The sequence below is a fragment of the Gossypium raimondii genome, chromosome 12 (genome assembly GCF_025698545.1).
Source record: "Gossypium raimondii isolate GPD5lz chromosome 12, ASM2569854v1, whole genome shotgun sequence".
In the NCBI taxonomy this organism is placed as follows: Eukaryota; Viridiplantae; Streptophyta; class Magnoliopsida; order Malvales; family Malvaceae; genus Gossypium; species Gossypium raimondii.
The window spans coordinates 39161802-39305980 of record NC_068576.1 but is presented as its reverse complement, the minus strand read 5'-3'; the positions used below and the strand labels follow the sequence as shown (position 1 = coordinate 39305980).

Genomic DNA, 144179 nt, shown 5'->3' with positions numbered 1-144179 from the left:
AGCTTAAAATGCCCAAAAAGGCGTCGTTTTGGCGCTTAGCCCGACAACCCGACCCAAACTCCTTTAGATTCTCGTGTTTTTAAAGGAATGGGTTTTTTTTCCATTTTGGCCCTTCCGCTTTTTAGCATGTTTTTAAATTAGTCATGAGCATTTTTATTTTATTTCATTTTTACCCCGTTATTTTAATTCCTTTGCGATTTGGTCCTTTGACCCAAGGGAATAACACAGATTGGATTAATTTCTCTTTGAGCCCCAAAATTTTATATTCCATTTTAATTTAATCCTTTGTATTATGTTTCCTTGTAATTTAGGCGCTAAATTTTGTTATATTTTCAATTTAGTCATTTACTTCCTTTTTCTTATTTATTTCGCAATTTATGCTTTAAGTTCATTTAAATTTCAATTTAATCCTCATTTATTTAATTACGCCTCTTTATTTACTGTTTTTATTATTTTATCCCTAAAATTTTATTATGGTTTCAATTTAATCTTTTATTTAATCTTTCCCTTTTTATTTATTTAATTTTTAGTATTTTTAATTCATTATTTATATTTTGTCCTTTAATTTACATAACTTGCATTTTATCCTTAAGTTTCTTAATCATCTCATTTTAGATCTTTATTTTTTTTTAATGTTGAAGTTATTGTTAAATGATTATTTTGGTAATTAATAATTTATTTTGTCATCACTAATATTACACAACTATGATCATAGCATAATCATAATTTTTATTACTTTACCATTTTTTGTCATTACTAATGTTCCACTTATTATTTTACTATTATTTCCATTATTAAATAGTATTATTAATCGGCTAAAAATTATTCCAACTACCACTTGTTATTATTTTGTTATCATTTTTTGACTACGTAAGCTATTCTATACTATTTTTGCCATTTCCATATTATGCAGCATGTTTAAATATTCGTTTATTTTTGTACCAACACTTGACTAAATTTGAATAATCAAATAACGAGAATCCTTATTTTCGAGGATTTGAGATTTGTGCCCTAACTTACGGGACATGATACTTTTCTCGATTGACTCGAAATAAGAAGGCTCTTTCCATAAAATTCAATTTAGTTTGCAATCATGCAAGAAGGGGATCGTATCTTAAATTTTCTTTGAATTTTCAATTATCGACACTAAGACATCAAGTAATCAATTAGGTACCAATCTTCGGCGTTATGAGGGTGTTAACCCTTCCTTACATGTAACCGACTCCCAAACCCATTTCCTGATTTTTATAGACTGAAAATTACAAACCCATTTCCTGATTTTTATAGACTGAAAATTATCGTTCTAATAAATCTAACATTTTATTAAAATGACCAAGTTTTGAGGTGATCCAATCGCATCTAAATAAAAAGGATTAGTGGCGACTCCATTTTCGTTTTTAAAATAAAAGTCGATTTCCAAAAAGATTTCAACAATTATATTTTGATAAAAATATTAAAAATGATGACATATCATGTAAGGTGGAGTATTGCTTATTAGTATCTTCAAATTGGGATATTAGGCTAAATTGTACTTTTATGAAAGTTGTGTTTTAGTACATATATTTTCATTTGATTAGTTTTAGTTTTTGTATTTTTTAAAATTTAAAATTTTAGTCCTTAGCAATTAAATCTATTTGCTTAAATCCAATTATTAATCTTGTATTATGTATATAATTGTAAATTTGATCCATATTCATAATGGAGTCATTTTAAGTCCCTACACTTTTCAATTTTAAAATTTCAGATTTGATACATAAATGACATTTTTAATCCATTAGATGAATTTTTAATGAGTAATGTGTGAAAAGAATAAGTGGTACAACATTACATATATGATAATAAATTTGGCGCATCGATTTTGAAATTTGCATAATTAACTTAATAAATCGACAATTATCGTTTGGTAAAGACTGAAATTTTAAATTTTAAAAAGTATAAAAATTGAAAATAATTAAATTAAAATATAAATATTAAATCCACAATTTTTACAAAGTACGGAGACTAATAGTAAAATTAAACGAAAGATATATGAGGGGATTATCCAAAGGCAAAGTTGAGGAATTAATCCACCGACGTATAGATTTTTGGAGGACCAATTTTAGAGGCAAAATTCAGCAATTAATCCACCGACGTATAGATTTCGGAGGACCAATTTTGATTTATACTTTAACTTTGAAAGTGAATGGTTCAACTTTTAATATCCCACTTATATAAAAGCCAACATCTACCGTGTTGAACTGTCGGTTCCTAAATGACCCCTAAACAAAGATAAAGCAAATTCCACAACTTAATTCATTTTAATTTAAACCTACTTTCCTTTTGCACCAAAAATAAATAAATAATGAAATATTTCATTTTTCATTTTAACCTTTACTTTTTTTATTCTCAATTTTTAAAATTTAGTTAAATTAATTTTTCTTGGACAGAAAAACTAGTTGAATTATTGAAATTATGGTGGCATTGATGTGACAATTTACGCATATTTTAATACTAACATGGATAAGTTTTTAAAAATTTGTATGGACTTTTATTTAATTTGTTGAATTTTAATATTTTTATTAATTTTATGTGGATTTAATGTTTTTAAATTTCAGTTAGTTGTTTCATCTAAAAGTAAATAATTTGAATAAATTTTGGAGGTTAAGGGTGAAGGTGATAAAGAAGGAGTAAGGACCAAAATGATAAAATGAGCAATTATTAAGGACTAAATTATCACTATACATAATAATAATTTATGAGTTTTCCAATTAACGTGAATGTAACGTAACGCAAGGATGATGATATTTGCTAGCGTGGCAAGCTTTTAAATAAATTGTCAAGAAAAACAAATCGAGATTTTCTTTTAAATTTATTTCTGGGATTTAATAAAGTTAAATTATAAGGAAAAAGAAAACCTTAGATGGAGAATTTCTTTTGATTTGATTAAACCCTAATTAAGCTACTCAATTCAATTTTAAAATTTTAATTTAAATTAAATCACTAAAATAAATTCAGACTTAACGCTCAAGATTTTAATACCAATTTTTTCGACATTTGAATGACGGTTTTTAAGAATACATGAGAAGAATTATTTTCTTTGTATATGTACGAAAAATTATAAATTAATGTAATTTGTAATTCTTTAATGTTTATAGTAATATTTTATAGTAAATTTCGGCAATAAAATTTTTATAGTTTAGGATGGATTTTTGTAATACAGTTTTGATTTATTTGCAAATTAACCCTAAATTATATCATGATTTTCAAATTAGTATTTAAAGTAGTTTTTCATTAGAAATGAGACTTAAAGTAACAATTTTGTTTCACTTTATCTTCTATATATAATTTCAAGGTCAAATAAATCATCTTGCAACCAACTATACTATTTGCCGATAATTGTCTTTTAAGAACTTGCACAACAACTAAAGCTTCTGCAATGGTAACATTAAAAATATCGAAAAATTAATACATACAAAGAAAATTTGTAACCTGCAAATAACCAAAGAGGACATATAAACGATAGAAATATTATTTTATTCAATATCCTATTAATAATATATTTATGCAGCATCCTCCATAAATAAACTAAAATACAACGCCAAGAAACATAATCTTGATAAAATGAGCTTCCATATCCAAGCTCAGTTTCTTATTAATAATAAAATACAGTCTTTCATCCATGCATGTTCCCTTATGGTAGAAGATAATGAAAATCGTAGCTAATATTGCTTATGAAGAACTACAAAATTTAAAAAAAAAAAAAAAAACAAACTCCAAATAAAGAATCTAACAAATACCAAACAATCTTATAAATTAAGCAACTCTAATGGTTCAAATTTGGGTATACTAGCTATTGCCCTTCAACCATGTTGATTCCCTACTTTGAATTAAAGAGTCAAATGTCGACTTCAACATGTTAGGGCAATACCATTTCAAGGCAAGCTCTTCTTCCTAAGTAAGGATATAATGGTATTATTCTAATATATATATATATATATATATATATTGATATTAAGTAAAAATAATTTCATTTTGATTAGTTATTTAATAATAAATTTAAAAATAATTTTAATTCTAATAAAACTGTTATATAAAAGTGAAAGATCCATTTTGACCCTTAAATTTAAGTTTATATACCTATTTTACCCTATTTATTCCATAAAATTTCCTAGGAGGTGGTTTTATATAACATGTGAAAAAAGATTAAAGAAAAATAAAAGGTCTAGCATGATATTATATAAATATAATTGCATTTTGATATTATATAAAAACAATTATAATTCTAATAAAAATATTATATAAAAGTGAAAGATCCATTTTGACCCTTAAATTTAAGTTTACATACTTATTTTATCCCTATTTATTCCATAAAATTTCTTAAGAAGTGGTTGTATATAATATGTGAAAAACATTTAAAATAAAAGGTCTAGCATGATATTATATAAATATAATTGCATTTGGATTAGCGGTTTAATATATAAAAATTAAAAATAATAAAAGTTTTTTTATTAGTTTTACAAAATATATTATGTTTGTTCAAACTCGATAAAATAAATAAATTTCTTCCCTATTTCGAATCTATATAAATGTAAGAATCTTTTAGTTTTTATTAAGTTCCTATGGGTTGGAAAATAGGTAAAAATATGTTTTATATTTTTATTAAACAAGTTTTTATTTTCTCTTTACTAAACCTGTGTTTTAATTTTCAAAATAAAAATAAAACAGAAATATTTTAAAAAATTAGAAATAATAAATAAATAATCAAAAAGTCTCTGTCTATAATTTGTTTTTTGTTTTTTTCCTTCTTCTTTTTATCTTTTCCTTGTTAAAGGTCGGTTCCAACATTTTGAAGTAGATTTTCTCACCCAACTTGGTTAATTTGGGCCCAAACTGCTTCTTCTTCTTTTTATTAAATCCTTGACCAAATGATGAAATGGGTTAGGCTGGCCCCACATCTCATCATTCCTCTGCTTAAGTATTTAGTATCTTGTATTTAATTATTTTTACCTAATTGGAATCCGAATTTGTATTTCGTCATTAGATTTGTACCTCCGTATTAACACCGTTAATTTGTGCTAACGTAATATTGATGATTAATCTTATAGTAACAACATGATAACCTCTTAATATGACACGTGGCAGACATAAATTAAAAAAACTAAAAGTCTTTTAAAATATAAATTAATTTTAAAAATATAAATTTTGGACAAGTTCTAATATTAGCTAAATACTTTTGGACAAGTTTAGGGACAAACTACATGTTAACCCTTAAAAATTAATGATGTTAACAAATTGGGGCTATGTGTGTAATGGAATACAAATTTAGGTATAAAAAAAAGTTCAAGTACTAGCTAGATAATTCTGGACAAGTTCAAGGGTGAACTACATATTAACCCAAATATTTAGAATATCATTATTTTATTTTTGTTTTGTATTTAAAATAATTTGTGAATAAACTACACCCAATGTCACTAAACTATTAATAAGTTTACGTATTGGCCATTCACTTCAAAAAGTTATAAAATGGTCACTAAATTATTCAAAAAATTTATTTAAGTCACTAAGTTGTTAAGTTTGATTTTTTCTTTTAAGGCCAGCTAGTAAGCTCCAAATGACTATTCTTTGATTGGTATGGTGGATCAGTATCCATCAATGAGTAGAAGAACATACCTTAAATCAAAGTTGATCTAATTGTCAGTGTCAAAGATTAAAGAAGAAAGTTGTTTGAATTTTTGTTCATAGATTTGTGATGTTAAAAGTTGTTTCATGAAAAAAATTAGACTATAGAAGAGAATGGGATGAGAGCTTTTTATTAGTGCATGTGGTGCGAATAAAGAAAGCTATACAACAATGATTTTAACAATTTAGTGACTTAGTAAAAACTTCTAAATAGTTCAATGAACATTTTGTAACTTTTTTAAGCTAAATAGCCAAAACATAAACTTACTAATAATTTAATGACCTTGGGTGCAGTTTACCCACAAATTATCTAAAAAGCACTATGATTTCTGTGATATATTTAATTGATTTTTGGTTGAATTATATAATTTTCACTAAATAAGCACTATGATTTTTTATTTCAAAAAAAAAAGAATGATAGGTGAAGTAAGCGGCTTGACAGTTAGATATTGTTTGATAAATTATTGAAAAATTAAATTATTTGAAAATGATTTTTTGTGTTATGAATATTTTATTATTAAAGAGATATTCATCAATATCAAGATAAGCTTGATGTACTTTAAACTCTAATATTCATTAGAAGTAGAGTTTTATTTCATTTATATTTTAATAAATGTAAACTCGGAGAAGGATTGTAATATCCTATTGATCAATAAATATAAACGTCATGTAATATCCCTATTAAACAATAGTCATTAAATTTTTAAGTTAAATTTTGATATGTCTAAAATCTTATTCGATAAACATATTATCATATGTATAAAGCCTTTTCAATTTCTTAATACTCACAAAATAGTCATATTATTTTAGTTAATAGATTTAATAACTATTCAGTTGAAGTCAATATTGAAATTTTAAAATTCAACAAGTATAGAAACTAAAATGACAAAATGGAGAGTAGAGATTAAACCCACAACTCACGTATAATACGAGAGTAATGGTAGAATTTACCTAACCAATTTAACTGTTATTATTTGGGTTAAAACTGAAATTTCAAAATAAAAAGTATAGAAACTAAACTTGATTAAAATAGAGTAAATGGACTAAATCTACAATTTATGCATAATGTAGAGATTAATGTCATAGTTTGACTTAAGGTTGAGCTAAAAATTTGAGAAATTAAAATTGATCCAAATCGATGGTATTTGAATGATTTCGATTTAGTTAAATTCTATTTTATTTAATTTATAATTATTTTAATTTTATGTAAAATAAGTATTTTATATTAAAAATAATAAAGATAAATTAAAATAATATGCAAAAATAATTTTTTAAATATTTTTATTTTAAACCTTTCAACTTTCAACTTTCAACTTTCAACTTTCAAGCAACCATTTATTCTACTTTCCATGAAATGGTAAGATTTATTTCCTCACTTTCTGTTTTTCCAAAAGAAAAAAAATCGTTAGAAAATAAACATATCCCACTTGTATATATTTTATCTTAAAATATACCCTAAGTTTCTATATTTTTCATAAATTTGAAATTTAATTCTTTATTTTTATTTCAAGAATTTTAATCTCTATTTTTAATTAAAATATAAATTTATTTGTTAACACCATTGATTTTTTTTATTAAATTTAAATTCATTACAATGTCTTTTTTATATGATTATAAAATATAGAGATGTTCATGGGTCGGATCAGGTTCGATCGGGCCTAGGCATGATATTTACGCACTTTTAAACAGGCCAAATTTACATAATATATAAAAATAACATAATATAAAACATTTCAAAATTTAAAAAATGGGCCAAATTAAGTCGAGCCTTGAATGTTCAAGTCCAAGCTCAGCCTATATTTTAAATAGACTTTTTTTTTGTCCTATCCCATTTTTCGAGTCTAATATTTTTATTCAAATTCTCTCAAATTTCGAATGGACCTTCAGATTTAAGAGATAACTTGGTCCATGAATAAGCTGATTATCAAACAACTATTATTTTATTTCAAAATGCCATGCTAACAAATTTTTAAAAAAATAATCAACTAATAACTAGATTTAAATTTTAAAATTTTAAAATAATGAAATATAACAAAACTACCAAAACTTGAAGATATTATAACCTTTTTGCAATTTATGGGTTTGGATGGGCGGTACGTTTAGCTGTGATTAGTGTAAAAATAACGATAACGGTAAAATTAAAATACTATAACGTGAATTAAACGCATCACATCCAATCGCTTATCTAAACTCACTCTCAATTTTGACTTTGAGAAAAGATTTGATGGATAGTCGGGCATGGGTCACTTTGGGTCCGGAGATTCACTTGGAATTGACCATTTTGCCCATGAAAAGGACATTCGTTTTTACACTATTTATGGTAAATGCTTAATTAGGAAGCTAAAAATAGTAATAAAATATTATTTTAATACATATAATTAATTAAACATTAAATCGAAAAATTAATTTCAATACGCACTTAATCGGCCAGAAATCTCTGCAGTCTTCCTGAGAGATCAGTTGGCCACCATATCTAATTATTTCCTTTATTAAATTAGTCTAAAAATTGAATGTTTCTATTAAAAATAAACAATATTTATTTAGTGTTTGTTCACATTGTTAACCATTAATATTATAATTTTTTATAGAAATAATTTCATTATTAGCTTTACCCTTTAGCCAACACTAAGGTTGGCTTTCGTGCTTTGGATAATACCTTGCTCTCCACAAATCCGTCCAGAAAGACCTATTTGGGATTCATCTAATTCTGGTTTTAGTCCATGTACTATATTACGATTTAGAATTCAATCCGTCTTTTTAAATTTGGTTTTGAGGTTCGAATTGATAACTCCATTAGTTATTGCATTTAAAAGTGATGACGAGACTAATAAAATTGAATGCAATGATAAGACATATTACACTCACAGAGAGAGAAATCAAGTTTAAACTCCAATGATAACATTATTGGGTGAAATAGATATCATCCTCAAAAAGATTAATTTTCATAGAGATGGGGATTTTTTTATCACATTAAGTACTTGATCAACATGTAAATTTATTGCTAGTTGTACATGGTTAGTTGGATCTACTAATAATATTATGAAAAATAGAGATATTAAGTTATGTTAAATTAGAGTAAGATTAAATCTCAAGTTTTATCATGGTAGAGGGACTCAAATCGAAATTAAACCTTTGAGATCTTTCCTCATGTCATCATTTCCCATGTCAATGGCGTTATAGCCAATGGTATCTCCCAATAAAATTAATAAAAAATAAAAATTCTCACCGACCATTTATTCCTTTCTGTATCAGTACTGGCCCCAACAACTAAAGAAGTTTCTAGTTCTCTTTCACCATACATTAACATAACATAACATAACATAACATAACATAACATCCATACATCCATGCATGCATGCATACATCATCTAATCAAATTAGGTTTCTATGCGTACAAAGATTTTAACTAAAAACAAGACAAGACAAAATTAACAGGAAACTAACCATCAACCGCCCAACATGATCTTCTTTTTATCTAGATAAACTTTCATTCTATTTTTAATTCAACTTTTACTATGCACCCACTTCCTTTTATTTCTCTATATATACATCCATAGCTTGAAACAAAGCTCATCACCAAATCTTCTTTGTGTGCAAGCAAAAAATCAGTGTTCTTTCTTTTAAGTTCATCAACTACCATAACTGTTCTTTCCTTGTAATCTTTTTTTCCATTTTTTTGTAAAGTTTACCAAAATTATTTCCCACATTTCTTCGTAAATCACTCGCTTCATTAACTTAAAATCTGTTTAGGATTTAGATTCCCCAAAAAAAGTGGTCCCTTAGTGTGTATAAATCTTGTCTCTTGTTATCCCCACATTGACAACCAAAAATTCAATCTTTGTGTGTATAAATCTGTTTAGGATTTGAGAGTTTTTTGGCTTTTGTTATGGCACCTTCAAACAACCCTGTTAATTCTATTTTGAATCGTCTTCGTTCTAGTAGTTTGGATCAGTGTTTTGATTTATGTAAGGGAAAGTTCAGTGTCAAAGGTTGTCCTTTATTACATGATGTTCCTAGCAATGTTAGTTTCAGACCATTTTCTTTGGTTTGTAATGAAACAGAGTCTGATGCACCGTTTCCTTTGGTTCAACGAGTCAAGGCTTTGTCTCACAAAGGTGGGTTCTTAGGGTTCAATATTGATGAGCCATCTGATAGTGTGGTGAACTCATTGGGTAGGTTTACTGATAGGAACTTTTTGAGTATCTTTAGGTTCAAAACATGGTGGTCTACACAATGGGTTGGAACTTCAGGGTCTGATTTGCAAATGGAAACTCAATGGGTAGTTTTAGATGTGCCTGAAATTAAGTCCTATGTAATAATTATACCCATCATTGAAGGTGGTTTCAGGTCTGCTCTTAGACCTGGTAATGATGGACATGTCATGATCTTTGCTGAGAGTGGTTCTAGTCATGTTAAGTCATGTTGTTTTAGTTCAATAGCTTACGTTCATGTGTCTGAAAACCCTTTCAACTTGATGAAAGAAGCATTTAGTGCCATTAGGGTTCATCTTAATACCTTTAAGCTCTTGGAAGAGAAGAGCCTTCCTAGTATAGTTGACAAATTTGGTTGGTGCACTTGGGATGCTTTTTACTTAACCGTTGAACCGGCTGGTGTATGGCAGGGTGTTAAAGAGTTTGCCGATGCAGGGGTGTCGCCGAGGTTTGTCATCATCGATGATGGGTGGCAAAGCATTAATAATGATGGTGATGACCCTAATGAGGATGCTAAAAACCTCGCCCTTGGTGGGGAACAAATGACTGCTAGGCTTCATAGATTTGAAGAGTGTGACAAGTTTAGAAAATACAAGGGTGGTTCCTTCTTGGGTTCTAATGCCTTGTCATTCAATCCACAAAAGCCTAAGATGCTGATCACTAAGGCCATTGAAATCGAACATGCCGTCAAGGCTCGTGACAAGGCACTTCAATCCGGTGCTACTGATGTTTCCGAGTTTGAAACCAAGATCAAGAAGCTGAAACAAGAATTGGATGATATGTTTGAAGTAGAAGGAAGTGGGCTCCCAAATGGAAACCGTGAAAGCTTTGACTGCAAGGGTGATGACTTCGGCTTGAAGGCATTTACAAGGGATTTGAGAACCGAGTTCAAAGGTTTAGACGACATTTGGGTGTGGCATGCTCTTTGTGGTGCTTGGGGTGGTGTTAGACCAGGAGCAACTCACCTCGATTGTAAAGTGGTTCCTTGTAATGTCTCTTCAGGACTTGATGGGACCATGCCGGATTTGGCCGTGGATAAAATTGTTGAAGGTGGGATTGGACTGGTTCATCCAAATCAAGCTGATGATTTCTTTGATTCCATGCATTCTCACCTTTCTGAATCCGGTGTTACTGGAGTAAAAGTTGATGTTATTCACGTAAGTAACTTCATAAACTCGAATTAGTACTATAGCATATGTTTGATGAAGCATTGTAATGATTCTATATGATTATGTTCTCAATGCAGACTCTCGAATATGTATCCGAAGAATACGGAGGCCGGGTTAACCTTGCCAAGGCTTACTACAATGGTTTATCGAGTTCGTTGTCAAAGAACTTCAAAGGGACTGGAATCATCTCCAGCATGCAACAATGCAATGATTTTTTCTTCCTTGGGACAAAACAGATATCCATGGGCAGAGTTGGTAAGAAACTCAAACACGTTTCTTTTAATTCCCACCAATTTACATTAAGTGTACCAAAAACATGTTTTGGTCTCATCTATATTTCAATACAGGTGATGATTTCTGGTTCCAAGACCCGAATGGGGATCCGAATGGAGTTTTCTGGTTGCAAGGTGTTCACATGATCCACTGTGCTTATAATAGCTTGTGGATGGGTCAGATCATACAACCTGATTGGGACATGTTCCAATCTGACCATGTTTGTGCCAAATATCATGCTGGATCCAGGGCAATATGCGGTGGACCAGTTTATTTGAGCGACTCCCTTGGCTGCCATAATTTTGACCTTATTAAGAAGCTGGTTCACCCTGATGGCACCATCCCGAAGTGCCAGTGCTTTGCCCTTCCGACCCGAGATTGTCTTTTTGTAAACCCTTTATTCGATAATAAGTCCCTTCTCAAGCTATGGAATTTCAATAAGGTACCTCCTTCATTGTTACCATTTTTTTTTCTTTACTTGTACATGAAGTTACTTTTCATATATGATCTCAAATTTACGACTTTGTGCAGTATGGAGGTGTTATTGGAGCTTTCAACTGCCAAGGTGCCGGTTGGGACAGTAAGGTTCGGAGGATCATCGGCTATCCACAGTGCTACAAGCCTGTCACCGGTTCAGTGCACATCACCGATATCGAATGGGACCAATGCATGGAAGCTGCTGCAATGGGTGAGGCTGAAGAGTATGTTGTCTACCTAGACCAAGCTGAAAGCCTACTCTTGTTGACACCGAAATCCAATCCGATCCAAGTCACCATCCAACCATCTTCATTTGAGATTTTCAGCTTCGTGCCCGTGAAAAACCTTGGTCCTATCGCCAAATTCGCCCCTATCGGTGTAACTGACATGTTCAATTCCGGAGGGACAATACAAGAATTGGACTACAACGAGACTGGAGCAGCAGCTGCAAGGCTCAAAATCAAAGGTGGTGGGAACTTCCTAGCCTATTCTAATGTTGCTCCAAAGACCTGTTACTTGAACGGTACCGAGGTGGCTCCCGAGTGGTGTGCCGATGGCAAATTAAAGCTCGATCTCTCTTGGACCAAGGAAGCCAATGGAATTTCTGATGTGGTCTTTGTCTTTTAAATTACTTTTATCTAGTAGTTTTGGATTATTGTTTAGGTTTGAAACTAATTAAGGATGTAATTATTCATCCCTCTCTTAAAATTCAAAAATAATGAAACAATCTAAGTTCATGTTTCAAATAAGTTTTAGACAGTAACTACTGCTGTTATGTTATTTGGGTCCAAAAGGATAAGATGTTTTGCAATGTGGAGCTGCTAATGGCCTGAAACATAGGGCAACTTGATGGCTAGAACAGCAACTTGAATGAAATGATGTATGGGACATTGGCCATCTTTTTGGAACAATGACATTAATGGTTCTTAATATTAACTTATTGTGATTAACAAGACTTAATTAATCATATATTAGAAAGACATGTCAATTGAATCATGTCTTTTCATTCAACAAAATTGCAGCAAGGAGAGATATGACTGATAGGGGTGTTCCACCATTTTGCCTAAATAATTATTTTATTTATATTATTTAGATAAAATTTAAATTATTTAATTTAAATTTTTTCTTTTATTAAGTATCTCAGTTTTAAATCCTAAAGAATTTGGAAGAGTATGGCCTCCTTATTATTTTTGTACAGAGATAAATCTTGATTTTTGTTTTCGTCCATCTAAATTGATGATTAAACTGATTAACCCATTAATTTTCAATTTAATCACTTAACCATATTTAAATAATCTTTAAATTTTATGCCAAATGTTGAACTCTAATTTTCGATACATAATAAAAGATAAAATTGAAAGTTGTGTAGGAAAAAGAAAAACAAAACATTATCATTAAGAAACACACCAAAATTGTCAGAAAAGAAGCATTTGAGGGTAAGTGACTATACCCCGTTGCTTTAGTCGTCGTTTTCAAACGTGTCATTCAAACAAAAAAACCAGTGGGTAAGATAACTACTAAACAACAGCTTGGTGGGGGAAGAACAAGATACTGAAGTTTCGCATTTAATCAACAAGTGTCCATTAATGTTGGCCCCCCAAAGCCAGCGGTTACATAATCCAAACACAAATCTGGTCAATACCTGTCGGCTTCTAACACTTCAATCCCCTTGAAAACGAAACAGCAGATTTGAATGGTCATCTTTCTAATATTATCTAATACCATTTCAGATAAAGTGATATATATCATTGAGAGTTGTGTTCATGGTGGGGCTGGACCCAATCAAAAATTTAGTCCCATTTGTTACTGAAAAATAGGCTTAAATTTTTGTCCAAAGGTCTAGTCCTTATGTAATAAAAATTGGATCAAATTAGTTCATTTATTATTAAATAAATTAATTTAATCTTTATATTATTAAATAAAATTAAGTTTAAATTGTAATAGAATTAACATTTATTATATAAAAGTGTCCGATATTACTTTTTCAATTGCAATTCAATTCCAAACAAATGATTTTATTTACGAACCAAAAAAGAAATTAAAAATATTAAATTTATTAAATAATAAATGATATTTTTAAATAATAACTGCTAAGTTTTTCAATTTGATCTTATTTAAATTTTTTAATAATACATAAACTAAATTGATCCATTTAATAATAATAAAATTAATTTAATTAAGTCTCTATGACGTAGTGACACATTGACCAATTAACTTAAATAGAATATCAGCTTGTTAAAGTTTTGGTTTGGTGCTAAGATCAGGGACAAGTCTAAAGTTTATTTTGTAAATTAGCCTAATAGTAAAAATAAAATTTAATTTAATTCTTTTAAAATTATAAAACAATTAATATATGTAATGATAAAATTTTATTTTAACCACTTTAAAAATTACAATTTATTTCTAATTAAATTTTAAAATTTTAATTAAATCTATTTAAATTTAATACCACGCTATATCACTTGTTTTATTTTTTATATAAAGATTCAACCTAACTTGAATCTATATTAAATAGAGATGTAACCAGTAAGTATGGGACACTCGAGACCTAGAAAAATATGATGTCCTTGATGGAAGACCACGAGTGATATGTTAATGAAAATGCGTGTGGGGATATGTTATTTCAAAAGATTATCCACTTCTTTAAGGTCTGTCCAATCGCAAAAAGTATAGTTATATTAACATATAATCCCAAGATTCATGAAAGTGAAAGTGTGATGTTAGATGACCAACTGCACTTTAACTAACAACCATAACTAACCGTTATTCAAGGCTTTCAATAATATTATATCTTCCCACAATTTGACTTTTAGGATTTTTATCTTATTATTTCATGTAATTCTTCAAATGCATGCATGAATGGATGCATTCCTCATGAGTCTCATGACCATATTTTTGGGTTTGATGTATTTTAAATTAAAAAACAATAAGTAATTAATAAAAGGTAAATTTGCATTTTTGTTTAGGTTAAAATATACCATATTGTTCTGTATTCTTCATAGATTTAGAATCTAGTCCTTGTACTTTTATTTCGGGAATTTAATTACCTTTCATATTTCAAATTCGGTCCATAGCAATGTAATTTAAAAAAATTGTAATGAACCTAAATTTAATAAAATAATCTTTAACAATGTTAATAGTTGGACCAGAATTTTGAAATCTAAAAGTACAAGGACTAAATCTCAAATTTACAAAGATACATAGACTTATAACATCTTTTAACCTTTTGTTTAAAATCAACATAGAAAATAAAATTGAGAAGGTTTCATGTATTTTTCGATATCATAAAATAAGTAGACTTTTCTTATACGTACTATAAGAAGTTAGATGCTCGTTATGTAAAATCGAGTTTGAATCTTATGGATGGAGAAAAAAGTGTTGAAAAAGCTCTATCCTCATTTAGAGGTCTGATAAAAAAAAGTCTAGAACATATGATGTGATTAAGGGAGCCCAAAGCTTGTCTATAACAATTTCTGGCCCAAGTAGAGGGACTTATCTATAACTATAACAGGCCTAAGGGCCTAGCTCGGTGAGATTATGTAGCCCCAAAATAATAAGGTTGCTAAGAATGGGTTCTCAAATCAGACTCTCACTAAGCTAAGCGGCTCAATTCCAAACGTATACTTAATATTTATAATTTTTGTTAATTTAATATTTTTGACAAAGAGATGATAATTTTTTTATTTATTTAAAAAAACCTTATTATAAGTAAACAAGTAGCGTTACTAAATAAAATGAAAAATGTGTTCTTTTGCTGGGCTAAAGTGTGAAATTTAACAATAAAGAAAAACCATGGAAAGTTAATTATGAAAATAGGTATAATTATTTATTTAATTCTCCAATTTTGAAAAAAATTATTTTAGTTCTCAATTTGTTTTTTGTCTTTTTTGAGTCATTAAACTTGCGTTGTTTATTAAATCGTCTAAAAATGATGAAAAATTTAATGTTTGTTAACTTTGTTGACGTGGATGCCACATTAAAAATTAATTAATTTTAAAATTTAAATTTTCAAAAATTGTAAAAACTATTTTTAAAATTATTTAAAAAGCACAAAAATTATAAAAAGAATTGGTATTTTTAAATTTTAAAATTAATTAATTACATACTCATGGACTACCATGCGAATGTCACGTCAATAAAGTTAACAAACTTTAACCTTTTTATCTATTTTGAGGTGATTTGACAAATAATACAAGTTGAAAGGCTAAAAGAGACAAAATTAAATAGAAAGCTAAAATGATTCTTTTGGTAAAGTTAAAGGACCAAATAAGTAATTATACCATGAAAACATAATCAACAACATATAATAAAAATAAATAAATGCTATATTTTCTCAACTAACTAAAAATCCTATGATACGACTAAACGAGAGAATTATTTTTTTACATCATATTTATATTAAGTTAATTTAAATAAAACATTAATTTTTAATATTATATATATATATATATATATAAACCCTCGTAATTTGCACCGCCTGTCTCCAATAAAGGCAAAACGCACATGTTTGTAAATTAAAAGATTCAATGATCCATCTGGTTGTCATGTATTGCCGTTACACCTGAGCCACTTACATTAGGGTTCATCAATTCCCAATATTTCCCAAATGCATTTCAATTTTCCACTGTACAACCAAAATTGAAACCTCTTTCAGTCTCTCCCTGTTCGTCTCATCTTTGGATGAATAAAGGAATTATTGAAACAATTTTAAAAAATTTTGAAAAAAGAAGAGCCATATTTCGAGTTTTGTGCGTGAATCTAATAAAACTGTAATCCACACACAAAAAATGTGGATTTGTTTCATGTTAGATTCACGCACAAACTCGTAATCTGTCTTTCCATTAATTTCCCTGTCGTTTCTTCATGTCGCTGTCCTTTTTTCTTTCTGGTCCCAAAGGGATTGGCAATTTTAATCTATAATTTTGGAGAAGAAAAAGGAAAAAAAAAGAGAGACAGTAGCTGTTATTATCAAGCCTGACTGTGAGTTAAGGACAGATCGATCCTCTAAATTTGAAGGTAATGTCGAATTTTAGATTAATTTTATTTGATGAAATATTTGACTATGTTTTGAGGAATTTTTCCAGAATTTTGATTTGTTATATTAGGAAAAAGAACTTTAAAGCTTACTATTATTGGAAAGGAAAGGGTAAAGTAAGTGGTGATTGAAAAAGGTATTACTGATCAGGATTCTTTTTCTATTAATAGTAGTATTATACAGCAGAAAATCATACTTTTAATTGCAAATTTGATACATGTGCTTGTTGAAAAAACATTGATATTCTATCTTCATCCTTTTGTAATATTGCTTCATCAATTAGATCTATGCATGAAACTCCCTTTTCTTTGAAAGCTAGGACAAAGACAAAGGAACAATTGCTTATTTTAATTGCTTTCATTCATCTTAGCTATGTAAATTCCTCAAAATTCTTGTTATCCTGAAATTTTCAGGGTTTTCTGAATCATGGTCAAGTGGTTTAGGATGTAAAATTTGTTGCTTGTAGCACCTTGAATATAAATAGTACTTGCAGAACGAATTATCGAGATGGATACTAATCTCAACTTTTGCTTCTCCAGTCCGAGTGTTTAAGATAACAAGGCAAATCTTTTCTGCTAAAGTTAATGTTATGGCTCATCTTCCTGTTGTTTTGAGGATAATAAACATTAAACAAACTCTAGGAGGAAGATCTGGATAAAGCCTTGGAAAGTATGCATTGAAGTAGAAAAGACTTTATGGTCTCATCAGGACCCACTATTACTGTTTCATCAAGTCGATTCTTGTCTCAAAAACCCAAATTCCAGGGACTTGTAGACCGTATTCTCCGAGGATACTAACTGCAATGTTCTGTATATCGTTGAAGTAGTATCCTTTGGTGGATCTTTGATAATATCAAAGTTTTTAAAACTCTTTGAATTGCATCTTGTGCCTCTTCTAATTTCTTAGTCCTGGTGTTAGAAGCCTTTTATTTTGAGTTGATTGTCATACAGCTCAAATTTTAACGTAATCAGAGTATACAACCTGATTGAAATTGGTCTGTTTACCCTCTTTCCTTGCCTTATTATCATTGTGCTCAAGGATACCTTTGATTAAATTTCTTGAAGAGGCACATACTTCAATATTTTTTGGTATATATAGCATTTTGAATCCTACATATAAAGGAAGAGTCTTAATTTATTTTTGTTATATGCTTATATTTGTATTTTCTTCTCATAGGAAATAACCAAATATTGTATACTAACAACTCTGTTTCTTCTATTCTTGGCGATTTTCACCCTTTAAGTGCATTAGTGGTTCTTTTTTCTATTATACATGATGCAACACCTATGGTTATAAATGCAAAGTTAGTGAAAGCTCTGTCAATGACTCATTAATTACAGATTCCTGTCCGAATTTGATGCAATTATGAACTTGTTAGTAACTAAAGGCAAGAAATTAATGGTGCAACTGCAAACAACATCAGAAATTTTCTTCCCTGACCTAAGTATACACAATTACTATAAATTGCTTACATATGAATTCCATAAAAATAACTGATGTTTGCTATGTCAATGACTCATTAATTGCAGATTCTTGCCCAAAATTGGTGCAATTATAAATGTGTTAGAAACTGAAAGGCAAGAAATTAATGGTGCTGCTGCAAACAACATCAGAAATTTTCGTCCCTGACCATTAGTATACACAGTTACACATTTTAAGTTGCTTACTTATGAATATCTAGCAAGAATCCATAATGATAGCTGACGTTTGCTACCCGGTTTCTACAATGTACTTTCAGTAGGATATTCTGTGTTGTAATAAATATGTCGAATTGTGGGTGAATTTGTTGCTAACATTGAACACAACATGATTCTCTATTGATGATCCTGAACTTTGACATATGAAACAGGGGTACCATGGCTATTTTGAATCCATGGTTGCCGCATGAACAGGTTCTATGACCTAGGGTGTGAGGTGCTCTCACCTCTTAGACATCATAATCTCATGGCCAAGCCTCCCAGGTTATCTCTTCCCCTTATTCATGAAGTTTGTTTTACTTATCGGTATTAAAACCTCGTTGTTATATGGGTAAAAATTTCAAGTTCTTACTTTTGTCAGAATCAATACAGGCAGTATAACCTAAAGCTATATTTGAACATGCTAATTATGCCATACTAGTAACTAGAGCTATGTTACATGAACACAATGCGAGTGTGGGCATAAGTATGTATCCAAAACATATGTTAAGCTTTTTAATGTTTTTCCATGTGGTTGGTCGGATGATTGTTAAATTCCAATACCCATATCAAAATAGACATCAAATACGTGTATTTTAAGAAAAACGAGTCAAAGCAAGACGAGCTAGAGTGCTCATTCGTTATAACCATTTGTTTGATCTCTTCGACTACTCTCCCATCACTTCGATGGAGCTATGGACTATCAGCGTTCAGATGAACCCACAGCCCTGTTAACTAATGCCGATTTCCGAAATGATGTATGAAAGTGTTCACCTCTTAGATCAAATACCAGGTAGGATTTCAGAAGATGTTAAAGCAAGTCAGTCAAACCCCAAATGTCCAGTTATCCACTGCACATGAGCATGAGCTAATTTAGTTATTGTTAATCTTTGGAAACTGATTACAACCGTTTCAATAATAGATCATGCACTGAATCGTCCTAATTTTATCCAAAGCTAGTGGAAGTTCTTATACGGACAACTAAAGTTCCCCCTTGATGTTCGATTGGATTTAGGTACTAAAAGAAAAAAAGCGCGTCATGGTGTGGAGTGTGGACCGACTTGCTTCACCAGTGTTATTGGCCAGAAACCATTAATAAGCTTTAAAGGTACAGGACATGACATGATAGTTCCTTCATTGTCTCAAGTTTTGGAACATCTCTAATGCCATATCAACGCTTCAAATCATGGGGCATAGGCAAATTTCGAATTAACTAATCTAAAATCTCGTACATCACTTTATTTTATGAAAATTGAAAATTAGTCTCTTTTATCTTGGTATGTCAAATTTTGGTCTCTCTTATTTTCTAGAAGCAATGAAATTAACCTTTTTATTTTAACTTGTTAGAATTTGGTCATTTTATTTTACGAAAAGTGAGAATTTAGTTTAGTCAATAAATACCCGAGTTAGATAGGTTGACAATTGAATCGGTTTTTTGTTTAATAATTTATTCAATTAAAATGAATAAAATCGATAAAATCAAAAATTAATGGTTTAATTGTTTCGACTAGTGTAGTTTCAAAAACTAATCGTAACCACTGCTCTTTTATCTTATCGGCAACACGACCCGTTAATAAATTCAAAAGGGAAATAACAAAGAAACAACCACACAACTCAGGCTGAAATTTAGCCACATAATAGCTGTCAAATTCCATGATCATATGATGAAGCAAATCAAAACACGTTTATCTCTAGAATCAAAGATTGTATGTTTGAAAATTCAGATTCAAACCCGACATCACAGTTACCATTCTAGTCCAAAAATTTCCAGTTTAAACATAAAAAAATTCGTACAAAATGTGTCGGCACCAACCAATCAAATTAGAAAGAAGCTAAATCTTGCCTTAAATGCAAAATCACACACCGGGATTAAAAACAGGGACCATTCGAAAAAGAACATAGGGGTATGGACCAAATTCCTTCCTTTTCTGACCACCTGAATATTTTTCCCATATTTTGTACATACCCATCGTACATTTCTGCCATTTTCGATGACCCCCTCGATCCTACAATACCCAAATTATTTTTACTGTCGGCAAGTTTCTTCTTGTTGTAATGTTTATTTGCGGAAAATAAAGAAGATGCATGTGGTAGTCAATTTTTCATGAAAAAGATGTTTTTGTTTTCCCTACATTGCTGGATTCAACGTTTCTTATCTATTACGCTGCTCATAATGTAGTTGTTTTGTTTGGTGACAGTCAAAATTAATACAACGTTAGACTGTTAGAGCATTTGTCTTGTCTCTGGTAGTGACAGACATACATACATACATATGTAGACAGATGGTAAGAAGGAGACAGCAAAAAGAAGCTGATGTGGTATTTCAATACCATTAACAAATGTTTGATTTTGGATTTTGTCGGTCAAATTATGATTTGGACTCTCTATTACACACAAATTTACAAGTGTTTTTTTCTTTTAAAGTTATAACTATATCAATTGTTTTAATCAAAATTCATTATTACAACTAAACGAGGTAAAACTACCATGAAGATCACTATATTAGGAGTTAAATTATATTTTACCTCATTTATTCAAAAATAAGCAAATTAATCCATGTACGTTAGATCAAATAATACAATTATCATTCTATTAAAATTTAATTCATTTTACTGTTAAAATTGGTCTTTATATGTCGGTATGAAGTACATGGCACTATCTAGTTATTTTGTAAGTTACACCAGTTTTTAATAGTATAAGAGGATGAAATTTTTAACAGAATAAACCGATCTGCTCTTTAATCTAACGTACAAGAACTAATTTACCTATTTTTTTTAGTAGAGGCAGCAAAATGCAATTTAACTTCAACTAAATACCTAATGTGTAATTAACTAAATACAATCTAACTAGCTAACTATAAATAAATGAAGAGAAGAACTCACATTTACAAATAGGGTGAGACTAGAACCTGTATATTTGTTGGTCAAATCATGATTTTGACCTCGCTACGATATTCAAAATTAGGATTTTTAGTCCATGTATAATTTGGTCATCATATTTTTATAATGTTATTAATTTATTTAAATGATATTTGTTTATCAAATGATCCCAAAATAAATAGAAAAGTTAATATTTATCTATTTGACTAATGTAACATTCACATGTATACCAAGTAAATAATTAATTAATTTTTTGAAAATTAAAAAATATATTTTTATGATTTTTAATTTTTAAATTTAAAAGATAATTAATTGTTAACATGTGCCTTTCTAATTAAATTTCAACTATTTGATGGGGTTAAAACATTTGTTAAAATGTATTAAAATTATTATTTTTAACATTAATCTTGTTTTAAGTTGTTATCGTATTTGCTCTTTCTGTTATCGTATTAACGTTAATTAATGATATTTAATTATGACTCACTCACGATTTAATGAGTCGGTTTGAACCGTGTTGTCTTAAGTTTTATATGTTTTTTGTTTGTTTTCTCATTGTTTAGTAAGTCTTCATTTTTAAAAATTTTTGTCTACTCTTATATTATGCTTTTTGGTCTTACTTATGCATGTAATCTTGTTTTTGCGAGTGATTTTAGGACTAGTTTTGTCGTCGTCCTCTCTAGTTCTTTTTCCGATATATGCCCGCCGCCTTGGACAATTTGGGGTTGATTTCCTTATTGTATGAAGTGTTTGTAATCACTCCAGATATGTTGTGTTTGAGTTGTGGCAGAGCTAATTGTTAACATGCCATAATATTCAATTGATGCTGAGGTTGAAACCTTTGTTGTATTGATGGAGCTTGTCTTTCACTATGCGGTCTCATCCATTGAATAAATTAATTAATTTCTCTTAAAAATAATTAAAAAGTGGGTAGGGTAGAATGGATTCAAATATTGGGCTTCGTGTCCAAAAACTAGGCTGGTAATGGAAGATGGCGACTTGGCATAACAAAACAAAACAACTTTCTTTTTTAAATAATTTAAAAAGAGAATTGTTGGAATATTTATTTATTGGCCTATAATTTTTATTTTATTTTTTTTTTGTATCTTTCTTGAGCTCCCAAACGTATCCAACAAGGAAACACCAGTCAAATAGTAATATATTATAATAATTTAAAATTATATTAAAGTAGCCAAATAATTAACCAAGGAGTAAAAACAAAAAATGGAAGATTTTTAGAGCGTGTACCGAAAGCAAACTCCAAAATATTCCAAAGCAGCGTACACCAAAAGACTACAACAATCCCACCTTTTTATTTTTCTATAAACCAACAAAAACATAAAATCTTAGTTATAAATTTTATCATTTTTATCTTCAAACTTCCTAATTAAAATTTTCAATTTTAAAATAGAGATATTTTATATTTATAAATTTATAAAACCCCGAAAAGAAAAAAAAGACTTCTCCAATTCTGTCAAATATGCTAATAAAAAATTAGTTTATTTTGAAGTGGGATTTAAAAATATCGCATGTTTACTTTTATTTTATTTTATTAAATGTATTTATATAATTATCTTGTGCAACTACTATTAATATTCGTACCTTTGTTATTATTTCAAATCTAATATCCAAAACTCAAATTAAGATGAATTGCATTCATCATCTACGTTTCACGGTTTATTACTATAAGTTGCTCTTGATTAGTTTTAGATTACAAATTCTTACTGATTCCCCATCATTCTTCATTAATAACAGATATATTGAAAAGTTGAGTGATGGAGAACTGGACATGGTATTATGTGATGTCAAGTATGTTGTATTTGCACGATTGGAGAAGTTTTTTTTTTTTTTGGAATTCACAATTTTATAGATGTGGAATACCTCCGTGTTTAAAAGTTGAATAAGGTTGAGGATCAAATTGATAGAATTTGTAAATTTATTGAATATTTAGAATTAGAAAAAGTTTTTTCGTTGTCGATTTAATGATGGGTGACCAAAATAGGAACGAATACAAAGTTTAGTGTCTAAATTGAAAATTTTAAAGTTGAGTAACCAAAACAGGAACGTGAGCATAGTTAGGTGACCATTTGTATAGTTTACCGTTATTTTTATTAATTTTGATATTTAATATTGGGTTAGTATATCATTTGGCACTTGAGTTTGGTTTCAATGTCCGTCTTGATACCCAAATCAAATGTTATTATGTGGCCTAGTAAAAAAAACATGATACTTAATTGGGACAACAAAAAAATCAAGTACTAAATTAAACATTGAAACCAAACTAATGTACTTAATTATGACAAAAAAAAATCAAGTATCAAATGGAGACTAAAAACAAACTCGATTGTTGTTGTCATCCCTCTCCCCCATGTTATCTAAATAAATATGTGAATTGTATTCTTATAAAAAATTGAACAAATCTAAAATAAATTCTCATAAAAAATACCATGATTTACACAAATCATTTAAATACAATTCTAATAAGTTATCATCCGGTGAAACGAGCCCTCTTTAAACAGGCAATGTATTTATTTTTGATAAGACTAAAAATAACAATGACGACAAGATTAATTACCATAATTACGAAATAAAAAATTCCAACGCATCACCACAGTTAACCCAAAGCTTACATTAATTACTATTTCATATATCACATTAATCAATGTCACTACAAGTACACCCTATTGGTTATCCTTTTTAAGCTTATGGTACAATTCCCTATTCCTATAAAACCGGTCCCCAAACATTAGTACATAATTTTCTTCTACTATAGTTTATTATTTTATTTCCAAAAATATTTTAAACTAATTTCTTTTAAATAATTACATTATAAGTTTTGATCATATTTACTGTTTTTTGATACAATGCATAGAATTACTTATAATTTCTCCTCAACCCAACCTACATTCTTCTACATTGACAACAATACTCATACCAATCGAGCTAAGACTCAATTGATTCAAACCTAATTTTTAAGCTTAAAAGTTATTTGAAATGATAATATTGTTGTATGTTGACGTTAAAAATCAGAATTTAAGCTTTGAATGATTCATTTTCTCTCCAAATTTGTATATAAAAATAATTCCAACTTTTAGTAGCAAGTCCTTTCCTATGGAATTTTATGGCATATAGATTATCGTTGAAATATTATGGGAAAAAATACTTGACATATGAGTGAGAAATATTACAAGTAAAATAGAATATTTTGTAATTAATTATTTTATAAACTTAATGGTTTTTTATAATAATAAAAACATTGCGTATTTGAGTTTGACATTTTTTTAATGTGATACATGTAATTAACAAAAGTTATACTTTTGATATTTAAAACTAACGATGTTAACTTTTTAATGTTTAATTCGGATTTTAGAGTTGATTTGATAAAAATTCATGGTTAACTAATAATATTAGCAATTAATTTTCATCAAATCTACCTAAAACCCAATTAAATCACATTTAGTTTAATATATTTCACAAATTAAACAATTTCACAGTTAACACAAAAGTTATTCTATTAACAAAATCATGAAAAAGTTCAAATGTAATGATATTAGCAATTAACACCGTTATCTTTATGTACCAAAATATATAACTTTTGTCTAATGTGGTACATGAGCTATCAATATGTGTCGATTGACACTTGTACTTTCATGAAATGTTCAATGTGATACTCGTATTTTGAAAATGTCTGATGTAGTATTTAAACTATCAATATGTGCTTTATTATAGTACCTGATGCTAACATCGTCAGTGAATTGCTAAACCAACCAATAAAAAGGAGACATGGAGATTTTTTTCAAATTATCAAATCCACATGGATAATATAATATTATGTTAAAAAATAAAATAAATAAATAAACAAATGAACATATAGTTAATAAAAAAGGAAGTAAATACTAAACTTACATGAAAGTATCTGTACTTTCTAGGATAATAAAAAATATTATTTAAAAATCAATTAGAAATTATTCCAAAGGAAATTTTTTAGAGAAGGTGGTCATTTACTGAAATGGAGAAGAAACATTTTGCTTATGTAAATTTAGTATTTTTTATTAACCATATGTTTAGTTATTTATTTTTTTAATTTAATTTTTTTGTTTTACTTAGTTTTTCATTGTATTATCCATTTTGTTAAATTTTCATTGACTAATTTAGTAATTAAGCTAACGATATTAATATCAAGTATCATAATAAAATGCATATTGATAATTTATGTATCATAATGGATATTTTAAAGTACAAATATCATATTGAACGTTTTATGAAAGTATATGTAGTAAATGTAACATTATCCTATAAAATCTTAAGAGATATGGCCTTTTTTAATTAATAATAATATTTTAATCTATTTTACATTTAATTTGTGATATTAAATTCAACTAAATAAATGAACGGTCCAATTAAAATGATCTCAAACCTTATAACGTGATTGAAGATATTTTTGGCTAAAACGCCAAACTCACGGCATAATCTAAGGCACGTGCTTCGTCATCATCTACACGGAAATTTCAGCCGTTGGATCAACCACGTGGAACCTTGGCGGTGCCCCGAAAAAGAACAAAAAGAAAAAAATAAGGAAAGGCGGGTCCCAAAAAGGCAAAGCCCGTAGCCAAATAACACGTGTGAGACTGATCAACGTGGCAAAAGATTCCAATGGTTGCGCGCCACAAGCGGGAACAGTGTGGCTAAACGTGAGCTTGAATTTGAGCGGCTTAAGTGGAGCTAAGTTCGAGTTTTATAATACTCCATTTAATTCATTTTTGTATCAAAAAATTATATTTTGCTTAATATTTTTAAAATTATATCAGATTAAATCATCGGTTCTTTAGTTTGATTGATTTAATTAAAAATCATTAAAAATAAAAAGAAATTTGATTTTACTAGTTCAATCATTGGTTTGACCGATTCACGATTCAACCTGTCCGGTATCTTCTTTTAACTCGTGCTTTGGCTGGTTCCCGATCCAACTAGTCCAACCAGCTAGTTCGATCTGATTCAAACATCATTGATTTTTACTCTTATTATGTAGAAAGAGTTAGAAGTATGAAAGAGTTTGAGCTTGAATAGAAATGAACTTAATCAAACTCGAGTTTATGTTTGAGTATGAATATTGATAAATGAACTTAATAAAACTCGAGATCAAATAGCTTCATTATGCCTCGAGCTGATCTCAACCAATCAAGTTTGAGCTCAAGTTTACTACTATTTGAGCACTCTTAATTGTAATATTCTTAATGTTTAACTTTAATTTTCACAGATTTAGTTCGTATAGAATATAAATTTAAAAATAATTTATTAAAAAAGAAGAAGATAAAATGGGATTATATAATCTTTGGTTTGGATTTTGCAAGACAAATCTTGTTTCTACTAAATTCTTGTCTCTTCCTTTAATGAAGAAAATAAAAAAATGGGAAACTTGATTTACATATATACCTACTTAATTAATTAGTATTTGTTTATGTTTGTGATAATGATTTTTATTATCTAAAATTAAGTTGATTAATAGATAAATTATACCATATCTTAACTGAAAGACACAAGTGGATTAGAGTATTATTTTGGGGATTTGAGGATGAATTTCATGCAATAATAAAGCCATTTTTAAGAAAAATGTATGGTAAAAGGTTGATGTTTAAAATTTCAGTTCACATTAATGTTGTGTTCCATCTTAACCAAATCTTCATCCCTATTTACTTTTATTGACAATTAAATTAAATTTAAATATATATATATATATATATAATTTTATCTCACCATTTTTATGTAGTATATATATATTATAACTAGGTTTTTACTCGTGTGATGCACAAGTTGGTTTAGTTTATTAACATTGTAACTAATTTTTAAAATATTTTTTTAAAAATTCCTTAAAATTTAAAGGAAAATTAATGTTTAAAACTTAAATAATAATTAAAAACAGTAAGAAAACATATTTAAAACTTAAATAAAACTGAGATTCAGTTTAAATATAACTAAAAAACATTTTGGAACTAAAAACCTATTCCAACTGAAACTTACCTTCTTTTATATATTATATATATATATATATATATATATATTCTAAAATCAGCTGCTTCTCAAGATGTAGTTTTATATAAAAAATATAAAGATAAAATATAAGTAATTTTATATTACTATTTTATGTGAATTGTAGGATGAAAATTCGGTCAAATCGAGTAAAAAAATTGAGTTGATGAGTCCTGTTTTATTATCCTAATTCAATTTGAATTTTTTAATCGAATTGAATGAAATGAAATTCTAGTTGAGTCGAATCAAGTGAAATTGTTCGAGTTAAATTAAAAATTAAACATGTCAAATTAAAATATTATTACAATATATCTAATTCTATGTCAAAGCATATAAATTTGAAACCATATCTATTTGAAAGTTTTTCAAAGAAAATAAGAAGAAAAACTACTTTAATATGATAAACTTGAATCGTTAATTAACTTATTTAGGTCAATGTTAGATTTTTAAAAATTTTATAATTTTTAAAATTATAAATTTTAAATTTTATAAATAACTTTTTTTGTAATTTTTGTTATAAGAGACACTAATTTGCTCATTTTCAAAACCGACAAGTACTAAAGGGTATTTAGACCAATCATTATTTGAATTATTTGAGTTATTCGAATTGTAAAATCTAACTCGACTCAAAATTCGAGTTTGACTTGGAAAAATTGAATAATTAGGTTCAATTAATTCAAAATTTGATTTTTTTAAAAAAAAATTAATCAAATCACGAGTTAATTAGACATCAACGGAAAATGGTTAAAAAATCATTATTTTGCAGAAGAATAAATATTAATTTAAGGGTTTATTTTTCTTTTTATACAAAATCTATAAAATGCCTGCTCATAATATGATTTGAGCTTAATGTACCACGATCTGTAAACCCAAAGATAAATTTAAGAGGCTGGTAATGGCCCCCACCTCCCCCACAAAATGGAAAATTTCCTTGAAGTTTAAATTTTTTTTTTATTTTTATCTTATAATTAGTATTTTTTAAAAAAGTAAATTTGTGTTTGCCCTCAAAGTTTTTTAATTGGATTTCTTTTATAATTTTTATGATAAATTTAGTAATATTTTTAGTTTAATTTGGTAAACTAATACAAAGTAGTACCTAAATATTAATTTGATAAAAGTAAACCTTAGTAATTGCAATATCTAGGTATAAATGGTATCTAAATATTAATTAGGTAAAAATAAAGTTAAATAATTATAATATCTAATATAGATTGAGCATTTAATTTATTTTGTTTTTCCCAAATTTTAGTAATCAAGATTATCTCGAAATTAAAAATACTTAAAAGAGGCTTAGCGTGACCCATTTGAACATATATTTATCTTGGCCCCCTTATCAACAATTTTGGCTTTGCCGTGTGTAAACCCTTAATTATATATGTTATACATCCACCATTAGGAGATAACCCCTCAAATCTACATCTCACGAGGGTCGCACTTACTCCTTAGACAAAACTCTCCACACATTCCTATGCTGAGCATTCATATGAGTACATTTGGACTCCACTTATTAACTGCCACTTGCCCCAAACTCACTAATAGGGGTATAATACGTGGTGTCTCGAGATTGTAGCTAAAGGTATATAAGCCCTTAGCTTTGACTGAAAAGGAGATCCATCTATGCTCTCTCTATCTTCTCTCTTTCCCTCTTTTTCTTCAACCTCCTAACTTGACCTAAAACACGACCTTAGCCTAAATATTCCTACCGTGTCTCTTCGCCTTATATCCAATGAGGTGAACCACCCAATTACACTGCCATGTCTAATCTCAGCATCAGCAATATCATTTCAACTAAAACCTTGTCTGATTTTTTATAATTTTTTTCACTCACACAATGTACAAGCCATAATCTAATATTAAATTCCAGCCTCACCAAATTAAAAATTAAAGATAAAAGTAAAAGCAACACTCCCCATAATCATTTTCTTGATCTAAAACATGAAATTACACTCAAATTCTTTTATCAATTGACTTAACAAACATGGTTAAACGCATATTTCCTAAAAGAAAAGATGGTATGTGAAAAGAAAGAAGGTAAAATTAATGGTTTACCCAAAAAGGATAGGAAGCGAATTATTGAGGCATGCAAAGGTAAGTTGAGCTTACACGCTAATTATGTTAGCGTGCGGTGGGATCGAATTCATGGCTTTACGTCACACGTGCACTATATTTTATATATTACCACACCAATCCCTAAAAATCTTAAAAGCCAAAAGCAAAAGAGGATTCTCATCATCTTCTTCCTCCCTTCTTTAATCTTTATTGCCCTTTTTCTTCTTGGGATTTTCGCAGGCAAAATCTAAAGTTTGTGCCATTATCACCCACTTTAATCAGTGAAGGTTGAGGGCAGTTATGCAAAATATTTATGCCCTGCCATTTCACATTTAATCTTATTTATAATCATCCATGGTATCTTTTAGAGTAAGTTGGATTAGGTTATGAGTAATTTTTTTAATTATGAAATCTATCCATAAAATTGAGGAGTTTGTAGTTTTATTTTAGATTGTTAGGATTTCATTTTGTATTTTACGAAAATTGAAAAGTTCATGCAATTGTTTGTATTGAAACTAAATTCATGATTAAATCTAAAAAATGATATTAGACTTGATTTATATAAGCTTAGTAAATTTTCGGATCTAGACTAGGATGAAGTTAGAAATTTCTTTCGGGATTCCAATTTTAAAAGAGTTAAAATGAAGGTAAAATTGTTAAATTTAAAATTTTTAAAAATAGAATAGAATTTTATCATTAAAGTGATTTAAATATAAACAATCCTCTTATCAAAATTGAAAAATATATATATTTATCTTGTATAAAGAAGGAAATGACATTTGATTATTTGTTTTTGGAAGAATGACGTTTGATGTTAAAGGTAAGGATAAAATAAATTTTATTATAATGTAGTTATTTCAATAATACAACGTAGTCCCTACAAATACCTATCCATTTTGATTATAGGACAAATTAGGTCCCTTTCACTTTATTAATTAATTATTAAACTAAATACACTAATATTATATATAATACGTTATCTTATCCTCTTAAACGAATTTCACTTTCTCTAATACACGTTGTCCATTTAATAATATTTTCGTTTTGACACCCCATAGAAATACATACACATACCCAAAAGAATGTCAGTTTATTTTATGCAAATTTTAAATATACTTGAGTTCTTTATTACATATACAAAAATCGAATTATTACAATCCATAAAATTCAAATTTACATCAATTATGCAATCAAACGCTATAAGGTTTAAATGCTAAACTCACCTTCAACTTATATGGATTTTCACACTTGGGTATTGAAAGTCTTTTTTAGCAAAATTCAAGTGGTTCTAAACTATTAATTTCGACTCACGATAAGTGACACTTCTTTATTGGGCATCATATATCTTTCGGGTAAAATAAGACGAATTTGATATTTTAATTATTATTTATGACTAAAAAAAATTTAGGAACCTAAGTGGAAAAAGTAGTATGATTTAGGAACCAATTTTATAGTTAAACCAAGATATATATATATATATTTATATTTTATACAACCAAGGCCCCCAAAAGGCCAAAAACCAAGGGGCTTTGGTGCTTTTTTACAAATTACAACCATAAGAATCTTCACGTGGAGAAGGAACTGCGTTCACACTTGTGGACCGGTTAACCCAGTCAAATTCTACGTATGAAATGAAAGATAGTCGACATGCATTGAATGCAAACCGGCACTGTAGAATCTCCGTACAATAATTTTGACTTACAATTGCCGGTAATGATAATAATATGTCACCCATTATTTATATTGTTTGCCATTTTCCCCCTACACTCTCTTCCATTTCTTCTAAACCTAAAACTCTTCTCTTTCACCTACCCTTATAAAATCAGATCAAAAACTGACTAAACAAAGCTTCTCTTAGTTCTTTTTTTGTTGAACCTATATGCATACATTCATGGAGAGAAAAGAGGGTTTAAAAATGGAAGACTATGTAATGGGAAACTCAATCAACTCAAACTCATCGTTTTGTGATTACACGGGCAATGGTTTCCCATTACAAAGTGTATTTGATTCATGTAGTGAAGATGATAATAATAAGTTTTCATTAGGGTTTATGGAGTTGTTGGGTGTTCAAGACTTTACCTGTCCTTTATTTGATGTGGCTCAACAAGTTCCAGTTTCGACCAAGATGGAGTCACCTGAGCAGGGTTTTAATCTGCCTGCTACACCTAACTCTTCCTCGGTTTCATCAGGTTCGAGTGAAGCCGTCAATGGTGAACCTGTTAAAGTAGAAGACGACCAAGAAGAAGAAGATGACCAACAAAAAAACAAGAAACAGTGAGTATACTTTCTTTCTGTTCTTTTTTAAGTTTAACCCCCTTTTCTCACAAGACAAAGATGGGTTTTTTATGCTTATGATGGGGTTTTGGGTGTGTAGGTTGAAAGTGAAGAAGGCAAACCAGAAGAGACAGAGAGAGCCGAGATTCGCGTTCATGACAAAGAGCGAGGTTGATCATCTGGAAGATGGGTACAGATGGAGAAAGTACGGCCAAAAAGCTGTTAAAAACAGCCCTTTTCCTAGGTACTTACTTCAATGTTTCTTTTCACAATTTAACCCATTTTTGTCCCCTTATTCTCTTTTTCACCAATTTCAGACAACAAATTTGGCTGATGGGTTAAGTTTTTTTATTTCCCCAGGAGTTATTATCGTTGCACCAGCACCTCATGTAATGTGAAAAAAAGAGTGGAGAGATGTTTCACCGACCCAAGCATTGTGGTCACCACTTACGAAGGCCAACACACTCACCCCAGCCCGCTCATGCCTCGGCCGAATCTCGTCGGTTCTACTATAAATTCCGGCATCTCTGCCGGAGCCGCAGCAGCTTTCAGTGTGCCAATGCAAAGGAATACTCAGTCTCACTACTACTACCAGCAGCAGCAGCAGCATCAACATCCATTTGCCAATAGCTTGTCTTCTTTGAACTTTGGTCATAATGGTCCCTCCATTGACTCGAGTTTTCTTCACGAGAGGCGTCTTTGCACCTCGGGGCAGTCTTTGCTTAAAGACCATGGCCTTCTTCAAGACATTATACCTTCTCATATGCTGAAAGAAGAGTAGATTATTGGAACACTCAATTACTTTTATATGTAATTCTATCACACTGACTAGGGGTGGAAAGAGGTGTAGATGAAATGATTAGTTCACTGGTCTGGATATTATTGTGACTCGGTTTTTACTTTTTGAAATGATTAGTTTTTTGTTTTTTTTGGGTGAAATTCTGGGTATAGGTGGAGATTATATATACACCAAGGAAATTTGGGTCTTTCTTCTTTAATCCTTCTGACCCTTCGTTTTCTCCTGTATCTCTTGTTTTTGTTGTTGAAGGAACGTGCATTCATTCCCATTGAAAGTACTGCAATCGAGATTCTGAGGGCTAGGGTTCTTAAGTGAAAAATTAATGAGGAACAGATTAGGCCTACACATGTAAAAATTTGGTTAACATAAATAACTTCACTGTTGTTGCATTTATATCATAGATTTGGTTCATTGAATTGAATGGTAAAAGGGTGGAGATTCAGTGTATTGTGTGTTACAGGGAAATGAAACTATGAAAGCCATTTATATGATGAACATACATACAGTATGGGGGCATGATTCTTTTATTCTGAATATCATGGAGCTTATCGATTTCGATATCAAACATCGCTATCCACAGTGTTCCTTTGTGGTTATATGTTTGCTGGCCATGTGAATTTGTCACTGTTAAGAATATACTGTTTGCAAAGATTAATCACTGATTTAAAAAAGAAAAAAAATTGGTGATGAATGTGAAATTGAAAGATCAAATACCTTACATGTAGAATAAGGAATAACCCGGAGACTGTGTGTGAGATAAGCCATTACATGATTCCTGGGGCCTACCACCGTCCCCCTCAGATAATGACCAATTTTTATCCCTAGATATGAAAACTAGCCGTACCAACAAAAGCAACAAAGAAGTTAATATATCAGGTTCTGAAGAAACCTACATTTTTGAATGCTCCAATGTGCTAAGCTAAGACTCGAGGTTGCCCCAATGTGCAGTCTAACAAATAACCCTTTAGGTAATTCCTATGTAACAAGAACCTAAGGGTCATGAAGGAATCTTATCCTGTCAGCCAATTGAATTTTCACATGTTTACCAGAAGATGCTCATGTTGAAAAACACTCACCTATGATGGGTTTAGGCTGTAAAACTGAAAACATCAAGAAACTGCTTTGCATACCTGGAAATTCCCATATACATTTAGTACAATGAACATTTTAAAGCTGCAATAAAAGAACATGAAGCAAGAGATGTAACATTCAAATTCAAGTATGTAACAAAAACGATAAGATGTATTTCACTAACAGGATTGTAATTACATGAGCAGTTCCGGCCCTGCAAGTTATCCTACCAACATTTAACCACTTCAAAGTAGGAAACAAGGGATGAAAGCAAGGAGATTGAAAATAAATAGTGACTATTAACAAAACTTATGTAGCCTAATAACAACTAGAAGATGTCCCAGAAAAAGAAATCACCAGGGAAGAAATGAACGCAGAATCCTTCCACCTGAGTGAGCCTAATAAATGAAAAACAATGAACAACGCATACAGACATCATCTTGAAGCCAAATTTCATTACAAAGGAGCTCAATAATAGCTAATCAAACTACAAATTAAGAGAGAAGGTTGAGGAGAGTGAGTGTTCTAAAGTTCCTGCATGTGCCTGATAAACATATGTTTCTTACTATCATCACAATTGCACATATGCCTGATCTATATATGCTTCTTACTAGCATGAAAGGGGAAGGAAAATAGGCAACCGATAACATATGCAACATGCAAATCCAATCAAAAAGAGTAATTAAGATCTTGGTATCTGATAAAGTTAACCACAAGTTGATCAACAAACAGCACTTGTTTCTGTCTTGATTTGTGAATGGTCCGGTCCCTAGAGAATCACAATATACTGAATTTATGCAAATCATAACTTCATCTAGACATGTCAATAAAAAACAGAGTATGACATGAAGTTCCATCAGATGCCAAAACACATGAAAGAGATTCTTTGAGTCAATTAAAACATCCATCTCAGTACATCAGTTACATTTACAACGTCTCTGAACTGAAGAAAAGAAAATTGCAATGCATAAAATGAAATAATAAATGTATGTTTAAAAAAATGTACAAAGTCCGTCCAAGATCAATGTAAACAAAGGTTGTTGGACTTAAACTTTCAGTTGGGTGAGACATGTCTGAACCTGTTGGCACTGATTTTGCAGCTTTTGCTGCCTGGCAACAGTTTCTGAGCCCAAATACCGTGAATTCCTCCAGTTTATTTTCCACTGCAAAAGAGTTTAATATATGCATCGCTCAAATCATTTTGAAGGAAATTTTACAAGGTGCAAGATGCAACAACGATATATAAAAGCAGGAAACTTGCTTTGCTTAACAACTGACACACAATTATGCTAGTAATTCTCTTGAGGGGGCAACTGCTTCGGTAGAAGTCTTCAAAGTGCTGTCTGCTGAGCAGCCGGTCAAACCCCCAACAATGGTAGGCATTGCCACTGTATCGGCATTTTGTCTCTCTCCCCGCTGAAAGCCTAGCACAATTGATACTATAATTGCTCATGATGGAGGATGGAGACAAAACCCCGGCACAGGGACAATACATACCATTGTTGGGAGACCGTCCAGCTAGCTTCCCAGTGGATGACACTTCGAATACATCCCCAAAAGAGTCGGTCCCTCAACAACTTCCATTGGTTATACTCAATTGGAGTTGAATATAACAGAGACAAGGAAACAAAAGATGATAATTTCGTCTTCAAATTTATAAACAGTAGCCTGGATACACTGAATTTCTGCTGGCCTAAAATTTGAGATCATGGTGGTATACATATCAACCGTTTCTACATAAGAATTTTGCAAGATTGCTTCCTTCAATATGCTCTGACTTAACAAAGAAGAGTGTAGGGACTTGTATACATGGCTAAATGTAGTTACCTGGAGAAGCTCTTCGAATGGAATGGTGAAACCCCGCTCTTTCGACCGGATTTGGAACCGTTGGACGAAAACGCGTCGTTTATTGGCTGCTCTGTTGCCGGAAGTGGTGCCGGTGGTGGCCAGCGGGGTATGTTAGGATTGTGATTATCGGGAAACAAAAGGAGTTGAATTTAACGGTTGGTGATTGTTAAACGGTCCTTCACAATCCCTCTATCTATCCATCTATGGCGAGGATTGCTTCAAAAACCCTAGAAAACAAAATGGTGAACTGAATAGGGAAAAAAAACAGTTGGAAATTTGGGCGCTTGAATTTTCTTTTTTCGGTACCTCAGATTACCGCCATAAGTTAAAAAAATTAAAAATGTATCAGTAAAAAGGACAATTTTTTAGGGTTAATATACTATTTGGGACTTGAGTTTGGATAAAATGTTCATGTTGATACCTACACCAAATGGCATCATATGACTCAATGATATTTTATTATGTGCTCTAGTAAAAAAGATAGGTACTTAATTGAGATAAAACAAAATTCAAGTAGTAAATTGTAAAAATTAGGTACCAAAGTGAAACTCAAGCACTAAATTGGGATAGAAAAACTAAGGTACCAAATTGAATTTTATAGCCAAACTATGGTACAAATAGTATATTAACATTTTTTAGTTGAATTTTAAATTGTAAAAATGATTATTGCGCATATATTGAATTGAAACCTAAACTTTTGTATAAAGAATATATTTCATTAAGTGTATAAAGATTTGTATAAACAATTGTGTATAAAAGAATGTTGAGCCTTTAAATTGCAAGTCAACAAAAAGGTCGTCTAATTCAATAACTCATCCTTGGCAAAAAGGCATCTACCATCCTGGCTATGATTTTTCAATTCAATAATTTTTCTTTAATTAACTATCTAAACGATAAAATTTCTTTGCCAAAATTTACTACAACTCTTATGAATCCATAAAAATTCTAGAAATACTATTTACGAGCACGATGGAAATTTGCGGTCCCAAAGCCACTGTTTCGTCAACACTAAAAATTCGACTGTTACAGTTGAAGCCTTCAGAAAATGGAACATCAAGGTTAAAAAGGCTTTATTTGTATTGAAGACCACAATCGAGGAGGACCTATTGAGCATATTCATATGATAAGACATCGAATGCATCTTGGGAGGCTTTGGCAAAATTATTTTTGAAAAAGAATGAAGCAAAATTATTTCACCTTAATGAAGCATGCCTCAATCTTTTTCAGATCAACGCAGATCTGGTCTGTAGAAATGACATGCCCCAGAAATACAATTTCGGGTAGCCAAAACTTCCATTTATTAAGTTTCCCATAAAGTTGTTTCTCTCGCAAAATTTGTAGAACAGTTCTAAGATGTTGTTCGTGACCATCCTCCGATTTTGAATAAATTAAAATATCATCGATGAATACTACTACAAACTGATCTAGGTAAGGTCGAAAAATACGATTCATGAGATCCATAAATATTGTCGGTGCATTTGTTAAACTGAAAGACATTACCAAAAATTTGTAATGGCCATAACGCGTAAGGAATGCCGTTTTCGGTACATCACTATATTTTACTTTCAACTAATAGTAACCAAATCATAAATCAATCTTAGAAAAAACCGTAGCTCGTTTTAATTGATCGAATAAATCATTGATACGAGGTAGAAGGTATCGATTTTTAATCGTCAACTTGTTCAACTGTTGATAATATAGACAAAGTCGCATCAAATCGTCTTTCTTTTTAACAAACAATACTGGAGCTCCCCATGGCGATATATTAGGACGTACAAAGTCGCGGTCCAGTAAATCATGCAATTAAATTTTCAATTCTTTTAGTTTAGTCGGTGTCATACAATAAGGGGATATTCTTATTGGAATTGTACCGGGAAACACATCAATTGTGAGCTCAACCTCCTGATCAAGTGGTAATTCTATAATTCTTCAGGAAATACATTAAGAAATTCACAAACAATTCGATTATTTCTGATTTTACCATCTCCAGCCTTCGAGTTGATAACATAAGCTAAAAAGGCTTCGCCACCTTACTTCAATAATTTGTTAGCTCGAATCAACGAGATAATTCTAGTCGAACCACTTGTTTTAATACCATTCACTTATACAATCTCACTATTTGAGCCCTGAACTGAAAACTTCTTCTTTCGACAATTAAGAATCACTCTGTGCTCGGTTAACCAATCCATACCCAAAATTAAATCAAAATCACCAAAAGGCATAATTAATAAATCTATTGGAAACACCAAATTTTAAATTTTTAACCGGCATCGTTTACACACTAGATCAACTAACACCATTTGACCCAACGGGCTCGAAACAAACATAACTACTTTTAACATCTCAGGTTTCATACTCCTAGACTTGACCAAATCAATATTAACATACAAATAAGAGGAACTAAGGTTCATCAAAGTATAAATAGGTGTAGAGAATAATAGAAGAATACCTGCTATGACATCGATAGCATCCCCCTCATCTCGTATCCGTACAACATAAGCACGAGCTGACGCTCTAGCCTCCGATTGATGAGTAACTATTTCACCCCATTTCTTGATCCACCCCTCAAAACCTAACTGTCGAAACCATTTTTTGAAAACAAAAAAAAAGTTGTCGACATAAAAACGAAAATTGGAGTCGCCACCAATCTTTTTTGAGGTGTGATCGGGTCACCCTGAGATTTTAATAAAACAAAATAACGATTTTGGTCTACAAATTTAAGAAAACAGGTTTGGAAGTTGATTACGCACGAGGAAGTGTTAGCACCCTTGTAACGCCCAAAATTTGTACTGGATTGATTGTTTGACGTTTTAATGTCGAAAATTTCAAAAGATTTTAAAATACGATCCTCTTTAAAAGAAAATTTGAATAAATTGGATTAGACGTTAAGACCCTCTTATTTCGAAGAAGTAAAATGTCACACCCAATGAGTTAGGGTTTAACATTTTTAATCCTCAAAATTAAGTTTATCTTTTGACTTTTAAAACTCATGTTTTTAAGTTTAAAAATGATATTCGGTTATTTGAGTCAAATAAAAAACCGGAACCCAGTAAGTTAGGGTTCAATTTCTCAATATTCCAAATACAGAATATTGCCTTTATTTTTAGAAATCCTTACCTCAAGATGACAAAATGTCATATCCAGTAAGTTAGGACACAACATTTTGAATTCCCGAGTATAAGCCTTTATTTGAAATTTATACGATTTTATTGAAAAATGGATACTTGGCTATCTAAATTCAACGAAAAAATTGAAGCCCAGTAAGTTAGGGCACAATCCTCTCGAGAATCTTGAACACCGAATATTTTGAAAGTTTACGGAATAAAACGACTTTAATGCTTTAATGAAACGTAATCTTTAAAACAAATGTAGTGCGATTGAATGGTAACGTATAACGCAAAAGGATAATTTGTGAATAAAACATACACTGAGGAATAATAAATAAATAATAGATAAATACTAGCAAGCAAGGCAACAATAATTACTGCATTCAAAAACTAAATGAATTACTAATCAATTTTAAAGATACACTAAAAACAAGAAATTATAATCAATAAATTATACTTACAAAAGTTTTAAAATGAACAATATGGATATATAAGTATAAAATGTATTCAAAATAGAGACAAAAATAAACACTACATAAAATAATAGTATTTAGATGAATTTTGAAACAAATATTATATAAGAAAAAATTAAAATATATAAAATAATATACATATTAATTTAGAATAAGTAATACACATGGAGTGAAAAACTTGATATAAATAATAGTATACATATATAATAATACATGTAAAAAGCTGAAATAAATAAAACATAATAAAGTTGGCCTTTTAAAAGAAATAAATTATATATGAAAATAAGTATAAAAAGAAAAAAATGAATTCTATAATATATCATATATGTATGTATGTATAATATAAAAATTTAATATAAATTGTGCATATAATATTGAATTTACATAAAAAATATTTACATAAAAAATAAAATAATGTAAGATGAATTTGAATAATAATACATGAAAACTTAAAATGATAATATGTGAAAATAGCTTAAAATGATAGTATACGATAAATTTAATCAATATTAATAATGGATTTACAATAATATTAGCATAAGTATTAAAATAAGGTTAAATTTAAGAAATTAAATATATAAAAAATAATGGAATAATAAATTTTTAAATAAATTTTTAAAAAAAATCGAGTACATTAAATTAAGTTAATGAGGGTTAAATCGCACTTAAAACAGAATTGAAAGGAAAGAAATGAAAATAAAATAAAGTTGAGGGCCACAATACAGCGCGCGAATAACATGGGGGACTAATTGGGAAATATTCCCATCCTCCCAAAACGCAACGCTGTGATAGGACTAAAATGAAACAAAAATAAAATGCAGAGCCAAAATTCAAAAAAATAAAAAATAAATAAAAAAAGTTGATTTGAACACGCCACAAAAGGAGGAGGATCAAATGTGAAATTGACCCTTAGGAGAAAACGCGCGGATCCTTCCCTCGGGTCGAGTCACTGCGCGGATCATTGCCAGAACTGCGCTGTTTTGAGGCTATTGAAACAGGCCCTAAACGACGTCGTTTCGTACTTGTTATAAAATCAATATTTTTTTAAAACATTCCATTTTCTGCCATTTTTTTTTATAAAAAACAAACCAACCCTAGCTTTCTCTGCTAGGGTTTCTAACTTTTTCCTGAGCCGCCGCTGCGTCACTTTCCTTCCACCGTGGCTCCACCGCGATCGGTGACCGGATGCTCACTGAGTTGGGTTTTTGAACCCCGTTGGAGCAGATCCGAGGGCAAAGGTAAGCTTTCTTTCTTCTCTTCCTTTTATTTTATGCATAAAAATAAAAACATAAAAAAAAGAACGATGAACACCAAAATAAAAACAAAAAATCACCTTTTATTCAAACTTTTCTTTTCTTTTTCTCTTTTTTTTGTATATCTATTTTCAATCTTTTTCTCTGTATTTCTTTCTGTAAAATCAGTCCCCTTTTACAAATTTAATTTGGCTTTATATAGCCGAAATAACAGAAAAAAGAAATTCTCGAAAACTCCTTTTTTCCATTTTTTCTTGTATTTTCCGCTATTATTTGCTATGTTTCTGTTATTGCTGTGCTGTATGCTGGTTTGTTTGCTGTTTGGATCCACTTTTTTCGCAGGTACGGAGGCCGTGGAGGCGAACGTGGGGAAGCAGCTGCCGAAACTTCTGGGGTCTCTGCATGCTGTTTGTTTTGGTATTGGGCTCCATTAGGTTTAGCAATTGGGCTAGGTATTTGGGCTAGGATAACTTTGAATTTTGGGTTTATAGATTATATATTTTTTGTTGACTTCGTAATCCGGGCAAAATTAGGTATTACACTAACCACCTCAGCTAAAACCTTGACCCCTAACTGTTGATACAGCTCTCTGTGTAACATCAGGTCTATCATTTTCGTTTGTCAGACTTTCACGAGTGAAGTGTTCTAGTGATCCACATCGAAAACACCTTTTAGTCAATTTCTAGCATTTTCCCTAGTGTTTCTTCCCACAATGTTCACAACTCGGCGCTTCAGAAGTTCTATTCAACCCTTTTACACTGCAAACATAAATGGTGCGTCGGTGATCTCACATTCTGTTTGATGTAGTTGATCTTGCAACTGTCTTCCTATGCTCACGAGATTCTTTAGTTCGTTTTGGTACTGAATGTGAACTAAGAGCCTCGAGTCATTTTCCTGTAACACGAGAAGGTTCAGATTTCTTGCTTAATCCCAAATATTGTTCTACCATTTTTGCCCGTTTGGACAAATCAACAAACTCCTTAATTTTCAATGCAACTAATTGAATCCTGATCTCATCTCGCATTCCACATAGAAAGCGTTTACAATTTTCTTGTTCAGTCGGAACAAGCTCCACAGCATACTTGCTAAGTCGTGTATATTCCACTACGGAGAGATCTCCTTGTTTTAACAAAAGAAATTCTTACTTTCTATCCTCTAAATATAGTTCCTCGATGTACTTCTTCTAAAACTCTGACTGAAAGAACTTCCAGTCTATTGTTTTAGCAGAAATGTGTCGCGTAACAATTTGCCACCATGTATAGGCTTCATATTATTTTTTATCTTTAAATAAAATAATTAAAAATTATAAATCTAAGGATTGAAGACATGTTCAATAATAATACTATCCACCTAATTTCATTATTAAATAAAATTTAAGACATAAAATATTTTCTTTTACTTACGTGTAATAATATCTAATTACTTTTATAATTCTCAAAAGACAAAGATTGAATTTTTGATCCAGGTAAACTCGGGTATTGAAAAGGCCAACTTGATAAAAAAATTAGGTAAATTGAAAAATAGTCACCCAATTTTTAGTATGTTTCTATTTTGATTACTTAGGTTTAAAATTTTCTATTTTAGTTGCAAACATTATAAAATTTAATATTTTAGTCACTCTTCCGATAAATCATTAACAATGAGTTTTTATTGGCATAATAATAAAGTTAGTCCTTTAATATTTACAAATTCTATTAATTTAGTCCTAAATCTAAAAATTCAACAAATTTAGGCATATTCAAATTTTCCAACGTTAAGCACCACAAAAAAAAAATGGTGAAAAACATACAAATTATATTAAACTAACATAATCAAAAATTAACAATTCTATCAATTTCAAGAACAGATAGTAGGTCTTCAAGAATGTCTTTAAACACTTGCATGTCTGTACTCCTTGTCATGGCTATTTTTGCTATTTGATCCACAACTTGGTTCCTCTCCTTGAAAATATATTTTATCCTCCAATGTTATCTACCTTTATGAATTCTTCGTAATAAAGCTGAAAAAGAGACTGTCAAATGAACATCTTGTATGACTTTGACTATCTCTAAGTTATTTGTGTGGATCACAACCTTCTGATATTCTTTCTCTTAAACAAAGACCAAACCATCTAAAATACCCCTAAATATTGATTAAATCCAAAGATCCAATCCCCTTGCTTATACATCGCCCCTCCAGTAGCCGCAGCCATCTTGACAGTTTCATAAGCACCACAATAGTGAGTTTGTTGAGTTTGAGGGGTGGTTGGAGATTCTAAAAAAACAAACGATTGGATTTTTATCCAGACAAACTGAGGTCTTGAAAAGCCCAACGTAAGAAAAAATATGGAGAATTGGGCTGAAAGGCCTGTAATAAAATTATAAGTAAATGCTTAAAAATGTGAACCGAAGTTGTAGGTCTGTAAGTAAATAAATCAAATACTAGGGACCAATTGGTAAATCTAGGAAGTTCTACTCCTATCTTTGCAGTCAAGCAAGCAAGTAGTGATATTTTCGTAAATACTAAAATAATTAAATATAAATAACCCAGAATCAAAATACCCTAGCCTCCCTCTTTTACCCAAACCTTATTTCCACTTTTAGGGTTTTCATATTTCCCCTCTTTTTTAATAGAGGAGCTCTTAATCAACCGACCCAATCAAATTCATAAATTTTAGAGTTTTGAATGGGTACGGAGAGAAAAAGGAAGGTGAGCTTGTTTGATGTTGTGGACGAGCCGTCGGCTAAGATCGCGAAATCGAACGGTTTAGGTTTAACGGGGATGAACGCCAACAGCTCGATCAACAAGTGGAATGGACGGCCTTATTCTCAAAGGTATTACGATATTTTGGAGAAGAGGAAAACCCTCCCCGTTTGGCAACAAAAAGAAGAGTTTTTGCAAGTATTGAGGGCGAATCAAACCCTTGTCTTGGTCGGTGAAACCGGTAGCGGTAAAACTACTCAGGTTAGTACTTTTTTCAGCTGTGTATTTTTGAAAACTTGAAATTTGATTTACTATCTATGAACAATTGTTGTGGGCTTTCTGTTTTTGAGGAAAAAGGATTAGGTAGTTACATTTTAGGGTTTTTTTGTGTGATATGCAGATTCCTCAGTTTGTACTGGACGCCGTTGATATAGAAACTCCGGATAAACGTAGGAAAATGATGATTGCTTGTACCCAGCCTCGAAGAGTGGCTGCCATGTCTGTTTCACGTCGTGTTGCTGAAGAAATGGATGTGACTATTGGAGAGGAGGTGGGTTATAGTATTCGTTTCGAGGATTGCAGTAGTGCAAGGACTGTTTTGAAGTAAGCTTTGACTTTCCTGATTTTTATTTGGTATTAATGGTATAGAAATGGATATGAATAGGAGAGGTTTAAGGTTATTTTGTTTTTGTTGTATGACAGGTATTTAACAGATGGTATGCTTTTAAGGGAAGCGATGACAGATCCTCTTTTAGAAAGATATAAAGTGATTATTCTCGATGAAGCTCATGAAAGAACTTTGGCTACGGATGTGCTGTTTGGGCTTCTGAAAGAAGTTTTAAGGAATCGACCTGACCTTAAGCTTGTTGTTATGAGTGCTACACTAGAGGCTGAAAAGTTTCAGGGTTATTTTAATGGTGCACCACTTATGAAGGTTCCAGGTAGGCTTCACCCTGTGGAGATATTCTACACTCAGGAACCTGAAAGGGATTACTTGGAGGCTGCGATACGGACTGTTGTGCAGATACACATGTGTGAACCTCCTGGTGATATACTTGTTTTCCTAACCGGAGAGGAGGAGATCGAAGATGCCTGTCGCAAAATAACGAAAGAAGTAGGAAACATGGGGGATCAAGTAGGTCCTGTTAAAGTAGTGCCTCTATATTCAACTCTTCCACCAGCAATGCAACAGAAGATTTTTGAGCCTGCTCCACCTCCTGTGAAAGAGGGTGGCCCTCCTGGAAGGAAGATTGTGGTGTCTACAAACATTGCCGAAACTTCCTTGACTATTGATGGCATTGTTTATGTTATTGACCCTGGGTTTTCTAAACAAAAAGTTTATAACCCACGAGTGCGTGTTGAGTCCTTATTGGTATCTCCTATATCAAAGGCAAGTGCACATCAAAGATCTGGACGTGCTGGAAGAACACAACCTGGGAAATGCTTCAGGCTCTACACTGAAAAGAGTTTTAATAATGATCTGCAGCCGCAGACCTATCCTGAAATATTACGTTCAAACCTTGCAAATACAGTTCTCATCTTGAAGAAACTGGGAATCGATGATCTGGTTCATTTTGATTTTATGGACCCACCTGCTCCGGAGACATTGATGCGTGCATTGGAAGTGTTGAATTACTTGGGAGCATTGGATGATGAGGGTAACTTAACAAAGCTGGGTGAGATCATGAGTGAATTCCCCTTGGATCCTCAAATGTCAAAGATGCTCGTAGTTAGTTCTGAGTTCAACTGTTCAAATGAGATTCTTTCAGTTGCCGCCATGCTTTCAGGTACTTCTATTTGTTTTCTAGCATGCTTTGTGTTTCTGTTGAGTCAGGTCTTAGGAAGTTGTTGTCCTGGGGCTATATCTTGTTTGATATCGTCCCTATCTGAAAGAGTGTTTGCACTTCGGCTAGTGCACAACACTAGATGTTTAACTGTTTACATGCATATGCTTGTATGCGTTGATACAGTTAAGCTGGAATGTGTCTTAGGTTGTCATCAGCAACTGTCTTGTCTGGGTTCCATGCCCCTGTTGGCATGCACCATAGGATTTCTAAGCAAGTGCTGATGCAGATAGTTTCAGTTTCTCAGTATTCTCTCATGAAGCAAATGGTGTCGCCTTGCCTGTATGCCTCTGCTGACCTACCATGGGCCTCTTCTGTGATAACTCAATTCTTTCTTTAGTACCCAATTGCTTTGTACGGCCTAGGGAGGCACAAAAAGCTGCAGATGAAGCAAAAGCTCGGTTTGGGCATATCGATGGTGATCATCTCACACTTTTGAACGTGTACCATGCTTACAAACAAAACAGTAAGTACTTCATCCGTTTTCCCCCAAAAACAACCCAGATTTATTTTCTGATGGCAATAACTTAAGAGTCTTATAATATATGAAAACTGCAGACGAGGATCAATCTTGGTGCTATGAGAATTTCATCAACCATAGAGCGCTGAAGGCTGCTGATAATGTTAGACAACAGCTCGTGCGCATTATGTCCAGGTTTAATCTCAAGCTGTGCAGCACTGATTTCAACAGCCGTGACTACTATGTCAACATTAGAAAGGCCATGCTTGCTGGGTATTTCATGCAGGTAGCTCATCTGGAGCGCACGGGGCACTACTTGACAGTTAAAGACAACCAGGTCCATATAAATAGTTTTCTCTGTTTCTGGATCAGGCTTTCTTTCTTGGTTTCTTGGTGAAGTTTTTTCTCATTTTGGAGGTGCATGCGTGGAATGTAACTGTGTATTGTGTTATTTATTTTACAGGTGGTGCACTTGCATCCATCAAATTGCCTGGATCACAAGCCAGAGTGGGTCATCTACAACGAGTATGTCCTGACAAGCCGGAATTTTATTCGTACTGTGACAGATATTCGTGGTGAATGGTTAGTCTCTCCCTCCTTTCTTATGGTTGACATACTTGTGTGGGTTCATGATACATGAATTGAGAAACCCCAAGATTAGTTTTGTCCAATAGCTCGTTAATTTACATATGCACTCTTTTGATGGATACAGGTTAGTCGATATAGCACCACATTATTATGATCTCGAAAACTTCCCACAGTGTGAGGCTAAGCGAGTCCTCGAAAAGCTTTACAGAAAAAAGGAGAAGGATCGGGAGGAGAGTCGAAACAGGAGATGAAGTGCTACGACCATACAAGTTGATTTGACATGAATTTTTCTTCAACGGTGCTATTTGGGAGTTATTACTTAGTATGTTAGTTGATAAATTGGAAGAAACAGAAATTTCTTGTAACATCATGAGGAACTTCTTCCCCTAGCTATCTTGTATTTTGTACTAGCACTCCAAATTTGTTCTTTTAACCTTCTATTTTATCATTTAAGGAACACTTGAAATGATCTCTGAAGAAAGAAGAAACGAGCATGATTTTGGATCTTTTTAATACTCATTACCCTTGTGATAAATTTTCTCCTGCTGATTCCTGATCTGTGAAGGAAAACCTGATTCAATCAATTCCCAAGTATGAGCTTCAATTACCCTGTACCTAAATTGAACAGTTTCAAGTTTAAATTAGAAGTTATTTGTATCTGGAAATATTATTCAAGCCTGAAGTGAAAATATGAAATAATTCGAGTTCGTGAGGACTTAATTTGAAGAACTTAAGCTGCGAATGCAAAATAAAAGGGGGATGATTCTGAAGAATTTGATTGGATTTAAATTGATACAAGTCAAAGTCCCTAACCCAAGACTGGTTATGGATTTTTAGGCCTATATATTGTTGTACTACTTTTTGTATGTGCATTACGAAGATTCCCACAAATAGAATGAAGAGGACTCGGCCATCTATATAGAGTGCATTTATGGAATTGGATTATGGGCATGGGAGTAAGGATCTTCCCCCAAGATGTGGTTTAAAAGTTGATCCAAGGAAAATCCTGTTGATTCCCTTAGTTGGGAGTTCTTCCCAAAGATGTTTATTGAATGGATTTGAGGCTGTGTTTCGCATTCAAAGTTCTCAATTGCTTTGAATGGAATGGATGATTAGTTGGGTATTTCTCTGCAGGGAAAGGAGCTACCTATTCATTATTGGCATGAATGATTTATCAACCCTCTTGAGCAAAGCTGGAAGATACAATTTTTTTTATTTTGACCCGAAATATAGAACAGTGCAATTTACTCATATCTTCTTTGCAGACGATCTTTTGATCTTTACAAAGGGTTCTACTTCCTCGGTGTTGAAAGACAATGAAGGCTCAGCAAGGGGGGCTAGAGTAAGTTGGAAAGGAAGGATTTGGGGTTGAAGATCTGATTTTATGGAGTAGTGCTTGCATGCGTAGAAATTTTTGGCTAGTTTTGGTGCAAAGTGCAAAGTGCAAACGGGTTCACTATGGGTGGCTTGGTTAGAAGCGTATGAGCTAAACAGTGTTAGTTTTTGGGAAGCAGAGCCAACTCAAGGACATAGCTGGAGTTGGAAGAAGCTTCTCAAACTGAGAGACCTGATGCCACAAGTTGGTGTGCCTCAGGGTAATTACAAGGCATGAAACAAAAGCAATCTAAGGTGCCCTGGCACAAGGTTGTATGGGGAGGACCATCCATTCCTAGGCATCTCTCTTGTTTCATGGTTAGCAGTAATACTTCCAACAAGTGTAGCTTGCCTGCAAATTATGCAACACAGAATGAGAATACGGATCATATTTTTGCCTGCTGTTCTTATGCAAGACAAGCATGTGTAATTTACAGGCTTGTATTTGATGCATAATAGATCCAGAAGAATATGATCCTTCGGCTATGGAAATCTCTAGACATTTACCAAATTTGCTTGCTGCGTGTAAAAACCAAACAACCAAAACTTCTTCAGCTGCAATATTTTTAGGTTGTCTGAATAGCCAATAGCATTCATTTTAACAAACCGGTATTTCTCTTTTAGAGATAAATAGGATCTTTTGTGACGACTTGAAGATTTAGTGCATCTGAAGAAAATATAACATTATTAAAAGGGACAACTACGAACCCTAAAAAATTTAGTCTCATGAACCATAAAATAAACATCGAAGACTTTGTCACGAGAGAGAACACGGATCAAAACAATCCCACCATACTGAAAAACGTTTATGCATTGCTCCCGTCTTTTTGGGTACATAATAGGATCAAAAGAGTAAATGATAATAAAGAAATACAATAACTCCCTGCCCACTTATCTCTCACATCTGCACCTTATAATCGCAGACCATGAACCATAATCATTTTCACCATGAAAACATCCATCTCTAAATCATTCTATAATGTGCTTCGCCTCATTATGGCGAAAAAATTTCTCAAGATATACATATATTCCAAGTCATCGATTATAAATTATTACCAATAGATTGTAAAATATGCTTGAAGTGTGATGTAACAACCAATTTGCAACTATATGCAACGAGCCAGTGTTGAAAACATTCTTGATGTTTCATGTCACAATGGGGTTCTTGTGAAATCGAAGAACAAGGAATCAAGAACCCTTTATTCTATTCATCATTCTCATTTTTCGAGCCCTGTGATTTCGGCCATCGTAATCTGTATACCAATTCTTCACGAATCAAGACATCATCTATAAAAAAGCAGATGCCACGTAGAAACGGCTATATTATTCAAACAATCAGGCTAAAGATTTGCAGCTAAGAAGCATTATTGTATTAATGAGTGTAGAGGTATTTCAATTCATTTGACTTCCACCGGAGATTCAATCTGACTAAGAACCTTCTGCTTTGCGATATTCCTTCTTTGTTTCATCTCCTTCGATGGTCTAAATTCTATTACACCACTCCGTTTCCCTGTTCCACCGTGTATCTTTCTAAATGCTGCATAAACTGCAGGATAATCAGTTTTCAATTTAAAAATACCTTCTGTGGCAAATTCGGGAGGTTCCAAACCGGAGTATAAATAAAAGGCTCTAAGAAACGCACCCCAAAGAACAACATCGAATTTCAAAATCATCCCCTTGATCAATGTCTCAGCCTTACCCAGCTGACCTGCTTTCCCATATATCTCCATCATACAGGCATAATGTTCCAACCCTGGTTGTATGCCGTACTTGCAGTCCATTGAGTTGAACTGCCTTTCACCTTCTTTGACCAATCCACTACCCCTGCATGCTAATAAAACGTTAAACATTGTAACCTGACTCGGGTTGATACCAGTGCTAATCATCCTATCAAATTCCTGCAACGCTCTTCTTCCAAGTCCTTGTCTTGCATAACCTCCTATCAAGGAATTCCATGATACCAAACTCTTCTCCTGCATGGACTCGAATACACAAAATGCAGCATCGATGTTCCTACATTTTGCATACATATCGACTAGGGAAGCAGACAATACTAAATCCTGCGGTATCCCAAACTTTAGGATACATGAATGGACTTGTAGGCCGGTAATAAGATATGAACAACCAGCACATGCATCCAAGACATTTGAAAAAGTAAACTGATTAGGCCTCGTATCAGATCTTAACATCAAAACAAACAACTTCAATGCCTCCCGAAACCTCTCGTTTTGCACATATCCGTTGATCATCGCAGTCCAAGAAACCACATTCTTCTGGTTCATCTTATTAAACATAGACCTAGCTTTATTAACCCACTTATTCCTAATGTACCCATCAATCAAAGAAGTCCAAGAAACAATATCCCTCTCTGGCATCTTATCAAATACCCTACGAGCCTGCTTAAAATACCCTACTTCCATATACCCTGAAACCAAAGCATTCCAACAAGCAGCATTCTTTACCAAAATCTCATCAAACACTCTTCCCAGTCCCTCTACATCCCCCATTCGCGAGTACCATTTCATCAACACAGGCCCCACAAACATGCTCATATTAAGCCCCAAACAAACAACAAGTGCATGAACTTGCGGTACCAATACGTTGAACTTTGTTTCAGAAACCGCACTGACTAAAGTCGAGATAGTGGACTCTTTCGGTTTAAAACCAACTCTACCCATCTCTAGAAAGCCTTTATAGACTACCTCTGGGTTTTGTCTCTTGTTTAAGCTCGATAAAAATGTGTTCCAAGAAGCGCGGGTTTTAAGCGACACCTCATCGAACAGTTCCTGGGCATGTTCAGTCTGGCCATTTCCTAGGTTAGGCTTCATCATTGCGTTCCATGAGAAGATGTTTCCGGCGATTGGGGTTTGGTGAAAGAGCTTTTGGGGCTCGTTAAAGCGGGTTTTTTGGAGGCAATTATTGATATCGTTGTCGAGATTGATCGTCGGAAGTGTAGAAAGATGACGGGGATTTTTCCGAGGGAGGATTGGGGTTATTATGCGCATGGCGGGCAATTACTTAGCCGACGCATGTGCGAGATTAGCCGTTCGCTTACTTTTAGTACATTAATATAAAATCATTTACTTAATATAATTTTTGCCATATAAATATCAAAATTATACTTTAAAATTTTAATTTACTGTGTAATATTATATATAAACTTTAATTTTATGTAATTTTTTATAGAAAATTTTTATATGATTTAATTTCACAAATTACTAAAAATATTATCGAATTAACATAATTTTACATTGATATATTACATATATAAACAATTATATTAATCTAATATGAAAATAAATGTATGTCTTTGTTTCTTTAAATACGTATAATTGAATCAAAATTAAATTTTATATATACATATGAACTACAATTCCAATTTCATTTATATAATTGCATCAACTCAAAATTTATATATCAAATTACATATCGAAATAACTTCATGTATTTATTTGATATTTATCTCGTCATTTTTTTAATTGTCATAATTATCTTAAAATATTATATTTTTTGAAAGATTAAATACTATATTTTAATACATTAGTGATTATACAATTTTAATATATTAAAGTATTTATAACCAATATATATATTTTTAAGGCCGAAAATACACTCTTACATTACCACATGTCTTGGTCATTTTTTGCATTTAATAAAAAATGGTCAAATATCATTTTGGTCCTTACTCTATGCCTAAAATTAAGATTTAATCTTTATACTTGAAATTCTACGATAATTTAGTCTCTTTTTTTTATATAATGTTTAGTTTAAATAGTTAATATTGTTGACTACTCTTATAAACCTTTTATGTAGATTTAAAAAAACTATTCTAACAAAAAATTATTTTGACATGATAAGTTGGAATATGTTTTTTAAATCCTTATCAACTACCAAAATTATTAACGGTGTCAATTATTTTGGCTAACTAATGTCATTGTTTCCTCCTTTTAGTCATTATAAGATAATAGTAAAACCATAATTTTGATTTTTCTATTATACTCACATTTGATATTTAATATTTATATTTTATTTAATATAATTTGGTCGTTTGCTTTTACAATGGCATTAATTAATCCAAATAATTTATATCTTTATATGTGAAAGTTATCTTATTATGTTACTATCATATCCTTTAAATGTTGACCAGAATCTAAGAATAAAAGGTTATTTATAGTTCAATGGTTAAAATTAGTTTTTTCAACTGTATTTGAATGTTATAACAAAAAAAAAAAGAGACTATGAACGTGGCAAAGTGGCATGACACCATATTTTATTTTTACAAATTATATTATTATGGTTGAATTTCAATTTTGGTCACTATATTACGCTCAAATTTAAGATTTAATCTTTATACTTCAACTTCTTAACATAATTTGATACGTCAACTATTACAATGATAATGGTTAGCCCAAATACTTTATTTTGATTAAAATGATGATGCAATTTTGTGAGTTGTTAACACTGTTAAAATTTATATGCTAAATTCATTTCCATTACAATGTCTTTTTAAAAAAATTCAAAATATAACTCCATAAAATTTAACAGAAGAATTTAATGGTATTAACAATTTGATTTGAATTTTTAAATTCGAAAAAAAAATAAAGAAAATTCTTAAAAGTAAAAGCATGAATACTTAGCTCTCTTTTCCCTTTTCTTCTACAGATTAATTTTTTTTCATAAGACAACTTTGGATGTAACACCCCTCACCTGAGACCTTTGTCGGAGTCGAGCACGAGGCGTTACTTAGCTTATCTTACTAATTCGAAGCATAAAAACTGGTTTTGAAAATTAATTTCACTATTTACAGCAATCTGTCCAATCGCGCAGCAGTTACTAAATTAATTATAAATCGAGCTACGGAACTCGAAATTTAAATCCGTAAATTTTCCCTAAAACTAGACTCATATATCTACTTACCATAAAATTTTTATAATTTTTGGTTTGGCCAATTAGTACAGTTTATTAGTTAAAGTCTCCCCTGTTTCACCATTAGACTGTTCTGACCTCTTGTTACTAAAAATTAATTTTCTCATTGTAGGATTTTCATATGGTGTTCTCACTTGTTCCTACTGAAAATAGACTCAATAAGGAATCTAATAATGTAAAATAAAGTTCAAAAATAGTTTTGTACAATTTTTAGTAATTTTCTAAACTCAGAACAGGGGACTCCAAAAATAGTTCTGACCCTGTCTCACTAAAATTCACATACCTTAAAATATAAAATTTCTTTTACTACACTGTTATTTTTCATGAAAATAGACTCAATAAGCTTTAGTTCCATATATCATTAACCTTATAACTAATTATATACTATCCTAGGTGATTTTTCAAAGTCACGTCACTGTGCTGCCTAAATTCTGTTGCTTTGTAAAATTTTACCTTTTCATGTTTTCCATGCATAATTTATCACCTAGACTTTTATAACAACAAACATCTTCATACTTAATCATTTTAATAACCATTCATCATCAAATACTCACACACCATTCTTTAGAAAAATCATAATTACAAACATGCAAAATAACTAAGTTCCTATACATGCCATAACTCAAACGTGTTTCATCATAAAATACCGAGCAGTTGTTCTTGATAGTGTTGACAATCTCCGACTTCTTTAGGATCCTTAAAGCAGCATTGCAATACTATAAGAGAAAGAAAAATAAAAGAAGTAAGCATTAAGCTTAGTAAGTTTACTAGCAAATAAATAACAACATTAAACACAAATAATTAAACTCAAGTGTCTAAATCTCTAGTTTACTCTTTAGTTAATCTCATTCTAGTTCTCTTGCTCGTTTACTTAGTATACTTGTGTGCATAACTTACTCTTCTCTTGCTGCATCGTTGAATATCAATTGATAATATAATAAGTTCTTAGCTCTTATAACTTACCTGAGCTTGCCATTTATGTTTTTAACTGAACTTTCCTGAACATGATTTGTTTTTTAGCCAGTTGAGCTACATTGGCACAATAAGGATACTCGGGTCTCTTCTGATAATAACATGCCAAAGCCATGTCCCAGACATGGTCTTACATGGGATGTTCTCATGTCGGTGCCCATGCCATGTCCCAGACATGGTCTTATAGGGGACCTCTCATCTCGGTGCCAATGCCATGTCCTAGACATGGTCTTACATGGGACCTCTCGTCTTGGTGCCAACGCCATGTCCCAGACATGGTCTTACATGAGACCTCTCGTGATCTCAAGGATGCCAATGCCATGTCCCAGACATGGTCTTACATGGGATCTCTTTACCCAAATGTCATGACATTTGTATCCAGTACTTTCCTTATTAATCAACGAGACTTTTTAATATTAATTCCTTATCATTTTATACTTGAATCAACATCAAATAAATTCATGAAATAAATTCATAGTTGCTGGAAAATATCAGTATTAATAATAATTATTGAAATATTGCATTTATTTACCGTAAACTTACCTCGGTACCAAATATAGCCCAATTCACCAACTTAGTCTTCAACTTTATTCTTTCCTTTGTCTAACCTCGAGTTTCGTTCTTCTTGATCTAAAATAGCAAATTTAACTCATTTAATACTCACATTTATCAAAACAGCCCTCAACTCTAACTTTTTCAAAATTACAATTTTGCCCCTAAACTTTTACATAATTACATTTTTTCCCCAAGGCTTGGAAATTAAACTTCATCTCTTATTCTTATGTTTTATAACATGCTGAACATTTTTACCTTCTATGGCAACATCAAATTCCCACTCTAACACTTACTTATGAACATTAGGTATTTTTACCGATTATGTCGTTTTACTCGTTTTCACTTAAAATCACTTAGCAAAAGTTGTTTAACATAATTTCAAGCTTCATATTCTATCATAAAACATTAAAATAAACACTTTTCACCTATGGGTATTTTTCTAAATATAAACCCTAGGTTAAATTATTGCTAGAATAAGCTAAATTAAGCTACCGGAATCTCAAAAACGTAAAGAACATTAAAAACGGGCTTGGGGTCACTTACTATGGAGCTTGGAAGCTTGAAAACCCTAACTATGGCTTCCTCCCTTGCTGATTTCGTCCAAATGAAGAAGATGAGCACAATTTGCCATATTTTTCCCTTTTAATTCATTTTAATTACTAGATTACCAAATTACCCCTAACTTAAAAATTTCCTATTTCACTTATTTCATGTCCATTTTTGTCTACCAACTTAACCAATGGTCTAATTGCCATATAAGGACCTCCAATTTAAAGTTTCATAACAATTGGACACCTCTAACATGTAGAACTCAACTTTTGCACTTTTTACAATTTAGTTCTTTTGACTAAATTGAGTGCCCAAACGTCGAAATTTTCGAATGAAATTTTCACGAAATCATTTTGTGAAATTGTAGACCATAAAAATAGAAGAAAAATAAATTTTTCCTCATCGGATTTGTGGTCCCGAAACCATTGTTCCGATAACCTTGAATTTAGACCATTACATTGGACGTCATGAATCTACGAACGAAAATTCAAAAAGTTTCTTTCTCTGATCTCCTACACTGACCGTTAGATTGACTTGGAGCTAAAGTATGTTTTCCTACTCGTCGATGGGTATTGATCCACCATACTGATTGTTGAATTGTCGCTTGGAGCTCAATGACAGAACTTAAAAAAAAAAAGCTCATTGATTTAAATACTTTTTTTTTGAATAGTTTAATGACTTAAATGAAAAGTTTAAGTGATCAAAATGAAAGCTTACCCATAATTTAATGACTAATGGTGTAGGTTTCCTTAATATTTAATAATTAAGATTAAATCTTCCATTTAACTTATATTTAAGAGAATATTTTTTCAACTTAATGTCAAATAAATTAAAATAAAAGACAAAAATTATAACATATTAAAAACACATAAATCATCAAATATAATTTAATATAACACTCTACAACTTTACGTGTAGTGCATTGTCAAACAAATTTAATCTGTTATAATTTGATTAAGATTGAAATTTAAAAAAAAACATAAAAGCTAAAATTAGCCAAATTTAAAAATAAAATTGACTCAAATATATTGATAATATTGTTTTATCTCGACTTTACTCATCTTTATATTTTACACTTCAAAACCTCTTATATTTTTGTATACACAAAATTTAATTATTATATTATTCAAAATTTTAAATTTCAGTCCTATAGCCCATTAACTAAAATAACATGATCATTATTTTAATGTTATGAGGAAATAACAGACTAATATGATATTATACATGTGATAATATGTTTGTCGCATAAGATTTTAGAATTAAAAATGCAGTTGCAAGATTTACTAGATCGAGGTTTTATACGTCCTAGTATGTCGCCTTGGGGAGCTCCAGTGTTGTTTGTCAAAAAGAAAGACGAGTTGATACGGCTTTGCATTAATTATTGGTAGTTAAATAAGTTGGCAATCAAAAACTGTTACTTCTTGCCATGTATTGACAATCTGTTTGACCAGTTGAATGGTGCATTTGTCTTTTCTAAGATTGACTTGAGTTCGGAATATTACCAGCTAAAAGTAAAAGATAGTAAAGTATCGAAAACAACGTTTCGCAGGCTATAAGGTAGCTATGACTTTTTAGTGATGCCTTTCGAACTACACTCTTGCGGCATTCATAATCTCATGAACCGCATATTCCAGCCTTATCTGGATCAGTTCGTAGTGGTATTCATTGGTGATATCTTGATATACTTAAATCAGAAGTTGAGCACGATAAATATCTCAAAATTGTTTTACAAGTTTTGCGGGAAAAGTAACTTTTTGGGAAGCTCAGTAAATGTGAGTTCTGATTATCCAAGGTTGAATTTTTGGGGCATGTTATTTCAAATGAGGGAATCTAAGTTGATCCAAAAAAGGTCCAGGTTATCCTCTAGTGGAAAGCATCGAAAAATGTGTTAGAGATATGGAGTTTCCTTGATTTACTTGGTTATTATCGAAGATTCGTAAATGGGTTTTCCAAGATAGCTACGCCATTGACAAAGTTGCTACAAAAGAACGTGGCATTTGTGTGGAATGATCAGTGTCAGAAGAGTTTTGAAAAGCTAAAAGTGATGTTGACTGAAGCACTGATTCTGACTTTGCTTGAATTGGGAAAAGACTTTGTGGTTTATAGTACGCTTCACTGAATAGTTTGGGATGTATGTTAATTAAGTTATTTAAATATATATATATATATATAAACATGCCAATATTTAAATTTGAAATTTTTGTAACAATCAAAGATCAAAGCTTAAATTTCTGATCACACTACAGTTTCCAAAATAACCCAAAATAAGGTTGTCTAAATGCTGCAATAAGAAACCACATTGCTTTTGTTCCAAAAGCATATAAATTTTTTTAGCTGTATTGTTGCCAGTGCAGGAGGATGTGGGTTGTCGAGTGCGTTGAAGCGCATTATCCTCCTATTTAAGGGTTGGGGAGAGGCTATGGATAACTCTAGGCATTGTATCAAAAAGAACAAATATAATAGGAACCTATAATAAAATTAAAATTAAAAAAAATCAAAGTTAAATATAATACAAATATACAATTTGTATCGAACTCAACTGTATACTAAAAATAAATAACCAATCTGTATAGTTTTGATAACGAAACCCAGTCACCATCCCAATCGACTGAATGTCACTGTTTTTCTTTTAATTAACGGAACTTGACTTGATTTCTCTTTAAGTTGATTCTTAAGGTCATAGCAATATGTAACATATTAATAAAGAATCTCTAAAATTGAATTCAAGAATTATCATTCAATTATATATATTCATAACAATCCAAAATCACTAAGTTTTAAAATTGGCTATCAAAACCCCAACTTTTATCATAAATCTCAATTAACCAAAATACCAAATCAAAATATCAAATCCGTGAAATTTCATGAATGAATCATACCAAAAGAATAAAAATTTTAATTAGTTCTCAACGATTCGACATTAGAACTATAAAACAAGATCTGATATAAAATTTAATAAATTAGGATATTTCATGTCAGATCATTAAGAATAAATCAAGAACAAAACTAAAGAAAGAGTGCTTGAATCCATTGATATCTTAAGGTCTTGAAATCTCGTGGCTTTGATCTTCCAAGTTAACGCACAAGTATTTTAGAGAATAGTGACTCTCTTTTCTGAAAATGAGATGTCAGAAAAGTTATCTATATGTAATTTGAGACAATATCCCTAAGATACACATATTTGACCCCGTACTTTATTTAATGACTTTTAATTTAAGCTAATGTAATAACATATAATTATTATTATTATTATATATGTGATCTCCATTTTTCTCAATAAGTTGTTGTTCACGATAGAATTCCAATGAGTTGTAATGACATACATTGAACTTTTACTCATATCCCACCTATTAAAGTTGATTTCAGTTTCTTCCATTTGGTTCCAACAAATGAGCTTTAATGGCTTCTATATTAGCCTTCAATTGCTTAGCTTTGGACTCGTTGAGAAACTCATGGGATTTGAGTTGCGAAAATATATAAAAAATCAACTTGCTTGAGGGTTCACATTGATATAGAATAGTTGTTTTTGTATCACCAAAAATTATTTCGATCCACCCAATTATTCAACGACATGTTGTTTCAAGCTTTCAGACAACAATGGTGGTGACAAGAGACAATGGGTCTCTTGTTCTTGATATTTTCTTCCATGAATTGGCATCTCCTTCTCAATCTACCATTGTTGTTAAAACTTTTCTCTTGCATGAAGCTTCCACGCCCAAAACCATGACTTTTCTTTTCAACATTCTTGATTTTGAAGTTTCGTTCTTTCAATTTCTCTTGATCAACTCTCGTAATCTCTAACAAATAATCAAAAACATTCCATTTGAGATCGAAGTTTATATTCTTAAAATCTTCAGGCCTAAGGAAATCCATCATCTTTTTTCTCTTTATTAAGCTACAAGTATAAAGGAAAAATAATAATATTGAACCGTAAAATTCTTATACAAAACTTAATATATCAAGATTTGCCATGTAAAATCATCAAGAACAAAATTAAATGCGAAAACATACTTGAATCCATTGTTTCCTTGGAATCTTCGATCTTGTGGTTTTGATCTTCCAAATTAGCACATAAGTAATTCAGAGAAAATGACTCTCTTTTCTAAAGATGGGATATTGGAAAAGTTATATATGTATAATTTGTGAACTATAACCCTAATATATAACTTTTGCACATTAACCCTAATTTCTAATTAGCCCATTATCAATTAGAAATTAGTTATTAGAATATCTGCACATATTTGACTCATACCTTATTTAATAACTATAGCCTAATAAACCTTAACCAAATTATATCACTTTTAATTTGCGCTAATATTTCATAATGAGTGTGTGTGTATGTTTTTTTATAAAATATAATTAGTATGATTCTCTCTCTTCACGTTGGATTAGATATTTGTTTGTGTCAAATTATAGAGTACAATTTTGAAGATTAAAATATATTCTAATCTACTTTTAGTTTCGAAATTTAAACTCTCTACTTTTCAGGTTTAAAATTTAGGTCAAATTATTACCATAATTAAAATTATTTTATTAAATTTATTGATGTGACATTTTGAAATTTAAAAATCACTTGGTAATCGTGTGAAAATAAAATTAATATTGAAATTGTCAATATTGGTTTTTTCTTGAAAACATTTATTAGAACTCGTTATGATAAAATAATTTTTGTTGAAATATTGTTCCTAAGAAAATCAAGGTAAATATTTTGATTGAAATAATTAATAATATTAAATATTTAGAACATTATAAAAGAAAAAAATCAAATCATGTCAAAATAAATTATATAGATTAAATCTCAAGTTTTAGCATACTATAAAGCCGAAACTAAAGTTTAACCTTTATCTTAATGTAAAAAAAAAAAAAAAAATAAGGCAAGCCTAAAAAATAGAAAGATATGTATCCATCTCTAAAACCTTGGGGCATTCAAATTAAAATTAATGTTTGTTGAAATTTAGGCATAATAGAAATATCAAAATTAAAATTTAATCATTATTTCTAAAATTACAAAAAAAAAAAAAGAGAGAGAGAAGGTCAGACCAATGCAAACCTAAAAAAATAGGAAACGGCCCGTGAGTCTCTAAGACTTTTAAAGTATTTAAATTATATATAATCCTAAAATGTTTTAACCAAAAAAGATTACAATATTAATTATTTAAAATAATTAATAATATTATAAAATATATAAACTAATTTATATTAAAAATTAAAGTATAGAGATTAAATATCAAATTTAAATATATTAAAGGGATTAAAATTGTAATTTGACCAATAGAATGGAAAAGATAAGAAAACCATGGTTTGGGATGCCACTTGTAAGTTTGGATCTTCCTTTATATATAGTTATATAGAGATACATATTAATATTTTTAGAGAGTAAAATTTTAAAAATCAAATAAATGGTGAGGGACCTACATGTTAATTTTGCATGTTTATGTTGTTTCTAATGTTCCTAGATTTTCTTTATTTTTCTTTAAAAATAAATAAAAGTGGATCTTTTCTTAAATTTTATTTACAAATAAAATTATATATTTATATAAATATATACATAACAAAATAATATTCAATTTTATTATAAGTGCCTGGTAGGAAAAAAAATACTAACGATTTTTTTAATTTTAGGAGATCACTAAATTATTAATAAATTTATGTTTTGATTATTTAATTTAAAAAACTTACAAAATAGTCATTGAATTAATTGAAAGTTTTCATTTAAGTTACTGAATTATTCAAAAAATTTTGTTTAAGTCACTGGGCTCTTAAGTTTTTTTTTTTCCTTAAAATTCGGCTAGCGAGCTATACGTGACAATTGGACAATCGGTACGGAGATTGAAAAAGAACACACTTTAAATCCAATTCGATTTTACAGTCAGTGTCGGAGATTGAGAAAGAAAGTTGTTGGGATTTTGATTTGTAAATTAATGATGTTCAAAGTTGTTCCATGGAAAAAACTGAACTGTAGAAAAGAAAGGAAATAAGAGCTTTCGATTGGTGCTGGTGGTGTGGATAGAGAAGGCCATACAATTGTGATTTTAACAACCCAACGACTTAAATGAAAACTTCTGAATAATTTAATTATCATTTTGTAACTTTTAAAAGTTAAATGATCAAAATATAAACTTAGTAATACTTTAGTGACCTTAAATGCAATTTGCCTTTTAAGTTTTATTATTTTGAGAATTTAATAACCAACAAAATAAAAATTCTAGCACCACAAAACTAACAAGGGCAGCTTACATTGTTCGTCGCTGAAGTTATTTTATTGGCAATCCTTCCCCAAATCAGCACCGATAGGAAATGGCTTCAATTGCTGGAATCCGGTTAACCAAAACCCTAATTTTCTCTTCTCCGCAAACCCTAACAAAACCCCTTCAAATCCCACAATTCTTATCCCTAAATCAACGCATACGGTTCCCTTCTGGAAGAACCCACCAGAAAACAGCCGTAAAAATGTCGAGCTCGAGCTTCAGCCCAAGCGCACCCGCCGGCTCGTCGTCTACCGGACTGTACTCTTCAAAGCAATTCGAGCTCACCGCTCAAAACGTGGACCTTGTTCTTGATGACGTGAGGCCTTACTTGATTGCCGATGGCGGAAACGTCGACGTTTTGTCCGTTGAAGATGGCATCATCTCGCTTAAACTCCAAGGTCACCTTTTTTTTTGTTCGTTTTCATGATTTATTACTATATATGTGCTTATGGTTATGGCTGGTAGAAATTGTTTTAGTGAGTCGAGACTTATCTGCCATTGATTTTTATTTCAGGAGCATGTGAGAGTTGCCCTAGTTCAACAACAACCATGAAAATGGGGATCGAAAGGGTTTTGAAAGAAAAATTTGGGGATGCAGTCAAGGATATTCGACAAGTATACGATGATGAACAAAAGGAAACTACTGTTGAGGTGGGTTTTCTACTTAAACATGAAATTTGTGAAAAAGAAACAAATTTTTTTCTCAGATAAATTGAAATTTGATTGGGATTGGTGACTTACACAGGCAGTGAATCGTCATCTTGATATTTTGAGACCAGCTATTAAGAATTATGGTGGGAGTGTGGAAGTATTGTCTATTGAGGAAGGGGAATGTGTTGTGAGTTATACAGGGCCTGAAACTATTGGATCAGGGATCAAAGCTGCAATTAAGGAGAAATTCCCAGATATTACCAATGTTGTATTAACTGGCTAGCTTTTCCATTTTCATATCAGAAGCTGAAAGTTTTGGCCTTTTGTTTATTTTTTTCTTTTTCACTGGTAATGCCTGTTTCTTTTAGATAATAGATAGACAAAGTACATGGGGATGGTGATTAAATGTTGTGTCTGTATGCAAAGATTCATCCTTATTTTCATGGTCATACATGTAAAATCTTATACAGGTATTCAATAATTTCATATGGAAATCGAAATTGCTGTTAATATTTACTATACAGGTGAAGTAAAAATTATGCATGTTTCTGCTTCGGAAATTTCCAAGCTAATCCAAATCCAGCCTATCGAAATTGGTGAATTTGAGAACTGAGAAGGTTTTGTTAGGGATTCGAAAAATCTTCAAAGTATCATTTGTTCGGAGCTGGTTAATCTAACCAACATATATGGTATTGTTCCTGGTTGGAGTTGTCTCTCAATTCTGATGAGAGCTCGAGTATTTGAGATTATTTGAAGATGGGACGAATTCAATAGAGTAGAAGTGTCTCGTTGGGATGGAGTTTGTGGGACATATTTATCAAAGAAATGAGAGTATTTGCACTTGACCGGGTTTGAGTCCGTGCCCTAAAACATATAGGGCATTTATAGGCAATTATAGCTCAATTGCCCTACGTGTTGTAGTATGCGAGCTCAAAGCCTCAAACCCTACCAAGCATATATGTTTTCATTTCTTTGGTATGTCACATACGGAAGTGCTCTCTGTTGAACTTGTCGGTTCAAGCATTCAGGCTTTTCCCAAGATTAAAAGACAAAATTTCGATTAGAGACAATAACAAGTCATTAAGAGACAGTTCAAAAATTTCTCCAAAACCAAGCATGAAACATAAATAAACATGGCTACTCAACAGAGAATTGTTAGTTTGTATGAACTCAATTTGGTTGCTCACCATATATTATAGATCTCACGCCTTCAACTTTCACCGAGTCTCAGAGCAATGAAACTTCAAAGGCATAAAAGGGATTTAACAATATAACTAATAACATAGCATCAATTTCTATGACAAATTTTGGGATGTTAGCATCCACCGTGATCCTAAGAACTATATTCAGTCCTAACTTTTTCATAAATACAATATCAGGATAGAGAATAAAAATGATTAAACAGATATTTTAACTCTAATTTCAAACAAGTGTTAACTATTTTTTTCTCGAATGGTTCTTTTTAAAAGTGTTATAACTAGAGTATAATTAAAGTATAATATAAATATATATTGAAATAATCGTAAGTATCAAACTATTACAATACAAATGAATTAATAACTAATACAATCCCAACTAAATTTGATAATCTAGACTAACTTCATTTAAAAATCCATATATATAATTACATCACAGATCTTAAACCTTGATACTCAATACCCGAAATCCATTACCGATTGTTTCAATACCTAGTAAAAGAAATCATCATTTGTGGATTTGTACAAAAATAATATAAAATGGGGATTAGTAGATTTGGGCTATAGAATTGTTAGAAGTCAGGGTCCACAGGGACAGCCCTCTAGCTGTTGTAAACCTTTTTTTCTAGTTTCTTCTTCTATATTTCCACCACCACCATCCCATCCCTTATTCTCCATTTTCTCTCCCTCTCAAAAACCAAAGCTCAAACCCTCAGGCTTCTTCAAGGTAAGCAAAAATCACCTCATCTCTTCATCTTCTTTACCTTTTCATTCCATTGCTTGTGATTTTCACCAGGTAAGAAGATCTCATAATTAAACAAACCCATATTCATTTTTGTTTGTCAAAAACAGATGCCATGTTATATCACATGTTCCTATGCTTCATTTCAGAGAAAAAAAACACAGCATATGTTTGGTTAAAAACACACGCTTAAGACCCTTGTTTGGGCTGTCGGCAATTCCTGTTTTTTTTAACAAGTATCAACTTTCTGCTATACTGCAGGTTGATTGATTACCAGGTTACAAGTTGTCATCATCATCATCATCATCATCATCATGATGGACATATTCTTCAATAAACCTAATACCATCATGGTTATTGACAGCATATGCTTCAAAAGAGCAATCTCCACCATGGATGTTGTTGAACAATACTTACCAAGCTTCTTTACAACAATGGCTTGTTGACCTCTCTCTTGGTGCTATCCCACCTGAGCTTATTTTAACAATCCCCCCCTCCCCCAAAAAAAAAAAACTACCCTTTTTTTTATTTCACCATGGTTTCCTCTTCTTGACCTTGTAAGGCCTTTTCTTGACCTTGTAAGACCCCTACCATCACCTACTACACTAATCACCAATATCTTAAACCATTTCTTATCAGAATTTTCCTTGAAAGAACTAAACAATTAGTACCCACTGTTCCCACCTAACTCATCATCTCCTTCCCTGTCTATCCCTCCTGAGCTACCATGTCACAATAAAAAAACTAGAATATTATTTACCTTACAAAAATGGCAATGGCATCATGCAGTCAAAGGAGCTTCATGGGTTTTAGTTTTACTTCCATTTTACTGAAATGATTGTTGGGCTATAAGCAGTCATTTCAGAAAAAAAAAAGACCATTGAATTCTAGTTTGTATTCTTATGTATGTGCCTGCAGGAAAAAACATATTGAAACTCATGCAGGAGCTGTCAGACTGTTTGACATTTTGTTTATCATTAAATGAGATTTTTTTTTGATTTTTCACCATTGAAAGGTCACTAATATTCTTCTTTTTCTTCTTTCTTTTCTCTATCAGATCAAATTTTTTTAAAAAAAATGGAGGGGCCAATGCCTCGTGATTGTTCTCTGCAAGAATATACAGTGATAAATTATATATGTGTATATTATAACCAAAATGTATAATTGATGCTGTTGTCGTGTCGTGTGACCTTTTACCAACACATATAAATTTATTGTTGGTAAAAAAGAAGAGCTAAGTGGGTCAGTGGGGTGGCATTGGTTTTTAATTTCAACGCGTTTTGTCGCATATACTTTTATGATTGGGGTTTCTCTTTGGTGTACATCAATGACCTTCCCTATTGCATTGTCTGAATTTTCATCTCTTAAATCGGCTAAAAAACAACTATGAAAAAAAGAGTAGGCCTACTCATCCGTACCGGGGAGGGGGGGGGGAATGGAGGAAATAGAATAGGGGACTCATTTATATATATATATATAAACCAAGTATGTTATTGGTTGATCGAGTGGGATGAAATTCAATGTTCAATTCTGGGTTTGAAACTTGCTTATCATTTAAAAATTTGGTTGGCTCAACTTCAAGTTTAGTTGAGGTACTAGGAGTCTCGGATTAAAAAAAAACATATCTAGAGCCTCATATGTATGTATGTATGTTTCAAGATCGATGGTTTATTTCTTTAACGAATATTTATTACTATTATTGGCAATAAATATCTAATTTCGACCAAATATATATGTATAATTAGTACAAATTGTCATGGAACGCCAATGGATATTGTTTGGTGTGTGTATTGCTTAAGCAATTCAATGGTGAATTGGGGAGTTACCAAATTCAACCTTGCCTCAATTAGCATGCTTTGTTTTATTACTTGCTTTGCTCCATAATGGATGTGTACTTTTTAAAAATTGTCACTTCTAGGTACATTGAATACATATATTTTGGTCTGTCTTAATTTAAACATAATTTTTTAAAAAATATTTTAACATAAAGTATAAAATAATTTTATCTTTGCAATAGTTAAATATATAACACATTTTTAAATATTTTTATCCTTTTAATAATTACATATATAATAGTAAAATAGTAATTTCATACAATAGCAGAAAGATAGGATAAGCAATTATTATAATTGCTTCATATTCACAATAAATATTTTTTTTACCTCGCCCCACATCCACTTTTAAAGAAAAACACGGTACTCAAAATAAATTGATTTACAACTCGTCGAGCGATTTGAACTTTGTCACCTTAAAGAGCTAATGAGAGTTAAATTTGGGGTTAAAATATTTCATAAGTTCCTGTATTCTTCTAAAATTTAAAATTTAATCCTCATGCTTACATTTCCAAGAATTTAGTCCCTCTATTTTTTAGATTTTAAAATTCAATTTTAACTGTTAATACTGTTAATTTAACATGTGGGTCTGAATTTTAAAATATAATCTTGAAAATAAAAATACATAGATTAAATTTTAAAATTTTAAAAAATGTAAAAACTTATAACATATTTTACCATTAAATTTATCTGTTTTCAACTTCATCATAGGTTGTATGAGAGCCCACTTTTACAAGTACATTTCAAAGGATGATGGAGGGGAAAAGGGGTAATGGGCAATGGGCAAATACAAGAAAAAAGAGGGAAATCTATTATAATATTATTATCCCCAAAAGAGATATTGGAATGCCACCACAAATTGTCACCATGGGTTCACTGCATGGCCTTTGATTTCTTGCCATAAATGGTTGAATTTAGATAAAGATGAATCATTATAGGGCATTGGATACAATGACTTTTGTGAAGTGTGAAGCACATTTGAGCTCATCTTTTCAAAAATAAAGAGAAAAAGCCATTTCAATCTTTTAGGTAACATCCTAACATGGGGCACATTTGATTGCCAGATTCTGTCAATATTTATGCTTAGCATATAATCTCTTCACTTTTTTTTCCTATAGTAGTATGGGTTAATTAATTTCATTGGATAATTTGAATATAACAAGATAAAAAAAGAATAGATATTGTCAATAGAATTTAGAAGGATTATTGTTACACGGTCCGATGATACGATCGTGTGACAAATTTTGATTAATTGTACTTTTGACCCACACAGCCACAGTGAGTTACATGGTTTGTTCGCACAATCTTGTGACTCCAGTTCCAGACGGCCTCAACCTTTCACATGACCAGGGAACACGGCCGTGTGACCCCTGTTTACAAATTTTTCTCATCTTTTTGTATTTGTTTCAAATTGATCCCTGATTGATACTGGGTTAATCTAAAGCTTTCGTAAGCTCGACTTAAACCCAAATTTGGTTGTATTGCATGTTATATTCGATCATATTTGACAAATTGATATTGAACTAAAATTTTGAGTTTTGAATTGCATGTAAATATTTCGTAATCGTCTATAGTACTCTCTTACTCGGACTCGGCGACCGGACCGGGTAAGGGGTGTTACATTTAGTGTAACATTGTTAGATTTAAGTTATTTAAGTAGAAAATATATACATCTTTACAATTTGATTTATATATGTCAAAAATGGCAACTCAAATCTAAAGTAAAAAATTATTTAAAATATTGAAATTAAGTTTAACCCATATTTTAAATAGACTTAGTTTTTTTTTGTTTAATCCAATTTTTTAAGTTTGATATTTTTGTCTAGCTGTCATGTAGGGGTATAGCTAAATTTTTTTTCCTAGGGGAACAGAACTGAGTTGTATAATTTTATGAGAACTAAAGTGCAATTTCACTATTTCAATAACTTATATTTTTATAATTTTTAAAAGATTAAATCAACATTTTATCTTTTAAAAGTTCAAAGAATAAATGAGGAAACTTGAATTTCCCATATTTGGGAGTAGAGCCCCTACCACCGCACCAACTGTCATGTAATGGACAAACTTAATCGATACTGATATTTTATGGACTTAATTAAAGCATTTTGAAATTCGAACAATAATTTACCGTAAAATTAACTCAAATTATTATCATTATTTTGCCTGGTGGAGGGAAAAAAGAAAAGTAGAAAATGACACCCTTTCAATCATATTTGCTAAGATGATGAAAAAAAGTGAAAAAAAAGGTTTGAGTAGGCCCTATTGTCAATGGCCTAACTATTGCTTGCCCTACATACCAGTAAAAGCTTTGGGCAAACAGTGAAACTACCAGATACCATATGAAGTTTCTTTGTGTCAACGACAAAAGCAGACCCCCCATCCGACATTTCACAGTTGAGCTACACGTGGGTTTTTCTAGATCCCCATTGTTTATTGACCCTATTATACACACATTTTGGGTGGCTGTTCTTTTGTTTTTCAGACCTGTCGGCCCAAATAATTAATATGGGCTCTTTTGCTTGTCTTACAGGTTGTTATTATCAAAGGGGGCATCCACATAGCCTTTAATCCTAGTGGCATGGCTTTAAAAGTTGATGGTACATTTTTGTTTTGGTCATGGGAGGCCCATAAACATCATCTTCATCATGTCTGTGTTATATAACAAAAATCTTTGGACAATACATATAGACTTTTCGTAGGGATCCTTCGTAACTTGTTTAATGAGTAAATCTAAGCATTATCGGCCATATCAAGTCTCAATTACCGTGTCTTATTTGAAATGATTCAGGCATATCATAGCGTTACTCTACTTAAGCCTATAGCAATTGATCACATGCTCAATAGGTTTTTTAACCTTTCTTTTAGTTTTCTTTGCCTGTTCTTTCTTATTCTCATATTGTTTCTGTGTTATTATATTGATTTGTTTCAGAGAATCAAACATGACCACTTACTCCAAACCCGTCAATAACAACTCGACACATAATACCTTAAGATAGAGGACAACAAATATACAAGGCCTGGAGCATATATAAGAAGCAACCCAAGCAATCTACAATCCTCACTTTTCTCCCATTCAATCCTAAAGCTCTCTCTATTCTCCTTCTTATCACCACTCTGATCATCTTATTCGACAATTCTTTATCTTAAGGAGGTAGATGATAGCATATCTCTTCAATCCTCCTAATAACTTAAATGCAACAGAACAAATTAGTCAAAATGTAGATCCTAATTCTACTGGGTGCCACACGCCTGCACTTAAACATGTACACACAATCCCAATATATTATTTTAACAACATAGTTATCATTATCATCATAATGCAAATAGAATATAATTAACCATCCAACCTAAAGCTAGAGTGGCCCAAAATAATTGTCAAACTTGCAAGTCAATATCTGATACATTGACAATGCATTTTTTTATTCCAAAATAAATCTAAACATGACCTATATATAATAAAACTTAAACCCTAAAATAATACGATAAAAAACCGACAAATGATATTTATTCTTGATACTCGAACTTGAATCATCAAAACTACATACTTTTTGTTTGTTAATCCACATAACACCTTCACATATGGATCACATTGTTATTGTTTTTGTCATACAAACATCACGAGTGTATCAACTTTGTTCATTGAATTAGCTCTTTCAATTATTGTTATTAAGATATGGGTCATCTCATGATTATGGGGCAGGCAAAAATCAAACACACCTACTAATTAAATTGACAGTTAATAAATAAGGCGTGTAGGTCCATTACCAACCTTTTGCTTTGCTTTGCATGTACTAGTAGTGGAGTGGTTAACATCCAAAACTTTTTATGCCCTTTTTTATTAGTTTCTATTTGCTAATAATCTCACCATTGTCATCATCATCCAGAAATGCTGCAAAATCCCCTTAAAAACTGATGAATTAATCAAAATGCTTGTATCACTGCTAATTTTTATTATAAAGTTTTATATCAAACACATATATATATATTATAAGCAACTAAAACCGCAGCTCTCCTTTTCTTCTAAATACCAGTTACATTTAAAAAAAAGTTTAAGATAAATTCCTGTTAGGGATTTCTATATATATTATACTATAATTGAGTTGATTTCACGAGTCAATCAAACACTAATTTAGTTGATAATTACTAAAATCATATTATTTAACAAAGTAAATTATTATATTATAACGAGAGTATTTTTTTATCTTTTATATAAAATCAATAAAACCCAATAATAAGATTTAAACCTTAAATCTTATATAAAATTTTCTATAAATATAGTTTTGGTTGAAAGAATGAACATTAAAGAGTCTTGAGTTCAAATCTTGTCATATATATGTATTTTCTACATTTATTAAAAAGAGAAGACATAAATACCTTTAAAATAATATTTGTTGCTTTATAAAATAAATTGGTTTTTGGTAAATTCACAACTAAATTAAAACCTGATCAATGGATGACACCAATTGAATTAAAATCATTAATATGGATATACATGCCATAATTTTATGATACAGCCTAGAATAATCTATAGTTCCTCCCTAACCCATAATAAGAGTATAATGTGCTTCAGCGCACTCAAACTCACATCCTCCTGTATTGACAATAATGCCCATGCTAGTCGAACTAAAACTCAATCGGCGGTTAATTGAGCTTTTTAGATTTTAAGAAACAAACCAATAAACTAACATATAGTCATATACTGTTAAGGTGTATTAGAAAAAAAATTAATTGAAAAGAAAATACATGGGAAATTAGAAAATAGGACAAAATAAAATTAAAAATTTTATAATTTTTATAAGGGATAAAAGCATAAATTTTGTATTAAAAAACAAGATTGAATTATAATTTTTTAAAAAAAGAAACCATAAAAGATATAATTATTAATTAGATTAAATAAATTAGTGATGGATAAGGGACATGAGATACTAATTATGAGGAGGAAAAGTTCTCATGCATATTTAATAACATTTTTATATTTTATTTATTTTCACTTAAAAAATCCCCAAACCACCTTTTCCTAATCTATGTGCTAAGGGGAGGCTTTCTTTCTTTTGCTATAATTATATAGATAATTTAATAATTTTTAAAATTTTTATGAGTGAAATTAATTAGATATGTGACATATTTTTTTCAAAATATTAAAAACCTATGTGATGACTTGATGGTTAAGGGTATTTACCACCCCAGATGTGGTCTGTGTCCGAGTCGTGCTAGCCGCGTCGATTGTATGGGTTTTACCCTGTTATTGTAACTCACCAAAAATTTATCGGTATGCTTTAAGTGAAAGTTAATTAGAAGTTGTCACTATTTATACTTTATTGTGATTGATATTTACTTTTGAGCTAAAGATAAATTTATCTTAAATTTTATCAATTTATTTTTGTTTGATTTGAATTTTCCATTAACATTTAAAACAAATAAATGAACCAATATAATATTAACAATTAAAAATTAAACTTATATTTTTCTTTTTAATATTTTTAATTTTCAAGTATTTATTTCATTAAAATAAAAATTCCACCTTATAAATTTATTAAAATTTAATATTTTATAAATTAGGTTATTTTCATTATTAAATAATATTTTTGTTAAACTTTATTTTCAAATCACCAAAACCTATATTAGGTGGTAAAATTAATTAAAAACCAAATTTATTAGTAAAATTCAATCTATAAACTATAATGAAGAAAATTACATTTTAACCCTTAATATATAAAAATCAAACTATTTATCAATTGTGCCTTTGATCTATCAAAATTTTAATTACATTGCAATACATAAGAATTAATAATTATATGAACAACAAAGTTGAATGCACATGATGCATATGATAATGTCTCCCTCTTTTGGGGCTATTCTTCTCTTTTGTCAATACTCAAAAATTATAAAAGAAAAAAACCCTCATAATTATTTGACATAAAAAAGATTGATTGATAGCATAAGATTTAAGAATTCTCATTTAAGTATAAAACTAAATTAATATTCCAATGTGTTGTATGCTATGGACCGACCAATATTAAAAAAATAAAATAAATTAATTGCATGTTTATGATTTTATTAAAGCTAATAAAATATTTTTATCAATCACTTTAAAGGGTTCCTACTCTCAATAATGCCACGTGGCCGCTGTGGAAGATTATTGGACCCAGCTTCTTGTCCCAAACAATTTGAAAGAATCAAAGGATGACGTGGAATTTTATTTTATTTAATCCATTGTCTGGTTTACAGGTTCTACGTTAGCTGGCTGGCCGGCCTTTCCACCATTGAATTAGGGTTCGTGTTTGAAGGAATGCTACCACAATTTATGGCCTTTCACGATTTGCTGATCACAGCAAAATCTTGAATTTCATAAATGAAATTATTAAGAATGTATGATGATCCATTTCAATTATCCATATAGTATATATTTGAAAAAGTGTATCAATGATTATTATTGTCTGATTTGCTGGCAGTGTAAAAGAATTAAACCACTTTTAAAGGAACATTGAAAATAATATTATTAAGAATGATAGTCACAAACCTCGAAAAAATAAATTTTAAAAAATCAAGGTGTAGCCATCTTAACATTCTAATATCACAGGATTCGATTCGGGTTGGACTGGTATTCAAACAAAATCGTTATAATAATGATGATTCCAGAATTTGAACTTAATCGAAATATACGTATGATTTCTTTGAAGTGAATCAAATAATTAAGTTAGTGGGGGAATTAGATATGAGTTGGGGTTAGCTATATATTGTTTCAAATATGATATATATCTAAATTGCTAAATATAGTAAATGTTTTTTGATGAACAAACTATAGGTTGGGGAGGAATTTGTTGATGCAATGCAGGCCATACATTAGTGAAGGAACGTTGGGCAAATTTCGCCTTCAGAGAAAAATTAATTAAAGAAAATAATGGTGGAATTAGGGCATGGTTGGCCAACATAGACAAATATAATTACAGATATGTAGATGCATGGGTGTACTGCCATATAAGGTGTTGGCCCCCCCGAAATCAACACCCAATTTGATTACTAATTTATACCGTAATTCATAATGAATGAGCATGTAGCTTTCATTTGATTGACCTCCATCATCCTAATTAAATCATGACAATTACGCCAAACTAGAAATTACAATGAGTTGGTGTCCTCTCCTAACTAGTGGGCTAATCGTATTATCATCATGAAAATGAGGGATTTTTGTTTCACTAATTTGGTTGGATTGATATGTTTTTCTTAAAAAAAATTATTTGTGATAAATCAATTCGATTTTATGGATTTTGGATATTCTTTTGGTAAATTTATTGAAAAAAAAGTATTCTTTTGAAAATATATAATTTTCATTATTTTAAATATAAAATATTTTATTATCTCATTAAAAATACTTACAAAATTAAATAAAAATAAAATTTAATTTGATAGGATAATACGTATATTGTATGGGAATGATATTATATATTGCAAGGGCTTAGGCCCCAGGTGATATGAAAGCTTAATTTTTTGACGCTTATGTGACAATTGTGTATTTGTGTTATTTACCTCCATTTTGTTATTTTAAATAATAGAATATAATTTTAAAATTACAATACATTATTTGAATAATATCAGTAGTTTATAAATTTAAATATTTAAAATACTTAAATTACACATTTTACTATGTACAAATTTTATAAAATTGATAAAATTTTAACAATTAAAAATATCATATTAATGGATCAAAATTTAAATATTTAATTTTTTAAATAATATTATTTCAAAGACATAAATTATTTATAAATTTAAAATAATTAATTTTATTATTTAAAATTAAGTACGTCTAGATATCACTAACAAAATTGTGATTTAAGTATAACATTAAAATCATGTAAAAAAGAGTATAAAATTAAAATCAAATCTTAGTTAACACATATCTTCATCATTGAAGGATTATTTCCTTAAATCAACGGTTATATATAGATTATTTATTTTAATCACAAGCATTGTATTAACTTATTTAAATGGATAAACTTGCTTCTATTTTTTTCTAAATTAAGATAATAATTTTATAAATAAATAAATAAATAAATAAAAGTTTCGTTCATTTAATTAGAAGTAAAATGAACTTAAGGCAATAAAATAGAGGTTTTGTTATTAATGTTGTTAAGTGGATGTTCAACCTTTCACATTTCATCTCCTTAATCTTCCACCTTTCATCTTCCTTAAACTTTTCATTTTCTTGTAACCCCTTTTCTATTTATGTATTAGAATATGAAGAGTCTAATCTCTCTCTATATATAGCGAAATAACTACTTGTAAATGTGATGAAAAATATAGAATGCAATAGGAATCCTCATATTCTCATATCCATCTTTTATCTATTATTTTTGTTTATAGTATGTTATCAGCACGAGTGCTTAAATTAATCCAAGAGCCTTGCGTTTTTCGTTAGTTTGGATCAAGCTATATCATCAATGACAAACCTTGCAAAACTTGAATTTGTGGCTCTTGATATTACTGGAAAGAACTATTTATCTTGGATATTAAATGCTGAAATACACTTATATGCAAAAGGCTTTGGTGAAACTATTAATGAAGGAAATGAAGCATCTAGTCAAGATAAGGCCAATGATATAATATTTCTTCGCCATCACTTCCATGAGGAACTAAAGATTGAATATTTGACTGTTAAAGACCTACTTATCCTTTGCTAGTCTAAAAGAAATATATGACCACCAGAAAATTGTAATACTTTCTAAAGCTCGCTATGATTGTTTGCATTTGAGATTACAAGATTTTAAATATGTGAGTGAATATAACTCCAATATGTTTAGAATCACTTCTCAATTGAAATTATGTGGAAAGAACATAACTGATGAGAAATGTTAGAAAAAACATACTCCACATTTCACGAAAATAATATTGTCCTACAGACACAATATCATGAAAAATGTTTTAAGAAATATTCTGAGTTAATATCTTGTCTTCTTCTTGTTGAGCAAAATAATGAACTATTAATGAAAAATCACGAGTCACGTCCAACTGGCTTTACTCTATTCCCTGAAGCGAATGTTATATCATATAACGAAAAGGATAAAGACCACACTAGAAGTCGTGGTCGAGGATGTGGACATGAATGAGGTGGTCATTTTAGGAATACCCACCAGAAGTGGGATCATAAGGATAGAAAGAATGATAAAAATACAACTGGGAAAGCGGAAAGTTTGTGTTATCGTTATGGAGGTAAAAATCATTGGTCACGTACTTGTCGTACACCAAAGCATCTTGTGGAACTATATCAACAATAATTGAAGGATAAAGGGAAGAAAATAGAGACAAATTTTGTTTGTGAAAATGGCAAAGATGATTATGGCATCGTTGGTACAACTTATTTGGAAGTTGTTGATTTCTTCACCACCCTTAAAGGGAATAATTGATCTTTTAATTTTATTATTATAGTTTTAAAGAATAAATTTTATGCAAGTTTGTTATGTTATTAACAACATGGTTATTCTATTATGTTTTAAACTATTTATGAAAATTTTATATATTTTGAAAATCTATGTGACATGTATTTGTTTTCTTTGAAGAGTATGAATACCTCTCAAATTCAATTAGCGATAAATGGTGAAGACTTATGCTTAGTAAACAATGCAACTACTCATACAATACTTAAGAACAAGAAATATTTTTCTCATTTGACAATGCAAAAAACTAGTGTGAGTACTATATCTGGTAGTACCAAAATCATAGAAGGCTCTGGAAGAGCAAATATATTATTGTTTAGAGGAACTAAGTTTCAAATTAATGATGCGTTATACTCTCCTAAGTCTCAAAGAAATTTGTTGAGTTTTAAAGATATTCACCATAATGGATATCATATTGAGACAATAAGTGAAGGGAATGATGAATATCTTCAAATTACGAGTATAATCCAAGGAAATAAAAATATTTTGGAGAAATTGTTCTCACACTCCTCTGGTTTGTACTACATGAGAATTAATACAATTGAAGCACATGCTATAATAAAGTCACTATAATATATCAAGTTTACTGATGACTTTATTATTTGACATGACCGGTTAGGTCATCCCGGTTCAATTATGATGCGAAAAATTATTGACAGTTCATGTGGACATTATTGAAGAGCTAGCAGATTCTTCAAGCTAATAATTTTTCATGTGATGCTTGCTCTTAAGGCAAATTAATCATTCAGCCATCGCCAGTCAAAATAAATTATGAATCTATCGCTTTTCTAGAACGAATATAATGGATATATGTGGACCAATACACCCTCCGTGTGGACCATTTAGAAATTTTATGGTTTTACTCGATGCTTTGACTAGATGGTCGCATGTATCCTTGTTATCAACTTGCAACCTGACATTTGCAACGTTACTTGCTCAGTTGATCAAATTACGAGCACATTTTCCAGATTTCTCTATCAAGACAATGTTGGTGAATTTACTTCCAAGCTTTCAATGGTTTTTGTATGTCTATTGGAATAAATGTTGAACATCCTGTAGCACATGTTCATACACAAAACGGTCTTCCTGAATCATTAATCAAGCGTCTTCAACTGATTGCAAGACCATTACTTATGAAGTCAAAACTTCCAATTTCTACTTGGGGACATGCCATACTACATGCAGCATCAGACCAATAAGTTATCATAAGTTCTCCCCCTTACAAATGGTTTTTGGTTAGGAGCCAAATATTTCCCATCTGAGAATTTTTGGATGTGCTATATATGTTGCGATTACTCCACCATAATGCTCTAAAATGGGTCCTTAAAGGAGGTTAGGAATATATATTGAATATTAATCCCCATCAATAATTAAATATCTCGAGCCACCAAAGGGGAATTTATTTATAGCTCAATTTGCTGGTTTTCATTTTAATGAGTTAGTTTTTCCAACGTTAGGGGTAGAAAATAAACAGCTAGAAAAATAAATAAATTGGAATGATTTATCATTGTCTCATCTTGGTAATCTAACACAACAATGTGAACTGGAGGTTGAAAGGATAATTCACTTACAAAGCTTAGCAAATCAATTGACAGACGTATTTACTAATCCAAAAATAGTGACAAAGTCACATATACCAACTGTAAATGCTCCAATCAAAATTGATGTCCCTTAAGGACAAACTCTAGTTGCTGATGAGTCTAAAGCATGGTAGACTAGTCGGTTCTAGAGATAAGAATCCTTGAAAAATAAAAGGAGTAAAAATAGATGATGGTTAGATTGAGGAAGCAATGACTTTAAAAGGATCTCTAGAAGAGATTTTAGACATGACTAAAGTTCAAGAAAAATCTCAAGTACTTGATAATGAAGAAATCTCAACAAATTATGTCGTGTCAAGAATTAAGTGAAACCGAAATCAAATCGATGTCGATGACATATTTACATGCAATGTAACACTAGATATTTTGAATGACAATGTGGATCATGAACTAATGTCAATTGAAGAATGTAGACAAAGAGATGATTGGCCAAAATGGAAGAAGCAATTAAGGTAGAGTTAAAATCTCTTGCGAAGAGAGATGTATTCAGACATGTTGTTCGTACACCTGAAGGTGTAAAACCTATGGGATATAAATGGGTTTTTGCGTGAAAGAGAAATTAAAAAGAGAAATTGTGAGATATAAAGTGCATTTGGTTGCACAAAGATTTTCATATAGACCTGATATTGATTATGAAGAGACAAACTCTCCTGTGGTGGATGCAACTACTTTTAGGTTCTTGATTAGTCTGGCAATAAGAGAAAGTCTTGATTTACGCCTAATGAATGTAGTTACAACCTATTTATTTGGCTCACTTGATAATAACATTTACATGAAACTCCCAGAAGGTTTTAAACTGCCAGAAGTAGCTAGTTCATGTTCTTGAGAACATTACTCAATCAAATTAAATAGATCCCTTTTATGAATTGAAACAATCTTGGCGCATGTGGTATAATCACCTTAGTGAGTACTTATTGAGGAAAGACTATAATAATGATCCCATTTCGCCATGCATTTTTATAAAAAGGTTTGGATCAGGATTTGTTATAATTGTTGTGTATGTTGATGATTTAAATATCATTAGGACTCTTGAAGAGATTTTAGTGACAATGGAGTGCTTAAAGAAAGGATTTGAAATGAAAGACCTTGGAAAGATAAGAATTTTCTAGGGTTACAAATTGAGCATCTAAAGAATAGAATCCTTGTACATCAAACAACATATATAAAAAAAAGTGCTAAGAAGATTTTACATGCATAATGCACATCCGTTCAGCACCCCAATGGTTGTTAGGTCACTTGATGTAAATAAAGACCATTTTCGTCATCGGAAAAATGATAAAGATTTTTTTGGTCCTGAAGTACCATATTTAAGTGCTATTGGTACATTGATGTATCTTGCTAGTCATACACAACTTGATATATCATTTGTTGTCAAATTATTAGCAAGATTTAGCTGTTGTCCAACCCGAAGATATTGGAATGGGGTTAAGTATGTTTTTCGTTATCTTCAAGGTACAAGAGATATGAGTTTATTTTTCTCTAACCTACCCAAAACAGAATTGGTTGGTTTTGCAGATGTAGGGTACTTATTTGATCCTCACAATGCTCAATCATAAATTGGTCATGTTTTCACATATGGTGGTACTGCAATTTCTTAGCGTTCTATGAAACAAACAATTGCTACTACTTTTTCTAATCATGCTGAGATTTTAGCAATTCATGAGGCTAGTCGTGAATGTGTGTGGCTAAGGTCTGTAATTCATCACATACGAAAAGATTGTAGTTTATGCTCTGAAAAAGAAGCTCCAACAGTCTTAGATGAAGATAATACAACTTGCATTGCACAACTTAAGGAATGATATATTAAGGGTGATAGAACAAAACATATATCCCCAAAATTTTTCTTCACTCATGATCTACAAAAGAATAGAGATATAAATGTTCAACAGATTCGTTCAAGTGAGATTTGGCAGATCTTTTTACTAAGGCACTCTCTACTGCTACATTTGAAAAGTTAATTTTTAATATTGGATTGTGTCGTTTCAAAGATCTTAAGTGATGCTTACATAAGGGGGAGTAAATTCGCACTGCATTTTCTTTTAAGGTTGTGACATACTCTGTATCAAAGGATTTTGTACTCTTTTTTCCTTCACTAGGTTTTTGTCCCATAGGGTTTTTCCTAGTAAGGTTTTTAATAAGGCATATCTTTTATACAATGATCATTCAAGGGGGAGTGTTATGAATGCTATTAAGTGGATATTCAACCTTTCACCTTTCATCTCCCTTAACCTTCCACATTTCATCTTCTTTAACCTTTAACCTTTCATCTTCTTGTAAACCCTTTCCTATTTATGTATTAGAATATATATAGAAAAGTATGCTGCTGGTAAATATGATGAAAAATGTAGAATGCAATAGAAATCATCATATTCTCATATCCATATTTTATCTAATATTTTTGTTTATAATAGGTTTATAGCACGAAAAAGAAAAGTAGTTAAATTATATATGTGAAATATTATTTTTCAAACTTAAATATCAATAAAAATATTTAAATTTTTTAAATTTTTTAATAATTAAATTTTTATCCTTCATTCTTTGGGAAAGAAAAATCTAATATAAAGTAAACAAAAAAAATTGAGAACTACATTATTAATTATGGATTTATATTTGATGTATTGAATTTAAAAACTTAAAAAAAATATTTTTTTGAACATTGATCTTATTATAGGTTTTATTCCCTCCCCAACCATTAAATAAGAGGATAATGCGTTTCAGCGCACTCGAACCCACGTCCTCCTACACTGACAATAATATCGATGTCAATCGAATTAAGACTTAATCGACAAAAAGAAATGTTAAAAAGATAAATATCATGATTAAATACATATCTAACTATATATCTAGAAGAAAGTGAATGATTGAAATTTTCATTAAATTCTAACATGTCACGTTTAAGTAAAAATCAAATAAATAAATTTAAAAGCGCACATTTGTCGTTCACAATTTGAAGTACTATTTACCCCCCACAAATAAATTAATTAAACCTATAGTCAAGCAGTCAATTATTAGAGAAAAGAATGAAAATTCTAGGCTTAAAGAAGTAAGTATCCTAAATATGGTTTAAAACTGGTTTTTAAGCCTTTGTCATTTTCATTACCAAAAAAGGCTATTAGTTCCATCTTTTTTTTTTTTTTTAATTGTCATGGTTGGTGAGATTGAGAATAAGAGATGATGACATGATCCACCAATACAAAAAATTCCTTCCCCCATTGGTTCCTTTTTTAAGATAAGTGTTTACAGACCAGATATGGCAATGGCTGTCATGCCTACACATGTCCGAAACTGGACGTGTCTGTATCTCAATGCAACTCAAACATTGTTTGGTCAAATGATTGTGACATAAAACCAATTAAATTTTGTAGACTCAATTTAAATTAGTGGATGGAAAGATAGAATTAAATGGAGGAAAAGATGTTGGTATTGTGTAATAAGTTTCCTAGGTTTACCTAATTTTAATTAGTTCAATGTAACATAGCATACCAGCATTTGGTGTTTTATGGACAAAATTAATGAAAGGAAGTGCCTTTAAATATAAGATAAATGAATATATTTGATTCAAGTGTATACATAAATTATATGTATATAGTCAACTATATCACTATGTCAGTCTCTCCGATTTAGACCCTAAACAACGTCTTCAGATGAATTTAGTATATTTGGTCGGTCCAATGTTGTGTTTTCTTTTTTTAATCTAGCTAAATAAGGGAAATTTTTGGTCATTGGTGGGATGAAGCTTGAATAGGTCAAGCCGGCAATCCCCCAAGCGTAAAGAGTAGGCAGCTTTCTTGTAATCACCCCAAGTAAATGGCTTGTAAAGGCTAGGGTTTTCGGGTGAGACCAGCTCATGGAGGGGACCGATTGTCGCGTTAACCGGCGGTGCGGCGAAGTACATGATCGACATTCTTGAATTCCTCGACGATGAGTTCGCTAATGCTCTATGTCTCACGCTCGTAAATCTACCATTTGTTAGAACCTGTAAGGCATCACCAATGATGACATAGAATTGAGTAGGGTCAGGTGGGACAGGGACCCAAAACCCATCATGCAAACAGATTTCAAGCCCCGCAACATCGTTGGATCGTAGTATGGTGAGGATCTGAGGGTCAGAATGTTCTCCGAAACCAATCCGATGATCATCGTCTTTGTATGAACATGGCTCTCGGTTCTTTACTGTAGGATAATGATTGAACCTTAAGACCGAGTCACTTTGGGTGTCTGTGATTAACCTACTGAACACGTACTTGTCTGGGAACCAAAGTCCTTCAGCCATTAGCTCAAGGATCTCGCTTGCTAATTCCCTCACTGATTCTACATAATCGTTTGCGGCGCAACTGTTATATAAAACAAGAAATCAATGAGACTATAGCTAGTTATAATTGAACTCTTCCATGCATGCATGAAGTTAATGGTATTGAAAAAAAGAAAAAGGAAACAATTACAAGCTGAGATTAATGTTGGAAATAAAATCTAACTCATTTGTTGATGGGAGTTGGGTTTCAGACCCTCAACAGTGATGGTTTGTTTCCGGGATATCTATACTCGATTTTAACTTAGACTTTTGTCTCCACAAAAAAATTCATAAAATTTATCTGGAGCACCTAGGGTCCACTAAGAAAATGTTTTATCATTTTGACCTTGACAGGGTTCAAACCCAAGTCCTTAAAAATCTTAAAGGGTATTAACACTTTCATTTGACTAGGTGAACCCTAAGCACTCCTGATAAACTCTATTCAGAGTCGGAAGACAAAATCCCAAGGAACATAAACACTTTGGGTACTTCCACTATTTGAAATTTGAATTGAGTGCTTAGAAAACAATATTCTATATTCTTCTCTCAATAAAAAGATCAATTCTCCCTCAACATCATTGGATCATGCTAATTCTTTCCCCTTTTGAGTTCATGGGGGAAAATGGGATAGGGGCCATAAGGTATTATAAAGAAGCATTGCATGGCATGTTGAAGATAAATTATTGACAATACATAAGCAATAAAAGGCTCCCCCTAGATGGTTTCTAAGTACCTCTAAATTTATTTTGAGTTATATTTGTTATGATTGACAGCACATTTCGTATTTTGTGAATGAAAAAAATTTTCGAGTTTATATTTTTTAATAATAATAATTTTTATTTAATTAATTTTTTAATAATAAAAGGAAGGTGTCCTTTCTAGGATACCAAAGCATTAATTATAAACAATCTTCTGCAAAACAATAAATTCTCATTTCTAATTCAAAGCTAGTGTTGTACATTTTCATTTAGATTTTGCTATATATATTAAATATATCATTCTCATTTATTAGTATTAAACGATATAATAAAATAAAGCAAAAGCTAACCATAAACCCCGGTATCATGTATCACACTAAAGAAACAAAAAACCAGACACCTTGTCTGTCTCTAAACCACTATCATTAATAGCTTTTATAATGTGAATAATCATAATCATATACATACCTGAAGTTTTGAGGGTTATTAGAGATAGATTTGGATCTTTCAGCAATGGAGAAAGGGTTGGTATGAAGAAGCAGGTACTCAAGTTCACCCTTATCACCATTAAGACCGATGTTCTTTAAACCATAACCAAATGGAGTTGCAGGCCCTGCACGTTGCTTATCACCTGCTTCCTTGTCAAAGAAACGAACCCCTTCGTCTTCAAGTCTCGATATTGTATCACTAGGTACGCCATGGTTGATGACCTTGAAGAAACCATAGTCTTCACAAGCTTTGACGATTAGCTCCGATACGGTGGACCTATCGAGGGAAAGATCAACAACGGGAATCCCTACTGCTTTGGTTTTTTTGGTTCTCATTGAAGTTGCGGATGACAGCACAACCATTTGTGTGTTTCTTTTTTACCTAAAAATGAAAATTTCAATGAAGTAGTCTAAGCTTCGACGACCCTAGGAGAGTTAGAAGAGGTGTAATCATGGCTCATGAGTTTGCCCTACTATTTATACTTGCAAAGATAAAAGAAAGAGAAGAGGGTATGATATTTTTTATAAAATTGTATCGTTAATTTAGGAAGACGTGGACAAATAGTTAAAAAAGAAAAAGAAAGGTTTAATTTCAGATTTGGTCTTTAAACTATACAAGTTTTTATTTAAGTATCTAAAGTTTTTCTTTCACAAAAATGGAACTTAAACTATCAATCGCCTCCATTTTTTACCCCAAAAAGTATACTACGTCCGATAACAACGTGTCACACCAGCAGGACTAGCAAGGACCCAACTCCCCCTAAAATGGGATTTTTCACTTTTGACCCTTTAAAATTTATAAAATTTTAAATTAGTACATGGTAAAATTATATTTTAGCCATCCAAAATTGATAAAATTTTGATTTAAGTTATTAAAATGATAAAATTACATTTTAATTCTAATAAAAATATACAATTTAATTTTGGCCTTTTAGAAAAATTTTGTAGCTTCATCTCCGATCATGTTTCATGCTCTTAATCGGTTGATATCATGTTTTAAGATAAAATGTCATGAAGTTGATAATTTAAGTATAATTTGATGGCTAATTTTACATTTAATCCTATATAAATAAATGATGGGTGGAAAATTTTGAGATATATAAAATAATAATGAAGGGTAAGAAAGGAGGGTGCGCGTAGCGAAAACTAGGGAAGAGTGGGGTCGGAAGCTGAAAGGTGAGAAGGGGCTTATGGGGAAAAACATTAGGTTGGGGGAAGAGGCGAACAAGGTTGGGGGGCCAACCCTGCCTGCTAGCGGCTGTTTGTCCCCTCTAATTCCTTTTTTTCCCCTAGGGAAGGATTCGACTGGTTTTGACTCCATTCGGTTGGTTAAGATTTACCTTTTAAATGGATGGGGTAAATTTAATTCTTCAATTGATTGGATCTGATTAGAGTTGAGTTTAGAGAAAATCTGCGTTACTCCACCTCAGATAAATATAATTACTAAAATACATTATAATAAAATCTACATTAATATTTACTCTAACATAATTATACCCTTAAGATAATAAATATTATCATTAAAAATAATTAAAAATTATTCTTTATTTTAATAAAAATATAAAATATAAAAATTGCAGCATATTGTTAATTGAGTCTTAACTCAATTGGTATGGACATTGTTGCCAATGTAAGAGGATATGGGTTTGAGTGGAGGTGTGCATGGGTCGGGCTGGGCTCAACTAAAAAATTTAGGCCCGTTTGCTACGCCCGAAAAATGAGCCTAAAATTTTGCCCAAGCCCGACCCGGATAAAAATATTAAAACTCAGGCCCCACCTGGCCCGCCCATATTAATTTGTATATATATAATACATCAAAATAAATATTTCCCAACAAATTGAAAATAAATTTTAAAAAATATGTATACTTAAATAATATTAAGATATATGCAACTTAACAAGCAAATGTCTCTAAAATAATAACAAAATTAACAAATGTCTTTAAAATAATAATAAAATTAACAATAAAATAAGTTTTATACAATATCCAAACAATAACAACAAAATAGTAGCAACATAATAGTAAAACCGTAGCAAAATAGGGAGAAAATAATAAGAAAATAATATTAAAAATAAAAAAAAGGGTTTTTTGTCATTTAGTGAATTCGGGTCGGGCTGGGCCCAGGGCCAAAAATGCCTTGCCCGAGGCCTGACCTATTTTTTAAACGGGCCTTATTTTTTGTCCATTTTTCGGGCCTATATTTTTGTCCAAACCCTCTCACATTTTCAAGTTAAATTTGAGAAAAGTAAAATAGGGGTTAAATTTTCAATTGCCACCTCTAGTTTTTAATTTTATTACTTTAACCCTATAATTTTGTACGTATAAATATTCATCTTAATTTTGTTGGTAAAATATACAAACATATTGGATTATCCATTTTAATTTGATAATATTAGAATTAATTATATTATTTATCATATATTTTGAATTCAAATTATTCTAATAAAATACTTAAAGTATGAGTATCGCATTAATAATATGTTTTTATTAATTTAGTATGATCTTGAGTATTAAAGTATCAACTCATATTTAACACGAAGAATATTTAAATAATCTGATTGTTGATATATTTGAATTTACCTTGTTATTATAGGATTGTCAAAATGTTGCATCTCAATTTCAATATTTGTTAAGGGGCTAGAATTTTAGTTTGGCAAACTGCGTTGTCTTAAGTGATTTTATTGTTTAAATCTGTTTAAGTCATCCTTATTTTCGAAAATGAGAATTCACAAAAGAAATTCTCTAAGGTACCAAAATAAAATGGAAGCAAACTCAGAAGACAAAGAAGCTCGAATCGAATAGAAAAGCCATAAGAAAGCAACGCACACAAGATGTTTGAGTAAATATTTTCTAATATATTCAATAACTACGGATGGGATGATTACAAATTAGGGAAAGACCTCTATTTATAGTTAAGCTCTTTCAAATCCAACAGTACCATTTAAATGATATTGACGGTCAAGATTAAAACTTATCTACAATACGAGAGTTTTAGGAGATTTAAACTTTATATAGTCATATTCCTTGAGATTTACAATATTCACCATGGTAACTTTAATTTTACTAGAGTATTCTATTGAGCCACTAAGATTTCTTCATGTGTTTCACAAATCGAACCAGTTCAAATAAATTAAATGAGCCTATTTAATTAAGTTTTACATGCATTCGGACTTAAATCTATCGTATTTTTATAAGTGGGCAACCTTCTTTTGCTTTTAATGTTGATGAGATGTGACTTCGCTATTTGATGTTTTTTAGAAGATTTTTTTATTTCTTTAATATTATAGTGTGATTTCATGTATGTATATTCATAGCCCTTGCATCTCAATATTTTAATGTTCTTTTCTTAGGTTTCAACGTAACTATATTGCCATACCATCCTTCCATTGCCACTATCTTATTTTGTGATGAGCTTTAAGCAATTCATTAAAAGTAATAAGTGTTAGCTCAGTTGGCATTGCTATTATTGTTAGTGTAGGAGGATATAGATTTGAGTGCGCTGCAGCAGGAGCTATGGATAGTTCTAAGCTTTATATAAAAGAAAATCTTAAATATACATGCATTTATTATTTTTGTTGAAATATAATTAAATTTCATGATGTTGATACGAGTGCGTTTGACATGTTATTTATCTAGAGTTATCAAGTTTGCACGCATTTAATCGCAATATTATACATATTCGTTAAATATTTCGATTTGTTTTCAAATTATAAGGTAACATTTCAATATAAAAAATTAATGAGATCATTATCAAAATTACTAAAAGATGGTCTCGTTGATTGTTTTTAATGATGGAATGTCCTTTTCAAACTCAAATAAATATCATAAATAAAAGTATCAAATTCGACAAAATTCCAAGTTTTAACTTAATTCACTTTATTAAATAAATTCGTATTCTATTTTAAAGGATCATAATAAAACACATAGAATTTAGTTTATCATTTAGGATTTTAAGGTAAAATATGCTCCATTTGGAATTTAGTTTTCTTATTTTATAATATCTAAAAAGAGAAAAAGGTAACTCAGAGTTCCTTTTGGACTCAAACAAATTTAAGTTTATCATTGGGGTTTTACGGTAAAATTTAAGGTTTTAAAATTTATAAAAAATTAAATTAATTTTAGGATATTTTAGTAATAAAAGAGAAACCATCTTAAATAATGAATAAAAAAGACTTCATCGTTTAAAATAAAAAGATATTTAATTAGCATTTGAAAACACCCTCTTAAGTGCTTTAAAATCATTTCATATATTTATCTCTAAAAAGATACTTTTCGTATAATTCTATATCTCTTCCCAGTTAAGATATATCATTTCTTTTAATTTGTAATACATTTATATACATTAAGCTGATTGAATCTTAGTTTAGTCGGCATTGATATTGTTGTTACTACAGGAGGACGTGGGTTCAAGTGCATTGAAACGAATTATCTTCTTCTTTAAGGGTTGAGGAGGGGTTATGGGTAGTTTTAAGCATTGTATCAAAAAATAAAAAAAAAAACTAAGAATCGTGATGCCATGCTTATATAAGAAGAGTAAAAATATATACACATCATTAGTGCATAATCTAATTAAAGTATTTGATAGAATAATTTTAAAATTGAATAGCTTTTTGTTGATGACATACTAATCAGCATCCAACATCTACCATTAAAAAAAGAAAAGTTCTCTTTTGCATAATTTTCAGTGAAGAAAATTTAATGGGGTTTTTTTGGTATATATTATGTGTTACACATCAATGTATAACAAGCTTCTTGATTCTTGAAAATCTTAAAACATTGTTTTTAGGATAATTAATGATGTTGTTTGCTTATTTAAAGCATTTGCTTAAATAGTAAAACATGGCTTAAAAGGTTGAACTTGGGTTGCAAAATTTCAAATTTGTATTTATGTTTTTATTTAAAAGATTATGTACATGTTGATTAGTAATAAATAAATATATATATTAGATATAAATGTCAATCATAAACCAACTTGTTTATACAAAAAAAATTATGATTCCTACTTTCATAGTCGCTGCAACAAGAAATACTTGATTATCAATCAAGCCCTGTTACCCTCATCCTCACTCTTAATATTGTATAAAGAAAATTAGATAATAAAATAATAAATATAAATGGTTAAACGACCTAATAAAAACACAGAAAGGCATTTGAGAGCTTCTTTCTATAAAGCCCCTAGTGGGCCTTACTTAGGCGTTGGGCTTTAACAGAAACGAGTAACTTCTAAAACTTTCCCCACATTAAAAGAACAAGTATTGATTTAAAATGTCCACACTTCAACTCAAATAGAAGTGATGACAAAGATTTAAGTAATTAGCGATAACTAACAAATAAAGGTAGAGATGTAGAATAATCATGGAGGTGATAGCGAGATAGAGGGCGAAGACAAAACATTCCAACCTCCTGCTTTAATTTCACTGACTATGGTCTCATTTGTTAAAAATAAAAATAAAAGCAGCCAAAATTCTAAGGACACAGTATAATTTGTATACGGTCATCGCAAGATCGATCCAATCTTCTGCCTTTATTCAGCTTTTTCCATGATTTCACCATTTTGAAGTTCTTTCATGTCAACATTATTACAACAATAACATACACAATAAATATAAATGAATGAACAGTTTTGCAGAAATATTTAGAGACCCATCTAGATTTAGAACCTCAGTTGATCCTTCATGACAAAAAACATAGGTTGGTACTAAATTATGCTTGTTGTCACCAAGGATTGACGAGCCAAGTGTCTCCTTCAACATAGTAAGTTCCTAAAAATGGCTCAGCTTCTTCATCTGTAAGAATTCGTGCCCATGGCACTCTTCCTGTTAAGTTGGCTTCAGGTCCACTGCACTTGTATTCTCCGTAATAAACCCTACTGCAACCACAACCCCAAGCACAAAATTTCAGCACTGTCACTTTAGTATGTATAATTGTATATTATTATTTGATCATAGCATTTGTACTCACGCATCACGTTTAGGGTTTCCCCAATCGCTCCACCCTTGGGGACGAACCACTTTGTCCATGAACGTGTAAGAGAAGACAACCCTTGAATAATCACCCCATGCTCTACCTAGGTAAACCAGGCCAATGCCATTGCCTGTTACCACGCTATCTTTAAATGAAAAACCACTGGCCATTGACGCACTGGATCTCTTTTGTGCCGTGAGAGAGGCTACTTTCTTGGCTATGGAGTTCAAATAGCAGTTCTGCAACGCACACAACACTAGTTTTACATTAAGGAACATGTATGAACATGGTGGAAGCGTAGCTTATGGACCGACCTCGTAAAGGGACCTGCCGTAGCCGAAAATGAAATCGACGGAGCCTTGGATAAAGCAATTGTTGAAGTAATGGAGACCCTTGTGGTCGTAAAGTGTGTCTTGGTCCCCATAGAAACTGCAGTTGTAAAATGCAGCTTTGGTCCCTGATATGCGTACTGCTACTGCTTGACCCCCTTTGGATCCAATCGTATGTGGGACCGTGTTCTGTATATTATTAAACAACATTTGGTCCAACAATGAAGTTAATTTTTACTAATTTATCTTTCACTTTATAGCTAGTGGCATATACCTCAAACTTGATGTTAATGGCCACAAAATAATTTGCATCCACAGCAACTGTTGCACTTTGAAATGTCTTCAATGGCCTCCCGTCTTTACTGGAACTCGACGCCGTGTCGTTCCCGGTTATGGTTGGTGGGTTGTTTGCATCACCTTGAAATGTAATGAAGGGCATTGTTCTAGGGATAATGATCTTTTCCCTGCAAAATTTGAACTTCGTTACAACTAGTAACATCTTACATGTATGCATATGTATGTACCTATAAATGCCTGGTTTGATGACCAAAATGACTCTCCTGGTGTTCCGTAAAGGGATGCTGTTAAGTGCTTCATTAATAGTTTTGAAATCGCCACTTCCATCTCGACTAACATTGATCATCACCTTGTTCTTCTCCGCAATCACGAGGTTATCGTCAAGAACCGACATAACAAGGGATCGATCCGCCGCCAGCCGTTTACTTCTGTGATTTCGGACATTCCAACCGAGCCATTTCTCGAACTCTGTTTCACTGCCTGGATTACTTGAAGCACTAGTTGTTGAAGAATAATTACAGATAACAAGAACCAATACAATGAGTGAGATGTAGGTGTATGAAGATGAAGCCATAACACAATGTGCATGTAATGGGGCTAATCAATCAAAAATCACCAGTAAATATATATATGAGTTAACAGTTATATAAGATTGGGAATGTATTGTTCAAGTATATAACTTTAATTTTGCCCAAGAAAAGATCAAAAAGGGACCACAAAAGATCAAATTCTGGGGAGTATATGAATTTGGTAATATTCTTGAACCTAAATCCTATCCTCTTCCATAATGGTGGGGAAGGTGAAGGGTATAGAGAATGCGGGCATAGCTGTAACCCAATACTTCCAATTTATACATTTTTGCTGGTTTTTTTTTTTTTTAAATTTATGTTACTCCTGTTGGAGATATATATATATATATATATATAAAACTTTCCATTCTTTAAAATTACATCCCTCTTATTTACATGAATATTGAATTCGAATATTTGAAAGAATTCAAGAAAAATATAAAGTCCTAACAAGATTATAATGTATGAATCATGTGAATTTATGAATAAGGGACATTTGAACTATGGATGGAGTACAGAAACTGGGCCTAGTCTAGTTTAGTGGCGTCCAGGAAAATGCCATGATTTTGCAGAGTATGAGGTAACCATCCCATGTTGCAACTGTTAGGCAAAGGTCAAAAAGACAAAATAACATGCCACTTGTCTCTTCAAGTGTCCCAAAGCATATGTGAATTAACATATGCTCTTACTTCATGTTGTCAGCTCTGTTTTATTTATTTATTTATTATATATTTATGATTTGTAATTTTATTTTTTTACGATATCTACTCTAAAATTCGAGTATGTATAATCCATTTTGATGACTTGTGTTGGGTAGAAATGGACCGTACTGAATATGTTCATCGCATAATTATTTGATATGGCTTTGAGTGGGAGATTGGAAAATCTTAGGGAAAAAACAACTCGAAAAAAATTATTTTATGAACTCTTTTTATCATATTATTTCAATCGAATCTTGAATATCGAATCTTAAACTTGAATTTCAATTTAAATTCTAAATCCTAAAACAAAGTTCAGGGTTCAAGTTCGAGTTTGGGGTTTAAGATTAGGGTTTAGGGTTCCATGTTGGAGTTTGGGATTCTATGTTTAAGGTTTAGGGTTTTTTATTTGAGATTTAAGGTTTAAGATTCGATGTTCATGTTTCAAGATTCAAGATAAAAAAAATTACCAATATTATATGTCAATGATATGGAAAATTGCTGAATTTTATTAAATAATTGAAAAGAGATTATAAATAATGTGGTGGGAAGAATTTACATATCAAGTCCTTGAATATTTTAGGTCATCACATTTCAGTTTGGTGCTGCCGATATGTCAGGCGGCACCGTTAGAATACTGTAACAAATGCCTATTTTTATAATTAATCTATTTCTCACACCTTTTTCGTAATTAATAATTATTTTTACATTATTGGATAAAAAAGCCCCTAAAAATATTTTTTAAAAATTCTGTTGAGTTTATGATCGAAAAGCACAATCAATTGTTGACAATCAATTAAACCCCTATAAAAATCAACATTCATTGCTTGGCACCCCGTACAAGCCTAATCACCTAAATCTTGAAGTCACCAAACACTATCTCTCAAACCCTTTACTCAACACTCTATACAAGTCCGATCACCTACATCCTTAAAGCCACCAAACACTAAATTCATTGTCTTTCAAACTCCTTAGGTACCCCATTATAACTCCAATCACTATCACATTTTAATCCCCCATTTCCTTATTACCAAAATCAAATCCGAACCTTCGTAACAACAAAATTTATTTATATTTTTTTTATAAATTATTTACCAGTTTAATAATTTTAATATAATTTCTATGAAGTTCTATAGTTTATATCTATTTAAAATTTTTATAATTTATAAATTTTTATAGTATTCATGTAATATTATATAATTTTCATATATATTAAAGTTTTTTAATATTTTATAATTCTATAAATCTAATTAAATATTTTATTTTGGAATAATTTTTATAATTTTATAATTTTTTAGAATCTAATTAATTAATAAGGCGTAATTCTCCATTTTAAATTTTCTTGTTCTTTAAAAAGAACGTAAAAATACTGAAAATGAATCCGAAGCTCATTTTACTTTGGAACCTCGAGATCAAGCCCATTCTAGAGGCCCATTTAGAATTTTTAGGGGCAGATTAATGGCCTATAGCTTGAATTTCTTTTTAGTTTTTTTATACAATATTAGGGGTAGGGATGGGGATGGAATCATACGACTTGAACTCGTGCCAAATTGATGTCTACAAAAATTTTAACCACTGTTTTATATAAGTGAAGACTTATTTTTAATTCTTATAAACATTTTGAAAGAAATTTTGATAAATTAGGAATAACAAAATTCAAATATGCTCCGTAAACTTCATACTGATATGTTCTAAATTTGGATTAGTAGGAGTTTTTCTTTTGGTCGTCATTCTTTATTTTTCGGTCGGGGATGCTCTTTGGCCTCATTCTTTCCCATCCCTTTCTCACTCACTTCTCATTTTCTTCTTCTTTTTTTTTTGTCTTTCCATTTGTCACCTTCTCCCACCTCCATTGTCGTGTCCTCACCTTTCACCAACCACCCTCCTTTTTTTTGGCATGGGAGGGATGTGCTGCTCGAAATAATAATTTTCTTGGGACTTTGACCCTTGACTCCTCCTTAGAAGTCTTTTTTGAGTAAATGAGGACTCGTGTTTTTTCGAGTCATTCGCGACTTAGCATTCTCGAGTTCGTAGTAACTCAAATTTTTGAAATTGAACCGGCTCCTTGATATGAAGATTTAATGTTTTATTTATGAGATTTTATAGGTTTTTTAAGGGATAAAATCGTCAATGTCAGATCCAACGTACCAATCCGTATTTTGTTTTGGTATAATTTGACTTTCAATCAAACGTTCATGTTTATTTTTATATGTATTTCTTTGGACTTAATTTCTTATGTATTGTAATATTTATAATTTTTTTATTGTAATGATTTACGTACGAACGAATGAAATTTTTATTAAAAAAAACAAGAAAATCATATTAGGTCCTGAATATGACTAGCTAAGAAAATGTCATTCAATTGGTTAATGTGTCACGTCAGTAGTACGTTAGTTGATTAATGACAATTTTAATGGCAGTGACCAATTCGAACAATTATCTTAATTAGAGTAAATTATATTAACAAAAAGTATTGTAAAGTGACTAAAATAGGAACGATACTATTTTAAGGTGACTTCCGTGTAATTTACCCAAATTTGTTACTAATCTCATATTCTATGTAAGTTATGAATTTAGTTTCATAATTTAATCGATCAATTTTAGTTATTATACTTTTGAATAAGTCCGTTTTAGTTTCTTTAATTTTCCAATTTAGAAGTTCCAGTTTAACCCAAGCAGTAATAGTTAAATTTGTTTGGTTAAATTCTATTTTATTCTTATGCTATGTGTAATGTTGTAGATGTAATCCATGTTCTCTAACCAGATTATTCTTAGTCTTGAACTTTTGAATTTCTCTTTACGCATATGTCAACCATTAAATACATTAAATGTATTTTTTATGAGTAATATGTGAAAATAATAAGCTGATATGATATTATGTATGCAATATATTTGTTGCATCAAATTTTAGAAATAGCAAAATTTAATGAATTTAACCATTATTGCTTGATCAAGATTTAAACTAAAGTCGTCATTAAGAGGGTTTTACCTAAATGTTACTTCAGCCCAAACAGTAGGCGTGTTCAAATAGTTAACTAAACTAGACTAGTATTAATCGAATTAACCAAACTTTTTAATCCTTTCACCATTAATCGAACCGAAATTTTGAAAAAAAAACTTAACTGAACCGAAATATTTCGGTTAATTCGGTCGATTAACCAAATTAACCAAAATTTATATGTTTTTTTTGTTAAAACAAGTATAAAACATAAATTTTTTTTGATAGTATTCATTTGACCGAATTATCTGAATTAGTAATAGCCTAATTATTTATTAAGTTCGGTTAATTCTATTAATTATCCGATTTTGAACTAAATTAACAGTTAATTGAAATTCCAAAATCCCTTTAACTGATCTCCGACTGAACTAGATTGATTAACTGAATTAGATTAATTTAGTCGATTAATTCGATTTTAACCGAAGTTTGAATACTCCTACAAATTAAACTCCGCAAAAAAATTGAGTAAATTAATGTAATGGGAATTTAACCAAAACTAAACTGTAGTAATGGTAAAGTAGAGAATATTATTATTTGTCGTGATGATGCCAGACATTTTCTTTTTTGACTGTTGAGTGAAATATTTACATTCCAAAAAGTAGTGAATTTCCATATGAAAAAGAGTCCATTCGAGAACAGAATCTCCAAAAGAAACCCTTTCATTTTTTTACTTTGGTTTATTCATATATATGATTAATCTGATTAGATCACATCATCCTCATCATCATAAAGCTGCTGTTGTAAGAACCAAATATTCTCTTCACACCACTCACTCTCCATCCAGTAATCTCCACCACCAAGCCAACCATTGCCATTGCTCTGCTCATCTATACCCCATGTCTCTGCTACAGTTGAACCGTATGTGACTTGGGTTTCCGACGAAGACTCAGGTAGGAGACTCTGGTCGACCTGGACCGACTCAGTTTCGTTTCCATAGGTCAGTTGACCAGAGGGTGACTCGTGTTTAGCACGGCTGATCTGTTCTATTAAACGAGGGGTATACTCGTAACGCAAGGCGTCCCTGAATTTGGGGCTGTTAACGTCGCATTCAAGCTTCTTTGCCTGTTTCTGGACTTTGGTTCTCCAGTAGTTCTTTATTTCATTGTCTGTCCTTCCAGGCAAATGTTCGGCAATCTTCGACCACCTTAAACAGGGTTCCATGCTCAAACTTAGACAAATTCACAAAAACCCCACCATATATATATATATATATATATATATGTTTATTGAATTCACAAATAATAATAATAATAAACCTGTTGCCCCAAATAGAATGGAGTTGAATAATCAATAATTGTTCTTCAAGGGTGATGCTGCCTCGTCTAACAGCAGGTCTCAAGTAATTCAGCCATCTCAATCTGCAACTTTTCCCTGTTCTTCTTAACCCTGTAACATAGTTACAATTTATACAAGTAAGAAAACTCCAAAAAGATGCATAAATAAATGGCGGGAGAAACTATGAAATACCTGAGAAACGAGCGACGGAATTCCAGCGACCTTCACCGTGAAGAGTGACATAAGCCTTGAGCATGGAGTCTTCTTCTTCAGTCCACTGACCTTTCCTTACGTCCATCACTTCTTCAATTTGGCGACCACTTTCAGATATGGAGAAGAAACCTCTCTCGTAAACTTCCATTGATTTTGGGAGAAGAAAGGGTTGGAATCTAAGAGACAAGAGACAGAAAGAGGGTTTTATTGTTATTTCTATTTTTGGAGGGGGATTTTGATTAGTGTTGTTGTAGACAATGAAGCTGAGCTTATGGTGATATTAGATAAGTGGAGGTTATATATAGAGTTGGGGGGTAAAGATGGATATAAGTAAGATTTTGAGTGTTAATATCGTGAATGAAAAAGTAATTATCGAAAATATTTAATTAAGATCATATGATTATCGGATACCAGATAATTATATTTAAATGTTATACGTACATACATAAAAAAAAAAGTAAAAATAGGATATAAATACTTAATAAGAAGCTTAATTTGTCTTAAATAAAATTTCAAATTTTAATATTGTGAACAAAGAAAATAGTCTGCTAGGAAGAGTTTTATCTCTATTTAAAAAATTTATCCGAATCAACACTAAATTTAATTGAAATTAAATGTCATTATCAAATACCCAACTATCATAATAAAATGTTACTATTAAGGGTGAGTTTAGATGGACGGTGGGTGCGGTGCGTTTAATTTATTTTTTGTCTCACGCTATAATATCATTATAGTATCTAATCTCACTGTCACCTCTATTTTTACATTAACAATAGATAAACCGCCTATCCAAACTCACTCCAAAGTGATAATCAAAGTAAATAATGAAGTGATTTAGTTAACAGCATAAAATTGATATTTTATTGAACCCATGTGGTGCATGTTTGTGTTTGGACTTTCCTATACCTATCCCACAAGCAAAATTGGACAAAACATTTTAATATACAGTAATTAATAGAAATATAAGCAATATTCTTATTCTAGAGTCATACTAAGACCATATAAACTTTAACAAAAAGAAATACTCATTTTAATGTATAATAAAATAAGTAAACCCATTAATCTATAATCTGTAATGTATAATATATAAAGGTATAGGTTTGGAAAAAATTTCATTATATTATTAAATTTATATTAAAAATAATTATAATATTTAATTTAGAATTATTACTAAAACAATTGAAATAAAATTAAAGTTGTGATAATTATACATTTAAAATAATTATAATTAAAATTATTAATTAAAAATTGTGCTAATTTTAAAATAGAATTATGGTTTGAAATAAAAAGATGTACTAAGTTTTTGGTGTGAAATAGAGTTATTATTTGAATATAATTCTAAGGTTGTATTTGGTAGGTTTGATGTAAAAGAGGAGTGTTATGTTAAATAACACGTTTCAAAATGACTGATAAAAGTGATAGGTAGTTGAAAATTGTGATATATGTCGCTCTTCTTACCATGTGTTTTCGAGTTAAAACACAAGTGTTATTTGTTAATGTACCATTATACTTTTAGCATTTTATTTCTATATAATTTAAAATAAAATATAATAAAATATTACTATTTAAAAATATTTATATTAAAATATAATAAAATAAAAATATTATAATATTTAATTTTATATTAATATTAAAACAATAAAATAAAAGTACTACTACTAAAACAATATATTAATATTATTACTTTCTAAAAAATAAAATATATAATTTTATATCAATGTTAATATATTAATATAAATATTAAAATGTATGATTTAAATTTAAATTAATGTTTATATATTTTATAATTAAATCTAAATAAAAATATTTTTAAAAATCATTTAATTTAAATTTGGGCGGGTTAGGTTGACCTGAAAACAAAAAAAAAACATGGGTTGGGTTGACTTGATCAATTGGGTCACCCGACTCGTAACTAGTTGTGCTTGTAATATGTTATTATTGGGTAAAGATAAAATTAAAACAAAAATAATTAAAGTTAAATAAAAGGCAGGTGATATCTAAAACATACTAAAACCTATGATCCAACTTTAAGCAAAAACCCCAAATAAGCATAAAGATTTTATCTCAAACCCTATTAATAAATTTTTGACTTCGCCCTTGGATATAAGTATTATACAAGTTTAATGTGTAATATATATTTATAGCATATCTGTATTTTTAAAATGATCGTAAATGTTTATGTACATTAGAAAACAATTAGCAAATTGGTATTTTGTAAAAGTTGGAAGAACTTAATTGAATGATGTGTATTAAGGGTGTGTTTGATAAGTTATTGAAAATTTTCATTTTATTGAACATTTAATTTTTTAATTGTGTTTGATAACCATATTTATTAACTTTTTACTTAAGATTTTCAATAAAAAATGTTGAGTATGATAAGTAGGTAGATTATTTTAACTTTTAACCAAAACCATTCAAAATAAAAAAAATACCATATTAATAAGATTAAAATTATGAAATAATGAATTTACAAAAATCAAGATTTACTACTATTAAACAAAATAATTACATATATCAAATGGTTTTATAATATAAATTCAATGCTTACAAAATTCAGTATTTAATTTTTAACACTTAATTTTTCAGTTTATTAATCAGCGCTAAGCTAAAATTTTAATGTCAATTTTAAGTGACATAGCATATCTACTTGACCTATATTAGCTTTAATTTTTTTTGCAATAGTTAAATGCAAGGTTAAATTTTGCTTTAAGTCTCTATACTCTTTGTATATTTGTAATTTAGTTCTCATGCTTTTATTCTATGTAATTTTCATATTTCAAAATTTAGGTCCAATTGTTAATTTCACTAAATTCTTCATTAAATTCACTAGTGTGATATTTTGAAATTAAAAAAACCTCACTTGATAGACATGTAACAAAAATGGTGTTTGTAATGAACTTGAATCTAATAAAAGAATTTTAACAGTGTTGACAATTGGACTTGAATTTTAAATAAAAAGTTGAAGGAATAAATTTTTAAAAGAATTAGGAGCATATTTTTACCTAAATGCAACCGTTTGAGGTTTTAAAGCTATAATAAATCCATTGAACATGTCATGTTGTATTTTTAACTAAGGTCACACTATCTAATTAAATCCAACAAATAGAACTAACAAGATTTTCTTTTATTAGAAAGATACCGATTTTACATGTTTTATTAGATACATAGATTTTAGGCCCATTTTAAAAGTATAAAACCACTTAGCATTATCATTGAGGAAAAGCTTCCATCTCATGATTTTATTTGAATATCACCCGACTTAAATAAGATATCCTCATCTCATGGTTTTATTTGAATATTACCCCCATCTCATATTGTCATGTGTGTGTTACCCTCATAAGATATTCTTGATTCCTTTGAGTTAAATCCATTCACTCAATAAATCCTATTTTATCTCATTGTCACCATAGTCTTCTTAATGATTAATATGATCACTGTCAACAAATGACTGCGACAAATTGCTCGTTCGAGAACAAACAACCCGTGGCCATGTTCTATAACAAACAACCCGTGGCCATGTTCTATATTTATCAATTCACACAATGCCAATGAAAGAATATCATTAACTCTTTAATTGAGCTATGAATTCCATGTTGCTAGTAAAACCATGCCATACACAAGTCATATATCCAACATACTAGCTATGGGCTCGATCATCTTTAGAGCATAAGCCTCCACTTATATCAAAGCACATGAGTTGCATACGCATGGTCAGTGACTAACTTAGGATTTAGGTAAATCACACCATGAACGTCACAAGTGAATTAATTCACAAACGAATTCAGAATTAATTCATCTTGGGTCCAGTCCAATGTATCATTCTACCAATGAATACATTTATGTCTCTAACCGTCGAGTCAATTGCTTCGATAGCCAAGACTAGCCATCTCCCCAATTGGAATTGTAGTGACATAATAATCCTTCTTAGTATTTGAATCAAATGCTCACTTTGATTCTTTTACGGGATTATGGACTTATTTAGATTATCTACTAAAATAAGTTGTCTTTCTTGCAATGTAAACGTTGCCACTTATCATCAGTTTGAACTTAGACAATCAATGAGTTAATATTTGCTTGTCACAATTTTGCTATGCATTCCAAATATAAAAGACAAAAATACAAAAGATATAATAGTGAAATGTGAAATTAACTTTATTTATTTATTCATCGTTCAAATAAATAGAAAATAATTACATGTTTATCACAATATGGGCACATTTCCCAACATTAACTACTGTTCGAATATGAAGTGAAACAAGAGAAGAACTCAAAGTTGCTAACAAGTGAGATAGGTGTGGATTTTGACTTGTGTATACCCTTTTTGAGTGATGAAGTACAATTAAAAGTGGAGAAAGATTGATACAATTTTTATTTTTTGCAAATGGTGTGATGACAAAAGGGAAAAAATGTTTCTTAGCTTACAATATTGACTTCATTGAAAGAAAATCTCATTTTGGTTAGAATGCGTAAACAAGAAAAATCGAAAATCTATAAACTAAGGTGTTTAGATGGTTTATGAAATGCAAGCTAAAAACTATTATTAGCTAGAAACGAATCAAATTCTATTTTTATTTAATTTATAATTAATTTTAATTATCATGATATAAAATAAATATTTTATATTTAAAATAGAGAAAATAAATTTAAAACCTTGCAAAAAAATTGAAAGTTTATTGATTAGATTTTTACCTACTTAAAAATGATTATTTTAGAAATATTTTTGAAAAAGACTTTAAAACCTTGCAAAAAAAAATCGAAAGTTATAAAACAAAACTCGTTTTGTTGAAACAAATCTAAAAATTAAAAACAAAAAATTAATATGCAAAAATTGAGAATTGAACTAAACCATATCGAATTATGATGGAGAGTTCAAAAAATTCAAAAAGCTTGATTAACTGAACTAATATTGTAACACCTCTTGCCTGACCCGATCACCGTGTTTGAGTTACGGGGTGCTACAGTCGATACCGGAGCATTCACTGACAAGTACTTTGTAAATAAACCAACTAAAACATTTAATATAGTCACAAACTCATTTAAATTTGAGTCTTAAGCGAGCTTAAGGAAGCTCTTATATTGACCCGAGTATGAAGTAGGACCAAAATGTAAGCTTTCAAAATTTTTGAGCAGGTATCGATACCCCCAATAGGTATCAATACCATTTTTAACCTCGATGTTTGAAGAAAATAGAGTAAAAATCACAAGTATCGATACATGTCATAAGGTATCGATACTCTATGTAATGTATCAGTACCTTATAACGGTATCAATACTGTTTTGAGGTTCGAAGTTTCAAGAAATGGTGAAAATTTCTAAGTATCAATACTTTCCATTGAGGTATTGATACCTCAAGACAAAAATGATAAATTTGGTACTTAGAACATTCTTCAATTCAAACCAAAACAAGCCTTATACAACTAATGCATAATCATTAACTTCCTTGCATAAAAACATGCCAAAATGCATACCAAACATAGCATAACACCATTACCAATTCCATACATCACAATTAGTACCAAACCAATCCAGTTCAAGTTATACCATTCATACACTTATCCATTTATTTCCATAATTTAACATACCATTTCATACTCAACATGACATTTACGTACCATTCAAACTCATCATCTTACCATACCAATTCACATTCATGTTTATCATTCATATACCATATGTATAACTTAATACATCACCAAACATATTCACATATAACATGCATAACCATTAACTAAGGTTCAACCAAACTAATAACTTAAAGATTACACATATTTTAACACCTATGTACATGCCACATAACCGAGTCTAAAACGAATAAAAGGCTACCAAGGCAATAATGGGATGGTGTGAGCTTTGAGGTGATCCGATTGACAAGTTCCACAAGTTAGAAATCTACAAGGAAAAAGGGAAACAAAGGGTAAGCATTTTGAGTGCTTAGTAAGTTTATAATAAAATTTACTTAACTTACCTTGACATCACAACAATTTAAACAATTGTAATACATTGGTATCTAATATGGCATCTTTTGACATCGTTATACTTTTATGTACAATTCCACAATAAACCCAAAAAGGTTAGTTCACTTGGATAACTATATCATGATAATCAAATCAAAAATACATATACATATATATACAATCATTCCATCTTATATCAAATAATATGTAAGCTATGCTAAATTTGCAAATATAACAATTCATTCCATATCCAATCATTTCAATCCTTTCATTTCCGTTTAAATATTGTTTCATTTCTATTTTTTCTCGGAGAACCCTAGTAAATTGAACTCAGATACACGATACTGATTTGCTCAAATACGCTGACATATTCAGGCTGCTCACACAAGCTTCAGATCTGGGACACATTTATAAGCTTTATTGGGTGTTGCTCACACAAGCTTCAGAGAATCCATAACATGTGTTGGATCTCAAGCCACCGATAAAGAATGATTCGATGCTGCTCACACAAACTTCAGAGAATCCGCAACATATGTTAAATCTCAAGCCACAGATGAAGAATGATTCCACGATGCTTACACAAACTTCAGAGAATGCAACATATGCCAGATCTCAAGCCATCAATAAAGAATGGTTCGATGCTGCTCACACAAGCTTTAAAGAATTCGTAACATATGTCCGATCTCAAGCCATCAGCAAAGAAAGATTCCATTCTGCTCTCACAAGCTTGAGAGAATTCGCAACATATGTCGGATCTCATACCATCGGTCATTAAATCCCAGATCAAACACCTGATTCCTTTTGAACTCAAAGCCATACTATTCGTATCCCAATCATTTACTAAGTTCACACAGGTGCTTTTATCGCATTCGTACCATTTCAATTTCTGAAGCTGTATACATGATTTTCATATTTCAAATAGCAACCCATATACATTTTAAACCTTGTAACCTCATCATGTACATATCATCCCATCATATAACAGTTCCACATCCATCCGATACCACATTATTCAAATGTATCATATATTTCATATCTTATAATTTAGTCCATTAGATGCCAAAAACATTATATACATAAGAAATTCAACTACAAAGCAAACAATATTATAATATGTGTAACACCCCAACCCCGACCTAGATGTTATGGCCGAATCTAGAGAAATTACATTAGTTTGTTTAAAAACTTTCGTCTCGATCAAACTCAAAGTGCGTTCCGGAAACATAATATTTGACAAAACTTTCACACATGTTTAGGAAAACTTAAACCTAAAAACACTTATTTCAAACACAGAAATTTAATTAAGTTTCGTTTGTTTCAAAATTACCAAATTTGGATAAATCTTTTTAGGTTAACGCTAATGTATTTTTAAAACAATTTATTTGTTTACAGAAAAACACTTAAGAATTACTTAATTTGCAGTGAAAAACTTTCAGAGTTTTAATTTTGAAAATCAAATTTTAAATTTTAACCCGCGAGGTCTTGCATTATCATGTGTGCAGATATCAACATCGACAAATTAAACGAAAACCCAAAACAAACCCAAAAATAAATTACAGTCCCCAAATGTCTAAAATAAATAATTACGAAAATCACCAATTTTAATTTAACTGATAAAACCATCTGAGCTCCCGAATGCCATCCGATTCTAATTTTATAGATTAACTGAAACGTTAGAAATAAAACATAGGGGTGAGCTATAGAGCTCAGTGTATAACTAAAACTCAAATTGAGATCACACACATTATGATATACAAAACAGAAAATCATAGAAAATTTCATAATGATCAGTCAAACAGAATTGAGTATGCATGATTATGCCAGTGCGGTATTTTTCAGAAAATCATAATGCGGATTTTTTAGAAAACATCCTACCCAACTCCGCTGCACACCAAAATTGTAACACCCCTAACCCGTATCCGTCGCCGAATTAGGGTTAAGAGGCATTACTAATCAAAATACAAATCAAAACAAACATTTATTAAAGTTCAAATTTTTTTTACAGTTACATATAATAAACTAGGTCTAATATTAAACATGCTAAATTTTAAGCTTCTCTTTTGACCATTTTGAACAAAACAAAGACATTGCAATACAAATAAACCATAAGAAAATAAGCCATTTTCCTATGGCTATTAATCTCATATACAATATTTATAGAAGTACGACCTTCAAAACATTATCTAGCCTGTACATGCCATAAGTTAAAATTTAAACATTTTAATACCGAGACAGTAGTTAGAGTGATGATCTTGCTGACGGTCCCCGAGATTGAAGCTTGATTTTTAAGTCTAAAACGGAAAGACATGAACAAACAAAGTAAGCTTTTATAGCTTAGTAAGTCTATAGCATAACTAAACATATATATAATATAACTTTTTAATTTAATTCACCGAGATTGCAATTAACACATATAACTAATATTCATACATTTGTCAGATTTAGACCATTTTATTTATAGTCAAATATGTATACCATTGAATGTGTTCAATGAATATATGTATATTTATACCAAACAACATTACAACCGAATGTATATAATCGAGCATATATATATGTTAAATACATATGATATCCGATTGTGTATGTATATTCATGATAAACTTATAACCAAATATAAATCTAATACATATGACCGAATGCATTCATCTCCATCAAATACTTATAAACAAAGGTATATACATCTCATTCGCATATGTAGATACTTATCAAATACATATACCGAATATTTATAGGTGTACATTTAACATTTGCATAAACCGAAAGCATATATGTATATTTTACAAATGCATAGATAAAATATATACATATTCATTAAACACACTTAACCGAATGTATATATGCTCATCAATTAAAAATAACCAAAATCATATAACTGTACACTTAATCACATACTTTAAACAGATTCACCGGCACTTAGCTTGCTAGGCTTAAAGCCTGATTCAATACATCGGCACTTAGCTTGCTAGACATATAGTCTGAAATGTTTCACCGGCAGTAAGCCTGCTAGACATAAAGTCTGAATTGTTTCACTGGCAATAAGCCTTCTAGGTGCTAAGCCTGAAAATCTCAATTTCACATATACAAAATAATTCCTCAAATAATTCTTAATAGCAAACACATGTTTTTTGTAGTCCATGTTCAATCATAAAAGAGTTCATAGCGAATATTACATACCATCTTTCAATTAGAATAAATTTAAAATGACAAATTGAATTATATTAATAGAGACTAAATACCTATGTTGGTCACTTGTCGTCGTTCACTCTTAGATGGATATTGCCTATAGTAGTTGGAAGCAACGTGCCTTAGGCAATACCGATGGTGTGTGCCTTGCCATAAGCTTCCCTGTCGATCAATTGTAGCTAATATGCCGGTGCCCCGATCTGAAATAACACAGATTTCAGGTTGGGGGCACACATGCCTCCTTAACCTAGATAGAAAGAAATCTCAGTCATCAGCTGACTCCCCTAGTGTTATTGCAAACGTAAGTGGAAGAATTCTCCCACTGCCATCCTGTACCACTGTTACCAATAGCCGATGGGTATATCTACCGAACATAAATGTACCGTCAATTTGTACCAATGGTTTGTAGTATGGAAATGCGTCTCGGCATTGCTTAAAGGTCAAAAACAGGTGTTTGAACACTTGGCATCCACGTAGCAATCGATCGTTGTAGTATGCATGTTCGGTTTGAAGGTCCGTTATGCAACCTGAGACATATCTCTCTAGCAGTTGACACCACTGCCATATTTTATTATATGAAGAGTCTCACCCACTATGCATATTCTTCAACGCATTCTGCTTAGCTATCCAAGCCTTGCGGTAAGAGGGCGTGTACCCCATTTGGCTGCGAATATAGGCAATTAACACCGGCACTGAAGTCTTGGGATCTGCCTTCACCGTGGGGAGTATCAAGCTAGCTAATATAGTTGAATCCATCTTGGGATGATCTTGTGAAATACCTATATACGGAGTACATTAAATAATGCAACATTACATAATAACAGTATTATTCAGAAACCTTAAATACTGTACCTGCAGTACATGTATGTGGACCTTTGTACTTTTTAATCTCCCACAACCCTGTCATTTTCCTTAACGAGGCGTAGATTTTCCATGAACATGTACCATCTTGCATTGCACACTTCGCTTCAAACTTATTAGTTTTGGACTTAACGACGTGGTAGTTAACACCGTTATTTATGCTATGTTTTTTCGAAGCACCAATAAAACTATCCTTGTTGGAAAACTGATTACCAACTTCAAATTCACCCGAATCCAGTACCGAACTTGTATGATCACGCAACCGGTGTGGTAGTTCTGGAAACTCCAACTCATCATTTGCAGACAGATCGACATTATGCATGCGGGCTGGATGTGAGTATGCCCTGAATCGTGAATCTTTTTCTTCATCTGAACCCCCTTCAACATCTTCAAATTTGGTTGGAATAGGCCCCGATTCAGAAAATAATCCAACTTCTGCACCATCAGGCCCGGGCTCTTGAGGTGGATCCACATCAGAGTCATCTTCTAACCCACCATCATCTACAATGTAAGAGATCCCCTCACCGGTGGACGTCGTAGGAAGTATAACATCCCTTCTTCTGAGCATTTCATAACGTCCCCAATTAGATGTAGATTGTCTACCAGTAGAAGTTGATGCCGTTCCCCAGTACGTATTTCCAGCATCAAACATCGACCCACCGAGGTCCATGTCCCATGCACCGATAGAGTGTCGTGCAGGGGTTGTGTATTCCACACCGCTACCAAACATGGGCTGCTCCGTGTTTTGTAACCCACTAACCGAGTGTCAGGCAAGGGTCGTGTATACCTCTCGAACACCAGTCGCAAGTGCATCATTTAGCGATATAAATTGTACATATAACTCAATATACGGTGCTCCACTAGCGAGATGAGTCTGCACCATTGCCTCCAAGCTATGAGAACCTTTTATGTCGAACGAGTCATATGTCACCAGATCAACAGAAGAACAAAATCGATACGTAATAGACGGAATTTTCATTGGTGTCGTTCCGAATATTTTACGCCTAATTCTTTTACGAAGTTCTGTCAAATATATGTTTTGGTTAAAAACCAGTCGCACTGTATTCTCCGACAAAAAAACAACATCGTTCTCGGTGTGGCAAACCTCACCATCATAGTAAATAACAGCACTAATACGTTCACTCATCTTCAATTTCTATCCTTCTTAGCCTCTTTAAATTTTTTTTTTGCTGTAAGTAACTTATGCAATCTGAGGGAAAATTTTGCCTTATTTATAGCTTCAGGCCATGCGCCACTGTAGCAAAAGCGCGTTCACGTAGGAGCTTTTTTCAGGAGGTACTGTAGCAAAAGCGCGTCCACGTGGGAGCTTCTTTCAGTACTTCTGCTGACAAAGCATCCTGCTTAAAGCATTTTTGACACTGTTTGCTCAAAAACGTCTACTCGAAATTATTTTTTCAGGAGCTACTGTAGCAAAAGCGCGTCCACGTGAAAGCTTTTTTCAGTACTTCTGCTGACAAAACATCCTGCTTAAAGCATTTTGACACTGTTTGCTCAGAAACGTCTACTCGAAATTATTTTTTCAGTAGCTACTGTAGCAAAAACGCGTCCACGTGGGAGCTTTTTTCAGTACTTCTGCTGACAAAGCATCCTGCTTAAAGCGTTTTTGACACTGTTTGCTCAGAAACGTCTACTTGAAATTATTTTCTCAGGAGCCACTGTAGCAAAAGCGCGTCCACGTGCGAGCTTCTTTAAATTAACAAATAATTTAATTAAGTAATCGTAAATCCCAAACCCTAATTTATTTGAGTTTTTACTTAAAAACCCTAAACACTAAACCCTAAACTAATTTATTATAAATTTATAATTAATTTACTCAAGTAACCACGAACTCTAATTTATTTAATTTTTTATTAAAACTCTTAACTTTAAATCCTAATATGATTTTCAATTTTTTAATTAAATTACTCAAGTAACCCTAAACCCTAATTTATTTGATTTTTCCTTAAAACCCTTATCCTAATTTGATTTTTAAATTTTTAATTAAATTACTCAAGTAACCCTAAACCCTAATTTAATTGATTTTTCTTAAAAATAATATACACGAAAACTAATCCAATTTTGAAAATTTTTTAATTAATTTAATTAACAAACCCTAAACCCTAATCCCTTATTTATTTAATTTTTTTCTCTAAAACCCTAAACTTAAAAATACCAAAACCCTAAACCCTAAACCCTAAACCAATAACCCAAAACCCTACCGCAGGAGACACAGGCAAAACGCGTCCTTGAGGAAGCGTTTTGCCTACTTGGACATAAAGCGCGCCCTTTCGGTAAATAAGTATTTACCGGGCCCATTTCGGTAAATTTTTTAAAAAATAGGCTTTTATATGTAATTTGCCCATTAGGGACCTGTTCGCAATAACATTCATGAATTCTCCTTATTTTAATATCAGATTATTCCAATTAAAGCAAAAGCTCTTTTCTCTATTTTTTTTTGTTCTTTTCTTCTAACTTTGAACAATACATAGTCAAATTAACGATTCTTAATTTATTCTTAAAGCAAATTCTTAGTATCTTACCCCATTAAGGGGACTAAACTCTCAGTTTGATAAGGTAAAAAAATAACTATCACAAATTCCTCACGATGTTTACATATTCTATTAATTTGATTTTGATTCTAAAATATCATCTAAAAATTATAAAATTTTTAAAATATTTCTTTTAAAATATATAAAAAGAACTTCAACTTCAACTATATGAAATTACTTTAATTTTTTTAAAAATAAATTATTTAATATGGAAATTGGAGTAAGGAACTTTTTTTTTTTTTTACCTAAGAGTGAAAATATTCCATAAGCACATAGCAACAGTAAGGACTCAAAAGCAAAGAACATCCGCCGTGCCATCTTTTAATGCGGTGGTAAAAGGTCCCCATAAAATTGAAATTTATTTAATAATTGGAATGCTTTGGTGACTTTTCCATTTTCACTTAAGGAGCTAGGTGTTGTACTTTTTTTAAGTATTGCTATTCAACTACTTTTAAGGGGTGGTTTCAAAGTAGAGTCATGGACAAATCGTGGCCATTCAATTTTTTAAAACATTTTAAGACTAGGGTTTTAGATTTTAATTTAAATTTTAGGGTTTAAATAGAAAACAACAAAATAACAATACTCACAGATTAGTTCTAGAAATGCGTACAATTACTCACAGATTAGGGTTTAAATTTTAGAGTTTAAATGGAATGCATTTAGATTTTAAAAGGAATCCATGAGTAGAATAAACAAAAAGTAGGCACTCAACCTGGTGACAGATGAATTTGTGAATAATGGTCAAAAGAAATCAAAGGTAAAAAGATTAAAATAAAAGAAGCTTGATCATCAAGTTGTTTTCATAACAGGGAGTAGCATATTTTATATTTTAGTTATTTAGAGCAGAATGTTCGTCAAACTTGTTTTTCAGCTTAAAGTACACAAAGGTTCGATCTTATCCCAACCTAAATTTACCTTTCTTATATTGCTATTTCTTTCTATAAGTTATTAAAGTCGACGTCGTCATGTCATCCCATCATCCTACAAGTTGAATGTAATTGTACGCATTTCTAGAACTAATCTGTGAGTATTGAATTTTTTGAAAGAATTATGTATGTGATATTGATTCGGTTCGATTGGGTTATTTTAAATTTTTAAATTGTCTATCATACTCAATTTTTCATATTAATTTTTGGTTTTGAATTTTTAGACTTGTTTTAACAATATGAGCTTTGTTTTATGACTTTTGAATATTATTTGACAAATTTTTAATGTATTTTTCATAAATATTTTATAAAGACCAATAATCTTTTAAGAACTTTTAAATTGTTTTTACTATTTTAAATATAAAAAATAGAATTCAGTTCGGTTTGGTTTGAGTCAATTTTCGATTGTTCTTGCTTAGCTCTAGTGTCTGAGCTAGTTAGTTGGTTAATTAATTAGAGTTCGGTTAAGTTGTTCAATTAAATGTTTATAATGATGATGGGGAGAAAATATTTGATGTACCGTTAGCGCATTAGTTTTATATAACATAAATGAATAATAACATGACATATCATCATTATTGAGTAAAATAAATTAAAAATAGTGGGTGTCTTATAAATAAATACTTATAATTTTATTTAAATATAATTACATAGTAATTAATTATAACTATTGTAGATAAATATCAAAAAATTTAAATTTAGGATCTTGAGTTTAGAGTTTAAAGTATTAGTATTTATACATAATCAATTAATGTTTAAATAAAAGTATTTTCTTTATTTAAAATAAATCATTATGTTATTAATCACGTAAGATACGTGAGATTCATGTACCAACAATGCATAAAAAAATTCTAATAATTTCTTTTGAGAAAAACAATTCTATTAATTAATTCTTATGGAAATTGATAATATAGCTAATAAGTTATAATTTCAAAAAATATATAAAAATTTCTCCTTGTTTCTTTCCTCGGTTTCTCCTACTTCTTTTTGAGGGGCTAGTTTGCTTTTATTCTATGTTAGACACGGAAATTTCAAGAGGGGTGAATTCGTATTTAAAAAATTGATACATTTTGAGGACAAGGTATAACTTTTATCACTCTATCTTTTTGTTAAAGTCTAAAATAGAATCTCTCCCCTAGTTTTTGTGGTTAAAATAGAATTCCCTTTAAATCCCCTTAACGTTTTCTACCCAAAACGTAATATTAATTGTTTCAAACTTTCTATTTTTGGAATGAAAATATTTACAGAATCCCCATGAATAGGATCAAACCTTATTCCGTGGTAATTACATGAGATTCCTCTTTCTTATTCTTAAGCAGATCCCTGAGAGGGACTAATTGATCCATGATTTATGTTACAGCTTTCATTTCCTTTTCGTTTGTTTCGAGAAATATATCGATCGATTCTGATTCTTTCTTTTCCCATTGATTCTTTTCAGATCAAGATGTATGGATCCATGAATCTATATATGTATCTATATCGATATTGTTCCTGGATTAACGAAAATGTGTAAAAGCTCTAATTTCCTTTGCCATTCTATTAGTCTCTTCCTTTTTGCGTATGGCATCGCCACTCCTTTTGGCATCATCCACTAATTTAGAACTTAATTTGAAAGCTATATTTCGACCTAGATGGTTTCAGGGTGCCCCTAATATCCAACAAATGGTAAGTGATTTTTCTTGTGTCTACCCAAAAACCTTAAGTGTACTATTCACGACAAAGAGAAGATAAGCAAACAATAATTAAACCTCTAGTAGTCATGTGTTTGCAAGTTGAAGATCTAAATACAAAGAAATATGAAAGATGAAAGATTTTACAATGAGCTTCCAAAAGTATGTACAAGAGAAAAAGAAGAATTGAATAATTTTCTTTAGAAAACATTTTTCTTGGATGTTTCTTTCTTACATCTTGATGTGTCATTGAGTTGTATTTATAACAAGTTATGAGTTTGTGGGAGTTTATAGCCATTGGGGGGTGAAATAGAGCCTTTGAAAACATTAAATTTGAGTTAGAAAAGTGCCCCTGCAACTAAGGTCTTAAGACTTACCAAAGGGGTCTTGATACCTCTCATAAAAGTAGTCATGTATAGTCGTTATAAGGCTAACTCTCGAGACTTACAAGCCAAGTCTCAAGACTTTTAAGACTTGCAAGTTAAGTCTCGATGCTTGGCTCTCTAGAATTGGTTTAAGGCTACTAACTTGCTAGTCTCATTACTTGCAATGTTGGGTATTGAGACTTGGCTATCAAAATGTAAACACCTTAGAACACTTTGGTATTGACTCACAAACAATTGGTTAAGTATGAAACACATTTGAGACATGTTTTTGAGTATTTGCAAGTCTTTGAAATGTTTTGAAAATGTTTGATCACTAAATGACTTGGTTAATCAAATTTTATCTTAAATGTCGTTGTTATATCAAAAGTTTGAGACATCAAAGATAACATCTTAAGTGAAACCACAAACAAGAGGCAAATCTATCAAATATTGATGTGAAATGAATGTCGAATTTTTTTAATCAAGATCACTCTTTTTTTGTTTTCAATTTCTTACCCCAAGTTTAAGTAATTTTTCCTATTAAAAATATTAAGTTTTTAATTTTTTGTAAATAAATATAAATAAAAACATGACTATTAAATTATAATTTTATTAGACCAAATTTATAAAAATATATATATAGTTCAAAATCATTTCATATGAGTACTAATAGGAATATTAGGCATTGCATGGTTTAATTTATTATTATTTTAATATAATGATATTCTTATAAGGAAACTAGATGCATAAATAGTTTACTATGATCTAGAACTAGTGGATAACGCAATTCTCCAATGGTCATTACTATGCTCTTCAACTAATGGTATTTGTAATAGGCCTATTTTGACCAAGCCCAAAGCATACCCAAATCCAAATAAATAAAGAATCAAACAAAACCAAATACAATAAACAAACCCATTACAGGCCCAAATAAGAAATTACAAGCCCAAACTAGCCTAAACATTGGGAAATCAGAAACCCTAGGCAGCAAACTAAGCCGCCGCAGCATCCTTGCAATACGCCACCTTCGGTTTTCACCACCGCCGCGCCACGTTGGCATCCGTCGCCCAGTGGCCCTCAGACAACCGTACTGCAAGACAAACAAACAAACAACCACGCAGAAGAAAGAAAAGGACAGCAAAAAAATCAAATAACAAAAATAGCAGAGAAAATAGATGTGATTTTATTTATTTTTATTTCTTTTTTCTGATTCGGCTATAAAAAGCCAAATACTAAAATGTAAACGGGGTTCTTCCTTTTTGACGCAGATTGAATACAAAAAAAAATTTCTCTAAGATTGTTCAAAAGGTAGATATCGATTTCTTTTTTTTTTTTGTTTCATTTTTCTCTTTTGCTTTCTTTCAATATACAATGCAAATAAGTTAAAAGGGCGAGAGTGCATACCTCTGTGACCCCGCCGTCGTTCTCGTCGGTTTCGTAGATATCAGAGAGGCTAGGGATGGTTTTAGCCTGAGAACGGCGCAGGAGGAGAGGGGAGAGACAAAGTTCTGTTGTTGTTGTGTTTTAATGGCAGATTAATTTCATTTAGGGTTCCATGGGGCCTTTAAGTGACACTCGAAACGGCACCGTTTGGAACCTGATCAGTGGCTCCAAAACGGTGCCGTATAGACCATAGCCCAACAGCCCGCGAGCGACCCGACCCGATCCAGGGGGATCCGCGCGTTATTTGTTAAATGGCTTATTTGCGCCACTGGTCCCTCGTTTTTTATAGAGCACTACAATCCAGTTCTTTTATTTCTTTTTAAATTTAATCTCTTATTTCATTTTTGTTTCATTTAAATTTAAGGTTTCGAGGGCGCGGAATTATTTCCCTTTTGGTCCCTCATATTACGCGCGTGTTACCCTTCGGCCCTCTAACCCTGCCCAATTTTGTTTTCTTCCCTTTAACTTTCGTTTTGACTTCAATTTAGTTTTTATTAGTTTAATATGCGCGGTTTTCTTTAAATTTCATTTAAATACTTATGGTTACATTATTTTCTTTACATATTTTAATTCTTTTTTAAATCATATATCATTTTAATAACGCACTTAATATTACTTGAACTTTATGATTAATTTCGTCTAAATTTATTGCTTTATTATCATTTTAAGTTCTCATGAAATTGTTTTCTTATTTTTATGTATTATTTATATATTATATGTGAATTCAATATTATTTGCATTTTAATAGTTTTATTTTACAATATATTTTTAAAGTTCACTTTTATAGATTTATTGGTTTTAAAATCTACGTAATAATATTTTCATATAAAATACTTTATTCTATATACATATATTATTAATTCATATTACTACAATTGCTAACCATAAGTTCTTTTTAATGTGACTATAAGTTTTAAAATTCCTTTTTGCATGTGTATAGTTTATTTCAAAACTTTTGTGTATAGGATTTATAAGTTAAAATTTCTCTTTTGCTATTTTTAGTGTATCTTTAATGTTTTTATTAAAATTCATTTGATGGTTGACCGTTGATATTGGTATTCATATAATACATGATTAAAATTTTTGTTGTTATGCTTGTTTGTATTTGTTTGCTAATCGATTGTATTCATTAGTGTATATTTAAATTTACGAATAATCAATTCGCATCGTACATTATCATTCTAACGCATTTTATTCGCTTAAAAGGTTATGTCTAATATCGTTTAAGTATCAAAATCAATTTATTCAAAAACTTTCAAGATAACGTAAAGTTCGGTATTTGGAATCTTCGAAAGAATTAGGCCCTAACGTATTGGGTTCCAATTTTCCTTCTCGAATCTAAATAATCGAAAATTTTCTTTAATCAAAACGCATAAACCGAAAACTCATTTTCGGGAATTCGATACGTCGTGTCCTAACGTATTGGATGTGACGTGTCGTTTTCTCGAAATGAAGATTTTAATAATAATAAGGGCTATATTCAATGCTAGGAATTTTGAGAAATTGTGCCCTAACGTATTGGGTTTCACTTTTTCATCTGACTTAAAGCAATCGAATATCCCTTTTTTAACTTTACCGCAAGAGTTTTGAAAATCAAAAGACAAGCTTATTCTCGAGGACTAAAAATGTCGTGTCCTAATGTATTGGGTGTGACATTTTATTACTCTGAGACGAGAAGGTCTTTCACCTTCGCCTCGATTTATCCAAGCATCTTTTATAAAATTAACATTAATAAAAAGGAAGGATCGTATTTTAAAATCTTTTCAAATTCTTGACACTAAGACATTAAACAATCGATTCGGTACCAATTTTGGGCGTTACGAGGGTGCTAACCCTTCCTCGTGCGTAACCGACTCCCGAACCTATTTTCTCAAAATTCGTAGACCTAAAATCATTTCCAAGGTGACCTGATCACACCTCTTTAAAAGATTGGTGGCAACTCCCAAATTTGCATTTTTAAGTCAACTACTACGAACCTTTTTGTTTTCAAAAAGGTGGTTTTGACAGCTTGGCGACTCCGCTGGGGACCTCGAGAGTCAAGCCTTCAAAATTGATTATTTTTTTGTCTTATTGTTGAAAATTAAAAATTTGATTTGAAAAGTTACGATCCTCTTTTTTGTACTTGTTTGTATGATTGTTGTAAATCGAGTTTTTTATCTTGGCATCATATTGCATAAAGACTGTTTAGTCTTCCCCTTTTAAGTGGGAGTGAGAAGCTACTCCTTCGTAAGGTTTTCACCTCCGTGCAGGATAGTGGATCACTTTCGAAATACATCTGTACCTATGTCTTCGTGAGATTTTCATCTCCGTGCAGCCATAGGGAAATGTATTCCCCTGAACCGAACTCGGTCTGTATGAGCCTATAATGGGTGAAGATCGAGGAATCTGCTGGTTCGAGTACCTTGACTTTAGAGCCAAACCGCATATAGAAGACCTAGGAACCCATCCTAGGTAGAGCCACTCCAAACCCCTAGTGGTACCCGACTAGGTACTTTTGTTTTCCTTGTTTGCTTCTGTTATGTACTAACCTATCTTGTTTTGTGTTGATTATGATTGCATTGCATTTGCATCTTAGGAAAGAGATATTGATTCAAATCCAATTACTAAATTAGAAAGCTTGTCATGGAATACGGATTCCTTGATAAAGTGGAAAACAATACGGCTGGCTGAATATATTCTGAGAAACACAAGAAGAGCGATGAAAGAGTTCGTGACCTTTACCTCATGGCCCAAAAATTCAAGATGATTATCTAGGAGCCATCGACCTTCTAAAAAGGAGCTGATCAGCATTACGAGAATAGGCGGACAACGGATTGCGACCAAGATCAAGCAAAAAGAGATAAAGCAGGCACCCCTTTTGAAGAACTCACGAGGTCTATCTTAGCATACGGATGATGGAAACGATCGATGTTGTCTCTTGGAATATGAGGGTAATGACGTATATATGTCCACTTTATGTAGAGAAATTTGCCTTCTAGTAAAGTTTTCTAAATGTAATTGAATCAGATTCAACGTCTCTTTAGGCATTCATTTCATGCATTTGCATTACATGCATTAAAATCCATTGAAATGGTCTAATTGAGTAAATTTATTTTAGCTAATCTGGAAAACCAACCAACCAAGCACCCTTACGGTGCTCGTCGCAAAACTAAGGAAATGGATCAAAGATTAGAGGAACTGGAGCAAATGCAAAAAGAAATGCAAGATCAGCTACAGATGCAAATGAATGAGCAGTTGGAAAAAATTCAACAAGAAATGACAGAAAGAATGCTGGAGTCTCAAAAGAACATGATGACTGAGCTGACGCAATTACTGACTAAAGGAGTAAATAAGGGGAAAGGTCCTATGGTAAATGATGAAGAAGAAGACAAGGATAGACCTACCTATCCTCCAGGCTTTACGCCTCTGCATGCGCAGGTTCAGACTGAGGTACCTCCGCGCAGATCCTTTGTTGCAATTAGGCCTCAGCGGTTTCAAACCGATGTTTCAATACCGATGAACTTTCTGGTCAGATCAGGTCCTAACCTTGGTGATAATCCGGTTAATCTTGCCGTCCCGAATTTTGATGAAATAGCTGAAGAAGGAAAGGCAAACGCGGAATTGCCAAAACAGTGGGAAGATAGGTGTAAATGGTTGGCGGAAAAATTCAGAGCCCTGAAAAGTGCCGATAGTCACCATGGAATCGATGCAAAAGATCTGAGCTTGGTTCCAGACTTAGTACTCCCTCACAAGTTCAAGATGCCTGAATTTGAGAAATATAGTGGGATCAGTTGCCTTGAAGCCCGTATCACCATGTTCTGTAGGAGAATGAATGGGTATATTAACAATGATCAGCTATTAATACATTGTTTTCAGGATAGCCTCATTGGAGCAGCGTCGAAATGGTATAATCAGTTGAGCCGTACTGAGATTGGTTCATGGAGGGACCTAGCACAGGCATTCATGAAACAATACGGTCATGTAACGGATATGACCCCCGATAGGATCACCTTGCAAAATTTGGAAAAGAAATCGAATGAAAGCTTTAGACAGTATGCACAGAGGTAGAGAGAGGTTGCAGTCCAAGTCCAGCCGCCACTCCTAGTGAAGGAAATGACGATGCTCTTCATCAACACACTGAAGGCCCCGTTCATCACGCACATGTTGGGAAGTGCTTCAAAGAGTTTCTCAGATATAATCATGAATGGTGAAATGATTGAAAACGCCATCAGAAATGGAAGAATAGAGGGTGGAGAGAGTAACAAAAAATCAGTCTCAAGGAGAAAAGAAGATGAGATGAATAACATAGGCTACTCAAGGTCAGTAAGTCATCCAGGTAAAGGGGTTGCTAGTCAACAAGGTTTATTAAGACAAGAATCTGGAGTGAAACTAAGTACTGAGAAGCTCCAGTTCACACCAATTTCGATGTCGTATAAAAAAGCTGTATCAACGCTTATTCGATGCGCACATTATTGCCCCTTTCTACTCAAAACCCCTGCAACCTCCATATCCCAAATGGTATGAAGCGAATGCACAGTGTGATTATCATTTAGGAATTGGGGGACATTCGATAGAAAATTGCACCGTCTTTAAAAAGCTTGTTGAAAGGCTCATTAACATGGGTGTTGTCAAGTTTGATGACTCTAGTGCAGAAAATCCGTTACCCAATCATAATTGATAATGGAGTGAATGCAATGCGTGAAGAAGAGTGGGAAATGTTCACATCAACGAAAAGCAACTGAAGAAGGGACCTTGTTAGATATCCGCCCTTATAACCTTGGGAGTGTTCTAAGCAATTAAACTGCGGAAGAAATACATGTAGTTTTTAGAGCTTATTTAGAGTAATGTTCAGAACATTTTGTTGTTTTAGCCTAAAAATGATAGAAATTCCTTTTTGAAATAGGCTCATGTCTGAACGTTATTATTTTAATAAAATACATATTTGCAATTATTACTGAGCCAATAATTTCATTCTTTACAAATAATTCCAGATTCTTTCATTCTTTTGGATTTTCTTCCAAATTATTATTCATTCATTCATAATCATATGGTACAAATAATTATTCATGAATTTATACATTCTTTATTCTTTGGTACCTACAATAGGTCCCTAGGTATCAATGTCATGAATGACACTGCTACAGACTTAGGATTTCCTTTCGAGCAAGACATGTGTTCAGAAGGATCCCATGGCTTTGAAGATGACATAGATTGTGGCCTATCTCCAGACTTGTTGAAGATGGTAGAGCGGGAAGGAAAATTTTACCTCATGAGGAGACAAGTGAGATTGTGACCTTAAAGGAGGAAAAAGTAGTAGAATCAGAACATGCATAGCCGAAGAAACGAAGCGAGACCTTGTTCAGAGATGTATTTCTATGATCATTCCAGGATATGTCTGGGTCAAATGCTGACATTGAAATTTGCACAACAGCACGATGTCAAAAATTTATAGTATGTTCAAGATTAACGTCATAAACGATGCAATGAGAATTTCTTGCCAAGGCAATGCTTTTCTTTGGCTTATCATGGTTTTTCCATTGAAGTTGAGATCCCTTCTCTCCGAGTGTTGTCAGAACTAAATGAGGCAGAATGGATAAGGTTAAACTGGGTCGAAGGAAAAAGGCTGAGAGTTATTCATCACGGTCATATGTACTAGAAACGAATGATGCAAGCCTATTACAACAAGGTTCATCCTAAAGAATTCCACGAAGGTGACCTAATATTGGAAAAGATCCTCTCTCAACAAAAAGATTTTAGACATCAAATTGGGAAGGACCTTATGTTGTAGAGAAGGCTTTTTCCAGAAGAGCTTTGTCTTTGAGTAAAATGGATGGAAAACCCGCCAAATCCTATAGACTCAGATTCGGTTAAGAAATACTTCACCTGAAAAAAGAGAAAGGATCAAGGTGAAAACCCACAAAGGGCGCTTTGAGTCCAAAAAAAAATGATCAAAGTGAAAATCCTCAAAGGGCACTTTGAATCCAAAAAATGAAAAATGAAAAAAATAAAAAGTAAAAGGGAGAGGCCAAGGTGAAAACCTGCAAAGGGCGCCTTGAGACCAAAGGGGATTTGAGTCGAAAACCCAAAAAGGGCGGCTCAAATTTTGGATCAGAATGGGGCACAAGGTGATCAGAGCAACTCGAATTTTGACCGAATTGGGGCATGTGATGATTTTGTTATACCTGAATCAACAGGAAAGGGTAGGCAACATCTTGGGGCATCGACAAAACACTGTAGATCTCCTAAACACATGTCAAACTAAGAATGGTCTTCAGAAAGTTTGTACAGAGAAGTTCAAGGTGTGATATCTGGGGCACCCAATTTTCATACTATTTATATTGAATTTGTTGTTCTTGGAATACTTTATTCTTTTCCAAGATACACATTCCCAATCGATTTCTTTGTTATCCTTCTTTACTATTTTTGGTAATTTATTTCTTTCGAGCTATGCTCAAAACCAACTTTATTTTTATCCATTGTTATGACCTTTTTACAAGCATGTTGCATTGGAATAATGATTAATAGATGTCGAAACCATTTTTTTATTTGAAGAAAAAAATGGATCGACTTTGAAAATAAAATGGGAGTCGCCACCGATCTTTTACGGAAGTGTGATCGGATCACTTTGAAAATAATTTTAGGTCTGTGAATTTTGAGAAAACAGGTTCGGGAGTCAGTTACGCACGAGGAAGGGTTAGCACCCTCGTGACGCCCAAAATTGGTACCGCATCGATTGTTTAACGTCTTAACGTCAAAATTTTGAAAAGATTTGTAAAACACAATCCTTTAAAAAAGAAAATTCGAATAAAAAGATTTGGATGATAAGACTCACTTATTTCAAAGAGATAAATTGTCAAACTCAGTAAGTTAGAGTGCAACAGTTCAATCTCCGAAATTAGGTTTGTCCTTTTGACTTTTAAAACCTATGCCTTTTGAGAAGGATATTTGATTATTTGGGTCAAATGAGAAAATCAAAACCCAGTAAGTTAGGGTTCGATTTCACAAAATTCCTAAATATCGAACATTGCATTTATTTTTAAAATCCTCGTCTCGAGAAAATAACATGTCATATCCAATGCGTTAGGACACAACATGTCGAATTCCCGAGAATGGGTTTTTATTTGAAATTTGTATGTTTAAAAAGATTTTCGATTATTTAGATTCGACGAGGAAAATTGAAACCCAATACGTTAGGGCTCAATTCTCTCGAGGATTCCAAACTTCGAGTATTTTGAAGATTTTTGAATAAATTGGTTTTGACACTTAAACATAATCTTTTGAACAAGTAAAAACATACAACGCGAAATGGTGATTCGTAAATTAAAATGTATACTAATGAATGACAAAGAATCCTTAGACACGAGCAAGCAATACAATATACGTAAGAGCAATTATCTCACATTATATACAAATAATAACTCTAATATTCGAAAGCTAATGAACTAAAAACTAGTCTCAAACGAAATTCCAAGCAAATTAATACAACAAAAACGCTACAAGTTTTGAAAAGTAAAAAAACATGAAGGTATATAATATTACATTGTAAAAATACATATATATTATTATATAGGTCTTTAAAACAAAGAAATACATAAAAGTAAATTTCCAAATACAGTATAAAATAAAACTCTAAAATATACAAATTATATTGAATTTACAAAACGTAAAAAGAATGTGATATCTTTAAGTAATAATACATAGTAATTTTAAAATAATAGCATATGATAGCTTAAAAATATGAATACACAATGCATCTAAAATAACGATCCATGATAAGTTTAAAACTATAGTATATGATAAATTTTAACCTATGATGCATTGTAAATTTAAATAATATTAATGGTAATTTAAAATAAAAGTGTATTATATATTAAAACAATACTAATATGAAATTTAAAACCATGATACGATTAAATACTAAAATAATACTATATTTAAAATAAATATGTCAAAAATAATAACTAATTAGATTTAAAATTAAAGTAATAAGAAAAACTAAATTAGAATTGAAACAAAGTTCGAAGAAAAAATAAAATAAAATAAAATAATGGAACAAAATTAAATTGAAGTAAAACAAAACTCAATAGGCAGCAAACATAAATAAAAATAAGAGAATTAACTTTATATTCGGTTAAAGCCTGAGAGACTATATCACAATACGCGCGAAGAAGCAGGGATCGAAAAGGACCAAAATAAAACGCTACAAAAATGTCAGGGCGAAATAGAAAAATAAAAACGAGTTTAATCGCAAAATCATAAAAGGCAGAGGGACTAGGGTTGCAAATAACCCAAACAGCCAAAATGCGCGGATCCTTCCTCGGATTGGGTCACACGCGCGGGTTATATGGCCAATACGGCGCCGTTTTAAGGCCACTGGAACAGGTCTTAAACGGCGTCGTTTTTCACACAATAAATTCCAACTTTAAAACCCTAAAATTAGCAGCTATCAGACTTAAACAAACTTAAAGAAAACTAAACACTAGCCCCCTCAAACTAAAACCTAATCCTTCACATCCTCAGCCGCCTCAAGTCTAGAAACGTTCCACTATCAACTCCGATTTGGAACGGAGCAAGCAGAGGTTCCGACATCGCCGAGGTAAGCTTTTTCTTCCCTCTTTTTCCCTTTCTATTTTATATATACTCTTATATATATAGGATTAATAATAAAAAAAGAAAAAATAAGAATACGCAATGGAAAAGAAACAGAATCAAAAGAGAAAAATAGACATTCTTTTCAATTTTTTTTGTGATTTTTCTTTGTATTGATCTTTTTGTGTGTGTACGTAACTGTTTACAATGCGCCTTTGGCTTTTATATAGCCAGAAAAATGAAAAACTGAAAAATCCCTAATTTTTACTGCTATTTCTTTTTTCTCTACTATTACAATTTTAAATCGCTCCCATTTGTGCTGTTTTTTGTTCGTTTTTGTGTGTGCTGTTGTTTTGGTCTGCCTTTGTTGCGTTGTTGCTCTGTTGTTTTGCAGGTATCGTACGAGGACGTGGCACAGCTCGGCACGGCGCATGGACAGAGGCTCGTGCGTGAGGAGCGGCTTGGCAGCGGCGGCTTAGTTTGTTGCCTAGGGTTTCTGATTTCCCTATGTTAGGCTAATTTGGGCTTGGGCTGGTGTTGGGCTTAGTGAGTTTGGGTTTTAATTGGGTCTGGTATAATTTTAGGCCTTTAATTTTTTTGGTTTGTAACTGGACATTTTGGGACATTTAATTATTTTTTGGTTTTTATTTCTTTGTGATTTTGGGCCCGGGCAAATTGGGCCTATTACAATGGACTAATAAAACTTTCACAAAGGAAGTTTTGCATATTACTCAGAAAAGTTTCTAAATAATACAGGAGCCTGAAACAGGACTATTGTTTAGAACACACCAAATTTAAATGTTGGAAATTTGATAAGGAAGAGTTTAAATTTGGACTTTCTCTTTGGATTTTGTTGTCAAAAACAATGATTGAACAAAATGACAAGGAGGTCATGTTGATGACAAAACTTAAATAAACAAGCAAACAACGATTATCAGGCAATAGGAGGAGGTTTCCTAGAAGAAGAAAGCCTTCATTTGAGTATAAGACTTTGGTACGTCACCCTGGGAATGGTGTAAGGGACCAGAAAGATTTAGATCTGGTATCATTGAATTGTAATAAGAAAGGATTAAGGGAAAGCCACATATTTCTACCCTTGGATTACAGTGGGAGAATGATGATACCAATTTTGTGTCTCGGTGGATTGAACCTTGAAGTTCATGGTGGGGGCAATATGACTAAATGTTTCTTCAGAAAAGTCGATCAAGCAAGAAGGTGTTGTAGCACGTCAGTGATAAAGCCTTAATAAACTTCGAGTAATGACAACCTAAGCAGGATCATTCTCGAGAAAAAAATAAAATTCTGCGTTCACGTAAACATTATTCACATGTTTAGTTAGGAGCATTGGATTCATTTGGATCATGCCATCTTAATCATTGGCATAATTAGGTTCATTATACAGGTCATGTTCCCCAGAGAATAGATCGGTGAAGACAGCGAATCTTATTTCCCTGGCGCTGCAGTCGAACAGATTAAAGCCACATCGATGAATCTTGCTTCCCCGACATTGCAATTAAAAAGATTAAAGCTACAACAGCGAATCTTACTCCTCAGGCGATGCAGTGGAACAGATTAAAGCCACATCGGTGAATCTTGCTTCCCCGACATTGCGGTTAAAAAGATTAAAGCTACAACAGTGAATCTTGCCTCCCAGGCAATGCAGTGGAACAGATTAAAACCATAACAGCGAATCATGCTTCCCCGACATTACAATTAAAAAGATTAAAGCTACAACAGCGAATCTTACTTCCCAGGCGGTGCAGTGGAAGAGATTAAAGCCACAACGGCAAATCTTGCTTCCTCGACATTGCAATTAAAAAGATTAAAGCCACAACGGCGAATCTTGCCTCACAGGCGGTGCAGTGGAATAGATTAAGGCCACAACAGCGAATCATGCTTCCCCGACATTGCAGTTAAAAAGATTAAAGCTACAACAGCGAATCTTACTTCCCAGGCGGTGCAGTGGAATAGATTAAAGCCACAACAGTGAATCATGCTTCCCCGACATTGTAGTTAAAAAGATTAAAGCCACAATGACGAATCTTACTTCCAAAAGTTACGAGTTACAAATCCTATCTCCCTGATATTACAATGGAGTGGGTCGAAGCACCAATTCCCATACCTCTGAAGATGCAGTAAGATGGAATGAGGCTACTTGAATAAAACGAGCACCAAGAGGTCAATGTTTGACAGAGCCAGGCAAAATAGGCCATTTTTAAAGTCTTTGCTCCATTCTTGTTACATGACAATGAGCAAAGAGGGACAGTTGTAATAGGCCTATTTTGACCAAGCCCAAAGCATACCCAAATCCAAATAAATAAAGAATCAAACAAAACCAAATACAATAAAATAAACCCATTACAGGCCCAAATCAGAAATTACAAGCCCAAACTAGCCTAAACATTAGGAAATCAGAAACCCTAGGCAGCAAACTAAGCCGCCGCAGCATCATTGCAACACGCCACCTTCGGTTTTCACCACCATCACGCCACGTTGGCATCCGTACGCCCCAGCTGGCCCTCGTACAACCGTACCTGTGCAGCAAAAAAATAAACAACCACGCAGAAGAAAGAAAAGGACAGCAAAAAAAATCAAATAACAAAAGTAGCAGAGAAAATAGATGTGATTTTATTTATTTTTATTTCTTTTTTTCGATTCAGCTATAAAAAGCCAAATACTAAAATGTAAAAGGGGTTCTTCCTTTTTGACGTAAACTGAATACAAAATTTTTTTCTCTAAGATTGTTCAAAAGGTAGATATCGATTTCTTTTTTTTTTTGGTTTCATTTTTCTCTTTTGCTTTCTTTCAATATACAATGCAAATAAGTTAAAAGGGCGAGAGTGCATACCTCTGTGACCCCACCGTCGTTCTCGTCGGTTTCGTAGATATCAGAGAGGCTAGGGATGGTTTTAGCCTGAGAACGGCGCAGGAGGAGAGGGGAGAGACAAAGTTCTGTTGTTGTTGTTGTGTTTTAATGGCAGATTAATTTCATTTAGGGTTCCATGGGGCCTTTAAGTGACACTCGAAACGGCACCGTTTGGAACCTGATCAGTGGCTCCAAAACGGTGCCGTATAGACCATAGCCCAACAACAGCCAAGATCTTTAATTCCGATCCAGGGGATTCGCGTTATTTGTTAAATGGCTTATTTGCGCCACTGGTCCCTCGTTTTTTATACCGCACTACAATCCAGTTCTTTTATTTCTTTTTAAATTTAATCTCTTATTTCATTTTTGTTTCATTTAAATTTAAGGTTTCGAGGGCGCGAAATTATTTCCCTTTTGGTCCCTCATATTACGCGCGTGTTACCGTTCGGCCCTCTAACCCTGCCCAATTTTGTTTTCTTCCCTTTAACTTTCGTTTTGACTTCAATTTAGTTTTTATTAGGTTAATATGCGCGGTTTTCTTTACATATTAATTCATATTACTACAATTGCTAACCATAAGTTCTTTTTAATGTGACTATAAGTTTTAAAATTCCTTTTTGCATGTGTATAGTTTATTTCAAAACTTTTGTGTATAGGATTTATAAGTTAAAATTTCTCTTTTGCTATTTTTAGTGTATCTTTAATGTTTTTATTAAAATTCATTTGATGGTTGACCGTTGATATTGGTATTCATATAATACATGATTAAAATTTTTGTTGTTATGCTTGTTTGTATTTGTTTGCTAATCGTTTGTATTCATTAGTGTATATTTAAATTTACGAATAATCAATTCGCATCGTGCATTATCATTCTAACGCATTTTATTCGCTTAAAAGGTTATGTCTAATATCGTTTAAGTATCAAAATCAATTTATTCAAAAACTTTCAAGATAACGCAAAGTTCGGTATTTGGAATCTTCGAAAGAATTGGGCCCTAACGTATTGGGTTCCAATTTTCCTTCTCGAATCTAAATAATCGAAAATTTTCTTTAATCAAAACGCATAAACCAAAAACTCATTTTCGGGAATTCGATACGTCGTGTGCTAACGTATTGGATGTGACGTGTCGTTTTCTCGAAATGAAGATTTTAATAATAATAAGGGCTATATTCAATGCTAGGAATTTTGAGAAATTGTGCCCTAACGTATTGGGTTTCACTTTTTCATCTGACTTAAAGCAATCGAATATCCCTTTTTTAACTTTACCGCAAGAGTTTTAAAAATCAAAAGACAAGCTTATTCTCGAGGACTAAAAATGTCGTGACATAATGTATTGGGTGTGACATTATATTACTCTGAGACGAGAAGGTCTTTAACCTTCGCCTCGATTTATCCAAGCATCTTTTATAAAATTAACATTAATAAAAAGGAAGGATCGTATTTTAAAATCTTTTCAAATTCTCGACACTAAGACATTAAACAATCGATTCGGTACCAATTTTGGGCGTTACGAGGGTGCTAACCCTTCCTCGTGCATAACCGACTCCTGAACCTATTTTCTCAAAATTCGTAGACCTAAAATCGTTTCCAAGGTGACCCGATCACACCTCTTTAAAAGATCAATGGCGACTCCCAAATTTGCGTTTTTAAGTCGACTACTACGAACCTTTTTGTTTTCAAAAAGGTGGTTTCGACAATATTCTTATGCACTCCCTTGTATATGGACGTTGTTTCCAATTTCTAAGCAACTCATTTCTTCAATTAAAGTTTGTGTTGATATTGAAATCATCATATTAATGATACATTGTTGCCTGTAAGACTAGTTAATCCTAGATTCATTTACTTTCCATTAGTGAACTTTCTACTTTCTTGAATCACCACTGATTGATTGGCTCAAACCTTGATGGTTATGTAGTTTTTATGGTTGATTTCTTAGTATTGTGAGTATGGAGTTGTTCATCGGTATTTTTAGGACTTTGTTTGTTTATCGGAGCATGTTGTGGTTTGATTTGGTTTATGTCCATGCTATTGGTTGAATCACTATTAAAAATTTCTCTAAATTGCTAAGTATGAGTTGTGGACATGATTTGATGGTTTATTTATGCTATTAATACTTGAGTAGTCTTTTAGGCTTGTGTAAGTACCCTAGAGAAATATCTTTACAAGTCTCGAGGTGCTTTCTAGAAACTCTACAAGTATGGCAAGAAGTATTAATATTTCTAGCCTTGTATTAGTACTCTACGAGATTTGTTTTGGTACTTATGTCCCAACGTACTAGTACAACGTCGATAATAAATTGTTTGCGACTTCAAAAGTCGAGGGTATCAAAACAAGGGCTTAAGGTATCGATACCCTAGGCAAAATTTTGGTACCACAATTGTTGGTGGTGAAACCTTTGTTGGAATACTAGCTCTGATATCAATTGTTAAGCTTGAAAATATCAAGAGGGGGTGATGATATGCTGAAAATTTCTACAAAACAATTCTAAAATAAAAGAACAAGAGAGAATAGCTTGGGTACTTCGATTTATAGTGGTTTTGGCCCAATTTCCTACCTTAGCTTTCCACCACTAAAGATTTCCTAATTCACTAACTTCGAATTGATACATTTCAAGGAAAAAGTATAGCCTTTACAATGTCCATCTTTTAAAAAAATCTAAGATAAAACATTCCATTTAGTTTTTGTGGCTAAACTAAAACTCTCTAACTTTTGTGGCTCAACTAGAAACCTTTTACAATCCACTTAAGATTTTACACCTCAAAAACTTTAAAGGATACTCTTTACAATAAGAGACAATGAGTAAAGTAACAATGAACCTCAATTAGGTGTGTGTTCACAAATTGAAGCTTGAAATATAAAGATATGAGAGAAAGAAAAGATTTGACAATAAGCTCTTAATGGATATGTATAAGAGAAAAAAAAATGAAGAACTAGAAGTTTTTCTCTTGATTTGGATGTTTGGATATTAGTCTCTTAAGCCTTGAACTATTCTTGATGAGTATTTATATCAAGGAAGTGATTTATAGTTGTTTACAGTCGTTGGGGATATTTTGGAGCTATTCGAAGTATTAATTCGGGCATTAATTGCAGTTGCAAAACATGTTTCGAATACATTGTTGCTAGGTATCGACACCTGTCTTTAAAAATATGATTGTTAGTCTCACATGTATTGGAATTTGAGGACATGTTTCGGTACCTCATGGATTGGTTCCGATACCTCATAGCTTATGTACCAGAACCTTGCTTGCAATTTGCATTCTAAGGCTACTAACTTCATATGTTCTGATACACTTAAGATAAGTATCAAAATTGATATTAGACTTGAATAAAATCTTTTTTTAAATATTTAAAAACACTTTGGCATTAATTCAAAAATATTTAGATACGTTAAAACACTTTTGGAACAATTTTTTAAAGTGTTTTGCAAGCCTTTGAAATGCTTTGAAAATATTTGATCACCAAATGACTTAATTAATAAAATTGATCTTAAATGTTTGATCACCAATGCATTCTTTGTTATAAGGGTTATGAAAATAGGAATCATCTCTTTTTTTTTAGTGTAATTTTCCTAAGAAAGTTTAGTGTGAAGTAGTGATTGCTTGGTGTGCTTATATTTACTTGATTTGGAGCTGGGAGAAGAATAGAAGGCAGCTTTTATTGACTAGGGTATTATAGAGTAATTGCATTGTATATAGGGGTGAAGCCGGAAAAAAATTTGGGGGGTCGAATGAAATTTTAGTTTTTAATCGTCTATATCTTTATAATTTTTAAAGGATTAAATCGAATTTTTATAATTTTAAGGGGGACAAAGTATAATTTTACCTTTCTTAATTTAAATTTTTAAAAAAATTTAAAGGACCTAAATAGAATTTTTCTATTTTAGGGGGACCGGAGCCCCTGCAAGCGGCCCTAGATTAGCCTCTGATTGTATAGGATATAAGCTGATCTGTTTTTCTTTTACAAATTGATCTTTGTAGCAGACCTATGCTTCTTTTGTATATTGAACATTAGATGTAGATTATACACAACTTCAACGTCGAAATATCACAAATATTTTTTTTTTTGAAAAAACTGACAATTAAAAATTAAAATGATATTTAAAATATTTTAATTTTTTGAATTAAATATATAATAAAGAAAATTATAAAAAAACATGATTATTTATTTTAGGAAAATTAAAATACTAGTTTATCCTTAAAATATATTAATATTATACTGAATATTAGTGTGAGTTTAGATGGGCAGGGAGGTGCAGTGGTGTGTTTAGCTTAGTTTTTGTTTCATGTTATAGTATCGTTATAGTATCTAATTTTACCGTTACCGCTGTTTTTACACTGATTGCAAATAAACCCACTGCTCATTCAAACCCATCCTCATCGCTCATCCAACCCACGAAATGTTCCTAAGAAATTTAACTGGCAAATTATAATAACCTAATTGTATAAACGAGCCATACACGATTAATTTCCACCATTTTCAGGCGTAACAAATAGAAAGAAGACCAGAGAAACAATACTGATTATTAAAACAGTGCAGTAATTGTCATGTCCTTTAGTAGGAAATAAAGATTCTATGCTCCTCTTTACTTTTTGCCTGTAAATTCCAAAGAAAAATGAAACATAACAAAAGGAAACGGAAATGGAAAGGAGATTAGATAGTTGACCTAAAAACACAAGTTGCAAATAATACACAGGCGACAAAAGGGACAGACATTATCAAAGTGTCACTCTCAGTTTACTACTTTGAAATAACCTTAGTTTATGTCTTGTTAAACTTCCAAGTCTTATGGGAGCACGTGGTCGGCTAACACTGTGTCAAAGTTCTCTCCACCTTTCGATCAATGAACCAGCAGTTGACATTTGACAAAAAATTACTGAAGTGGAGAATGGGATGCTAATGTTGTTCCCTTCATATTCGTTGCCGTAAAGACAACTGAGATATTGAAAATCTTTAATGCCTTAGTTTTCTAGGGTCCGTTTGTTGCTGCCTTAAAAGAAATCATTGAACAATATGCCATTATAATTTGTATTGTATTGTCACGATTAATAAGACAAGTGACATAGACTAAGTCAACGATTATGTCATGTTATGCTTATGAGGCTTATGCAATGGACAACTAAATGACTTAGGGTAAAAAAGAGGTCCGAATCACACACATCACACATCCACATGCATGTTGCGAGTAGGATACCCGACCCGACCCGTTTCTTTTTTGTGACGAGAATGAGGTAAAGATGGTGACAATGTCGAGAAGAACATATAAAACAAAAAATAATGGTGTTGTGTCTCACAACCGTGAAGAAAACATTAAATGAGAATAATAGTGTAGATTTTTGTTTAGTCTATAAGTCTAGTTTCGAGTCATCTTTATAGTAGAGAGGCCCATGCGTTGGAAAGAGATCTCTTTCTGTCCCAAACAAATAAAATTTTAGGGTTAATTCCATCCAAAATTTCTAAACTTTCGTCGAGATTTTCAAAAATTGTAGTTAAGTCCTGTGTTAAATGTTGTTGTGAATATGAAAGTAAATAGTATTAAAAAATATAGAACAAATTGCAAATACATATGTATTTATTGCATAGACAATTTGAAGTTTAAAATCTTTCATATGCTTAACTATTTGTTTAGGCGATAAATGCCACTTGAATTTGTCAGGGTCATATTTAAAACAATGAGCCAAATTGTAAAATGTGTTGTTATTATATGGATAGAAGTGTCGATAAATTTTAGAGAGCTATTTCTTTTCTTTTCTCTTTTAATATGTTATATTTAAGTTGTCCATATAGTAGGTATAAACGTGTTTATAATTAGTCCACGTGTTTTAAATATGATTCACATCATATCTGAAATGACATTTAACATCTAAATTCACAGCTAACCGATGGAAAATTTCATTGATATGAAACTGATATTTCAAGAGCTATATTATATTGATATTTACATAATTTAGTAAATAACCCAACAATAACATACAATAATTTGATTTACCACAGTTTTTCACTTGATTTCTTTGTTGAAAATTGTCCCAATTTTGTCAAGTACGTGAAAAATAGTTAAAAAATTATTGTTATTGATTAATTAATAATATTTTTTTTAAAAAAAAGACCTTATCTGGTCTTCCATTTGGTATACATGGTAAAGTCGACGAAGGATTATATAATAAATTTTGGTCTCCACTTTCTTTGGCCAATACATTATATTAAACTCCAGTTATTGAATAAACCATTTGATTAATAATATAAAAGCATAAGTGGCTAGAATTATCGGGAATGCGTTTATCGACGGTATGGTGCTTGATCAGGGGAAAAATTGGATCTTGGGGTTTAATCGATATTTGGGTCGATGCACACATTTCGAAGCTGATTTCTAGGGTATTTTAGATGGGATACTCGTTCTGCTAAGTAAATGTTATAAACGGGCCACAATCAATCTAATAACCCAGATGTGGTCAAAGCCTTGATTGATAATGGGTTAAAAAATTTAGGTATCACAGTGCTTAGGAAGATCTAGCAAATTTTGAAATCTAAAGGACAATGGTGGATTAGGTATATACCTAAAGAAAAAAATACAACTGCGAATAGTTTGCTAAGTTGGATTTAGCATAGAAGTCAAGCTTACATGTATTTGATGATGTTCCTAATGAAATTAAAATTTTCAAATAAAATTATATTTGAAAACTAAATGAATTTCAAAGTATATACATTAAAAAACAAATAACTTATCTAATTAGCTACATCACCCTTGAACCCTACTATCTAATTTCTTATTAAATTATATTATTAATTAATAATTTTATCAAAAAATTAATGGTGAAAGATTGAAAAGATCAAGTCCTAGCACCATAAATTGGATAAACTATTTTCCTACTCAAAATAGAAGCTTCTTGCACAAAAATTCTATCTCAAACCTCTTTTCTTTTTTATATAGTAAAACATTAAATATAATGATCCCTTAAATTCCTTAAGTGGGAAAGAAGAAGGCACTAATAGATTCAATTAAAGAAGGCATTCTAGAAGATGTATGCTATAAGAATACAGAATTATCATTAAGGGATGATAAGGAGAGAATCGGGTTAAGTAAATCATTAAAAAAAAGGGTAAACTATTAAATTAGTCAATTTTGTTTCCCTCGAGTTATATTTTAGTTATTTATGTTTGAAATATTACATTTTAGTCACTTACGTTATTCTGTTGTAACATTTGAGTCACTGAGCGTTTATTGCCGTTAACGGTAAGCTGACATGCCACATTAAATCATCATTTCAAACGAAAATTTTAAGTTAAATTATACAATTGGTCCCTATATTTTTTGTTTTGAGGAATTTAATTTTTTTTTTCTTTTACATCAAAAGATATGGAAAATGGAGGAAAATAAAGGGAGAAGCATAAGAGAATGAAAAAAAAAAGAAAAAAAAAACATAAAAAACATAAAAAAATTGCTCAAAACGAAAAAAGATATAGAAATAAATTGTATAATTTAATCTAAAATTTTTGTTTGATATGATGATTTAACGTGCCACGTCAGCTTACTGTTACACAGTCAACGAAAATTAATGGCTTAGTGACTGAAACATAACATTTCAAACATAAGTGACTAAATGTAACCTAAAGGAAACAAAAGTAACTATTTTAATAGTTTACCGAAAAAAAATCATAAGGCATGTATCTATTTGAGGGACAATTAAAAAATATAATGCGTATATCAATTTTTTAATTTTATTTGTGAAAAATAAAGAAAATTGAATTGGCTTATTCTACGTAAATCATGTGTGCATAGATCAATTTTGATATAAGATAAATATATTATAATTATCAGGCGGATCATATTTGATAATTATTAATTTTGATTATAGTTATTCAAATATAATATTTATAATTACAATTATGATTATACGTGTAATTTGAAAAAACCTCACTTATATTAATTGAAAACTATATTATTTTTAACATATGATTATAATAAAATATAATGTAAATTGTTATTATTTGTAATTATATAAAAATCAACTTGGAACTGAAAAAAAAGAAAAAAGAATGGGGGATTTTATCCTTGTAGCCCATTAGGTCAAATTTTTATAAGGACACCAAATAGATTGAAAGGACTTGACAGGCCATTACAAGGATGAGTTTAGTGGGTTGTATATATATAAAGGTAAAATACAGAAATGATCACTAAAGTATTATCCGCGCTTTATTTTGATAATTAAATTTTTTATCTTTTATTATTTTAGTTATTAAATCAAAATATTTGGTCACAGACATTTGAAATTTGATTGTGTGTGTTTTTTAATGGTTTAATAGTAAATTTAATCTTGTAATGTTTATAAATTTTTTTTAGTTTAAATTCTAAAAAATCAATAAAGTTAGCCCTCAATAATTACATAATAGAAAATATATATAGAATGTGAGACAATTCAAAATAAATGAAAACATTTGTAAAAAGAAAATAAATTATATGAAAGAAAAATTAAAAAAAGAAGAAGTATATGAAAGTCCTCCATCGTAGCACCATTGTCAACACAAGATGGTTGATGAGGTCAATTTTCTACTTATTTTCATTTATTTTACTTAGAGATTTTATGAGGAAGTTCTTTAATTTAGAAGTATTATTAATGTATGAAATTTCATAATTTGCATGCTTGGCCTGTTTCTAAAATGGAACTTTTTTATTTGTTAGGTGAAGCCGAACTAAGATTTATATAATCTTGGAGTTCATTACCGGTGGTAATTATTTGATAAAATAGTAAGTATTGTAAATTAAAATCTATTTTTTTTAACAATTCCATTATAGGTTCTGATTATATATGTTTTCTTTTTGACACAATAATTAGAATTATCCATAATCTCTTCCCAACTCATAAATAGGAGGATAATGCGCTTCAACGCAATCGAACTCACATCCTCTTGCATTGACAATAATGTTCATGACAATCGAGTTAAGACGCAATCGACAAAATCAATTTCATTTTAACTATAAGGTTTTTTTGTTCCAGGATGATCTTAGTGAATAAATTTTATAATTTTTAAAACATAAAAAAATCTCTCTACAACTATTATATAATTTATTCCCATTTTGTCTTTTTTTTTTATAAATCTTTTCTTTTATTTCAATTGTCTCTTTTTTTTATTAAAAACATTCTATCAAAATTTTGTTGGAAAAAATCCAGTTTGAAAATGATTTTCTTGTACAGTGAAAAACAAAAATTTAAAAATAGAGTCAGTTAGTAATATTTATAGCAATAAACTTTTCTTGAAAAGTACTTGTGCTTTGTCCAAGATGAATCATTGATGTTCCCAACTTTCAAACGAATGGTCTTCTCTGTTATTTTCATACCAAAAATCTTTTCGAGTGTGTGCTCAAATAATTATGAATAAAATACAGAACCATAAATAATTTTTTTACTTTCAGTAAATTTGTATATTTTTAATCCTACTAGTGTCATCTATTTCCAGGGAGAGATAGAGGAACTCTAGTTGAATTAGTAGAATACAAACAATACTTATTTAATAGAAAAACCAATCCCCTAGTTGAATTAGGAGAAATGGGCGGCTAACCCTAGTTAAATACACTAGGATTGTCGCCCATCATACATATTATGAGGGATTTTGGGTCTCTCTTGTATCGAGTTTAATTATACGTGCTTAGATTTTTAACCCAACACTTTATAATTTAATCCAACACGATGCATTTTTTTATTTTCAAAAATAAATATTATTAAATTAATTAATTATCCAATTAAATAATTTTTTTCAACTCAATTCTAATTCCGCTAAAATAATGTCAACTTTACCGTAAATAAATTTATGAGAAAATATATTCAATTTCTATATTCAATGGATTCTCAATGGACAATTAATTTAATTCAATTTTCAAACTTTAATTATTTACTTAAATAATAATTCTAAAAGCTTAAATTAATTCTCAAGTCATTTCCATACTTAGTGAGGAACCACATTTATTTTCTAACGTAACACATTTCTTTAACTTTATCATTTCTATCTATTTTTCTTCATTTGATTTTAAATGCAATTCATTTTTTATTTTAAGGAGCTAATGGAGGGACCCATTAGACATATGTGATTAGGGCTCAAATGATTTATAATTAAGTTTCAGTTTTTTTCCTATTAAATATAAACTTGGCTTTTTTACCTAAATAATACAAAAAATAAAATTAATAACTAAAATGGTATGCCCATGAGATTATTTACCAAAATGGTATGTTTGCTAGGCGGCACCAGACTAAAATGTAATTATCTAAAGTATTCAGGGACCTGATATGCAAATTTTTTGTTTTGAGTGGCTTTTGGAAAAAAAAAAAGGTGAAATGCTGCGGCCTGATAGTGTGGCGGCACCAAACCTTAAATATGGCTAATTGCCTTGTAAACCCTCCTTACTTATTTTTTTTTATTCCCCTTCAACTCACTACATTATGTTTAAACAAGCCTTTAACCTATTTTTGTAGTTAAATAAGCCCTTAACTTATGATTTTTACTCATAAAAACCCTTTATTTTAATATTAAAGTAAATATATTTTACCCATATTAAAGGGCTTTTTAGTACATTAGCCTTGTTAGACTGTATGTTGTTGAACCCGGCATCTGCATTGCAGAAATTGTTTGATTATTTTCAATGCTTAAAAACCGATGAAAACATAGATGGAAGCCTAACATACTAAAAAGCCCTTAAACTATTATACTTTGTTTAAACAATCCTTTATATTATTTTTAAAGTTAAATAGGCCCTCAAGCTATGATTTTTACCCATGAAAGTCCTTAATTTTAATATTAAAGTAAAACTATTTAAAATATATATAAACTAATTAGCATTTTATGCTTATGTGAATTTGATAAGAATAGTTTATTAAATAAAAATAAAATTTTAAAATTTCTTGAGAGTGATTATATACATGACATTCTTAATCGCTCTTTTGAAAATTTTGATTACTTTTTAGATTTTATGTTGATGTTAAAGTGTATATAATTTTATTGCATCAACAAGAAATTAAGATAAGAGTTTGAAATTCAAAATATATTTACTTTAATATTAAAATAAAAGGGCTTTTATGAGTACAAATCATAGGTTAAGGGCTTATTTAACTACAAAAATAGGTTAAAGGCTTGTTTAAACACAACGTAGTGAGTTGAAGGGGAATAAAAAGAAAATAATAAATAAGGAGGGTTTACAAGATAATTAGCCACATTTAAGGTTTGGTGACGCCACATTGTCAGGATGCACATTTTCACTTTTTTTCAGCAGCCACTCAAAATGGAAAATTTGCATATTAAGTCCCTAAATATTTTATATCATCACATTTCAATCCAGTGCCGCCAATTTGTCAAGCTACACCAGCAAAACACTGTAGTAAACATACCATTTTGGTAAATAATCTCATTGGCATGCCATTTCAATTATGAATTTTATTTTTTGTATTATTTAGATAAAAAAAACATATAAACTCATTTAGTCACAAAGTCATTCCACTATAGTATTGTGACTGAGCTCTCCCCAATTACATACCATTATGAAAGCTATTCGTTTAACGCTCGTCCAATGACTTTGTCATAAGTGTGTTACCCTTATAGGATATCTTTAATCTCTTTGGGATAAATTCATATTCTCCCAATATGATCATATTTTATCTCATAGTAACTATTACATCTTTCTTCTTGAAAAGTCAATTATTATCAAATGGTAATTAAGTCATTTATCACAAAGACAAATGACCTATGACCACGTTTACTTTTCATCTATCATGTAATGTCAATGAGAGGATATCATTTACCCGTTTCTTGGGCTATGAATTACACTATTGTGAATGATGCTACATTCTACAGAAGTCATATACCAAATGCACCAGCTTTCGGTTCCTTATTTATTTGAACTTAGACTTTTACTTATATAAAAGTATACGAGTTATGCATACATAGTCCATCATCCACTCAGGATTGAGGTATGTCACTATGAACGTCACAAGTGAATAAATTCATAAATGGATTCAAAATATATTCTACTTGGGTCATTCTAATGTATTGATAGTCCAGTCAGTCACATCTATATTTTTATCTTCTGGGAGTCATCCGCTCTGATGCTCAAGATAAAGCATCTCCCCAATTGGACTCGATAGATGACATATTAGTCTTTCAATTGGTTTGTTCATTTCTAATTAGACTAAAGACATGTTTAGGTTCATCTACTAAAATAAATTGTCTTTTAGTATTATGATCCAATCACGTAATATCGCTTAGTATTAATTAAACATTAGATAATCAATGAGCTAATATTTGGTTCCATTTTGCTTTGCATGCAATAACCATTGAGGACAATATACAAAGGGTGTTTATGTAATTAATGAATAATTTTATTAAACCAATCTATTCAAAAAATACAATTATACAAACAAATATACGACACTTAGGGCACTAGATCCAACAAATTTGTCATTTTGTAAAATTTTAAAATAATTACAAAATTTTTAAAATAATTTTTATTTTGTAAATGTTGAGAGCTTAAATTTATTGAATTTATTAGAATTTGAACTAAATGACAAATGTTGTAAACATTGAGGGCTAAATTTGTTGATTTTTTATATTTAAGATCAAATTGATAGAATATGTAAACATTAGAGGGCTAAACTTGTTATTAGACCAATAACAAAACCCACATCCAGTTTCTTCAAACTCATTAATGTTTGGTGACAAAGAATTTTGGTTTTAAATAGTTTAGTGACAAAAATAGAAAAAAATTAAAAGTTCAACGACCAAAATAAAACGCTAGCAATACTTTAATGACCGTTTTGTACTTCACCCAAAATAAATATATAATATTATATGTAAATATTAAAAATTATGTTTATTATTTTTAGAATTTTAATGAAATATATATATAATTATTAAATAGTAAATTACAAATAGTATAATTTATTTTAAAAGTTAAAAATATGGATAAATCTTACAAATATAAACGAATTTAGACCAAATTTGATGATCATATTTCAAATCACATGTAATTATAATAAGGTCAAATTATGCTATCAATCCTTATACTACGCATAGGTTGCGAATTTAGTGTTTATAGTTTAATTTGAACGATTTTAATATTTATACTCTTTGAATTTTAATTATGTTTTTTTATACAAGGTTGAATTATGGAATTAGTTTATTATGCCTAAGTATAAAAATTAGGGTCGGTTGAGTCTTAACTCGATTGTCATCGATATTGTTGCCATTGTAGGAGGACATGGGTTCGAGTGCGCTGAAGTGCATTATCCTCCTATTTAAGGGTTGGAGAGGGCTATGGGTAGTTTTAGACATTGTATAAAAAAAACAAATATGATAAGAACCTATAATGAGATTAATGTTAAAAAATATATAAAAATAGGGTAAATTACACTCAAGGTCACTAAACTATTAGTACGTTTATGTTTTGGTCACTCAACTTCAAAAAATTATAAAATAATCATTGAACTATTCGAATGTTTTTATTCAAGTCACTAGGTTGTTAAGTTTTTTTTTAAGTCCAACTAACGTGCTCCAAGTGACAATTCGATGATTAGTAAGGAGGTTCATTCCCCATCAACAACTACAAGTAGAAGAATATACATTAGATCCAAGTCGATTTGACGGTCAGTGTTGGAGATTGGAGAAGAAAGTTGTTTGGATTTTGAATGGGTGGCGTTCAAAGTTGTTTTATAAAAAAATTAACCATAGAAGAGAAGGGGCAAAAAGAGCTTTTGATTGGTGCAGGCAGTGCAAACATGGAAGACCATACAACAACGATTTTAATAACCCAGTGACTTAAATGAAAACTTTCAAATTATCCAGTGATTATTTTGTAACTTTTTTAAGTTAAGTAACTAAAACATAAATTTATTAATAATTTAGTGACCTTAGGTATAGTTAACCCTAAAAAGTAAATCCCAAATTTAGAAGAATTTTAAATTATACATAATAACACACTCCATCCATTTAAAATCATTAACAAACTAGCTAAAAATAAACAACTTCTAACGTCTACCATTCCAACAATTAAACATATGTGTGCCTCACCGGAACTTTCTCTGCACCAATACTTCCACTGTCCGATCATCTTGAAAGACACGTGTACGGAGAACACCCGCAATTGGAACTCGATGAACACTCCCCGCCTTCATTACAGTGTTCTATATAAACACCTCGTACCATTCGTAAATACTCAAGGAAAGATTTAACGAAGAAATCAAAGCAGAAACTGCTTCCTTCCTCTTGAATTTTAGCCTTATCTTTATCTTTCTCCCCAGCCAAAGCTTTACTTCGCAAGTTTTCAGACAAGAAAAGCAACAATTTCAATGGCTCCTGAACTTGTTGTAAGGCGTAGTAGCATTAGGCAAAGGGTTGAGGAAAGTCAAATCCCCATTGGTGGTCTGGAGAGCATAGGCTGATTCTTGAGAACCAGGGTTGTATATCAACCCGTTTACCCGCCGGTGAATTAGACCAGTTCGCCATGGCTTATTACGGCATTAACTATTCCAAGCTCCGTCTTTGGGAGGTACTTAATTTGTAGCTCATATTAGGTGAAAATATCTCTTTCGTGCTCTCAATTTTCATATTAAGTAAATTAGTCTAAATCGAAGCAACTTAATCATGATAATTTCGAAAGTGAAAATTTAAAGATAATTAATCACAACAATAAATTATTTTATCAAATTTATATGGTTTTAATTGGTATAGTAATAAATTTAGATTTTAAAATTTACATATGGTTGTCCATTTATATATTTTATGTGGATTCTTTTGAATTATTTAGATTTTATTAAAAATATTACACCTAATTTTATTTAGAATCAATAAGAAATTGTTTGCATTAATGGTGGCTTAGGAGTCCTTTCCCCAACCCAAATTTTTTATTGTTTAAATTTCATTTCTCTTTAGAAATTTTTTGAAGGCTCCTCAATTTTTCTTTGAAGATTTTAATTAAGTTCTGATAAAGTTTTTGAAATTCTCATTAATTTTAATTTTTTAAAAAAATTAATTCAACTCCCAATTTTTTAAAAACAAATTCATTAAGTTGTTAAAATTTTAAAAATTTTAATTAGGTCCCCAAATTTAGTCTCAAGATCCATCACTGACTATATCAATTAAAAATTATGTAAAATTGACAAAAAATTTAATTGACATGCTTAACTGTTTTTAGCTGCTCATTTTCGAAATTGAAAAAGATGAAATTATTCTGATTTTTGAGACCGAACCAATTTGCTTAATATTGAAATACATAAGTATCAGAGAAATGTTTTTACCTTTATATTAGAATGTAACTTTACGATTTTTTAAAGGGATTAAATTATAAATTTACCTTTTTTGTTGCAGTTCGTCGAGTATAGTAAAATGCTATAACTGGAGGGCGACATACAATTATATGACAACATCGATCACTTATTTGATTTGCCAAACGGGCATTTCTACGCAGTAATGGACTGTTTTGTGAGAACAAACAAGGAGCCACACCCCACAATACAACCTCGATTACTGTCAACAATGTCCCGACAATATCAAATGACCTGACGAGATGGGTCAACAACCCCCTTCCCTATACTTCAACGCCGGCATGTTCATCTTCGAACCCAACCTCACCACCTATAAAAAACCAAGTAATAGTGAAGGGGAGGCGGAACCGGCAAATTTACAACCGTTGTTAATGGCGGCAGAATTCTCAGAAGTTGGCCAAGTTAAAGACGTGACGGCACCATCAGCCGCATAGAAAAACTTGGATAGCTCTCATTTTAGAACAATAAATAAATAAAGTACAAAGAGAGGGTTAAAAAGAAAGAAAAAAAAGCAACTTCTTATAGATGTTGTAAAAAAAATACAGTAAAAAAAGGGGGAATACCCCCTTTTTTTTTTTCAAGGAATGAAAGCTTCTGAGTTTTACCGGAGCGTTTGTTACACACTTAAAAAAGTTACCAAAATTTGTAACTTATACAAAAAAATTTAACCCTATATCAATAATAAATAAAATATTCTTTTTTTTAGCACATGGTAAATTTATCCATTTTGGTGTTAATTTCTTTTTGTTGTTTATGGCTGGTGATAGAAACCATGGAACAATTTATTGTTGGGACTCTGGTTCGAATATGATTAGTTTCAGTTGGGATGAAGTTAAAAAAAATTTTGAGAGGTCGGAGTTAAGTTTTATATTTTTATGAAAGTTAAAATATAATTTCATCGTTTTAATAACTTATATTTTTATTTTATATAATTAATTTAAAATTTTATCATTTTTAGGAGGTTAAAGCGTAATTTTACTATATATAAAATTTTAAAGAATTAAAAGTAAAAATTTTCATTTTATGAAGTCGACCTTTGATACCATCCCTGAGTCTTAATCATTAAACAGACAAGTGCACCAGATTTGAGAAAAATTTAATTAGGATGATATATGTTGGGGGATAAACTCGATTAAGCAACGAACAAGTAAAATATTGATTGAAAAGATCGAACACAAATATTTTCCGTGGAAAAACCCCTCTGAAGAGGATAAAAAAACCACGGGCAAAGATAATTTCACTATAACGGCAAAAACAAAGAGTACAAAGATGGAAATAAAACTAAACCTCGAAACTCGAAAATAAGAACCCTTCAAAACGTAAACATAAAATTCTCAAAAAATTGATAAAAGCTAATACCTAAATGTGTAATGGATTAATCTTTCTAGGGTTGTAAAAGCCTTTATTTATAAGTTAAATTCGTAGGTTAAATAATCTTTAAAATAATCTACACTAATCAGAGTTCGACTGAAACAAATACTCAGAGTTTAACTAGGAGAAGAAAACCAAGAAAATTGCTCAACACATCACCACGTCGCGACCTCCCCTATTGTGTCATCGTGACGTCGTTTCTACTTCTCCCATGTTTTCGTCGCCGCGACGTTGCTCTTTGTTTGTGCCTAAATTTGATCGAAATGCGAGGCATACTTCACAAATCTACACCTTGACTCGTATTTTTATAATGCATTTTTTCTCAAAGCTCGTCACGGGCTTATCTTGAACTATGCAGGATATTAACTAAGTCGAATCTATGCTTGAACTTTGAAGCTGAAAGACTTCTAGTATTCAACTTGTGCACTACCAAATCAAAACTAACTTGGTTCTGATTGCCACGAATGTAGTGCCCTATTTTTTCAAAACCTGCACCCAAAAGAGAACCTCTCTTATTTGAAATGGTCATACTTTTTTCCCTCCTATGACCAAGTTGCCTCCGCTTCAAACTAGTCGACTGACTCCTTAACAGACGAGGGATGTCCTGTTTCACCGATCACCACTGATCTTTCCTGAACATAAAGATTGTCAATCTTTTTACCTTTAATCAAAACGAGATCCCCACAATATACATTAATGTCATTTGACTCGATGTTAATTCTACAACCCTTCGAGTCTAAATTCCCCAATGAGATGAGATTTTTCTTTAAATCAGGTGCATACTTGACGTCTGACAGTGTCCTGATTACCTCGTCGTGCATCCTTATCTAAACAGTACCAATATCAATTACCTTACTGAGTGAACCATTCCTTATACGCACAACTCCACCTTCAATTGAATTGTATATGGAGAACCAGTCCTTGTTGGGACAAATGTGGAAAGAACACCCCGAATCTAGGATCCACTCGGATGTAAGCTCGGAGCTTTCACTTTTTGACACCAAGAAATCATCACCCTTGTCATCATCCAAATTAGCACCAGTTAAATCTTCCTCATTGCTCTCAGCAATCTTTTTATTTTGCAGTTTGTAACAATCTGCCGTGACGTGATCTAACTTCTTACAATAGCGACATCTTTTGTCTCGTTTCCTTAATACTACCAAAATCGATGCTTGCCTATCTGAATTGTTATCCAGACCAAGCTCATTGTCGTTGTCTTTATTTAATAAATGACCCTTCACATCCTCGAACGAGAGTTTATCTCTGTCATAAATCAGAGTCTCCCTAAAAGACTTGTATGAAAGGGGTAAAGAGCACAAGAATAGCATAGTTTGATCTTTATTGTCAATCTAAACCTCAACATTCACCTAAGTGGAGACCTATGTTAATAAAATTCACCATCGACCCTTACATAAACACATCAAGATTCAACGCAATTGTTGCTAGCATAATTGTTATTGGTACAGTTGTGTCTGGCATAATCGTGGCCACAAATTTTGTTGATTCATTTGTTAAAAAGGTTATGGGAATCTCCACCATTTCCTCATTGCCAATCCGCTACCTATAAAACACAAAAAAAAAATTATTGTAATTTTAATTTGAGAAAGAAAACATATGATTCCTAAACATACTAGAACTTGAGCTAAAAGATGGCCTCTCATAGTCGAGATCGTGAACCCTTATATATTCATCATTGTCAAAGTAATTTTCCAAAATTGGTACATACATTCCTTTTCCATCTGAAGTAAGACTTATGATAAAAATATTATATATCCTTCTAAAGGGTCTCGCCTTTATCACAATGGACTTCAACAACACAAGCAAAACCTACATACACACAAATAAAATATTAGGAGATTTTATATTTTACCTTCAGCGATGAAGCTAACACGGGATCTTGCAACAATAAAAACATTATCTCCCAATACCACAACATGACCATATCCTTCTCTAGGGGCCCTCTTTTCTTTTCTCCCCCACTCCCTCACCCTTATCACTCTTATATTCCCAATAACAAATAGGAAAATGACCATAGCTTACAAAAATGTCATTATCTATTTGAACTCAGGCTTTTACTTATATCAAAGTACACTAGTCACGCATACATAGTCTGTCATCCACTCAGGATTTAGGTATATCACACTATGAATGTCACAAGTGAATAAATACATAAACGGATTCAGGATTTATGCTTCTTGAGTCTAGTCCGATGTACAGTCAGTCCAATCAGTCATATCTATGTATTTATCTTCTAGGAGTCATCCACTCCGATGGCCAAGACAAAGCATCACCCAAATTGGACTTGATAGACAACAAATTAGTGTTTCAATCAGTTTGCTCATTTTCAATTAGACTAAGGACATGTTTAGGTTCATCTACTAATATAAGTTATCTTTTCATATTACGATCCTACCACGTAATACCGTTTAGTGTTAGCTTAAACATTAAATAACCAGTGAGCAATATTTTCTTCTATTTTGCTTTGCATGCAAAAACCACCTAAAGAAAATTATACAAAGTATATTAATATAATCAATAATTTTTTTATTAACAAATCTATTCATACAAAAATTACAAGTGTATATAAACGAAAATACTACATTTAGAGCTTCAAATCCAACATCTTAAAACCCCTCCTATGTCAATGGTTTTGCAGCCTTTTGGGCTCATTCCCTCTACACAATTTTGCTAGAAATTGCATATTGTAATAGTACCCTCTACTCTCAAAGGTAAACCTATATGCTATAGCTCAAATTGTTGACAAGCTAATTTAAAAGCCAGTGGTAGACACAGTGTAAACCAATCATTAGAGGGAAACATCCACTTTACCAAAAAACTGGAGTTGCTTTGCAAACCTATGCCGCACCAAAATATATTCTCCTTAGTAAGATGCATATTACTCTTTATGTTGTCAAACATGATATTCTTACCCTTTCGCATCATGAAGAATGGAACACCTTCAAATATTTGTCACTAGCTAGAGATAGAATATAGACATTTCAAAAAAAATTTAGCAAAAGCTCTTCCACACATTTTTTGGGGTCAATGAAGTACTCCACGAAGATCCACCATCATGTTCCCACTAATCATCTAGGTGCAAAATTATAGAAATTCAACACTTCAACTAAAAAAGGGTACAATAGAGATTAAAACTAGCTCCAAAATCGTAAAATGGCTTTAAAAATAGCCTACCTCTTATCGCCACTTGGTGTAAATACTACGCTCAACAAATTCTCCCCATTGGTAATTGAAAACTCAAACTTGTAGTTGCCTAGTTGAAGGTCTCAACATTCCAACATTGCTTCCATCTCTTCTTCAGTTGTCATGTACTTGAAGACGTCGCTACTAACAAAGATATTTATAGACCTTTTCTTTCCCTCCCCTTCCTCTTCTTTTTCCTTACAGCACCCTTACCCTTCCCAAACACTTTTGCTTATGCCGACCATGAGGATAATTCGAACAAAACAAAGAAGATGAAGAAAAAAAACAAAACAAAAGTAACGAAGAAATCATATAACACAAACATTGCAAGCAACCCAAACAAGAAGCATCAAATGGCTTCAAGCCACAAATAAAAAGAAGAAGAAAAAAAAGAAAAAATAAAATTCGTAAGAAGTAGCAAAGGACTCAAAAGAAAATTTTAGAAGAAATCACTAAATTTGTTAAGCGAGTGAAGGAGGAGGAGAAACCCCCTATTTTTAAAAGAAACCTAATGCTCCCCCACTACTCCATAGTGCATATTTCATGCACCATCAATGTATGTTCCTCCAAAGGCAATAACAACAACCAATTGTCATATAGCCTATAATGTGTCATGATAATTATGACGTGCACAACCTAAGTAATGGTTAATACACCCCTCTATAAATCATGCCATGCCATTAAGCCAAAACTTACAATCTCCAAAAATAAATTTAAAAATTTTCAATGCAATATCATCCCTTATTGCGCCACATAAGCAAGACACATCGTTAATCCCTTGATCTTAGGTGAGGTCACTTTATAACATTCTTTTCGATTGAGGGGTAATTGTTACACATACTTCACCATGTAGACTACACTGTCAAGTACCATGTCTTACCAGGACCAGGGCCACGCAAGTTCAACCACCCTGACAAAACCAATATCACCCATCATTAACATACCTACAACTCAATCACATCAAGCTGCATAGCTAACTTAAGGATAGACATACACCAAATGATGACCAACCAATCAGGAGAAGCCACATGGCCTACAAATGTATCCCTTAAGTACCTATCTAAGCTCTATGACAAGGGACGGTCACAACACAACCAACTTGCTATAGTCTCCCCATTTCCTCCATCTCAAACAACATTTGCAACTCTTAACCCTTTGTGTGAACCGCCACCTTAGACTCTTCCAACATTTACCCCTCAATACTCTCTAATACATAATAAAAAATAGATCTAATTTAACTAGATCATGTTAGTTAACTAAACCACAAATGGAGTGACAAAAAATTTGTATTCAAGTCCTGAAGTGACATCTATTATGAAACAATGCCTCAACAACCCCTGCCCCTTAAAAGAAAAAAGACCAATAAACACACACAAAAGTGAGTGAAAAAAATTAATAATAGTAAATTAAAAAAAGTGGTTAAGTAATTGCATATAGTGATTTTTAAATGGAAAAAATATAAATAATTTTTTATATATTTGAAATTTTAAATCATGTAAACAACTTTATTAATATATTATTTTATCTAATAATTTTTTTATCTTTTTTCAACTAAGTTGGAGTCATAGGCAAGTAATCAATACCATATCAATGAATAGGGGTGAGTATTCGATTGAGTCGAGTCGAATCAAGTAAAAGAATTTTGAGTTAGTCGAGTTGACGAATCCTATTTTAGGAACCGAACTCAATTCAATTTTTTTTCAAAAAATCGAATCGAATCAAGTAAAAAAAATTTGAGTCAAGTCGAGTCGAGTTAACAAGTCCTATTATTTATACTCAATGTTACGTTTCCATAGACCGATTATTTAACTAGTAGATGAAGTACAAGATTATTTAATTACATAAACAATATAATGGATTTGCCTTTTAACTTAATGGTTTTGACTTTTAACTTCAGAAAAGGTAAACATTTATCAAAACGACGTAGTTTTTCCTTTTCTTCGGATAACTCAAATTGTGTAATTCATATTCAATTTAAATCGAAAAACTTGATTTTTATTCAAGTTAATTGAATAACTCAATTAACTCAAACAGCTCGAACTATTTAATTATAAATTTTAATTTTTTCAAATTTTTGAATTGAATCGGATTTTGCTCACTCTTACCAATGAACATACTATCTTTGTTTTGATACCGGTACATACTAATACTAGTATGTTGCAATATATAATTTCGAG

The 144179-nt window shown here is 31.3% G+C and overlaps 8 protein-coding genes and 5 long non-coding RNA genes across 22 annotated transcripts; 7 read left to right on the top strand and 6 right to left on the bottom strand.

Moving 5' to 3' along the window:
- The first annotated feature begins 9216 nt into the window (after window positions 1–9216).
- LOC105764048 (stachyose synthase) lies at window positions 9217–12537 on the top strand. The gene is made up of 4 exons (XM_012582495.2): window positions 9217–11026; window positions 11116–11293; window positions 11386–11753; window positions 11843–12537. The coding sequence occupies exons 1-4, from the start codon at window positions 9545–9547 to the stop codon at window positions 12413–12415; spliced, it is 2601 nt and encodes an 866-aa protein (XP_012437949.1). The 5' UTR covers window positions 9217–9544; the 3' UTR covers window positions 12416–12537.
- A 3727-nt stretch (window positions 12538–16264) lies between these two features.
- Window positions 16265–19751, top strand: LOC105764047 (uncharacterized). Its single transcript, XR_001124513.2, has 3 exons — window positions 16265–16804; window positions 18353–18784; window positions 19515–19751. It is a non-coding gene; the product is annotated as an uncharacterized LOC105764047 (long non-coding RNA).
- An 11579-nt stretch (window positions 19752–31330) lies between these two features.
- LOC105764045 (WRKY transcription factor 23) lies at window positions 31331–32790 on the top strand. The gene is made up of 3 exons (XM_012582494.2): window positions 31331–31725; window positions 31826–31969; window positions 32086–32790. Exons 1-3 carry the CDS (start codon window positions 31331–31333, stop codon window positions 32504–32506), a joined length of 960 nt encoding a protein of 319 aa, XP_012437948.1. The 3' UTR covers window positions 32507–32790.
- A 141-nt stretch (window positions 32791–32931) lies between these two features.
- Window positions 32932–35776, bottom strand: LOC105764046 (uncharacterized). 7 transcript variants are annotated; one of them, XR_008191646.1, is made up of 4 exons: window positions 35423–35775; window positions 33601–34758; window positions 33239–33358; window positions 32932–33148 (listed from the first exon to the last, which is right to left on the bottom strand). It is a non-coding gene; the product is annotated as an uncharacterized LOC105764046 (long non-coding RNA). The 7 variants fall into 7 exon arrangements; XR_008191648.1 differs by having other exon boundaries at window positions 33244–33358; XR_008191643.1 differs by having other exon boundaries at window positions 32932–33162; window positions 33239–34758; window positions 35423–35776.
- A 4183-nt stretch (window positions 35777–39959) lies between these two features.
- Window positions 39960–41292, top strand: LOC105764044 (uncharacterized). Its single transcript, XR_001124511.2, has 2 exons — window positions 39960–40261; window positions 40619–41292. It is a non-coding gene; the product is annotated as an uncharacterized LOC105764044 (long non-coding RNA).
- A 1518-nt stretch (window positions 41293–42810) lies between these two features.
- On the top strand, window positions 42811–46369 carry LOC105764042 (probable pre-mRNA-splicing factor ATP-dependent RNA helicase DEAH2). 3 transcript variants are annotated; one of them, XM_012582491.2, is made up of 7 exons: window positions 42817–43219; window positions 43359–43561; window positions 43661–44745; window positions 45143–45268; window positions 45361–45599; window positions 45726–45844; window positions 45975–46369. In XM_012582491.2, the coding sequence occupies exons 1-7, from the start codon at window positions 42941–42943 to the stop codon at window positions 46099–46101; spliced, it is 2178 nt and encodes a 725-aa protein (XP_012437945.1). In that variant the 5' UTR covers window positions 42817–42940; the 3' UTR covers window positions 46102–46369. The 3 variants fall into 3 exon arrangements, with proteins under 3 accessions (XP_052480713.1, XP_052480714.1, XP_012437945.1); XM_052624753.1 differs by lacking the exons at window positions 45361–45599; window positions 45726–45844; window positions 45975–46369 and having other exon boundaries at window positions 42811–43219; window positions 45042–45267; XM_052624754.1 differs by lacking the exons at window positions 45361–45599; window positions 45726–45844; window positions 45975–46369 and having other exon boundaries at window positions 42811–43219; window positions 45050–45240.
- Window positions 46370–48017: 1648 nt separating this feature from the next.
- On the bottom strand, window positions 48018–50268 carry LOC105764043 (pentatricopeptide repeat-containing protein At1g53600, mitochondrial). Its single transcript, XM_012582493.2, has 2 exons — window positions 48867–50268; window positions 48018–48770 (listed from the first exon to the last, which is right to left on the bottom strand). The coding sequence occupies exons 1-2, from the start codon at window positions 50227–50229 to the stop codon at window positions 48622–48624; spliced, it is 1512 nt and encodes a 503-aa protein (XP_012437947.1). The 5' UTR covers window positions 50230–50268; the 3' UTR covers window positions 48018–48621.
- Window positions 50269–52688: 2420 nt separating this feature from the next.
- LOC128035344 (uncharacterized) lies at window positions 52689–54277 on the bottom strand. Its single transcript, XR_008191743.1, has 3 exons — window positions 54221–54277; window positions 53666–53752; window positions 52689–52866 (listed from the first exon to the last, which is right to left on the bottom strand). It is a non-coding gene; the product is annotated as an uncharacterized LOC128035344 (long non-coding RNA).
- Window positions 54278–60444: 6167 nt separating this feature from the next.
- Window positions 60445–61625, top strand: LOC105764041 (nifU-like protein 1, chloroplastic). Its single transcript, XM_012582490.2, has 3 exons — window positions 60445–60872; window positions 60989–61125; window positions 61220–61625. The coding sequence occupies exons 1-3, from the start codon at window positions 60524–60526 to the stop codon at window positions 61406–61408; spliced, it is 675 nt and encodes a 224-aa protein (XP_012437944.1). The 5' UTR covers window positions 60445–60523; the 3' UTR covers window positions 61409–61625.
- Window positions 61626–62720: 1095 nt separating this feature from the next.
- On the top strand, window positions 62721–64071 carry LOC105764040 (uncharacterized). Its single transcript, XR_001124510.2, has 2 exons — window positions 62721–63048; window positions 63325–64071. It is a non-coding gene; the product is annotated as an uncharacterized LOC105764040 (long non-coding RNA).
- Window positions 64072–79451: 15380 nt separating this feature from the next.
- LOC105764039 (gibberellin 2-beta-dioxygenase 2) lies at window positions 79452–81855 on the bottom strand. Its single transcript, XM_012582489.2, has 2 exons — window positions 81382–81855; window positions 79452–80258 (listed from the first exon to the last, which is right to left on the bottom strand). The coding sequence occupies exons 1-2, from the start codon at window positions 81762–81764 to the stop codon at window positions 79619–79621; spliced, it is 1023 nt and encodes a 340-aa protein (XP_012437943.1). The 5' UTR covers window positions 81765–81855; the 3' UTR covers window positions 79452–79618.
- Window positions 81856–86885: 5030 nt separating this feature from the next.
- LOC105764038 (probable pectinesterase 53) lies at window positions 86886–88644 on the bottom strand. Of its 2 annotated transcripts, XM_012582488.2 has the most exons (5): window positions 88220–88642; window positions 87970–88159; window positions 87681–87884; window positions 87364–87605; window positions 86886–87271 (listed from the first exon to the last, which is right to left on the bottom strand). In XM_012582488.2, the coding sequence occupies exons 1-5, from the start codon at window positions 88564–88566 to the stop codon at window positions 87118–87120; spliced, it is 1137 nt and encodes a 378-aa protein (XP_012437942.1). In that variant the 5' UTR covers window positions 88567–88642; the 3' UTR covers window positions 86886–87117. The 2 variants fall into 2 exon arrangements, with proteins under 2 accessions (XP_012437942.1, XP_052480790.1); XM_052624830.1 differs by having other exon boundaries at window positions 87970–88644.
- Window positions 88645–92733: 4089 nt separating this feature from the next.
- On the bottom strand, window positions 92734–94002 carry LOC105764037 (transcription factor MYB78). The gene is made up of 3 exons (XM_012582486.2): window positions 93725–94002; window positions 93514–93643; window positions 92734–93401 (listed from the first exon to the last, which is right to left on the bottom strand). The coding sequence occupies exons 1-3, from the start codon at window positions 93891–93893 to the stop codon at window positions 92960–92962; spliced, it is 741 nt and encodes a 246-aa protein (XP_012437940.1). The 5' UTR covers window positions 93894–94002; the 3' UTR covers window positions 92734–92959.
- Between the last annotated feature and the right edge of the window lie 50177 nt (window positions 94003–144179).

Bases quoted from the DNA above. Each gene is read 5' to 3' on its own strand.
- LOC105764048 (XM_012582495.2), top strand. From the start codon at position 9,545: ATGGCACCTTCAAACAACCCTGTTAATTCTATTTTGAATCGTCTTCGT. The intron at 11,027-11,115 runs GTAAGTAACTTC...TTCTCAATGCAG, and splicing joins TAAAAGTTGATGTTATTCAC to ACTCTCGAATATGTATCCGA. The intron at 11,294-11,385 runs GTAAGAAACTCA...ATTTCAATACAG, and splicing joins GATATCCATGGGCAGAGTTG to GTGATGATTTCTGGTTCCAA.
- LOC105764041 (XM_012582490.2), top strand. From the start codon at position 60,524: ATGGCTTCAATTGCTGGAATCCGGTTAACCAAAACCCTAATTTTCTCT. The intron at 60,873-60,988 runs GTCACCTTTTTT...TTTTTATTTCAG, and splicing joins CATCTCGCTTAAACTCCAAG to GAGCATGTGAGAGTTGCCCT. The intron at 61,126-61,219 runs GTGGGTTTTCTA...TGACTTACACAG, and splicing joins AAAAGGAAACTACTGTTGAG to GCAGTGAATCGTCATCTTGA.
- LOC105764042 (XM_012582491.2), top strand. From the start codon at position 42,941: ATGGGTACGGAGAGAAAAAGGAAGGTGAGCTTGTTTGATGTTGTGGAC. The intron at 43,220-43,358 runs GTTAGTACTTTT...TGTGATATGCAG, and splicing joins GTAGCGGTAAAACTACTCAG to ATTCCTCAGTTTGTACTGGA. The intron at 45,600-45,725 runs GTCCATATAAAT...TTTATTTTACAG, and splicing joins TGACAGTTAAAGACAACCAG to GTGGTGCACTTGCATCCATC.
- LOC105764037 (XM_012582486.2), bottom strand. From the start codon at position 93,893: ATGGAAGTTTACGAGAGAGGTTTCTTCTCCATATCTGAAAGTGGTCGC. The intron at 93,644-93,724 runs GTATTTCATAGT...ACTATGTTACAG, and splicing joins TTCCGTCGCTCGTTTCTCAG to GGTTAAGAAGAACAGGGAAA. The intron at 93,402-93,513 runs GTTTATTATTAT...ACCCTGTTTAAG, and splicing joins CATTCTATTTGGGGCAACAG to GTGGTCGAAGATTGCCGAAC.
- LOC105764038 (XM_052624830.1), bottom strand. From the start codon at position 88,566: ATGGCTTCATCTTCATACACCTACATCTCACTCATTGTATTGGTTCTT. The intron at 87,885-87,969 runs GTATATGCCACT...AATAATATACAG, and splicing joins CCATTAACATCAAGTTTGAG to AACACGGTCCCACATACGAT. The intron at 87,606-87,680 runs GTCGGTCCATAA...TGTGCGTTGCAG, and splicing joins ACGGCAGGTCCCTTTACGAG to AACTGCTATTTGAACTCCAT.
- LOC105764045 (XM_012582494.2), top strand. From the start codon at position 31,331: ATGCATACATTCATGGAGAGAAAAGAGGGTTTAAAAATGGAAGACTAT. The intron at 31,726-31,825 runs GTGAGTATACTT...TTGGGTGTGTAG, and splicing joins CAACAAAAAAACAAGAAACA to GTTGAAAGTGAAGAAGGCAA. The intron at 31,970-32,085 runs GTACTTACTTCA...TTATTTCCCCAG, and splicing joins AAAAACAGCCCTTTTCCTAG to GAGTTATTATCGTTGCACCA.
- LOC105764043 (XM_012582493.2), bottom strand. From the start codon at position 50,229: ATGCGCATAATAACCCCAATCCTCCCTCGGAAAAATCCCCGTCATCTT. The intron at 48,771-48,866 runs GTGCGTTTCTTA...ATTATCCTGCAG, and splicing joins ATTCGATGTTGTTCTTTGGG to TTTATGCAGCATTTAGAAAG.
- LOC105764039 (XM_012582489.2), bottom strand. From the start codon at position 81,764: ATGGTTGTGCTGTCATCCGCAACTTCAATGAGAACCAAAAAAACCAAA. The intron at 80,259-81,381 runs GTATGTATATGA...TTTATATAACAG, and splicing joins AATAACCCTCAAAACTTCAG to TTGCGCCGCAAACGATTATG.